Source organism: Rhinichthys klamathensis, unplaced genomic scaffold (assembly GCF_029890125.1).
Source record: "Rhinichthys klamathensis goyatoka isolate OS25496 unplaced genomic scaffold, OSU_Roscu_1.1 h1tg000718l_1, whole genome shotgun sequence".
Taxonomy (NCBI): Eukaryota; Metazoa; Chordata; class Actinopteri; order Cypriniformes; family Leuciscidae; genus Rhinichthys; species Rhinichthys klamathensis.
The window spans coordinates 27,081-171,259 of record NW_026607133.1 but is presented as its reverse complement, the minus strand read 5'-3'; the positions used below and the strand labels follow the sequence as shown (position 1 = coordinate 171,259).

The 144,179-nt window shown below is 39.5% G+C and overlaps 1 protein-coding gene across 1 annotated transcript; it reads right to left on the bottom strand.

The window, feature by feature from the left end:
• Positions 1–62,728: 62,728 nt before the first annotated feature.
• Positions 62,729–131,051, bottom strand: stxbp6 (syntaxin binding protein 6 (amisyn)). The gene is made up of 6 exons (XM_056242258.1): positions 130,894–131,051; positions 116,083–116,281; positions 85,286–85,416; positions 85,019–85,184; positions 63,698–63,855; positions 62,729–62,881 (listed from the first exon to the last, which is right to left on the bottom strand). Exons 2-6 carry the CDS (start codon positions 116,234–116,236, stop codon positions 62,858–62,860), a joined length of 633 nt encoding a protein of 210 aa, XP_056098233.1. The 5' UTR covers positions 116,237–116,281; positions 130,894–131,051; the 3' UTR covers positions 62,729–62,857.
• Positions 131,052–144,179: the final 13,128 nt, after the last annotated feature.

The window sequence follows — 144,179 nt, the reverse complement described above, 5'->3', positions numbered from 1 at the left end:
TGCGGAAAACGCAGAAAATCGAACCCGATCTGATTTTTTTTATGACGGACGAAAGTCTCGGAGGCAGTGTGCAAGCGTGATTGCCATAACGTGAGGACGTATTTATTTTTTAACGTGCGAAAATTTCGGCCGTGAATTTTGGACTCAGTGTGCAAGGGCCTTAACCCTTTGTGGAAAAAGTACAATAGCATACTTTTATAAAAGAGTACTTATTATGGAAATAATATACTTTGAAATAATATCTTTAAGTGAGAACTGAATGTAATATTTTCAGACACTTCATTGCATGTTATTTACAATTAAATGAAAGTATTATAGTATTATACAATTGTTATATTATATTTTAAACTTACATTAAATGCTTTTAAACGACCCATAATAAGCAAAGGAAACAATGAACACAGGAAAGTAAACAATGAAAACTAAACCTAAACAGAGCATACACATTACAATAAGTAATTTCATAATTTCTTTGAAATATGGTTAAAGTGTACTGCTAAATATTGACATTTATGGTAAACTAAAATATACTTCAGTGTCATGTGTAAGTTCATAAGTCGACAGCATTGCTGAGTATTTTCTGCTTAAAACTGCAGTGAACCAAAGACAGTCTCAAAAACACGGTTTGAAATCGCTGGTGTTTCTGAGGTCACAAACGACCTTGTAACCAATCAGATCAACGTGTGATCGTCAACCAGTGGATCTCTGAGCTGAGTGAGTGAGTGGAGGTGGGGCTCATTTGCATATTCATAGAACCACGCATACAAAATGAGGCAAGGGTGTCGAGTTACATTCAAGATATTTGAAGGCATGAAGAAGTTTTTTCCAAGGAAAAACGTTCAAATATGAAATTTTGGTGATCAAAGATTAATTTTAAAGGATAAAATTATTGAATACAGGCAGCCTTGAAATATCTTTGTTATTACACATTTGTAATGATAAAGTTGCAATTTACTACATTTAAAATATATTAACTTTAAATTTAATATCAAATAAGACACTATACAGTTGACTAAGTATTTTAGTATGTTAGTCAACACATCAAAATTAGTGTACTTCTTTAAAAAGAGTATTAATACAAAACAATTTAAAATGTAAAGAGGTAAAACTTTTCATTTGACATTTACAAAGTATGTTAAGAAACATAGTACTGAAAGTGTACTCTCTTTAAGTATTTCCTTTATTTAATTAATATTATATTATCTGCACAGTTTTTCTTAAATATACTTTTAAGAGTTTGAAGTCAAGTCAAGTCAAGTCATCTTCATTTATATAGCGCTTTTAACAATGGAGATTGTTTCAAAGCAGCTTTACAGAGATAAACATACAATATACGGTAACAGAGATTGTTTTGGCTTTATAGCGATTTTGAATAATGTTATTTCCGGCTAAAGTTGGTTTTGATTGATTCACTTCCAGCAAAATTATCATTTGTTATTACATTAGGGGCCACTAAGACGACGACGTTCTCTCTAAACAGACTTTAAACGCGAACCTGTGACCTGATGGCGTTCACATGCGCATTAAAAATTGATTCTATAGTTATATTCGTTTGAATATGTGTGCGCAGGTTTGTAATTTCCCTACAAACCATGCCTAAACAAACTACTTGTCTTGCCTATAAATTTGATACCGGAGTTTGAAGTACAAGTGCAGATAGTATAGTAAAGTCAACTTTATTGTCATTCTTCCGTATACATGTATAACGAAATTTTATTTCATACGGACCGAGGTGCATATGCAAAAGTAACAACAAAAGATCACAGCATCCTAAAATACACAGATTCAAAACAATGAAGCGCATCAGGGCAGTGAAACATCATCAAACCAGCCAAACCAAAGCATGCATTATCGTTTGTCATCTGACTGAATAATTGACTAGCTTTCCATGACGTGGAGTAATCTACACTACATCTACACTCTCTCTATACTGGCACAGTAGACACACATAATCCAAAACTGGAAAGTAATACATTTCCTAAATTGTGATTTCCAATGTGGCAGCGTAAGTCCATACTCTGCGTCACATGTTCCCTGAGGAATTGTGAAAAATACATACATCTTCTTTACCCACAGTATCCTCTCGAGGGGAGTCAGGAACACATACATGTATTTACATATATATTCACAGAAAATTGTATATATTCTGACTCAGGAGTCTAATTTACACATGCAACTCTGAAATCAATGCCAAACAAGATTAAAAAACAAACAAAAGACAGACAAACCATGATATTGTCGAAACTTATCAGCTTAAATGCTGTCATTGAACTGAATTGAATCAACATTGAACTAAATCGAGCTGAATAATGACACTATGTCTTCTGAGGAGCTGCTTTACAGCTGAATTGAATTAGTTTCATAATAGATAAACTTTGACTCTTTAATTGAATTGAATCGAATCACCAATGACCTGAATTGTGCTGAATAATGACACTATCGTCTTCTGTAGAGATGGCTTTTGCAACCCTTATTTTTCTGATAATTAATAGAAGCTGCTTTGAAACAATCTGTATAGTATAAAGCGATATAGAAATACATGTGACTTGACATACAACATGTGAAGTAAACTTATCACATTGACATCAGTAACTTTGTCATTATCATGCACCGTCTTTCTATATATAAAGTATTTGGAGTAATGATGCTGAAAATTCAGCTTTGCATCACAGGAATAAATTACACTTTAAAATATATTCAAAGAAAAAAAAGTCTTTTTTTATTGCAATAATATTTCACAATAGTACTGTTTTCCCTGTATTTCTGATCTAATAAATGCAACCTTGGTGAGCAGAAGAGACTTCTGTCGAAAAATCATACTGACCCCAAACGTTAATATGGTAGTGAATTATTTACACGTATGAAAGTGACACAGATGTGAACTGAAAATGTCAGATTCAAAGCGATGAATCACCAAGAGATCTGTGTCACGCGTGACGGGACACATCAGTTATGAGTGTTGATGAAGATCATTGCTCTTTGTAATCATTGATCGTTGGGCTAGCTTACCTGGTGACATCAAAGCTTCATAATTACGTGGATACTGTTCTTATATAGGCACAAAAGAGGGAAGGAATATGAATTATGAACACTTCCATTGAGCTCACTTAAATGCACAGTCATGTCACCTCATGTCACCAAAATCACCTGTCATGATTACATATAATCCACGATGACATGAAGGTGTTAGGACTTCATAAATACAGGCAGATGAGAAGGTCAGAAATGTAGAGCACTCAAAAACATATTTAGGCCTAAATTTAAGATATAAGGTTTTTGAAATGCATATAAAATGTCCATCTATTTCAACATTAAGAAAGTTAGTTAATGTGATGCATATTTGTCAGCCATACATAAATGAAATGGGTCATATTTCTGTAATCGCTCTCCCAGTTCAAAACTAGATTAAAGACGCATCTCTTCAGCCAAGCATTCACATAATGCTTACCTTTTATACCACTGTTGAATCAGATCGAATGCATTAATATTATGAACAGCAGCTACGCTAATTATTTCCCATCTGCTTTTCTGCTGTTATCTCCGGATGCTAGTCCCGAGGTAAATAGCGTTCGTCAGCTCCAGTTTGTATCCAGCCTCTCACGGAGACTTCAGATGCCCCAACACCTGCGATGAGACGACTCGACGCCTGTGAAGAGACGACTCGACGCCGGCGATATGTTATACCCTAAATTAATACATGATGATTAACTAACTATATTCTTCTATGTACATTTCTGAAATGCACTTTCTGTAAAGCTGCTTTGAAACAATATGTATTGTGAAAAGCGCTATACAAATAAATTTGAATTGAATTGAATTGAATTGAATTAATAGCACTAACTAACTGAATGTGTCCGTTTAAAATACACAATAAACAGGTTTGTATATTTATCATCAATCATCCAGTCAGTTTGTTTCAGTTTCATACGTGTTATCTACAATTAAATATTCCTTGTCGCATGTTCATACTTTTTAACTAAATATATTTTCACAATGAACAGATTCTAAGCAAATGCGTTTTAGAAAATCTGATTATTTAAATCAAATCAAAGAGGTGCAAATAATGAACTATGCCATGTTTTTTGTTTTTTTAGTGATCTTACCTGTTTATGCTGACAACTATGCATCACAATATTAGTTTATCTGAAAACTCTGTAATACAAATGGATGGATCCTAAATATACATTCCATATAAATATAGGCCTAAATATACATTTTTGGTGGTGGTATACATTTATACAACAGTTTGTTCTGGTTCTCGATTCTGATTGGCTGAGAGCCTTTTCAAGCCATGTGATCTATGGGTTTTGAAATTTAGATTTTCTCTAGAAATGCGCCGATACAACTTCCTAAAGTTTTGTATGGTTAACATTTCACCGACCACTGTTTCCTCATGGAACCGTTTCACCACTTGTATCACTCCACTTGTACTTGTATCATTCCACTTGTACTTGTGTCACTCCACTTGTATCACTCCACTTGTATCACTCCCCACAGCTTTCTCTCACAGCGACTGTCATGATGGATGAGCAAACCACCAAAATTTTACAAATACTACTGATGGTGTGTCATGGAATTTAGTTTTAAAGGTCCCCTGACATGAAATTTTCACTTTCTGAGGTTTTTAACATTACTATGAGTTCCCCTAGCCTGTATATGGTCCCCCAGTGGCTAGAAATTTCAATCGGTGTAAACCGAGCTTTGGCTATCTTTCTCTGCCTTTGAGAAAATGAAAGCTCAGACGCGCTGATCTTGAATCTCATCCGTATGACGTCATACGGAGGAAAGGTAACCTCCTCCCTGCTTTGCCCGCCCAGAGAATTTGGCTCGCCCATGAGAAAATGAGCTAGGAAGTACGAACGCGATTTGAGTTTTTCCTCGAGAGATATCGTGGCTTGCAAATGAGCGAAGCATGGCAGTTGATCAGTGTTCGGATGTACAAATGAACACAAAAGTATTTTTAAGTTCCTTCATTCAAGCCTCTGAAGAAACAATGGGTTAATTTTATTTTCTCTGGAAATGTGCCGACACAACTTCCCAAAGTTTTGTATGGTCCAAACATTTCACCGACGACTGTCTCCTCAACTTGGGCCAAAACAGAGCTGGCCTCGATGAACGTCTGAAAATAAATCCATCGAGCTACCAAGCAACAATTTCTGATGTGTAGCCTAATTGTTCAAGTTCAGACAGGTAATCTTTCTCTCTAAATCGTTCAATACTGTTTATGCATCAGTAAGTCAAGCCAGTGAGTAAAATATCAACTTCACATCGTTTCTTTTAGTAGGATGAAAATAATCGTATTTAAATTGTGAACAAATAATACAGAAAGCGATCAAAGAACAATCTTTCCACACAGCGCGAGTTTATCTGGACAACTCGTTATGAAATCAATGACGCACGTTACACTGCACAACGAAGCTCTTACTGTATTTACAGCATCGTGTTTGCATTGGTGAAAGCATTAGAGAGAGTGCAGAAACTGCGTTAAAAAGATAAGATCTTCATTCTCGCGATCAACAGACTGTCATCTGCTCAATGCTCATCACGGCAACATTTCATGTGATGGGAATAGATCTAAATACTTTAAAAACTTCTCGTTAATCTCGATAGCTGTAATAGTAAAAACGTATAATAGCTGTAGTAAAAGTATTCACGAGAGTTTCACATGTAATACATATCTATTTCATATGCAAGCATGTCAGCCAATCACAGCAGTGGGCGGATACACTGAATCCCACAGAGACACGCCCCTTCAAACAGAGCGTTAATCAGAGGCTAAAAGCAGGCTAGGAAAAATGCCTTTTATTTCTAAATTATGACTATTTTTGATCTAAAAAACATACTAACATTTATAAGGGCAACCCAGGAAACATTATAAAATAATAAAATAACCCCATGTCAGGGGACCTTTAAGAATTTTTTTTTTTTTTTTTTTGAGAGAGAATGTATTTATTTAGACCTCAAATATGTGACTTACATATAATCATGCCTATTTTAAAATTAGTTTAGACGCTTTCGCAGACGCGAGCTCATTCAGCACTCATGTATATATATATATATATAGCCGCTCTGGAGAAAACAGTGATGTCATCGTGCAGCTCAGCTCAGTTCTCATATAATGCTGTCAATGCAGGCAGATCAATAATATTGTTGAATATTAAATTAAATGTTCAATTTAATGTCCCCAGCTAAGCAAACCAAAAGCCAATGGCAACAAAGGTGAAAAAGGCGACAGTGGCAAGGAACCAAATAGAGCCATATCTATAGCATAGCTGTTCATGTGATATTACTTATATATAGGCCTACCATCAGCCATCTAATATACACAGGGAAGTATTTATTTAGCACACACGTTTGCTGTAGTGATATACAGCACAGGCACCTTACAGCAACCTGAGCTTTGCTATGATCGTCATCCCATATGGGGTTTGAACCAGCAACCTCGACTTGGTACTTGAACGTGTCCTGGGGCTCTTTAACACCTCCACACAATCAGCCAGCGAGCAAGGTCACCTACTGACTTACCTGAAGTGACAATAACCCTGCATTCAATGCAAGATCAAATTTAAAAACGGAATTAAACAAGCATCAATTGCCTTTGGCAAGCGGAAATGCCCAGTCATCTAAAATATCCCTCGACTGTGTCGCTTCAACACCGACACTGCCATCTATCAAGCCGTCTGCGTCACCGTGACCTGCAGATAACCAGGACTCTGGAAAGCTTCCAGATAGGACGTCTTCACTGTATCCTTGGGTGTCCTGACAACTTTGTACTGATTGTACAGAATAAATACTCTAGCAAGCCAAAATTAGGACCAAGGGAGCTTTATGTGCGAGAACACAGAGGTCTGACAGAGGAATGCGGGGACTCGTGTTGTTAATTGTGAGAAGTTTTTGAGATTTCAGGATTCCTCCAATCAAGCAGATCGGACTTGCAAAAGAGCTGCAAACATGGCCGCTGAGTGAATAGACTTTCCTTGAAAGTGACATTTCTGATTGTTATCGCTGCTGAAAACAGTTACACAAAGATATGAAGAAATATAAATAAAAAGCCAATCACCTGTCACACCTGGCCTTTACACGACACTCGTTCTTCCTTGTTGTGATGCGCATCCAAATGTGACGTATTATTGAAAAAGAAAATTGTAACACTTTATTTTTACAGTGTCCTTGTTATATTTAATTATGATATAATACCTATAAATATGCATAATTATATGCAACAAACCCTAACCCTATAGTCTTTGCTTTACGCTGCACATGCACATTACCTGGACAAACTGAGATGGGCCGTTTTTGAAGCTCCCATTCTCACGTCAGATTTCATTGCTTATGTGAAATACGTTATTGAAATGTGAATCTGTCTAGCGGCTCTTGTGATTTCACTCGGTCTCCGTTCAGTTAAACAGCAGCTCTACTTGCAGGACTGAAAGTGACTGCCCAAGTGCATTTATAAGATGGACACAGAGTGAGCTGACAGTCTTGAAAGGGACTTCGGTGTGTGTGGTGCAATGAATGGCCATGACCAGTGGTGGAGGAAGTACTGAATCTCAATAGACATATTTACTTTAGTGAAAGTAGAAGTATCACAATGACAACCCTACTTAAGTAAAAAGTACCTGATTTTAAATGTACTTTAAGTATTAAAAGTAAAAGTACTTGCAAAACAATTTATTCTTTTAATGTCTATATTGTAATAATTAATAAAACCGTTAATCCTAACTCATTCAACCTAATACTCCTATTATGATGTTCAATAATGATGGAAAAGCCGTTATTTTTTAAGTTTCTGTCACCATTTCTGAACAAGCTTGCAATTAGGCAATATACATCACATCAAGCTTAATGTGACGGGGTTTGGCTGTAAACGCAATTCATTTATGGCGTAATTCTGAACCTCTTGGCTTGCCATACTAATCCTAACCAAACGTAGAATACACACGCACCCCACACCACTACTAAATCTACCCTAACCTACCCATGCGTATCCTATGCACATAAAAACAAATTTCCGCGTATAAATTGCACGATAAACACTGCGTGCTATAGAGACGCATTTAGTGTGACCGGGTTGATATGCCAACCAAACTTCACTGGTGAGACAGAAACGTGCGATGAACGGACGGTCAGGATGACGTTTTGGCAGAGGGGAAAAACTGATCAGAAAATGTAACGAAAATGTAACAGAACGTTGTAGAAATGTAGTGAGTAGAACGTATAATAATTGCTGCAAAATGTAACGAAGTAAAAGTAATAAGTATGCACTATTGATTCTACTCAAGTAAAGTAAAGATACGTGAAAAATGTACTTAAGTAAAGTAACAAAGTATTTGTACTTCGTTACATTCCACCACTGGCCATGACATTTCATCTAAGAGACATTTCTCCACAGGTATCCAGAACATTTGATTTATAATTAAACATTGTTCCTTTAACAGCTTGCATTTTGTTTTAGATATAACACAGCAACATATGAATGCAACACACACAAACACTCTTGCTTTTCTGCTTTTCTTCTTTCTTCTCTGTGCTGCTCCTCAGAGGCACACACTCGGATCTGCACTGCAGTGCTCCCTCGCACAGCCAAAAACAGACTTGACAAAGGCCTTGTCCCAAATGGTACCCGATCTCCCTGTGAATCTGGCCTCTCGTGAGGTAATGCCGCTTTAACTAGAGGTGTGCTGTGGAGCTCGTGGGCTCAGCAAAAGTGTACATTTAGGTTTCAGAAGGGTTCTCGCATGCGGCCGATATGCGGTGCCGTTAGCAGAATGATTCCAGTTCACGTGGATCCGCGGAAACGACTATAAATCCTGTATTATGCTGCCGGACAAGTAATTTGGCAATGGCACTTTGTAAAGAAAGACTACACCCCTGCGCACATAGGCCTACATATAGACTAAACACATAATATGCATGTGCGCGCCGTCACCGTTTTCACGGATTCTAATTTTTTAAGTTTACACGGAGATAATAACGTTTTCAAAAATGTTTGTTCTCGAGCACCAAACACTGTTGTCGTGCAAATGAACGGCCAGAACACATTCAAAGTTTTCTGTTTTCTGTTAGAACGGTGTCGTGTAAAGTTAATAACTATTGATCTTTACAATGAAAGTGACTCAATCAAAAACTAACTTTATCTGGATAATAACTTTATTCTAGAGCTGCTGTAAAGCCGCTTGGAAACAATCTATATTGTTAAAAGCGCTGTATACATGAAGGTGACTTGACTTGACTTTGCCGAGCCGCACAGCAGACCAGTGTTGCCAAGTCTGCTATTTTAGCGCGGTATTGGCCTGCTTTTACACTGTTGCCATTCAGTCCGCGAGTTGAAGCGACACCAATAATGCAATATTTACCCCCAAAATTGATTTTTACCACGGGAACCCTGCCAAAACACGCTGATTTTACCCCCTGGAATGTGATTGGGTTACTTTGAGTAGCAGTTAGGCGGGTTTCGTTGTGAACACCTGGCAACCCTGCAGCAATTTCCTCCTGACAGTAAAAGCAGCGTTACGTCATGAAAGCGCAGACTCAGAAGAAGACCGCGGGTGTTTAGGGCGCCATTTGGGACAGGGCCAAAGTTTAATTCAGGATTTGTGCATATGATTACTAACCTACTTTAGATGGCTACAGAGGGAACAGACAGATCTTCTCATTTTTATTCTTTCATTCATTTCTTTTGTATTTAGCAGTAATGAAGAATGTGCTGTGTTAATAAAGCAGGTGCCCTTGTCTTTTCTTTCCTATTGTGATGTACATCCGAGTGAAATGGCTTCTTGGCTGTGTTCGAAATCACCCCCTAAACCCTTCATCACTATTCCCTACATTACTCAAGTAGTTCACTTGAAGGAGTGAATGAAAACGAGTGAGTGAATTCATACACTGAGTGCGCAAACTGCCAGCTCCATTAGTAATGAAAAGATTTATGTTGAATTTTGTCATGGAAACTAACGAAATAATCAATTAAAAAGTACTGTATACCTACATTATGCTGTAGCCACATTGAACCAGCGGTTTAGAAATGGATGGATGGATGATTCAGATGCGAATCTATCTGGCGATCTATCCATCTTCAGGCGAGACGCGAGATTTTATTTGGCACGACCCTCACAGTGCATTATGGGTATTCTCTAGCCATTGAGTGTACATCAATTGTACACTCGTTATTGCAGTGCATTATGGGATTGAAAGAGTACACTCGATAACGTCCACTGTTTTCAGACACCACTACTAATGGCTGTACCCTCAAATAGTGACCTCTTTTAGGGAAAGTGGGGCGATTTCGGACACAGCCCTTGACTGTGTCCGTGGGGAATTGATTGGATGGCTGTGGCTTGCTATTGGCTGATCTCATGTGAGTGACAGGTTATAGCCCCGCCCTCATCATCAGAGTAGAGAAGAGATGCTGCAAGAGGAAGATATTCTGATTCAAGATTATGAGACTATGATTATGATTATGATTTAAAAAAAAAGATGTGCACAGATGAAATATTTATAATAAATACTGCAATATTTCATAAAAAAAAAAAGAATGTCCATTTGTCAGTAAACTGAAGGCGATTGGCTAATTCAAGATTTCAATACTCTTGGCTAATTGCTTTTTGATATGTTCTACCTTAACTTCCTATTTCAATACAGGACATATGCAAAAAAAAAAAAAAAGCTAAAAAGCAACATTCTTCATGATATCTTTCTTTAAGGGGAAAAAGGCTTTGCATGTGACCAATGAACAATTTTTTCAGAATGTATGAAAAAATATCATGATAACGGTCATGTATCATTAGTTAACACAGACTAGAGGGTTAAGGCTCACGTGGGTTTTATTTAAACTCTTATATTGTCAAAAGCTAAGGGTAAAAAGAACAGTTCGAGACATAAATATGTGCAGGAAAGCTGAGTTGAAAGCGATACTGCAGAAGCAGAATGAAAAGCTCAGCTGGTTTCTGCACCCTGTGAACTGCCGTGAGAGAGCCTTGGAGAGCATGTGGACCGGTTTCTGGAGCACAGCTGCCCCTCGCTGGGGGAAAACTGAAGAACAGGACAGAAAATGCTGAGTAACAAAAGCACAACGCTTCGAGTGCTGTGCTGTATGCTGTATGGAATCAAAATGGACCCTTTTTATTACTTTCTAAATACATTCCTGGTCTGATTAATCTGTGCACATTATTTCAAATAAAATGGTTTGACTTCCTAATCCATCATCATAATGTAATAACTTGCTCCACCTTTGAAATGAGCTATTAAGTGTGAGCTATAAATTATTGTAATAGCCAGAACTCATCATCAGTCAGTCATTGTTTTCGGCTTCGGTTGCTCTCAGAAATGTCACATCACAGAAGTCAAATGTCACACTGACGGCAAAGTCGCGAAGGAGTGACGGATCTCTTTTTTCCTTATTGTGACGTGCACCCAATTGATGTGACATATAATTGAAAAAGAAAATGGTAACACTTTATTTTACAGTGGCCTTGTTATATTTAGTTACTATATTAATAACTATAACTATTAATAACTATGCATAATTAAATGCAACTAACCCTATAGTAAGTACATGTTGTTAAAGGAATAGTTCACACAAAAATAAATCACTGAACCCTGAAGTTGTTCCAAACCTGTATGAGTTTCTTTCTTCTGCTGAACACAAATGAAATATTTTGAAGAATGTTTGTAACCAAATGGTTTCTGATCCCCATCGATTTCCATAGTATTTTCTTTTTTCATACTGAAGTCAATATTGGCCCACAACTGTTTGGTTCCCGACATTCCCAAACATCATCTTTTGTGTTCAGCAGAAGAAAGAAATTCATACAGTTTTGGAACAACTTCAGGGTTCAGTAAATGATGACAGAATTATTTATTTTTGGGTGAACTATCCCTTTAACAGCTTATAGGTTTTGTTTAGGGCTAGTTGCATTTAATTATGCATAATTTATAGTTATTACTAATAACTAATAACCAAGTAACTAAATATAACAAGGACACTGTAAAATAAAGGTTACCATTTTCTTTTTCGATAATACATCACATTTGGATGCATTTTGGATTAATTTATATGAATTTATAATTTTTATAATGTATAGTAAGATATAGTGATCTTGGTAAGCGCTCAGTCACAGTTGAAAACGCAACGGCGTTCTTCTTCTAAGGGGGTTTGGCGTCACGTCACGGCAATGACATTAATTTTGTTTCCAGGCGGACCATTAAAAAACACCACACACACACGTCTCCCGGACACCCTGTATAATTTCAAACAAGCAGATGATGATCCCTAAAGTGTTATAATTTACATCAACCCGCATAAATACGCCGTCGAGCGCCATCATAACTATGCCAAACTGGGCGCTCACATGACGTTAAGCATTTTCTGGCTCATAATGTGACGTTTGAGAACCTAAAACCCCGTTTCTCCCAGTCGACACGGCGACACATAACCGGCGTTATCAGAAATCTCCACTTTGGCCGGATTTTTTAGAAATAATCGTTTTCTGTGATAAAAACGGGGTTTTCGTGTAAATGAGAGGCCAAACCGCAGGGAAATATCTGCGTCTTCCCTTCGTGTAAACGGGGCATGAGGCTGAGACTGCTTAAAGGCTGACATTTGCCTACATCAGATGTGAGCGTTGCGTGGAAAGCAAATAGAATCCATTATAATCACTGATGCTGTCTATACTGATACAGTATACAGATGCACGTTCACTTTACTTGAGTCTGCCGACAAGAGGACAAAAGGAAAATAGAAATACAAGCGTAAAGGAACGTTCAGTTTAACAGCTCGTTTGAGTCTCTGTAGAGACTTCAGAAGGATATCAGTCAGGAACAAGTGAATGTTTTTTTTTTTATATATTTTTGTTCAGCGAATTTGACTTGCAGATTGTTTTGAAATCGAGGCATCGTGTAATAGAGAGTTTGCAAAGAAACCTTTTGTTGACAGATGAAGCAGCTGTATTAAATCTGACAGCACCTGCATCACAAACTGTAAAGGTTATGATACACTGGGCAACTTTTTGAGCATTGTTGCTGGGCAATCTTGCCGAGCGATTGTTGCTTGGGCACTTTCCCATTGAAAATGGCCAATACATTTCTATCTGGATAATTTAGATGGGTCGTAAGCCTTGTGTCTCGACTGGTTGCCCATTGATGGCAACATTGTTCAAAAAATTGCCCTGTGTATCATCACCTTAAGTGAATGATTATATAAACCCTTGTCTGTAAATGACGGTTTTTATATAGATAATGTTTTTAAAACACTAGCGATTTCATATGCAGTGATGTTAACAGTGGCCGTTTACTAACAAGTCTTAAAGGAGCCGTACCTTAAAAACGGGTCATTTAGTGAGGGTTGAAAATAATCATTTTCCACATATATTTGTTTTTGGTTGTGCAAAAAAACTTAATTAACATTATACGTGAACCTCAAGGAACATTAAAATAATTGATCCCTTTAAACATTACGGAGTATTTTTTGTGAAATGTGCAAGGATGAATTGTTCACAATAAGTTCTATAGTATGCATTTAGTAAATACACTGTAAAAAAATATTGTTGGTTTAACTTAAAAAATGAAGTAACCTGGTTGCCTTCAAATTTTAAGTTCATTGAAATGGAAAAATTTAGTTAATACAATGAAGGAGATTGATTTAATCATCAGAAACTCAAAACATTATGTTACCTGAACCACATAAATTATTTAAGTTGATCTGACAAAAGAAAAAATGTTGTGATTACAAATCATGAACATATTTTTTTTTACAGTGTAGATAAGGTGACTTTTAATTTTGTGCCGACTTTCATAACAAAACTATGACATGCATAGTGTATTTCCTTTTTGCCAAAGAGTACAGCAGCCAGAGTAAAAATACGTATAGCCCCCCAGTAAGGTTTAGTCCAAGGTCAAGTGCATCTCCTGCGCACGTGGACAGAGGAACCGTGTAACAGCTTGATCACTGCTATCAATCATGTTTAAGAGCCAGTAGGGCTGATATACAGTCTGTCCACATGGCGGTGCCTACAGGGAGAAATCTGTTACTCACCAGCTAAAACACACATACAGCACTGGTCCTCCAGACCAGTCACTGCGCTCTCCAGCAGAGTCACTGGAGAGAAACCAGACACACAACGGCCATAGTTATGCATGAAAACTCACAAGCAAATTGTAACCCAGGTTACGAAAAAAGCATTAACACATGAATGAACAAGTATTTATTTTCCTCTAATTTTATTAGTTATTTTTGTGTGTTTTAAAACAGCCGATTAAAATAATTTTTATTTGGAAGGATCGACCAATGAGAGTTGATAATGTTGTGGAGCGCACTTTTGTGTTCCGGATTTCGCACGCGGTTGGAGCTCGCGCTCTGGAGACGTGATTCAGATCTCTCCAAAGAAATTTGAGTATTTGATTTATCCATTTGAGAAAAATTGATTAGAATTGAAGTTATATTGATCCAGAGACGATGTAGCGAAAGAGGAGAAGTGACGTTTGATGTGAAGGAGACTGTTAAATTGATTTTATAGCCTAACGTTGCGGAGAAGCAGTCTTGTTAACGCATAGCGCGTTCACATATCAAAGATGTTTATTGAAGAAACACAAATCGGTAATTAGAATAAATTTTTGCGAGAGGGATGAGAAAAGGATGGAATTGTAACAGAGTTTTTTCAGACCTAAAACAGATTATATGTTCAAGTTCGTCTTGGTGAGTTACACTTTTATTTCATCTGGGTGAAATGTTCATGAAATGCTCATACAAGTCAAATATAAATGAGAAATTTGTTTCAAGTTTTATTAGTAATGTATTTTTCTGTAGCCTACGCCACATTTGGTGAACAAATGCTTGCACGTTGTATGTAAAACGCGATCGCCATTTTGATGCTGTGTTAAACAATGGTAAATGATGTGATCTGTATGTTATGAAGACAACTAACAAGTTTTTTTTTTTTTGTGACCTTGTATTCAAGGTCAGGTTTTTTTCCACCTTGTTTTTCTTTTCTTTTTTTGTCTTTCCTGATTTTATTTCATCATCATTGTGACGAGTGCTTGCTGTGAATCGTTGAGTCGATGCTGTATTGAGTCGATGCTTTCCGGATTGGAGTTCCTGGATTTCGTTCTAACTCTCATGTTCACGGAGGGAGTCGGGACTGGCGAGCCGCACGGACCTAACAGCGAGATTGTATGAAACTGATGTTTTCATTGCCGATTTGGATGGTAGGAAATTGAACTAACAACATTTACACTTTTCACTGTTCAACTGGAAGGATTCAGTCACGAGGAGAGACTGAGTAACGAACAATAGCCGACCATTGTCGTTTAACGATTTCAGCAGTATTCACAAGATTGTGAATATAACTTCAGAGACTGCACTGAACTCATTTTGAAGCCTGAGGTGTTAAATCCCTGTGAAGGGAATTAAATGTGAATTTATTGGGTTTATTTTTTTTGTGTGTGTGTGTGTTACTTGATCAAATGTAATTCTCTTTTTTTTTTATTGTTTCCTTTCTTTCTTTTTTTATTTTTGAAATTAGGAGCCAGAAGAAGAAACCTAGTTAACAAAAACAAATAACAAATATTTAAATAACAAACAAATAAACTTATTAAAATAACAAATAAGTAATTAACTTTAATTGAAAATTAAGTCATAAGGTGAATTCAGTGTTAGGCTACTGGTGGTGACTAATTTTTTTTTTTCCCCAAAGAAACTGAATTAAATCTAGTGAAACCTAGAAGGGAACAAACAAGAGGTTAATGTATAAATTACATAAACAAGTGTTTAAAAGACAAAGATCTCGAAAGGTAAGTATAATCACCTTTCGAGATCTTTCGAGTATTTGAAGTCCTTGAAACCTATAAGAAAAAGGTGTTTACAGAATTTGTTTTATTATATTGTATTTTATTTTTCTTAACTGTAATTTCTCATTTTATTTTTTCCTTTTATACATTCCATTTACTGAATTCAAGTTTTATATTCAACGACCAAAACAATACATTCAGTTAAACCTTATACTTTGTGTGAGTGGCTCATTATTGTTGTGAAATCCTTATTCTCTGCAGGTGAATTTTAGTCTTCTGATTGAACTGGTCCATACTCAGACTTTCTGTCTGTATCAAATTGAGTGAAGGGTTACAAAGTGCTAAAGGGACATCCTGCATTTGCCTTTAAGACAAGAAACATTTAACTGTCGTCATCTGCCAGTTTTGAACTGAATATTTTTTAATTTTGTGTTTTCCAGCCGGTGCTATGCGCTGATATATCGACCACCTAAATACAATAAGGATTTCATCAATGACGACTACTCTGATTTTTTTTGTCTGGAATCATGCCAAACTAAGACTGGATTTTAATTATTGCTGGCTTTAATCTTCATGTATGCTGTCCTACGAAGCAACTGGTCAAAGACTTTAAATCGAATTGATTCTTTTAATTTGGTTCAGTCTCTGACGGGTTCTACACACGAACATGGACACACGCTAGATCTTGTTTTAGGCTATCATGTGGCGTACCAGTTTCTAAACTTGAAATATCTGAAACGTGTTGTTCTCTCTCTACCTGATCACATGCCGGTTCTGTTTGAGATCTCTCTTCCTTGTTACTAAACTGAGTATTCCAGCGCGGCGATGTCAATATTTAACTCTCAGTTTTCTGCTGTTTTCCAAAATTCATATGAAATTATTTTTCCGTATTGCTTTAATACCGAGGAGCTAACCTCACTGTTTAACTCCACGTCAAATTGTTTTGGATACTGTTGCACCTTTTAAAATTATGCGTTCCAAGACAAAAACAGAGCCATGGTTGAATGATATTATTCGAGCTGTCAGACGAGAGTGTAGGAGCGCCAGTGGATAAAAAACAAGCTGCAGGAAACTTTTGACATTTTAAAGGACACTTGGTACAGATACCAAAAAACCTGTCAAAGCAGAAAAAACAAAATACTTGTCTACTGTTATTTTTAATAATTCTCATAAACCTAAAGAACTTTTTAGAACAATGCTGTGTTAAATACCTCTCAAACTAATTGTTGATGTGTCTCCTGATACCTGTAAGAAGTTTTATAACTCTTTGTGGATAAGGTAGCAAACATTAGAACACTCATCTTACCTCCTTCTCCTCCTTTTTGGCCACATGCCCTGCTGTTTTTAACCAGTTTGAGCCTGTCTCTTTCTTTTTTGAAAGATGTTATTGATCAGATGAAATCCTCCACCTGTCCCACAGATGGAGTTCCTTCACATTTTTTTAAAGGGATTTTTGAAACCATTGGGCCTATAATCCAAGGAATTATTAACACACGCATTAAAATCACACATTCCGTTATCCTTATGCTACAACAAATTGGTGTTGTCCAACATTTACCACAACTACATCTGTTCACTTTCCAGAGCGGCCATGGCTCCTGCAAGCTCTTCCTCTTCTGACCTCTCACTTTCAGCTGTTTGCACCACTTTTTCAATTCCAACAACAACATCACCTTGGACATGAATTTTACATGCATCACCACTCAACAGATGCTCTTCCACATTTTGCCCTTCGATAAGCAAATGTGTGATGCCTTCTTTCTCCAGGTAACGCCTAATGACAGAATTTGTCACATTCAGGTCCATCTCATTCCTTTCTTGGAAGAGTGCGACTCGACCACTGGCTGTGTGCTGATAATATTCTGCTTTCTGTGATCAACATTTTTATTGTTTTCCGGGGGGGGGGGGGGGGGGGGGTTACAGACATCTCCAAAATCATATGTGACTATATAATGAAAAAGAAAATAAAGAAAAGAAAGAAAGAAAAAAAAACATCACAATGGTAGTGAATGGATGAGTGAGACAATACATATGATAAGACAGTACATAAAACAACAGAAATATGTTTGGCAGGTAGAGTTCACATCAAAGATTGCCTAGCTGTTGTCCCTGGACCAAGAAATAATCCTAGATGAGAAAGAGTTCCAAGCTTGTACAGTCGCTGGTTGCGCCTTATTGAGTCGTGCAGTTGTATGTTCAAGGTTGACAATGTTGACAAGGCTATGGATCCAGAATGATTCCATACACATATCCGGAAAGAACCAGTTTTTCAAAATTGTTTTCTTTGCAGAGGTAAACCCTGCGAACAACATTTTGAACTGAATTTGCTTTAGATTTATATCAGAATTATCATTAAGAAGACAGAAACCAGGATTAGGAACATAAAAAATGTCAAGTATATCCGCTAAGGATGAGTTTACATGCAACCAGAAGTTAGAGATAACTGGACACTCCCAAAACATGTGTAAAAACGTTCCAGGTGAAGCAGTGTTACATATATGACAGTTGTGAGTAGGTTGTAATTTCATCTGGAATCTCCTATAAGGTGTGATGTAGGCTCTATGTATTGTTTTGAAGTGAATTAATTGGTGCGCTAGGTTCTTAGAAGTTCTGCTTAGATTATACCATATTCTTTCCCAATCTAGGTTTACATTTAAACTCCCCAACTCCCTGTTCCATATAGATTCAATTGGTAACGTTTTGGCCCTATGCTGAATCAATGCACTATATATTAAAGAGACAGAAGGTCTGCCCAGTATTGGTGCAATCCATTGTAACATGGGATGTGAGGGGAGAGGATAATTCCAGGGAACTCCATACGTTTTTAATGCTGATCTTAGCTGAAAATAAACAAAATAAGAGGACGCAGGAAGATAAAAGCGTGTTTTTAAATCTTGAATGGAGCAGAGACCTTGAGTATCATATATATCACCTAAAGTATTCACCCCAAGGGATGACCAGGATGGCTGATTAAATGGTTTGTTGCCACATAATAATCTCTGGTTATGCCATAGTGGCGTGTTCCGACAGAATTTAGGTGGGCCGCCCATCCACCGTTCTGCTTTCTTCCACACTTGTATAGAGTTAGCAATGATGGGCCCGAAACTCTCTTTTATTGTTTTGTTTGTTACACTAGAGAATAGGATATCTCGCAGTTTGTGTGGTAATATTTTAGCAGATTCAATCAATCTCCATGCAGTGGTAGACTGTGGGTCTACCCATTTGCTGAGCGCCCTGATCTGAAATGACCAATAATAAAGTTCAACGTTTGGTACAGCTAGACCACCCAGCAGTTTGGGCCGTTGCAGTGTATTCAAACGAACCCTGGGCCGTCTACCATCCCAAATAAAACTGGAAATCATAGAGTGAATGTCTTTAAAGTAATTTGGAGGGGGGCCAAGTGGTAACATAAAGAAAAGAAAATTAAAACGGGGCAATATGTTCATTTTAACTGTATTAATTCTACCTTGAAGAGACGTTTTTAGATTCCTCCATCTATGAATGTCTGACTTTATTTTGCTTAACATAGTGTTGAAGTTGTCTCTGGTAATTTTATGTATGTTTTTATATATTGTAATGCCCAGATATGTAAAAGAGCTTTGATGTGAATATAGCTGGGAATAGGAACACTTGTGTGTATATTATTCAGAGGCATAAGTGCAGATTTTGTCCAGTTAATTTTGTAGCCTGACAGACTGCTAAAATTATCAAATTCTTTAACAACTGGGTGAATAGAGGTATCAAAGTTATCTAAGAACAGAATTATATCATCCGCGTACAGAGATATAATATGATTATGATGACCAATTTCCATAGGGGAAGCTGTAGATTGCCTGATGGCTTGTGCTAGAGGTTCCAGAGAAAGACAAAATAAAAGTGGCGAGAGTGGACACCCCTGTCTTGTACCACGCTGCAGGGTAAAAGGAGAAGAAATTATGTCACCTGTTAGAACACTTGCTAAAGGTGAGTGGTATAGCGCCTTAATCATTGATATGAAATTATGCCTGAAACCGAAACGTTGTAGAACTGCCCACATATATTTCCACTCTATCCTATCGAAGGCTTTCTCTGCGTCCAGTGAAAACACAGCACAAGGATTGGGGTGTGTCTCTGCCACCTCTATAATGTGTAGAAGCCTTCTCATGTTATCAGATGCATAGCGTCCCTTGATAAAGCCTGTTTGGTCTTCTTTTACTAGAGATTGAATAACTTTTTCCAGACGCAGAGCGAGTACTTTGGCATATATCTTTAGATCACTTGTAAGTAAAGATATTGGTCTAAAGCTAGAACACTCAAAAGGATCTTTTCCCTTTTTTAAAAGTAGGGTGATAAGTGCTGTTTTTTGGTCTCTATGGAAGGTCCCATTTTGGATTGCAAAATTAAACGAATCCAGCATGAGTGTGCCCACCATGTCCCATATCTCTAAATAAAGCTCTGGAGGTAGGCCATCCAAACCAGGCGATTTGCCTTTGTTGAGACATTTCGCAGCTTTATGAAGTTCGTCCAGCTCTAATACAGCCTCCAGATCATCTTGATCAGTTTGCTTGAGGCAGGGAAGCTTTAGTTTGTCAAGAAAAAGTTTGCTGGTAGCATCGTCATAAGAAACCTCTGATTTGTATAGGTTTTCATAAAATGTTAAGAATGTATTATTGATGGCCTGCGGATTGGTAGTAATTTTGCCCTTAGGTGTATTTATTGCTGGGATGTAAGCTTTTGTTTCGCATTCTTTAAGCATAAGAGCGAGTAGATGACTAGGCCTCTCTGCTTCAAAATAGTACTTTTGTCTGGTTCTATGCAAGATAAATTCCGCCTTTGATACGGCCAGTGTCTTGTATTCATCCTTCAAAGATGCCAGCAATTTAGACTGATCATCTGAGAAGCTATGTTTTTGCAAATTCTCTAATGATTCTATTTTGTTTTCAAGGTTTGTGATCTGGGAAACTTTTGTTTTAGCTAAAGTTGAGGAGAATGAAATACAGAAACCACGTAAAAAACATTTTGTAGCCTCCCATAGAATTTGCGGATTAGGACAATCCTTTGTATTAATATCTAAAAAATCTTTTAATTTTGCTTTGAGTGAACTAAGAAATCCAGCGTTAGTTAGTAAAGATGTATTTAAACGCCACCTGGGGGCCTTTGACTTGATGTTGGGCAGATCGATGTTGCATATAAGTGCGGAATGATCAGATAATAGAATTGGTAAAATAGTAATGGAAGTATGTCCTGCAATTAGGGTTGGGCTAAGAAAAATATAATCTATCCGGGAAAATGATTTATGTCTATTGGAGAAAAATGTGTAATCTCTAGCAGTAACGTTCTGTATACGCCAGATATCCACAAGATTTAAATCTTTGAGAAGCATATTCAATAAGGTAGATGAAGGATTGGCTGTTACATCTGAATTAGATTTATCAAGGGACGGGTTAAGGACTGCATTGAAGTCACCTCCCACCACTAAAGAACAGTCATTTTGTTCTAACAATGTGTTTTCAATGTAAGAAAAGAAAACTCTGTCAGGCTCATTTGGGCAGTATATGGACGTGAAAGCTAATTTATGATTGAGAATACAAACCCGGGCAAAAGCAAGTCTTCCATTCTCATCATGTCCAGTAACATTTACATTGCATGATATCTTCCGGTTAAGAAGGATGCATACTCCCTTGGTTTTATTTAGGGCGCATGATGATGCAATTAATCTATAATATTTATTCTGAAATCGTGCCACGTCGCATTGTTTTAGGTGTGTTTCTTGAATAAGGGCGATGTCTACCTTTTTGCGATATATATACTCAAGAACACGAGTGCGTTTGATAGCGGAGTTTAGGCCATTTACATTGAGTGATAATATATTCAGAGACTGCATTGACATATTATATCGCTAAGATCTGTCTTAAAATATGAGCATGTTAATATATAACAGAAGTGTGTAAGCATCCTGCCAACTATCGTACAGATGTCCCACTGCTGATGTTCTATCAAAAAAGTAGGAATATGTCTGTAAGGAGGGGGGAGGAGGAGGGGGGGAACTATATACAAAAACAAAACAAAACACAGACCGCACGGGCAAAAAGCCGTAGGTCTGTAAGAACAAACATCGTCTGATACGTGACCAATCCAGCCCAACGTCTGGCTATAGTATCAGATAAGCCCACACAATCGTAGCACATTAAATGAATATATTCGTCACCTCTCGAACTTGTAAAACAAGGTTACATTAGCATACTAGTTTTAGGTCATTTCAAAGAAACAATATTGTCAGAGGATGTAGCCTAACTACACTTACATTCCAAAATGCCTTGTGGTGATGATCCTAAGGTTGTCCATGCAAGAAAACTTGTTAAGTGATCAGAGTTCATTCCTCCATGTCCACTGAATCGCCTTCTCTAGCGTGAGGAGAGTCCCCGTCGTTCTTTTCTTTGGTCGGAGTTGAGGCTGCGTCAGTAGCACCACCATCGCGCCGTACCGGTGTAGATGTTGACCTCCGAGGAAGAGAGTTGATAAAATCGTCGGCGGCCTGGGGGGAGTCGAACATCTTCCTCTCACCTTTATACTGCAGCTTAATCCGCGCGGGATAAAGAAGGAATGGCTCCAGGCCCATGTCTTTAGCCTTCTTCATGGTAGAACTGAAGCTCTTTCTCTTTGCTGTTGTCGCTGGACTATAATCGGGAAAGAACAAGATAGTGCCGGTTGTTGGCGCCGAAGTGTGAGCGGGAGGCGTGAGCAGGTGAGCGGATGCGCGTGAGCGGGTGGCACCGTTGGCTGCGTATTTCACTGGATAAACTTGACGTGCACCGTTCAGGATAGCCGTTCTGTCTTGCCAACGCAGTAATCTGAAGATAAGGGTGCGCGGCTTGTTGGATTTAGCCTCTCCTCCATCATACACACGATGAGCCCGTTCAATTTCAATGTCTCGGTCCACCAATGAGGGGATCCATCTGGGAAGATTCTCTTTCAGGTAGCCGATTGCATCCGAACCCTCCACTGCTTCCGGTAAGCCAACCAGCCTTACGTTATTCCTTCGTCCCCTGTCCTCCATGTCTGTCAACTTTGTGGTGAGCTGGTCTAGCTGGGTCTTCAATTCAATAACCGATCGCCTGTCCTCTCGTGCAGCCGTCTGAACAGAGTCCAATCGGCCTTGAATCCGTTTAGAGGATTTGGCAACATTCTCAAGTTCAGTGCTAATCTCCTTTACGGTTTCATTGGTCTTTTGGATTTCGGTTCGTAAATCACGTAGTGCTGGGACCAGGATAGAGTCTACAGCTTCCCTGACAGCGGAGGCTACGGCCACATCTAGACCGCGTTGTTGTTCTTGGAGGGCTAGCTTTATGCCATTAGCAATAGCTGTATCGAGTTCTTCCTTGGAAATGGCTGAATCCTTAAATTTTTTCTTCATAGGCGATTGTTCATTTTCCCTTTTCCGTGCTTCTTTGGTTGGGGAAAGGTTCATGATGAGAAAGGTGTCGAAATATTTAAAATATGTGATAGGATAATTGAAAAAAAACGATTATGCGAGCAGAGCCGAAAACTATGCTGGCATCGCTGTCGATGGGTCACGTGATCTCTCATATTCTGCTTTCTGAAGAAATTTACATCGTTGGCACCGATGGAACTTCAAAGCGGTATCAAAATCAATCTGCCACGCCTGGCATTTTGTGCACTTTTTTTGCAATTTCAGCACGAATGATGCTTCCAGTGTAACTGGTCACCTGCTCTTCCTCAACTTCAAAGTGTGCAAAGGAACTTGCTCCAGCCACTTCTTTGATTTCCACAATCTCAGTATTTTGAGTTGTGGTCAGGTACACAGATCCCAGATATTCTCGGGTGCTCAGATTGCGCATCTGATACGAGTGACCACACAGCACCAGCCCTATCTGTCCCGCCCACAACTGTAGTTTCATATGTCCAGAAGAATCTTGCACGTAGCATGTCTGAGTCTCCACATGCGCACCCATCATCTACACCATCTGCGTAGCTACTTCAACATGGCACCTCTATTGTACCAACCTAACAGAAAAACACATAAACAGTTATATAACAAAACAACATATAACATGAAAACACATCATTACAAAAAAACACATTATTTCTAACCATATAACTGGGCTGAACATCAATACCCTTGAACTGGGATCTATACTTTGGTTTTATTTTGATACACATGATACTGGACTCTCTAGATCAATAATTATCGAAAAAAAATTGGAACTTTTGCATTTGGTTGGACATAAAAGGGTCATTTAGAAAATGGCCATGGCAAAATACACTCAAAAGCCTATAAATCCTAAACAAAAACTCATATGTGGCATATGTGGCATAACATAGTAAACAAGCATGCAGAATCTCATGGGGATCAGACAATAGATGGCGCTATAACAGTTAAAAAGCTTTGAAAACCTTGCCTGTATTACATTGTGAGTAACATGTCTATATATTGTGTGCACAAAGTAGAAACATCACAAAACTGTGTAGATATGGAGAACAACTGATTTTGACTGGAACGATAGATTTATATAATTTGCGTATTCTCCGTGGATATTTTATGGTTTAGTGCGTACATTTTGGTTCGGCCAAGAGCCCAACAGCATAGTTGGCATGAAGGTCTTAAATGCTTGAACCCCGTTAATTGCTGCTTGCAGCTTTATTTATCTTTAATACTGCTACACGTAAAAAGTTGTCACAGTTGTGTTCAGATAGTTTGTTTTCATGGACTTTCAGTTTGTTTTTATCAGTCACATGTGTTCCTTTGTTTGCTTTTCCTCCCATTCATCAGTTGTCATGGACACATCTAATCATCACACCTGTTCTTTATCATTTCATTATCTCTGTGTATTTAGTTCCTCGGTTTTCAGTCTTTGGTTGTTGGTCGATGTTTGCGTGTTGTGTGCAATGTTTCAGGTCATGTTACTACGTAAATTATGTAAGGTTCAATGTTACTGGAAGGTTAAACCTTCTGTCTGTTCCTGTGTTTGTTGTAATATTAAAATTACTCTTCGTATCGGATCATGTCTACCTTTGTCTTCATCTTCTGACAACAGTAGTGTTGTCTGTCGAAACTTTGAAGAATTAGCTGTTATGTAAAAGAGCTGTTCAAATCAGAAACTTTAATGATTTTTAATATCGTTGTTGTCTTGAGGAACACACCAAACTAGTAATTATATTGGGCAGTTTACATGTTCAGGTAATTTTTTGTTAAGTTTTGCATTCAGCACAATATTACAGTTGTATACCTTAATTTCTTTTTTTATATTTGAATTCCATTTTGAATAATTTTAAAACATTTAAATGGCCCCTATTGTGGATTTTTGAAAATGACCTTTCATGTAGTGTGTAACATAGCTCTAAGTGAATGAAAACATCCTGCAAAGTTTTAAATATGAAAGTGCACCGTACATTAAGTTATTGTCTTTCAAAAGTAAGAGTCGACTCTTTGAGTCAATTAAATGAATCGTTTTTTCAAACGAGTCATAAGCCATTTCGTTGTGACGTCAAGACGAAACATTAGCATATTGCCCGCCCACCTATTGCATGCGCAGACACCAGGGAAACCTTGAACCTAAAACCAGCAGCTGATTCCTGTGGATGCTGGACAGCATCATCATGTCGAGAAGACGGCAATGTGCTCTATAATCTGAAGATATAGCCAGTTTTTTTTCACTGCCCAAGGACGAGCATGTGAAGAATCAGTGGTTAAAATTAATCTTTACCACGATACCACAGCAGTATAATCCTAAACTTTTGCTGTGTTCCCTTTATTTTACTGACGACTGCTTCTCAAATCTCGGAGTTCAATGCAGGATTCTCAAACCGATTGTTCTTGAAAGATGGTGTTCAAAAAACTTAGGGTGTATTCACACCTGCCTTGTTTGGTTCGATTGAATCGAACTCTAGTTCGTTTCCCCCCTTGGTGCGGACCTTTTGGGCAGGTGTGAATACAGCAATCGAACTCGGGTGCGGACCAAACAACCGAACCCAGACCCAGCTGAAGAGGTGGTCTCGGTACGCTTCCAAGCGAACTCTGGTACGGTTCGTTTACGGTGTGAACATGAACCGACCCAATTGCAAGAAAGCACTGCGCCTTTGAGTTAACAGGCTTCCGTAGTCGGAGTTGCGTTATGGGAAAGTGATCTGTTGTAGCCTACTAAATTACATCTGTTGCGCGTCTTTCTGCGCGTCGTGTGTGTGCATCATTGGAATGGACTGAATGAATGAGTGTGTGCATCAGGACATTCACATACAGAGCGTTCTCTTTAGTCTAATCGCGCATAGATGCAAAAAAAACATTTGCAGTTCATATAATGTAACGATAGTTACAATACAAGGATGATGTTGCGTTAATTTACGTTAAGCCTTTTTTGCACTTCCTGATTTCCCTACTTGAGAATCCTTGTCCAATGAATGGACGACCTTAGCACACGTGTGGTTTTGTTTACAAATTTTGGTTCACTTGCAAAAAGAGCAGTGTGAAAGCGAACCGTACCAAAAAAAACAATTTATTTGGTCCGGACCAAAGCAAGTGAACTATCGGACTTTCCTGGTGTGAATACACCCTTAGTTTTGAGTTTTATATTGTGTAGGTTTCCTGCTAACTGGCTAACTGACATTATTATTATTATTATTATTATGTCTTACTGAAATACTTCTGCTGATCAGCTGTGGGCCACTATTACCTATAACTGTGTCTATTAATGCGGATTGTCTGTCGTTCTCACTACTTTGAGGAAATATTTGTTTTACCACTTTTATGTTACATCAGATCATTCACTCTAGAGCTCGGCTAATGTATTGCATACATGCACTGTTATTAATACAGTTTCCACGTATTCACCGCAATATATTAGAAGAAAACTCTGTAAATAAATTAGTACAAGTAAAATAATTGGTTTGTTGATGGACATGCACTTGTTAATGCTAATGAGGAATTACAGTTGCAACATCTTATAATGTACCTCAAACTGAGTAGCGTATCATTGAGAAATGTCCTGCTGGAGTCGTCCTTGCGATGGAGGTTCGGGTTGAATAACTAGCTCTTCCAGTGTTTCCTCATCGGACTCGCGCTCGCATTGATATGGTCAAATCGACGTCATTGTTCGTTACTGTGTTTAGTTTACAGTGTAGAAAGCCTCAGGACAGCTGACGTTGTTATGGCAATGGGCGTTTTTGTTCTCGACGCTCTGTACACGGTAGGCCAATCACAACAGACTGAGCTGTCTGGCCAATCAGAACACAGTAGCTCGCGGAAAGGAGGGATTTAGAGGGATTGATTCATTTGACGAGTCGTTTGAGAATAATTGAAAATGTGATGATGTGCAAATGTATATTATGAGGAAATTAAACCTTTTTTTTTACCTTCGATGCATATAAACATGTTGTAGGAGACTCCACAACAACATTAGGAAACTTTAAAATAGCATAATAGGGGCCCTTTAAGAATTAATTATAGAATACAGTATATATATATACACACACACACACACACAGTGTGGATATTGTTCTTACAAAAACCCTTAGCTCTGCTTCAGCATGCATTTATTAACCCACTGGAGTCAAATTGATACTTTTATGGTGGATGGATGTAACCTGGCCCTAGCCAGATGAATTTCGCTCCGCCTAGCTTCACTCACATCCATCTGGAACCTCTTCCATTGAGAGTGATTTCTCCAACCAACTTTATGGTTTAGCCAATCAGGACGCAGGGCGGGAGTTTCATAGATGTGACGTAGTGGAGAAGCGACCGTGAGAATGTTTTGATTCAGACAACAATGGCGGCTCGCATCGAGGAAACAAGCGTTAACATTGATGCTGTTAACATTGATTTCATCCGTGTTGTCCAATCTACCTAATATTGTTTCATTAAAAGAACATCAGAGAACGGCTCTTAAGGCTTTTGTTGGTGGAAACGATGTTATATAGATCAGTGCCTTCTCCCGACCGGATTCTTCAGCGTCACGGGTTGGCTTCGGTGTGAGTGGTTGAAATAGCACGTCGATAAAGATGACAGACAAGTGGCTTATCCAATCATATGCAAGGATTTTTGATAAGGCCCAGCCTTCTGAAACGCCATTTCAATGGATCGGTTCCAGATGGATGTGAGTGAAGCTAGGCGGAGCGAAATTCATCTGGCAAGGGCCAGGTTAGGATGGATGTGCTTTTTGAAGCTTCAAAAACTCAGCCATAATTCAATACCACCACAAAGCAGGGAAGAGCTAATTAACATGACTCTTATTGTGTTCAGCCAAAAGAAGAAAGTCATATACACCTCGGATGCCTTGAGTCAATTATGAGAATTTTAATTTTGGGGTGAACTATTCCTTTAATATATTGAACAACACTTGGGAAACCAGGAGAGCATGATCAAGAGCAATATTAAAATGAGAAATACTGATCGGAACGATTAATGAAGTAGTGCAGAAGCCAAGCAGTGATAATGCAAGACCGAGGTATGACTTAAGGAGGGGTCTAAGAAGCGCAGACCGATTTGACCATTAGAGAAAACCTTCTGTCTGTGTTGTTGGGCATATTGAAAGAGGTTGTGAGGGAGCACAGGGGTCTGTAAACTTGTAGAACCCACTTTACAGGCCCAAACAGTGGATACATTTGGTAAAGGCCAATCAGAAAAGAAAGATAATTTAATAGGATAATGTCCAGTTGTGGAAGTGGTGATACAGGGGGTTCAAATACCTTGTTTGATTGATACTGGTTCTCAAGTGACAACATTGACATCCAAAAGTTTAATTTGGTAGCTGCTACTGGGTTAGTCATTCCGTATACTGAGGTGAATTTAAATATAGTTGGGAAAGTCGTACCAAAAAGGGGAGTGTTGATTGTTAAAGACTCAAATGGTTCATCGTACCCTGGACTGATGGGCATGAATGTGATTAAGGAGTGCAGAGGTTTCCTGATACAGAGTGGGGACAGTTGCGTAGGATCAGAATGTGAAATGGAAGGTGTGGCATCAGATGTTTTTGGTGTGTGAAGATCTGTTAAAGTTTGCAGATGAGTCAGGATAAATAAATTTAATTTACAGTGGCCGCAGGGAAGATGAAAGACAATTCAAGCAGAGGTGGTGATAGAGGCATTTGCACATGTAAGACCTGATAGGAAGGACTATGTGGGTTAGGTAGAACTGTCATGCACGTTATAGAGGTGACAGTACCGGCAGTGACTGTGTCATGATACAGAAGGAGAACAACACAGGTAATATACAAACTCAGTTTATTCAGAAACAAGATGGCAGGTGAGTAACTGGTTGGAAGATATGGTGTTTCTGGCAGAATAATAACAGTTCTTACCTGGATGTGGTTGCAGAGGATGTCTGGCAGGTGAACCGGGAGACTGGAGATGAGAACCAAACAAAAGCCTGAAGACGACGGATGATGGGGTAGTTTGTAGGGATGGCTGCCGCGAAACAGTCGTTCCGAAGCTTTGCGAGATCCCGAAGCGCAGATGTTTCGAAACACTGATCCGAAGCGTGATTCAAAACACCCATGTCACGTGACTATGGCCAAACGAAGCCTCGAAATGTTTCACTAAGTGTTTCATCAGGTGTGATCCGCCGAATCAGCGTTTGATTGACACGGTCGGGAACAACAGACCACACAATCGCACATCTGTATAAAAGCGAAATCAACGCATATTGACCCCGTGGGTTTTTGTGAGTGGAGTTTGATTTTGAGATAGCGGATTTTGATGATATAGTGACATAGTGCGATTTGATTAGTTATAGGCTATTTAGGCTTAGCCTACATTTAAATGTACACAACACATTGACTGATAGGCTAGAGACAGACAGAGTATAGCCTACATATAGTGACACATTAATAGATGCATAGATATAAATATAGACAGATAGATTAATAGATAGATTTGCCCAGAACTCATGATCCACTAACTTACTGGAAAGAGAGGGCAGTAATCCTAGCTAAAAAATATCTTTGCATGCCAGCAGCAACAAATGTCCCTTGTGAGGGGATTTTTTCAAAGGCTGGAGAAATTATCTGTAAAAAAAGAAGTAGGCTAAGTCTTTCCACAGCAGAGAAATTCATATTTTTGAATAAAAATCTCTAAAAAAGTGAGACATTGTGGCTTGATTTCTTTTATTAATATTTATTTTGCAGGACCAAAATAACATTATGCACAGGTTACAAGCTTCACATATTAGAAAAATACAATAATAAAAAAACAACACATTTTTTTAATGGCTCGTCAAGGTTGTTTCAGATCAACACCTGCAAGTGACCACTAGGTGTCACAGTGGAGACGGGTGTCGGATTGATTCGAAGCCTCGAAACAATATGGCCCATTTGGTTCAACTGTTTCATTGCTTCACGAAGCCTCGATCTGCCCATCACTAGTAGTTTGAGACTGGAACGTTCAGGTAAGCATCCACAGGTAGGTGTTTAGGTTAAAACAACGAGACCAAGCGAGGGTGAACTGAAGTGAGTGTGCTGATATAGTGTAGTGATGATTGGATGCAGGTGGTGCTTATCAGTAATCAGGTGATTGAGAGCATGTGTGGGAATATGGTGCTGAGGGTGTAGCTTCGCCCCCTTATTTACACTGCACACGTCTGCGGCGCGTTACTGCTGCGACACGGCTACCGGAGCTGATCGCGCCCACTCTAGTCAATGCTTGTGTTTACACCAGCCGTGATGCGGCACGCTTCAGAAGCGGCTCTCCGCGCTGCTTCCCTAAAGATAGGCGCCGAGTCTATTTTCGACGTTTGCCGCACGGTAAATACAAAATAAAAGTAAAAAAACACTGTCAATGTCAAAATAAACACCCTGTGCAGACTCGAAATAGTATACGCTGATTTCACGCAGCCGCCATTTTGAAATGGCTCTGGTGGGAAGAAAACCGGAAGTGTCGCCTTTAATCACAGGAGAGTCGTGAATGCGATGGCGTATTGTTGTGTTTAATGTAGAAATTAGTTATTCTACAAATGTACATACATTTCTTTCATACTTTAGACTATATACAGTGAAATTCATTTATAAATAAAATAATTTTTTTATATATATAATTCAGAACGTAAAAAAGAAGCAGGAACGAACTATATACATATCCTATATGGGATATTAACATCCAATAGTGTAAATCGCGGCAGCATGTTCAGGTTGGTAGTCCAAGGCATTGTTGTCTATCTGTACTTCCGGGGTTCTTCCCACCGGAGCCTCGCTTTAGATTTCAAAATGGCGTCTGCATGAAATCAGCGTATAGCACACCAATATATACTTGGTAGAAACCCAAAAATCTAGAAAAAAACACGTCAGACAGGCAAATCACATGGTCTCGTGCAGTCGCTTCGCTTCTGAAATGCTCCTGTGCTGCGTTCCAGTCCAAAATTGCCATGCCTTTCTCACTCGCTAACTTCCCTCCGTCTCGTTCACTCGGATGTACGTCATTGCTTACGTTGCATGAGTGCCACTACTGCCGGAAAATGTCCTAAGCCCTTGATCTCTTGGAATCAGCGATGGAGTTGATTTTTTTTTTATTTTTTTATTCCCTTTAAGAATTTGTTTAATGCAGCATCCAAATGTATATAGATGTGTTTGGGTTGTTTTAAATGAAAAAAATCATAATTAATATGTCATAGAGTTGTTTGTGGTGGTGGTGATTAGACGAGATCTGCGGTGACGTCACAATCGTGTTGCATTGTGGTATATGGCGCTGCCTGAAGTGTACATATGAAGTAGACTCGCTCCCTCGGTCAAAATCAAATCTACTCGAGTCTGTCCATATAAACTTCCCTCGTCCACTTCACGAAGTGGAACACACTTCAAAATGGCGGCAGGGATTCCCCAGAGGGGAAGTGCTTAGGGAAGTTCGCAAGTGCGTGTCTAAAAGTGGACTGGTGTGAGTTGGCACCGCATGGAGGACGGAATAAAACCTTGTCGGAGCCGTAATGTGCCACAGACGTGTGCAGTGTAAATAAGGGGGGACGAGTTTTTCACACGTACTTCGTATGTGGTGCGTATTTTTTTCCGTAACCATGTTAACAGGTTAGAGCTTTCACACTGCACGCGGATGCGGTCCGGTGTTACGGATCAACTGGGGATCATGTTAACTGGGGGAACGCGTGTGCACGCAGATAGTTTTACCTGGATTTCCAGCAGATGTTAGACGGCTACAGATTCGTCATAGCGAATTTTCCACTAAGCAGATTTGAAAGCTTTCCATATTATTGGTAAATTAATGTTTGAATCCTCTGTCGCTGCTCCGCGGTATGTTTCAGACGCCGTTTAAGGGAAGTTATGTTTTTTTTCTTCTCAATGTCGCGAAACACAGACCACGCCCACATCATTTTGTTACATTCGTTTCAATGGAAATTGTATCTAAATGACAATTGTAAGTGGCTACATTAAATAAAGTATTTGCATTGTGTATTCGCAGATTATTTTTATGATGCCTGGTTTGTGGCTTAATTTAAATTGAGTAGCAGTGCACTGTGGTTAAAGGAACAAGTCAATCTATTTCTTTATTTAAGCTGAGGAATGAGTTAAAGCGTATAGGACACCCCATAAACGTTCCTTAAGAGTAGAGAAAAGTGATAAGCTATAGCTAAGCAAATATAATTTTATAATTAAAGACATACAGGTAGGATCTAGGGAATTACCCACAGCATTTATTTAGGGGAATGTTCAACAAACATATACATAACATAACAGCAACAAAAACAGAAAAAAAAGCAGGACAAAAGCACTACAAGCATGCAGGGCAGCTGTATTTGCCAACAGTGGAAGGTCTACCCACACAGTCCCAATGGTACCACCTTACACATTCTGTACATTCAATTTAAGGAAGGAAGAACAAACATTAGAATAAGTTAATTGTTATGTGAGTGGTTTGCAATGTATATTTATACTGTAAATTGTTCTTACCCATTGCACAGTTTGGCCTTTTTTGCCTATATGCTCTCCACACGAACGACAGAGCTGTGAAATGTCATCTATAATATGTAGAGGGAGTCATGTCATGCCCAGAAAACTTTATAAATAAAGGTAGTCAAGGCTATAAAAATGTAAATATTATTTCTCACCAGTTTCTCTTAAAAGCCTTTTTGCAATTTCCAGGCGCAGTAAAACAACGCCTTCCTCATTTGAAAACGTCATTTCTTCCTCCATAAGAAGCAGCTCTGCAAGCTGATGTGAGCAGTTATGCCTTACATGAATTAGGTTTCATCAATAAAGACTGTAAAATCACACAAGTACATATAGCTTACTTTGCAAACAAATGCACCACATGATGTGGAATCCTGTTGGGTAGGATGCACAACTGAGTGGCATCCCCACCTGGAAATGTTCAGACCTTTCATCCTAAAGAAAGATCTATTAAATAGAAGTGTGTGCAAGTGTACTCATCATTCAACCGCAATACATAATATTCAACAGATACCTCCATGTTTTAAGAAACTTTGCATACAATACTTGCCTTGTAGCATCCTTGCATTTCTAACCATTTGCCTGGTGCCAGACCCATCAGGTTTTTGGTGAACAATTTGTAGCGGCCCATTTTGCTCCACAGCACATTCTGTTTCTTGCTCTCCCATATATCATGCATCACTAAAATAAGCACAATGAATACAAAGTAAAATTCAGAGCAATGGCACTGTGAAATAACCAACCACTTCATTTTTACCTTGTTCTTCTGGATATTTTGACACAGGGAAGGTGTCTGGGGAGCAAGAGTGAGTAGTTGGTGGGCCTGGGTTGATTTGTGTTTGTACCATTGTTGCAGGGTGAGGAGGATTGACAGGTGATGGGGTGTTGCAGGGTGAGGAGGATTGGCAGGTGGTGGAGGTGTTGCAGGGTGAGGAGGATTGGCTGGTGATGGAGGTGTTTCAGGGTGAGGAGGATTGGCAGGTGGTGGAGGTGTTGCAGGGTGAGGAGGATTGGCTGGTGATGGAGGTGTTGCAGGGTGAGGAGGATTGGCTGGTGGTGGAGGTGTTGCAGGTGTTGCAGGGTGAGGAGGATTGGCAGGTGGTGGAGGTGTTGCAGGGTGAGGAGGATTGGCTGGTGGTGGAGGTGTTGCAGGGTGAGGAGGATTGGCAGGTGATGGAGGTGTTGCAGGGTGAGGAGGATTGGCTGGTGATGGAGGTGTTGCAGGGTGAGGAGGATTGGCAGGTGGTGGAGGTGTTGCAGGGTGAGGAGGATTGGCTGGTGGTCGAGGTGTTGCAGGGTGAGGAGGATTGCAGGGTGAGGAGGATTGGCTGGTGGTGGAGGTGTTGCAGGGTGAGGAGGATTGGCTGGTGATGGAGGTGTTGCAGGGTGAGGAGGATAGGCTGGTGGTGGAGGTGTTGCAGGCTGAGGAGGATTGCAGGGTGAGGAGGATTGGCTGGTGGTGGAGGTGTTGCAGGCTGAGGAGGATTGCAGGGTGAGGAGGATTGGCTGGGGAGGGAGGTGTTGCAGGGTGAGGAGGATAGGCTGGTGGTGGAGGTGTTGCAGGGTGAGGAGGATTGGCAGGTGATGGAGGTGTTGCAGGGTGAGGAGGATTGGCTGGTGATGGAGGTGTTGCAGGGTGAGGAGGATTGGCAGGTGGTGGAGGTGTTGCAGGGTGAGGAGGATTGGCAGGTGGTGGAGGTGTTGCAGGGTGAGGAGGATTGGCAGGTGGTGGAGGTGTTGCAGGGTGAGGAGGATAGGCTGGTGGTGGAGGTGTTGCAGGGTGAGGAGGATTGGCAGGTGATGGAGGTGTTGCAGGGTGAGGAGGATTGGCTGGTGATGGAGGTGTTGCAGGGTGAGGAGGATTGGCTGGTGATGGAGGTGTTGCAGGGTGAGGAGGATTGGCTGGTGGTGGAGGTGTTGCAGGGTGAGGAGGATTGGCTGGTGGTGGAGGTGTTGCAGGGTGAGGAGGATTGGCTGGTGATGGAGGTGTTGCAGGGTGAGGAGGATTGGCTGGTGGTGGAGGTGTTGCAGGGTGAGGAGGATTGGCTGGTGATGGGGGTGTTGCAGGGTGAGGAGGATTGGCTGGTGGTGGAGGTGTTGCAGGGTGAGGAGGATTGGCTGGTGATGGGAGTGTTGCAGGGTGAGGAGGATTGGCAGGTGGTGGAGGTGTTGCAGGGTGAGGAGGTGTTGCAGGGTGAGGAGAATTGGCTGGAGGAGCAGGAAGACTGGGAGGGGTTGATGGGATCCATTTTTTTGGGAATGTGAGGCTCGGGCTCCACATACTTTATTAAATGATCTACGTTGAATTTCAACTTTTTCTTCCCTTTGGTTGAAACCACATCAACACTTTTGCCTTCTATTTTAACGATAGTAAATGGACCAAGCATGTCTGGGTCCATTTTTCCACCCTTTCTGTTCTCCTGTCTCACATTCCTAACCAACACTTTATCCCCAGCCATGAAGTTGTCCTCCTGCCCTTTTTCCATCTTTCGCTTCTGTACTTTCTCCTAACTCTTTGCGATGTTCTGTTTTACAACTTCCATTGTCTCCCTCCTATCGCTCAACCCCTCAGACAGCTGCTCACTCGCGACCATGGCTTTCACCTTTCCATGACAGATCTAAGTAAGACATTCAAAATAATTATTCACATCTTTCAAGATCAAGTGTCAGTAGAAAAAAAAATGACACAAACCACTAACCTCATAATCCTTTGGTACCTGATATGGATGTCGTGTCTCTCTCCCAAACATTAAATAGTATGGGGAAAACTTTGTTGTTAATTGTTTTTTTGTTCTTAGTGCGAACATTGTTGCATTTAGATGCAGGTGCCATGTTGATGGATTTTCCCAAACCAATTTTGTCAGGCTTCTGGACATTAACAATCAAAAAGAAAATCATGAAATGTTCAAAAACTACATAACAGGTGCCTGTACACATGTAAATTACCTTTGAATTGTGCCATTCATTCTCTCAACAGGGCCATTTGTCTGGGGATGATAGGGAGAACACAGACTCCTGGTGATGCCCAGTCTCTCACACAGGCTAAAATTGACCATATCCATTTATTTTGACTTGATTTTTGTTAAACCAATCTTGTTGACAAACTCTCTTCCCCGATCTGTTAAAAGACGCTGCTGTTAAAAGACGCTGCGGTTTTTCTCCTGCAGATGTAATGCAGCTCTCCATCTAATGTAATAATGTTATATTAGTAAATAAAGGTCACAGTTGTATTACCTTTTATGGCGAGACCAACTTAATACACCATTACCTTTCATTGTGAAATTTTCACATCTTCTCTTTATATAATAGCGCTCCTTTCCTGAGCAGCTATCAGGATATTGGTTATCCTGCAAAAAGTTTAGGATTTCTCTGACTTTAATTGGATCCATTTGTTGTGGTAGTATATGGCCTAACAACAACACCAGTTACAATAACGACACCTATAATTTATAGACCTTTTCATCTGTTCCTAATTGTTAGCAGACGACAACAATAAAAGTAAATGATGAGATGAATTAGGAAAGATAATATGTTAATGAGTTTCATGGTACCAGTCAAATGAAGAGAACTGGCATAATTTAAATTTGTATTACATAAAAAGAGGCCCACATCTATTACATTTTATTTATAAAAACGGATAGTCATTTTTTTTTTAACGAGGTCAGCAAAAAACAAAAGTAAACACTAAAGCCTTTCTTATTCTAACCGATGATTTATAGAGGTGCATGGTATTCATGCGAGGTGACAAATTATTAAGAGGTTAGTGATGTATGTGAATATTAGCCATAGAGAATATCAGCCATATTTTTTAATAATTCATCATTACTATATAATTTGTTCTGCTTATTTCAGTAATAAAATGTGTGGTTGCCACTCAGTGTTTTTTTACAGGACTTTAATACAAAAGACAGTGGAAACTGGAAAAAGAACCCAGAAGTTTGTAAGAGGGATCCAACAGCATTGTTTATTTTTATTTATTAAACACGTTTTAAACACTTTATACTTATGTCACCTTGAAAATGAAAACGTCATAAATGTTATATATATAACTCACATGAGTTGTGGGAAAATGCTGTTCTGTTTTGCAATACATTAGATTCATGACATTCAAGTTCATGCTCCTAACAGAGCATATTGTACAATACAAAGACAATATTACTATATAAGCATGTACACTCACCTAAAGGATTATTAGGAACACCTGTTCAATTTCTCATTAATGCAATTATCTAATCAACCAATCACATGGCAGTTGCTTCAATGCATTTAGGGGTGTGGTCCTGGTCAAGACAATCTCCTGAACTCCAAACTGAATGTCAGAATGGGAAAGAAAGGGGATTTAAGCAATTTTGAGCGTGGCGTGGTTGTTGGTGCCAGACGGGCCGGTCTGAGTATTTCACAATCTGCTCAGTTACTGGGATTTTCACGCACAACCATTTCTAGGGTTTACAAAGAATGGTGTGAAAAGGGAAAAACTTCCAGTATGCGGCAGTCCTGTGGGCGAAAATGCCTTGTTGATGCTAGAGGTCAGAGGAGAATGGGCCGACTGATTCAAGCTGATAGAAGAGCAACTTTGACTGAAATAACCACTCGTTACAACCGAGGTATGCAGCAAAGCATTTGTGAAGCCACAACACGCACAAACTTGAGGCGGATGGGCTACAACAGGAGAAGACCCCACCGGGTACCACTCATCTCCACTACAAATAGGAAAAACAGGCTACAATTTGCAAGAGAAAAACAATTTGAAACAATGTGATCTTATAATTCAGCCAATTCAAAATGTTGATTTCAGATCAGTCTAAACCAGAATAAACATTCTTGGAGTCCATTGGCATAATCACACACCTTGTATAATTCCAAACAAGTCCTGCAATCACAATATTAAAAGAACAAGAATTATTCCCTCTTCAAGATAGAATTTTATCAAGACTTCTTGGCTTTTTTCAGCTGGAGTCTGGAACAAAAACAAGAGGATAGAATAATAATTCATTGACCAGTCATACAGAGCAAAGTCAAAATTAGCTTTTATTTTATAAATCTGTTGAAAATGTTTCAAGTCCCATAGCTGCTTTATGTCCAGGGAAATGGATACAAAGGTGTCAGAGCTGGTTGTACAAGCAAGAGATCTAAGATAATAAAATCAGCAGAGTAAAATAAACTGACAAGTGTTTTTATATAAATATAATAGATCCATTATAAAATTCAAGGCTATGCACAGATCAATAAATACAACTTGTTGAAAAAACGTAAATGACTTGCAATTCATGTTTTCTTTAGGTAGCCTAGGCCTATTGTAAATTTAACTTTACAAATTCCACATCTGTTGTTATTTGTGATTAGAACACATGACAACACACTAAGGACGCAATAGTACACAGTAATATATGAGACGTTTATATTCTTACATGTCTTCTGAAGTGCGCTGACAAGTCTGCTCATCCATTGAAACTGAATGCCCCATGTTAACATAGGCGTGGTTTCTGAGCTTGACACTAAAACATGTTAAACTTCTTTGAAATTGCATCAAATACGCAAGAATATACACTACAAAAAACAAATCGCTTTATTATGCATACCAGTGGTTATACAATACAACTGGTGAAACATTAGTTTTTAACTTAATCAGTGATCTGTGAAAATTGGCATGTGACGTATCTGTAGCCGTCTAACATCTGCTGGAAATCCAGGTAAAACTTTTTGCGTGCACACGCGTTCCCCCAGTTAACATGATCCCCAGTTGATCCGTAACGCCCGTTTCACACATACTCCATTTGCAGTGCTTATTTTCTTCCGTACCCATGTTAACAGGTTACGCCCGTTTCACACATACTCCATTTGCAGTGCGTATGCGGTGTGTATTTTTGTCCGTACCCATGTTAACAGGTTAGAGCTTTCACAATGCACGCGGGTGCGGTCCGGCGATCCGTTCAGGAGCGATGCGTATACAGCAGTGCAGCGATCGTTTACGTACCGAGTCTATTTCTGCTGTGCTGCAAGCACAGAATTAAAGTAAATCTGATTTCTCTACTGTTGACGAACTGGTTACATATTACAATGATGGACTGAACATGATTTTAGATGAATTTGCACCTGTGAAAACTCGATAACACGTCAGCAGCGTCTTACGTCATCTGAATGCGGCTTGACAACAGAACCGGAAGAGAATACAATGCTGAATAAAGTCGTAGTTTTTGTTATTTTTGGACCAAAATGTATTTTCGATGCTTCAAAACATTCTAACTAACCCACTGATGTCACATGGACTACTTTGATGATGTCTTTATTTCCTTTCTGGACAAGGACAGTATACCGTACATACATTTACAATGGAGGGACAGAAAGCTCTCGGACTAAATCTAAAATATCTTAAACTGTGTTCCGAAGATGAACGGAGGTCTTACGGGCTTGGGACGACATGAGGGTGAGACAATGTCAAAATTTTCATTAATTAACCCTTTAAACCATTGTCGGCATCTTTCCGCTTGGGTCTTGGGCTTTGGAAAGGGGGAAAAAACGACCCCTCCCTCTAAACTTTTGGTGTACCTGGTGTCAGACTTGCAGGTGTCATAGCCGCATCCTTTCATCATCTTGCTGAAATCGCAATGTTTGACGGGGTCCTTCTCCTTAGTTACAGTTGCTGAGCTATGATTGGGCGAGGACCGTTCGAGGGCGGGGTTTTGCGAACGGTCAAGTGCACTGGCTTCCCGTAAAGTATAGAGTTGAATTCAAAATCTTGCTACTTACTTATAAGGCACTTCATAATCTTGCACCACAATACCTTCCTCAACTTCTCCATGTTTACACTCCTTCACGTACTCTCAGTAGGTCCCGCGAAAGGACCATGGAAGCCGTGCCGTCATGGTCTCCTGAACTGTCGGCTCCACCGTGGCTGCCCAAGGGGTCTTCTCCACCCTGGTCGCCCGAGGGGTCTATGTCACGGTGTGGGTTTTGTGTCTTGTTCCTTGTTGTCTGTCAGGTGAATCCGTTTGTCATGTGATCCTGCCATGTGTCTTGTCATTTGTTAATTGTTTTCTCAGTGTCCACAGGTGTTCCTTGTCTTGTTTAGTCTCCCCAGTTGCCTCGGATTAACCACACCCTCTTGTTATCTTGTTTAGTTTGTCTGCTTGTGTATTTATACCTCTGTGTTTCAGTTGTGGTTTGTTGGTCGTTGTTGCTTGTAGCTGTTTTCTTGTTCCGAGTTCATGTTCTGTTGTTTTGCCCTGGATTGCCTGTTTGTTTATTAAATTATTACTTGCATTTGGATTCTCTCCACTTCATTCCTGCCTAATCGTTACAATTATAAACTTAACATAATAACTACAAATCTTTTGAATTAATTCTAAATTTTGAACCAAGCGCATTCAAACACTAACACATTTACTGATGCCAATATTCTGCAAGTTCCATGTGCTATTCTATATTCTGAATTCAAACCATTTTGGACACTGCAAGTCTAAACTGTACCTTATCTTTGTGTTTTAAAGCGAATTTTGTGAATCTGTAGTTGTTCCCTGTAGTCATTCATAAATGTGTCACATTTGCTACACAGAATCTCTGGATCAGTCAATCTTCAAAAGTCATCTTCACAAAAGGCTGACATGTAAATGAATATATAATATATATTTCATTAAATAATAAAACTCTTAGGGTGTATTGGCCTATTCATATTTTACCCCCAAACTTGGTACCAGAGACGGTCCGAGCCTTTTGGGGGCCCCCTCCCACTACGCGAAGTCACCTGTGCTTGACGATTATTGACACAAATGTCACGCAATAATGATACATTATAAATGAATACAGTGAGGTTATGTATTAATACAAAGAATCATAAACACGGGACGTGATGGTAAACTGTCCATTGTGCCAATAGATGATATGCACATGAGATTTGCCTTGATGTTGAGAGTGGCGTGGGAGCTGTACCTCTGTCATGGGAAAGATGTAAATTTCGGGACACATCATCAGTAATGTACCTTTGAATCAGGGGGTTTTTCGGCCTTTCAACACTAGACACCCTCATCAAAGGTGGCCAGCTACAGGGTGATCAAACCTGAGCTTGTGTCCCATGCCCAATCATGAAAATTGCCTGGTTTGTTACATGGCGCTGCCCATGGGACTATGCAAGGCAGGAGGCGTCCTCTTCCCTGAGTCAAGCCTAAGGCTGACCGCATACCTTGTTCAGCCTCCTCATGGAGGGTTGTGACATGGGTTCTCAAGTGGGTTATAGGGTGGGGGATTAGTGAGTGGGTCATGTTGATGCTCTTTGAGCCCAACAAGGGTCCTTCCTCTTAATCCATATCCACTGGCTGCTTCTTTCGGCCGCTTCAGAGATTGATCTAATTGTTTGTCGCAGAGCCTGTCCACGGATGCCAAGGTCTTTCAGCAGTCTGATGGTAGAAGAAGCCACAAAACCTCTGCATCCCACTTTAACCGGATAGACGTTCGCTTTCCATCCTCGTTGATGAGCGTCTGCTGCCAGTTCTGTATAGCGCAGTTTCTTGCGTTCATAGGCCTCATCCGTTGAATTCTCCCATGGGACTGTGAGCTAAGTGATGTAAACAGACTTCAATGAAGGGGACCAGAGAATCAAATCTGGCCTAAGAGTGGTGACTGCAATCTCAGGTGGAAAGATTAGTTGCTGGCCTATATCGACAAAATAAATACTTAATAAAAAATAGATGCCAACTTAAATAAAAAAGTTTTAACTTTTACTTTACTCTTTTACTAACTCTTTGAAACTTCTTAAAACAAACTGTCTCAAAACATATACAATAAATTATTTGCTAAAATAATGACAAAACTGAGAAATCAGAAACATAATAAGAATGACAATTATTGTTGAAAACTGTAAAAAATATTATTTCTCGACTGTATCAATACAGTGTAACTGTCCTCAAAATCTTTTTTATTATTATTATTGTAACAGACTTTGTTGGATTGTATATGACAGAATCCAACAAAGTCTGTTTCTATGATACCGGTAATGATGTACTGGCGCTCGTATATGCAATGTATTTTTCCCCTCGGGGCTTGCCGTAGATAGGAATGGGTTGTGCGCACTTGGTACTGGAGTGTCGCGGGTTTTTGGAGTTAGTGATCTGATGTGTGGTATAATAAAGTGGAGTCGAGAAGAGTTCAAACTGCTATGTTTATTATTTGTTCAAACTGCTAACTTACACCTAGAAGGTTAAGTTCCCCTGTGGCTATTTTCTCCAACTTAAACCGATACCGTGACTGCGCAGTTGCGCACGGATTGTCTATGCACGCGCGAGGTGTCTAGATTAACGTTATGCGCATAACTTAAACGCTGGCAGACACAGCAGCAGGGCCGGTTCTAGACATTTGGAGGCCCTATAGGCAATATTCATGTTGAAGGCCCCCCACCCCCAATAAAAAACTCTTGAAACAAATATGATTCCTAACCTTTGTATATTTTTACTTACACAGTACATAAGTTTGGACACATTACTATTTTTAATGTTTTTGAAAGAAGTCTCTTATGCTCATCAAGCTTGGATTTATTTGATCAAAAATACAGAAAAATTATATATAGTGAAATATTATTAAAATTTAAAATAATGGTTTTCCTATTTTACTATACTTTAAAATATATTTCTGTGATGCAAAGCTGAATTAGTGTCACGTGATACTTCAGAAAACTTTATAATATTCTGATTTATTATTAAGAAATGGTGCTTAATATTTAGCCTATTTTATAACCTGTGATACTTTTTTTCAGGATTTTTGGATTATTAAAAAGTTGTTTTAAAAAAGTATTTAAAAAAAGATTATCTAAGGTCATCGATTTTTTGTTTAAAGAAGATGTTATTGTTGTTATTTTGCTGTTTTATTCAATTTATTCACAGTTCCAGAATACCACTTCAGGAGATGAACATAAGTGCTTTTATAATTTTTTTCATAACTGCGGTATGGGCAGGATTTTTCCCTCCCATTTAATCAATATTGACTGCAGATATTGTCATAATTATTAATATGAGTAATATGATATTATGCATTGCATTGTTAGCTTAAATATGCTATACACAAATCAAGTGGAAGAGAAAGACACGATCGCTACTGATTAGAAAATTAAATCTAAACTGATTATTGGCGTAAGTAGGCGATGATGTCAGGGTATAATCTAATCATCAGCAGAATTTAGAAGATAGACCCATGAGATCCTTTATTTGAAACATTTAAAAATGTGTAGGCTTTTTAACTTTGAATACAAACGTCTTGTCTTATACTTGTTTTGTAGCTTTTTTACTATCAGCTCCCGACGCGATGTTATTCATTGTACGCGCAAATTCAAAGCGTCGCGTCTGGGCACGTGAATGACGCTCGCGCTCTTTTAAACTCGTAATAAAGCGGTGAATGATTTTTCCAGAAATTACGCTGACTACAGTACAAGTTTATATTTAGAATACATTGCAATCACTCCAAAATAGATGACGACAACTCACACACCTGCATTACGAGCTGTACTTTGCGTGCCTATTAGGCTTTTGCTTCGCAGCACCTGATGGATGCGTCCGTACAAACTTTAGAAGCCGGCCCGCTTTGAAACGGAAACATTAATTGGTTTAACTGCAGATGAGTGACAATTCAACAATATCCAATGAACAATAAGGCTAGTATTTCTGCCCGTCTGGTGGACTATATAGGGGATGTTACGGTTTTGGAGGCCCCTCCTCAAAGCCCGAGGCCCTAGGCAATAGGCTTTATGCCGATCGTCACGTGACCAAACCGGAAAACAGGTCTCATTGCATCCGCTTGTCAGAGAAAGTGTTAACGGCCGTAAGAACTAACTACGATATCTATGGATTTTTAAGGTAATCAGCTAACCTACTAGGTTCACTTTGTTATTGGTGTTTTATGCTATTTAAATATCTAAACGTTAGTGTGAAGAAGAAAAATTAAAAAACTTTTAAATATCAATCTGCACATGCGAGGGACATTGGTTATGCTCATTTTTGCTTGCTCCTTTTAAGTTATCTTGAGTAAAACCGCAAAAAATGTCATGAAGCACATACAAAAGACCTGAATCGGAAGCGATGTGATCTGTTTTCCGGCTTGGTCACGTGACGCTCGGCATAAAGCCTATCGCCTGCTCTGCCTATAGCTAGCGCCGGCCCTGAGTTGTAGGCAGGTATATTGATCATGAAATCAGAATTTTCTTGTCTTGAATTATTCATTCAGTCATATTCATTCATTCATTTATGTCACTTGTTTAAGTCATCTTAAATTTTTTTTTTTTTTACTCGATTGGGGGGCCCCCTGGTGACCCAAGCAGCCGCTTAGTTCGCTTATGCCTCGGGCTGGCCCTGCTTGGTACATGCGCACACTAAAAGGTCTGTACGAATCACGTAAATGACATATTCTAGCTTTAAAACAAAATGCGTAATCCTTATTTTAAATCAAATCACGCAGGGAATACAAACACTATACTTTATATGCAAACCTGGAAATATTAATAATTTTAACTGTCTCTATAGGCCTATGTAGAAACAACGGAGCATGTTTTACAACTCAGAAGCATGTTTTATTAATCATTCACTTTACTTGAAACAAGAGGACGTTCCTGCATTTTAATTCCATTTTAGTTAAATTGTGTGTAACTTTTAGCCTACTTATTTGTTTCTTTGTTTTTCAAATCATATAATAGGCTACAAAGGAAAAATTTATTAAAAAGGGATCAGCAATTTCTTAATTTATGGACACTATATTTTTCTGCATGTTATGCGCAGGGCGCTATGTTGTACAACAATAGATGTGTCAAAAAGGACAAATAACCTTGGTCAGCGCCTGTAGTGCTTGTCAGAAAGAAGGACGGCTTGCTTCGTTTCTGCATAGACTACAGGTAGTTGAATGGTGTAACCCACAAAGATTAACCCAAAAAGAACCCCCTTCCCAGAATTGAGGAATCACTGGATTCATTGAAGAAATCTATTTTTTTTTTTAACATTAGATCTAGCACATGGGCAATGGAAGGTGGGGGTGCATCCAGCTGACAAGAGAAGACCACCTTCGTGACCCCCATGAGATTATATGAATTTAATCAGATAACAATGGGGTTATGCTATGCTCCAAGAACATTTCAAAGACTGGTTGAAAGTTGCCTGGGTGACCAACATTTTTAAACATTGTTGCTCTATATGGATTATATAATTGTCTTCTCCCCTTTATTTGAGGCCCACATTGCCCATACTTGGTTTTCAGCTGCCAGAAGGATTGATTTAAAAGTTAAACCCACAAAAGTGCACTCTCTTCCGGAATGAAGTGCATTATCTAGGTCATGTGATTGTAGAAGTAGGGGTGTCACCAGACTCAGAGAAATTGCGAGCAGTGGAGGCCTGGGCAACTCCTCAGAATATCACCCAGCTGTGTGCTTTCTTGGGCTTAGCAGGTTATTATAGACGCTTTATTAAAAACTTTGTCAAGATTGCATAACCCCTGCAGCCTCCATCCAACTGAAAGAAATTATATAAACTTCAGCTCATTCAAACTAGAACTGTTGGCTTTAAAATGGGCGATGGTAGAAAAGTTTAGGGAATATCTAGCTGTCCCCCCCTTTACTGTCTTCACAGAAAACAATCCATTGACTCATTTCAATACTGCACATCTGATGCCCTCTCCAGGTGGCCTGTCAGGACTACAGAGGATGGGATAGCCCCATGTGGTGAGGACGGATATTTGGCATTTAAAGTGGTCCGTGCCTGTGTCCATGCATTTGTCCCAGTGATTGAGGACCTGGAAAAGTGTCAGAAGATTGAGGCAGGGGCACAAACAAATCAAGGAGATAGAGTTGGCCCCAGTCTGCTGGCCAACTGGGTGAAGGCACAGCGGAATGATCCAGTGGTGTCACAATTGTGGGTCTATATGGACAGAGGGAGAGGATCCAAAGACATTTGACAAATGGAAACAAGTAGTTGTGCCTCAGTGTCTGCAGAATCAAGTCCTGGAATAGATGAATGACCACGCAAGACATCTAGGAGTGGAGACGAACCTGGGCTTGTCCCGCCAACGGTTCTTCTGGCCAAGAGTAGTTGAGAAGTGGTGCATCCAATGTGTTCAATGCAAACTGTTTAAGACTCCAGCCAAGAAAGTGCTCCTTCTTCTATCTATACCATCAGAATCCCCTTTACAGATTGTTTCTGTCAATTTTTTTTGGCACTGGAGACAGCACATAGTGGAATGTCTGATATTTTCATAATGATGACAATTTTCCCTCTATTTTTTTTCTTGCTGAGCAAAACCTCTCTATTGGGCGGACATTTTTTCCACCTGAGCAAAAACATTCTTTATACTAGACCTGTATAGTGTACTTAAAGACAAGAAATGGTTTCATCATGCAGTTGTAACTTTTAAATTTAATGTGCCATTTCTATTTTATTTGACCGTGGATGTAACTTAGTGATATTAAATCATATTTTTGAAAACAAGCAGGTAATTCAGAAGTCACTAAATTAAGCACATTTTAGATTACTTGAGATTTTTTTTACAGCTTTGTGTTAACTTTACCATTCTTTAACAATACATTCTATTGAAAAATTATTTAAAAATCTCCCGCAGAACAGTTCAATAATAGTTCTTTACAATAATATATTATAATATGGATAAAAATAAAAAGTTACTTAGAAGTTAAAAAGTTAACGACTGTACAGTCAACAACAGGCAGCATTAAACCATCAAAATTAAATGTTTGTTTATTATTATCATTCACCTGTTCAAACTCTATAGTGACACTAACTCTATAGCGGTTGAACTGGAGCACTGCAATTATTTCTCATTTAGGCTAAACTATAATCAAATGGATTTCCCCACACATTTCGCATCTGTCTTTCTGTGCGGCCGTGGCATCAGAAATGTGTAGCCGTGCACACGCGCAGCTTAGAGGGAAAATTGATGATGGACTACTTCACTTGTTATGCAGTTGCAGTGCCGACTTTGGACCAAACAGCAGTCACTACTGCAAGGGTGTTGTGGGAGCACTTTATACAGTCGTATACAAAATCCCAATTTTTAATCAAAAGTCATCAAAGAGCTACTGTACAACTTTAGAAAGTCTCATACGACTCCCTATCACCCAGCAGGAAATGGGCAATGTGAATTCTTTAATCTGACGTTGTTGAGTTTGCTGGGTACATTAAGGGATAATCAGAAAGATAACTTAGACCAGTATGTGGCATAGTTGGTACAGGCCTAAAATAATACACCCCATCCCTCTACAGGGTATACCCTTTGTTTTCTAATGTTTAGCCATCGTGCGAAATTGCCCATTGATGTAATGCTGGGCTGGAGACATGTATTTTCAGGGAGAGTTGGGTTTGGTCCTGCGGAGTTCCTTACCGAGGCTGCCATGCCGGGACGTGGGCTGGATATTGTTCACCAAACCTGAACTTTGGAACATGCGGAAATGCAAAACTTTTTCACTCGAGCTTGCGTTTTTGGTCTCCAGCATTCGTATGCATATAAACAGAAGTTAATGGAATGAAAAGTGTAGTATGACTGCCCCTTTCAGCTGTTACGGTGCGACACGACAACTGTCGCATCTGGTGTAGACACGGTGTCAGTGGTAAGTTTTTGAGTAGTTTGATTTAATCTACAGAGCTGTGAAACACCAGTCAAGGAACAACTAGAGGTAATTAATTTAAAGTGGTTTTAAATTTATTTAATATTATAATTTTTTAATTGATCATAATTATAAGGTCAAACTTCAAGACAAACTTCATAGTTTTTTCACCCATTTTGACATTAGATTGGAACAGTGATGTGATATGTCTGCCCTCTTATTCCTTGTGTATCTCTTTCCAGAAGAAGAAGAAGAAGAAGATTGTCAAGATCAGTATACACAAAGCTTTAGACCACATTGTAAGGTTCCACAAGGTGTACTTGGTCTTTAATTTTATGTAGAGCAGCATATGTCAAATGTTGTGGTATGCAGGTAACATTAGACATTAATTTATTTAGTTGAGTCAATTGTTTTTTTCTTTTAAAAAATGACAGTAATGGTAATATAACACCTGTTTGTTGCATTGTATCAATTTAATAAATGTATAAGACCATATTTATGCGCAAATTAATTATGGTTGCATATGCATCATGCCCTCTTTTACAAGATCACGCTGAAACGTCTTTTAATTTTACTTGTATTTCAGGCCCGGGCCCATGAGCGTTGGGATAATTACTTCACGACCATGAAGTGCGTTCTATAGAGTATGAATGTGTTTAGAATGAATGTAATCCGGACATACTACATTCACTATGTTGTCATTATCATGTGACCTACAGCGTCAGTTGAGGTCTCATCATTGCCATTCATGAATCCTCTACTATGGCCTCATAGGATAGTAAAGTGTCCATCAAATGCACACTTCCGAATCTCTCCAGAAAAATAGGTTATCCGGGCGCTGTGAATTCCAACCATACTTCTTTTGTCACACTGTTTTTCACCTACTAAATAATAAGAAATTTACTGTTTGTACATGTAACACTGTTTTCCATGTTCATGGTTTTTGATATTTGCCTGTGTACTGGTTTTCCTGTTCCTGTCTCACCCTCTGGATTTGTTTGTTTGATTGGACTGATTTACTGTGCTCTGACCTTTTGCCTGTCTTTTACTATGATTGTGGATCACCCTTTCATTAAAACACTGCATTTGGATCCTCAACCCTCGTGTCTTGGATCAGTTTGTTACAGTAGACTTCGCCTCGATGGATCCAGCAGTACGTCTCATCCGCCTTCGTCAAGGAACTCGTTCGCTCGATGACCACATGCAGGACATTTTAGGTATTGCCAATTTCACTAACCTCCCAGACTATGCTCTCATTGACTTATTTTGTAATGGATTCAACAACACTTTACAAGCCACACTAATCCGTGATGGTGCTCAAGGATCACTGAGCGAGTTCCTAAGTTATGCCCTTCATTTGACTGGTTCCTCCTTCACTGTTTGGGAGGTTGAGGAGGACATGTCCCCTAAATGTTTTTTTGGGGAGGGGCACCACACTCCAAGATCCAGTGGCCATGGAGTTTGGCCCACCACAGTCACCAGCATGCCCAAGTCGAATGATTGCTAGTCCTGTGTTTAATGTACCTCCCTGTCCTTTGGTTCCCACACCAGAGCCTCTCCACGTCATGCCTGCCGAGTCTGAGCTTTTTCCGGTCAAGGTCGCCCTTCCAGAGTCCTCAAACAAGATGGCCACCCTTCCAGAGTCCTCGAACAAGATGGCCACCCTTCCAGAGACCTCGAACAAGATGGCCGCCGTGCCTGAGTCAGCTCCGGATGATACAGCGCTGATCATCATGGCCACAGCTATGTTGTGTGTGTGGGCAACACACACATCAACTTAATTCCGTGACCCCTCAGCCAAGATGCGCGCTGCCGTTCCAGAGCCCTCGGACAAGATGGCCGCCTCTACGTCTGTGTCTTCGGACAGGATGGCAGCCTCTACGCCTGTGTCTTCGGACAAGATGGCAGCCTCTACGCCCTGTGTCTTCGGGCAAGATGGCAGCCTCTACGCCCTGTGTCTTCGGACAAGATGGCAGCCTCTACGCCTGTGTCTTCGGACAGGATGGCAGCCTCTACGCCCTGTGTCTTCGGACAGGATGGCAGCCTCTACGCCCTGTGTCTTCGGACAGGATGGCAGCCTCTACGCCCTGTGTCTTCGGACAGGATGGCAGCCTCTACGCCCTGTGTCTTCGGACAGGATGGCAGCCTCTACGCCCTGTGTCTTCGGACAGGATGGCAGCCTCTACGCCCTGTGTCTTCGGACAAGATGGCAGCCTCTACGTCTGTGTCTTCGGACAGGATGGCAGCCTCTACGCCTGTGTCTTCGGACAAGATGGCAGCTTCTACGCCCTCTGTCTTCGGGCAAGATGGCAGCCTCTACGCCTGTGTCTTCGGACAAGATGGCAGCCTCTACGCCTGTGTCTTCGGACAGGATGGCAGCCTCTACGCCTGTGTCTTCGGACAAGATGGCAGCCTCTACGCCTGTGTCTTCAGACAAGATGGCAGCCTCTACGCCTGTGTCTTCGGACAAGATGGCAGCCTCTACGTCTGTGTCTTCGGACAAGATGGCTGCCTCTACACCTGTGTCTACGCCGGTGTCTTCGGACAAGATGCCCGCCTCTGCCCCTGAAGCGTCGTATCATCCCTGGCCCCCTGAACCGTCTGCTCCGCCCTGGCCCCCTGCACTACTACTACTAATAATAATAATAATAATAATAATAATAACTTTATTCTTATATAGCGCCTTTAAAGCAGCTTCTCAAGGCGCTTTACATAATAAAACAAAATTAAAATACAACACTCAGAGAAAAAAAATAAAAATAAACAAAGATAAAATAGAATAAAAAAAAAGTCAAGTAAAAGCTAACCTAAAAAAATGCGTTTTCAATAAAGATTTGAAATTACTTAAAGACTGTGCATCTCTGATATTTGGAGGGAGTGCATTCCAAAGCCTAGGAGCATAGGATGAGAAAGCCCTATCCCCTACAGTACGCAACCTACCTCTGTCTCCAGTCTTTCCCCCTCTCCACGGAGCTGGCCCTCCATCCCGCCCCCTGTTCCGCCTCTGCTCTGCCTCCTGGACTTTTCTAACCATATTAGGAACATCTGGAAGCCGCTCCTTAGAAGGGGGGCTATGTAACAATCACCAGTGAGAGTGCCCGGGAGTACCATCAGAGGGCACTCCAACCCGGACAATCACCACAGATCCACTGACTCCATTCCACATAATCATTTACCTAGACTAATCAGCCATGATAACATTCACCTGTGTCTCATGATCTTGTTTACTCACCCTATATAAGCCTGGTTCTTTGTCATTCCCTGCAAAGTCTTGTTTAGTGTTTGTACATGTAACACTGTATTTCTGATCGTTTCCACTGTTTTCCATGTTCCTGGTTTTTGATATTTGCCTGTGTCCTGGTTTTCCCGTTCCAGTCTCACCCTCTAGATTTGTTTGTTTGATTGGACTGATTTACTGTGCTCTGACCTTTTGTCTGTCTTTTACTATGATTGTGGATTACCCTTCATTAAAACACTGCATTTGAATCCTCAACCTTTGTGTCTCGGAGCAGTTCGATACATAATCAAGGTTGTCAGGACAGGCTGTTGTGTTGAAGGTAGTGGTAGTGGTGGGCAGATCGAGGCTTCGTGAAACACTGAAACAGTTTAAGCAAATGTGCCGTATTGTGTCAAGGCTTCGAAAAAATCCGACACCTGTCTCCATGGTGACCCCTAGTGGTCAGAACAGTGTAAATGCAACAAAAACCCGGGCCAAACATGCATAAAACCCCCTTTTACAAATCTATTGCAAATGTTTTATTGAAAGTAAAATCTTTCAAGTGTATATATGTTCTTTTATCAATTGTCAGGGTTTGTTTTGTTAGTTCTATGAATGGCTCAGCTAAACAGGCCAATAAGACTATTAACTACCATTATTCATTTTAATTATACTAATGTCTAATTAAATAGTCTACAAATGTATAAAACTGATCAGAGATCAGGTAAAACCCACAGACAATTATTCAATGGTTCTCAGTGAATCCTCATGATTCATGGGTTGACAGATAATCGCCCCCAGCGGTGAACCATTGAAATTCCTAAGTTTTCCGAAACGTTTCGAAACAGTTATGACGTAATGAAGCCTCGTTTACTGAAATCACGTGACTCTGGCGGTTTGATACACGCTCCGAACCATTGATTCGGAACAAACGATTTGTAAAGGCTTCGAAGCTTCATGAAGCAGTGTTTTGAAATTGCCATCACTAGGTAGTGTGTCTCCAGGAGCAGGGTTGAAGACCTCTGATATAAAGGACAAAGCAGAGTGTAGACGCTAAGGATTGGTATGTAGGTTTACAGCCATCAAAATGCCTGATAGTGCCTGAAGCATCACTAAAAACCACAGCTGCCATTTATTTGTTTTTTTGTTTAGAGAGACACTGTGGGACTGATTGATGCCATTGCTCAGATGTTTAAAGCAGGACGTATACAGCAGCAAAATAAGTTTTCAATTTTCTCACTGGGGTTTTTTTTCTCAAAAAGGGTTTGTTCTACTAACTTCATGTAACAGGATACACCTAAAAGTTATTTTTCTTCCAGCAGGGACGACTTGCTTGTATTCTACAGATCACTGCATCATCTACACACACACTTTGTTTGCATTGGACAGACAGCAGTGGTGTGTGTTGTGTACATTGGATTAATGATTGCTCCAGCATGGCTGTCATTGCTCTCGACAGGAACCCAAAGGCATGAGCGGATCTGATCCAGATATAGAGATGGCAGATGCTCTCGGCTGCGTCACATTTCACATCTGCCAAATCAGTCAGGGTAGAGCTCAAAGGTGACCAGCACTGGCCCGTCCTCAATGCTTACATGTGAACAACTGTCCTATAAAGCCTATTGAATCATACTTGATATGCAAGCCTTTCAATTATTAACATATGTTGCAAGCTGATAGAGATAAAGCCCCAGGAACTACTTAAGTATCATGATTAAATCTTTTGAAGTATAAATGGCATAACCTTATACTGTTATTGATAAGTGAAAAACTGATGAAACGATAAAATGCCTATACATTGTTCTCATTAACTATATATATACACTCACCTAAAGGATTATTAGCAACACCATACTAATACTGTGTTTGACCCCCTTTCGCCTTCAGAACTACCTTAATTCTACGTGGCATTGATTCAACAAGGTGCTGAAAGCATTCTTTAGAAATGTTGGCCCATATTGATAGGATAGCATCTTGCAGTTGATGGAGATTTGTGGGATGCACATCCAGGGCACGAAGCTCCCGTTCCACCACATCCCAAAGATGCTCTATTGGGTTGAGATCTGGTGACTGTGGGGGCCATTTTAGTACAGTGAACTCATTGCCATGTTCAAGAAACCAATTTGAAATTATTCGAGCTTTGTGACATGGTGCATTATCCTGCTGGAAGTAGCCATCAGAGGATGGGTACATGGTGGCCATAAAGGGATGGACATGGTCAGAAACAATGCTCAGGTAGGCCGTGGCATTTAAACGATGCCCAATTGGCACTTTGGGGCCTAAAGTGTGCCAAGAAAACATCCTCCACACCATTACACCACCACCACCAGCCTGCACAGTGGTAACAAGGCATGATGGATCCATGTTCTCATTCTGTTTACTCCAAATTCCGACTCTACCATCTGAATGTCTCGAGACTCATCAGACCAAGCAACATTTTTCCAGTCTTTAACTGTCCAATTTTGGTGAGCTCTTGCAAATTGTAGCCTCTTTTCCCTATTTGTAGTGGAGATGAGTGGTACCCGGTGGGGTCTTCTGCTGTTGTAGCCCATCCGCCTCAAGGTTGTGCATGTTGTGGCTTCACAAATGCTTTGCTGCATACCTCGGTTGTAACGAGTGGTTATTTCAGTCAAAGTTGCTCTTCTATCAGCTTGAATCAGTCAGCCCATTCTCCTCTGACCTCTAGCATCAACAAGGCATTTTCGCCCACAGGACTGCCGCATACTGGATGTTTTTCCCTTTTCACACCATTCTTTGTAAACCCTAGAAATGGTTGTGCGTGAAAATCCCAGTAACTGAGCAGATTGTGAAATACTCAGACCGGCCCGTCTGGCACCAACAACCATGCCACGCTCAAAATAGCTTAAATCACCTTTCTTTCCCATTCTGACATTCAGTTTGGAGTTCAGGAGATTGTCTTGACCAGGACCACACCCCTAAATGCATTGAAGCAACTGCCATGTGATTGGTTGATTAGATAATTGCATTAATGAGAAATTGAACGGGTGTTCCTAATAATCCTTTAGGTGACTGTATATTTCAAGCTGATAAAGATAAAGCCCCAGGTACAAGCGAGTATCATGATTAAATCATTTGAAGTATAATTGACAACCTTATACTCTTATTGATAAGTGAAAAGCTGTTGAGATGATAAATAAAGACAGAGTGTGCTCTGACACGGTGTGCAGCTGAAATCAACTTATTTCACTTTAACCTTTTCTCATATCCGTAGCTTAGATGGCGTATCCTCACAGCAATTACACAATAGGCCGCTTGCTACGGCATAAACATAATTGCGTAAACACTGCAGATTAAACGCTTAGTAAATCACTCCACAACTGTTATTGAGTAAACTGTTTAGATTAAACTGATGATTTGCTCGAAATTAATTAGCAAACCATGCAATATGCAGAGAGATATTGAGTAAAAGAGTGTTCACTTATCTTATGTTGATTTCATTTTAGATGCTTTCTGCTAACAGCAACACTACCGGTATTTGAATGTTTAGCCGCAGCTCATTGGCCACTGATGCAGCAGCAGCAACCAATCAGCTGTTCTATGAAGATAATGATGCGATCACTACCAAATTGAGTTGAGGACCTATCAGCCTGGGGGGGGGTGGCGCAAGATGGCGACCTGAACGGTAGTGTTGGTTCGAGCTCTGAGGCGTTTTTGAGGAGTCGTATCTTCTGGCCGAAATTGTAAAGCTTCATTACAAGCCATGAAGTGGTAACTCTTTTAAGAGAAGAATGCAATAAATAGACTTTATAAAAATTTCACCTGACTGTGACGCAGCCTATATTGACTGAGCACACTGCAAGACCACGTGCACGCGAATTATCCATCATGCCAAAGAACAAGGACAGAAAGTTACTTTCTTTGCTTTTCGAAGCATCAGCTGGAGCTGATTCATCCCCAAATACTCCAACAGGTAGCCCTCTTTCAAAAAAAGCATGTCAGGAAGAAGACCTCAATGTATCTAATGCTGACATACTTCGTGCTGTCAATGCTCTTAATGAGCGCTTTTCGTCGGTGGAACAACAGATTGCCCAGAACTCGGTCGCTATAGTTAATCTTTCAAAGACGACTGATTTTGTGGCCGAGGAGATGAAATCTCTATCTGCAAGAGTCAAGGCTAATGAGAACAAGGTATCGCAAATTGAGCAGGTTGTCCGGATGGTTCAAGGCAAGTGCGATCAGGCCGAGATCTACAGTAGGAGATGGAATTTGAGGCTAAATAATTTGAGAGAAACAGATGGAGAAAATATAAGAAGCAAAGTGCTTGAAATCCTAAAAATGCTGACTCCGGACGAAGTAGATGACATCCCTTTTTCTGTCGACACAATCCACAGGATTGGACGTCTTGGATCTGGAAGTAATCGTCCTAGGCCGGTCATCATCCAGTTCGCGCTCAGATCCTACAGAGAGAAAGTCTGGAAAGCTGCACGGGACCATCCTGCTCTCAAGGAAAGAGGGGTTCGCCTGGCAGAGGACCTGACATTTGCTGAAAGACAACAGAGGAAGCTGCTATGGCCAAGGGTAAATGCGGCGAGAGAAGAGGGGAAAAGAGCCTACTTTCGTGGAGCAGATGCATTTATCGATGGAAAAAAACTGTCTGTTGACGACTTTCAAGATGAGTATTGACTGAGTTTTTAACTTCGCTGAGTAAACAGTCGAACTGAAATCTTGTGCTCTGTCTTCAGGCCATTTGTGTTCGTCCAGGTGATACGATTCCTTGAATTTTTGGAGTGGATCAATACCGACTGGTTTGTGAATTCTCGTTGTTTCAGGGTTCTTTATATAACATTGTTCTGACATCCAAATAAGATTATTCCATGTCTGATTTTGTTTTTAGTTGTTTAAAGGTTGTTTCTCTGAATGTTAGGGGTTTACGGGACTGCACTAAAAGGAAGTCTATGTTCATTTTTGTTAGGCGTACAAATGCAAATATAATTTTTTTACAAGAGACTCATTCGTGTGATTCTGACGTTAGATGGTGGCGTTCTCAGTGGGGCGATCAAATTTTCTTTTGTCATGGTTCTCATCATTCGGCTGGTGTCGCTATTCTTCTAAATAAATTTAAAGGCGACGTATTGGAATCGGTTAGCTCCAAAGAAGGTAGATGGTTACTGGTAGTTGTTAAATTGGATAACTCTTTATTTGTTTTAGGGAATTTTTATGGTCATAATTCTTCAGCTCAAGCCAAAAATATGTCTACAGAGGCCATTCATTCTATATCAGTACTGATGGGGAAATATCAAGGTGCCTTTTTGATATTGGGTGGTGATTTTAACGATGCCCCAGATGATTTTGTTGATCGTTTCCCACCCCACACGTCTTCTAACGCGAAATTTAAATTTACTACGGCTTTAAGTGTTGATCTTTCCTTAGTGGATATTTGGAGATTCTTGAATTTTAATGAAAAATGTTATTCTTGGAGTAACTCCTCTAGGTCTTTACAATCAAGGATTGATTTATGGTTGATTAACCCAGGGTCTGTCCAATATGTCATGGATGTTACATACAGTCATGCACCTCTTTCGGATCATAAAATTGCTGTTTTGACACTTTCTGGAACTGAAGTTAAAAATAATAGTATACGAGGTTATTGGAAATTAAATAACAATTTGCTTAGTAATGAAGGGTTTGTAACCCAGGTTCGAGAAGTAGCTCAATTCATTTTTGGAAATAAGCAAATGTCACATGTTAAGAAATGGGAATTGTTTAAGTTTAAAGTTAGGCAATCAGCTGTTTATTTTAGTAAGCAAGTTAAAAATAATAATTTGAATAAGGAAAAGGCACTTATGACAGAGTTAGACTTTCTTTTGAAAAAAGTCAATCTTACAGAAGATGAAAAAGTCAGATTGGAGACAATAAAAACACAAATTGATCAGATTTATATTAATATAGCAAAAGGTGCATTTATCCGTTCTAGAGCCAAGTGGTTAGAAAAAGGGGAAAAGAATACAAGTTATTTTTTTTCACTAGAAAAACGAAATTATAAAAGACAAACGATCTCCTCTCTTAAAATCAATGATGTTATCACCTCAAATCCAAAATTGATTGCAAATTATGTGGAATCATTCTACTCTAAGTTATATGAATCTATATTTGAAAGTGATAAATGTTCCGACTTTTTTGAGTCAGTTAAACAATCTGTCACATCTATTTCTAATCAATTTCGAGATCTTTGTGATGAAGAACTAAGGAAACAAGAGATGGTTACAGCTATTCGTTCAATGAAAAAAAAAAAATCGCCAGGAACAGATGGTCTTTCAGTGGAATTTTATCTCTGCTTCTGGGATATTATTGAAAACCCATTATTCGAAATGTATAAGGAGTGTATTGAATCGAACGAATTATCGACTACGATGAAACAGGGTTTAATAACCCTCCTTCCAAAACCCGATAAAGATAATTTGATCTTGGATAACTGGCGTCCTATAACATTATTAAATGTAGATTATAAATTGCTATCTCTTGTTTATGCAGTTCGATTGAAAAAAGGTCTAGACGAAATTATTAATGAGTGTCAAACTGGATTTATGGCTGGCCGACACATAAGTTGGAACATTAGACTCATTTTGGACTTGTTAGACTATTCAAATTTAGTAGAATCAGAGGCCTTAATTGTTTTTTTAGACTTCCACAAAGCGTTTGATACGATTGAGCATCAGTTTGTGTATAGGGCTTTTAAATCCTTTGGTTTTGGGGAAAGATTTATTTCTATAATTGAAATGTTTCATAAAGGTATTAATAGCTCTATTAATTTATATCCAAACACTTCTAAACGTTTTCCCATCTGTAGAGGAGTGCGCCAAGGTTGTCCTATAGCCCCCTTTGTATTCCTCATTGTAGTTGAGTTTCTTTCCATTAAAGTCTTGAATTCTCCATATATTCAAGGACTTACCATCTTCAACAAACAGCTTAGATTAACTCAGCTTGCGGATGATACTGTTCTTTTTTTGGAAAATAAGGAACAGTTGCCCACAGCACTGCAGTTAGTAAGTACGTTTTCTGATGCCTCGGGGTTAATGCTGAATGTTAATAAATGTGAGATAATGTGCCTTTATGATTCGAAGGAAAAACTTTTATGTAATATCCCTGTAAAGAATAAGATTAAGTATCTAGGATTAACTGTAACAAAAGATATAGCGGAGAGACAAGAGTTAAATTTTTCCCCCAAACTTAAAAAAACTCAAAACATCTTTAATAACTGGCTACAAAGAGACTTGACTATGATAGGCAGAGTCCTATTAACCAAAGCAGAAGGGGTATCTAGATTTGTTTATCCGGCTTTATCTCTTTCTGTTCAAGACTCGATTTGTAAGAAAATAAATGACTTATTTACTAAATTTGTTTGGAAGAATAAACATCATCATTTGAGAAAGGAGATTCTTCATGGTCCAAGAAATGAAGGTGGTTTTGAACTTCTGGATTTTTTCGATTTAAATTATACCTTTAAAGTCACATGGCTCAGAAACTGTCTTCTTAAATCAGACTCGATATGGTTCTTTATTCCATATAATATTTTTAAAAAGATTGGAGGTTTAAACTTTTTGTTATTATGTGATTACTCCATCAGTAAATTGCCTGTGACATTATCCAATTTCTACCAACAAGCTCTCAAGGCCTGGAAGTTATGTTATGTACATAACTTTTCCCCACATAAAGCAATCTTGTGGAATAATGCTTATATTACAGTAAATCGGAAATCTCTTTATTTACAGAGTTGGAAAGACAAAGGAATTTACCTTTTGTCTGACCTTTTAGATCAGTCAGCTCAGTTTCTTTCATATGAAAGTTTTATGAATAAGTGGGCATTTCCTATTAAATATAGAGAATATTATTCTGTGATAAAAGCCATTCCCACAGGTCTAATGATGTTAATGAGAAGCCATGTTATCCCTTAACATATGTAGAAGTGATCCTGTACTTTATTTAAATGGTGTAGACCTTAATAGTAAAAAGTGCTCCAATAAATTTATTAGAAATATATTTTATAAAAATAGGTCTTTTCAGCCTAGAGGGAAATTTTTCTGGAATATTTGCTTCCCAGAGATTATCTGGAAAAAAGCTTGGTTGCTTCCATTTCGGTTTTGCATACCTAACAAATATAGAGAAATACACTTAAAAATACTTCATAACATTTATGTTAGTAATTACACTTTATCAAAATTTATGGAGATTGATGAGAATTGTTAATTTTGTCTGAATCAGCCAGAAAAAACTCTACATCTTTTTTTTGAATGTCATCATTCAAAAAATTTTGGGGAAAATTTAACTATATATTTTCAACGGAAATCAGGTCATAATTGTGTATTAACACCCAAAGATGTTATCATATATTTTGAGTCAAAAACTACATCTGTAAATTTTATGATTAATCTTATGATTTTATTAGGTAAATTTCACATTCATAAGTGTAAATTTAATAATTCTAAGCCTTGTTTGAAGGTTTTTTTGGCTGATTTTATGTTGTATATTGAGTCTCTTAAATGTATAGATAATAAGAAATGCACTGATACAATTGTATTTGCCAAAGAATTGAAGATAATTGAACAGTGAAGAATTATATGATGTTTCTCATTTTCTTCAATACTGATTACTGGTTTGTAATTTTCTCGTAGCTATTATATTATACACATAGTTAAACTTAGCCCCTTTATTTAAATTTTATTTTTCTTTCTTTTTTCTTTATACTTTAGTTTAGTCTCTTACTTATTTATGTTAAACTAATTTTGGAAAATCTTGGATTGTTGTCTTTTTGGATGTCATGTTATTGTTTGTATGTTATGTCTAATGTCTAATAAAAAAAAAATAATAATAATAATAATAATAAAAAAAATAAAAAATAATAAAAAAAACCTATCAGCCTGGCGCCATCTAGAGTCTCATGCCAGAACTTGGTTTAATATTTCAAGATGAACACTTGCTGGACAGAAGCAGCTTCGGTTAGGTTTACTTGATTGTCATTCATCATTTTATAGAAAAATCATGAGTATCAAATATGATCATCAGGATTTTGAGGAAGGTTTATTTGTTCATCTCTCAATCATCATTGTATTGCATTACATTATATGTTTTAAAGCTGCAAGCTTTGATCATAAACTAAGCATTGAAATATCATCTTACTAAGACTATATTATTGGCAGATATTGAGTGACGACTGATTTTTATATGCAAGTTTCTGCTATACTGTTATAAAGATCTCATTGATTTACATTAAAGGCATCAGAATTTCTTTTTGTCCATATAAATGTCATATAGATATAATATAAATATGCATAATTTTGCTCAGTTTGGGCCCTCTGTATAAAATGGAGGTGTTTTTCTTCCATGTTTTCACTATGCTTTCACTAAATAAGCCATAAAAGCCTAGTGTATCATTAGAGTGATCTGTATATATGATACTTTGCAAAAAAAAAAAATAACGTTATTTTTTTATCTCCATATTGGTAACACTTTACAATAAGGTTCCATTAGTTAACATGAACTAACCATGAACAATGCCTGTAAATAGCTTTACTGTTGGGTTACTTACTGTACATATTTACATTAGTTTACGTAGCAGTTGACACACACTAAGTATGAACATTTCTAACTCACCATGTTACCCTAAATGTAAAAATACTGTTGTGTACCTTATCAACACTCTTTCATATATATAAGGCATTGATTTGTTGGTAAACATAATTCTACAGTGGAAAACAAATGTTAGTAACACATCAGTTAATGTTGAAATAGTGTACACTTTTCACTCAATCCATTAATAAATACAAGTAATGATAGTAAAGTGCGTATAAACATGAACAACATATTTTTCCGCTGTAGAATTATGTTTACCAACAAATCAATGACATATATATATATATATATATGAAAGAGTGTTGATAAGGTAGCACTACACAACAGTATTTTTACATTTAGGGTAACATGGTGAGTTAGAAATGTTCATACTTAGTGTGTTAACTGCTACGTAAACTAATGTAAATATGTACAGTAAGTTAACCTTACAAAACAGTAAAGCTATTTACAGGCATTGTTCATGGTTAGTTCATGTTAGTTAACTAATGCATTAACTAATGTTAACTAATTGTGCTGTTAATGTGAATTGATGCATTAGTACATGTGCGAGTTAACGTTAACAAATATTAACTAATGCTGAACAGAGATGTTGTTCATGGTTAGTTCATGTTAACTAATGCATTAACTAATGGAACCTTATTGTAAAATGTTACCTTTATATTTTATGGCCATCTGCCAATCCTTTGGTTTACACGTGCCTCAGACACCAGTCACGCTGATGCCATTCCCCATATGAAGAAGCGAAGAAACTTTGCTTTCACTCAAAAAGCACTGGAATATAGTTTTTCCTCCCATATCTTTTCATTATTTCCATTACAAAAGTTTGACGAGTGAATGCATAGTTTATCTGGGAAACTCAGCAGTTTTGCACGCGAATGCTAAAGCATTGGAATATAATACCACCCCCATTTAATTTTTTTCTCATCACCACGTACACTCCGTACAACTACCCACAAGACAAGTATATGCTTATTTTACATACTACAAATGTAAATTTGCTAGTTGTTGATTTTATCTGTCCTTTGAGGGATAATAAATGAAAGAAATAAAATACCACGTATTATAGCACTGAAAGCTAATATGTGCATGAATGCTTGACATTTGGCAGCCAAACTGAAACCAGTTATTGATTTTGATATCACATAATTCTGATTATGCCTTCTTGCACCAGAACGAGGGTTTCAAAAGTACTTTTGAGAGCAAAGAGATGTATCATCGTCATTTATTACCAGTCATTATTCCATTGACCACACAGTAGCACAGGCACATTTAAAAATGGTTCAAAAATATCTTAATGTTCCCTTTAAACAAAAACGATTTGACTTACAAGCATATCGCTACTCTACGCACTCAAAAATGTGGTTAGATCACTGCAAACATCATGAAAGCAAGTTACATGGAAAACATGAACGTTTAGGCCTGGGATGCACACGACAGTTTCATAATTCACATGTTTGTCTCTAACGATGACGACATTCTCTGGCGGTGTCTCCCGGCCTTGAAGACAGACAGCGAGAAACAGACATCAGCACATCAGAGATGTTCTCAGCATCCAGAAAACAAACCATATGACTGATGACGGCACTCAACATGAAAGAAGCTATACATGACAGAAGTAAAACACTGTTCTGAAAACTGTATGCAATATTAAGGCAGGGTTTGTAGCACAGAAATAATTGTATTTTTAATCACAAATATTAAATGCAACACATAAAACTTAGCACTACAGACTTTGGTCACTTTTTGTAATCCATTAGCAAACATTCAAATGGGAAAATAACAGTCATGTGCTTTTTGTCAGAGGTTCCTCAAGAGAAAACCTGTTTAAAATGCTTCACGCAGGTAATTCAGGGTGTGTTACATTTTAATACTTCAATACATTATGTTAGTTATGTGTAAACATTAATGTTACACCAATTATTCTTGTAAAAAGCCAAAAGGCAACATAAAATGCAAAACAATTCAAGGCAGAAAGTAAAAGCTAAAGCCATGTTCCTCGGAGAGCTCAGTATTCCCTAGTAGATAAAACACTGAGTTTATGTTATACATATTTGTAGCCTGAGGGCATGTGTTTATGTAGTCGCTCTCGCTGATCCCAGATCTGTATTGTGAGTTATGAGGGGAAACTGAACAGAGTTAAGAACCTCAGAAGTCACAGACATTTGTGGAATAGTATAAAATTAAACTAAGTTTGCAGACGAGTATAAGCATTTCTTTCACTGTCCCACTGCTAAACTGATCATCTCTCATTCGGTCAGTTTGTGAAGTTAACATCCACGGCTCATGGTCTTTTCTCAGGGCTGTCCTGTAGATATTTCAACACTTCAGATGCACCACATTATTAAAACGTGGGTTCAACTACACCATTAATATTAAAATAAAGCGTTTTTTTTGGCATGTGACATTTGAAGAAAAAAAACTATGAATTATTTTACAGAATCCTTAGAAGGAATTTTACAAAAATATATATTTCTAATACTTTCACACACTAAAATTCTTTCATGATGGCACTTATCAGACAATATCAGAGGGATATTATATATCAGCAGGAATTTGAACCTTTCTGTAGGAATCTTTTAAAATGATAAAAATGATCTGTCATACAGCGGGAACACAGGAATAAGGCTTTGATTAAGCTTGCAGTGACTGAAAACCCCATCTATGGTTAGAGGATGCATGATGTTTAAGGCTACAGCCATGATGTTGATAGACACACATCATCCTCGTTTCTTCATATGATACTTCATGCGCATCCCACAACAGTCTCTGATAGCAGGGGTGAGGAATTTGTACCAGATTCTCCAAAAATACGGCAAAGGATTAACACTTGTGCTTCATGGCAAGCTATAGAGAGAGAGAGAGAGAGAGAGAGAGAGAAAGAGAGAGAGGGAGAGAGAGACACAGGCAGAGAGAGAGTAAATTTACTGTAGAATTACAGTACAAAATGTCTAAAGATGTCAGTGAGCTCATTCATAATGGTCCACAATCTCCTGCCCCTTGCATGTTTTAATAAATATGTTGGTTAATTTGATAATACACTAAGAGTAAAATGCATTTCCATACACCACTGTTCAAAAGTTGTTGTTTTTTTAAATGAGAATTATTATTTTGATCCAGCAAATATGCATTAAATTGATCAAAAGTGACAGGAAAGACATTTATAATGTTACTAAAGGTTTCAATTTCAAATAAATGCTGTTCTATTCTATTCATCAAAGAGTCCAGAAAAGCTGTTTTCAACATTAATAATCAGAGGGGTTTTTTTGAGCATCAAATCCTCATATTAGAGTGATTTCTGAAGGATCATGTGACACTGAAGACTGGAGTAATGATGTTGAAAATTCAGCTTTGATCACAGGAATAAATTACACTTCACTATATATTCCAATAGAAAGCAATTATTGTAAATTGTAATAATATTTCACAATATTACTGTTTTTGCTGTATTTTCTGCTCGGTTCAAACTTAATTCAAAAACATGAACACGTCTTCCCGACCCCAACGGTTTGAACAGTAGTGTGTGTGTCTGTGTATGACAGCAGTCGCCACATGAAGGCAGCAAAGCAACACACATTGTTTTCCACCTGATTAAGTTTAGGAAAACCTTCTTGAACTGGGCAAAAGGTCTACGAGTAAACACAAACACGTGGCACGTTTTACCTTGTGTGCAGTGTCAGCGAAATGCTGTGCGCTGTTCCTCATGTCGCTGGTCTTCTCCTCGACGCGTCCCAGTCTCTCGCCGCGCTCGTTCAGGGCCTGACTGGCCTTCTGCACTGCACTGGTGACACTGTCTGCGGCCTCGTGAAGGATACTGGTCCCTGCTCAGATGAAGACAAACCAGCGAAGAGAGAACACTTAGACAGAACTTATGGTGGTAGTAACACCACTATCCTTGAGAAAAAGTAGTACACTTCAGCATACTTCTAAAACAAACAAATAAATCACTCTAAAATAATAATTTACTTTAAAAGAATATACTTGTTAACAAACATGAATTCATTACTTCAATGAGCTCATTGTTTCTGCCTTAAATTATTACATTGTTTAAATTAATACATTTTTAGCAAACTGTTTTGTAAATGTACATTTCTGAAATACATAACTTACACAGTTTCCTCTAATAACAGATCACTGTAAATTGTAATATGGATTCGTGCATTTTCTGTGAAGCTGCTTTGAAACGATGTGTATTGTAAAAAGCACTATACAAATAAATGAATTGATCTTAAGTGCGATGATTAAATTTTCAGACTTTTAATTTCATGCCTATAAATGAACAACATGATCAAAATTGTCTACATTTTTTTCTAAATTTCATAACCATTTGTTAACAAACAAGTATTCATTACTTGAATGAGCTCGTTGTTTCTGCCTTAAATTATTACATTGTTAGCTAACTGTGATTTGTATATTATGTACATTTCTGAAAAACATAACTTTCTAAAGTAGGACTAAACCACAATCTTTATATGCAATTTAATAATTACTTATATTTTCTTTAAAAATTTGAAATACATTCAGCTTAAAATGTTCTGCCGAATGCATTTAACGCAAATTAAAATACACTCTTGTTCGTTAAAATGTGACTCGTTCGTCACAGCAATCATCTTTACGACATTAAGATGCCAAAAAATAAAAATAAAACCTAAAATATAAACAGATAAAAACATTACTCTGAATTTGAGTGGAAACAACACGAATTTACTGAAATGGGTATGTGCACGTACACTGTTTGTTTGCGCATCAATTATAAATACTGTAGGACTCCTGTGCATCACTGCAATCGTGTTTACAATTCGCATCCATCAAAACTTTGCTAGCGAGACGCTAGTTTGCTTTATCCAGCCGATTGCCCTAGTTCGCGTATCAACTGGCTATACAGTTGGATGTGTTGATGTTCTGTTCAGTCTGTATTTCACACCGTGTGATGCGTGAAGACTCACGCTCTTCAGAAACAAATCACAGAATATGACAGACCTCGTGTTTTAAAGCTAAACACACACTGGAACAAAAAATTCACTGAAAAAACTGGCAGCGAGTCCCTGTTCTCTCTGCCATATCTGATGTAATAAGCCTGGTTTTCTTTACATCGGTTTTCTTCTTTTGGACTTTGTTTGAAAGCATTCGCTTGGAAAATTGGACTGAAAACTTTCCCAGAGTTTAGTGGTTTAAAATTATATTATCGCAAACAGAAAAGTGAAATCGGGTTAAAGGGTTAGAATAGAAATTTCCACCTACCAGGGTTACAGGCGTTTGCACCATTGTAGATACTCAATGATAAACTCACGACCATCAACAGATAATCTAACTGCGTGATGTAACACTAATATTGTAATTTTGCACGTCTTAAATTTATTTTTTATATTATTATTTTAATATATTAATTGCAGGCGGTAGATCCTTTTCCTATTTAGAACCTAAACCTTGGAATAGTCGCCCTAGCATTGTTTGGAAAGCAGACACACTCTGTCAGTTTAAATCTAAACTGACAGAGTGGCATACACATAACTGTAATAAAGATCCATTAAAGGATTTTTAGGCTGCATAAATTAGGTCAGCCGGAAACGAGAACACTTTCTATAACACATGATGTACTCGCTACATCATAAGAAGAATGGCATCTACGCTAATATTAGTCTCTGTGTTTATCCCGAGGTTTACTGTAGTCAGCCGGATCCGGGCCGTAACCAGATCAGATGTGGACCTGTGCTTAGACACGACAACAACGCATGATGTAGTCAGCCGGATCCAGGCCGTATCCAGATCAGATGTGGACCTGTGCTTAGACACGACCACAACGCATGATGTAGTCAGCTGGATCCGGCCCGATTGTCAAATATGTTTAAACTTAAATAAACTACCTATACAAGTAGTTGTGTCTCTTTGTATTAATTTGTCCTGTTATTGACGTAATGCGCGTCATTGACAAAATGCGCAACCAGATATTCGAATAGTTCGAATATATGTGTTTTTTTTTAGAGGGAATATTCGAACGTCATTTTTGAGCAATTTTGACAGCCCTAATGTAGATAGCCGGATCCGGCCCGTATCCAGATCAGATGGAGGACCTGCGCCTAGACACGACCACAACGCATGATGTAGTCAGCCGGATCCGGCCCGTATCCAGATCAGATGGAGGACCTGCACCTAGACACGACCACAACGCATGATGTAGTCAGCCGGATCCGGGCCGTATCCAGATCAGATGGAGGACCTGCGCCTAGACACGACCACAACGCATGATGTAGTCAGCCGGATCCGGGCCGTATCCAGATCAGATGGTGGACCTGCGCCTAGACACGACCACAACGCATGATGTAGTCAGCCGGATCCGGCCCGTATCCAGATCAGATGGAGGACCTGCGCCTAGACATGACCACAACGCATGATGTAGATAGCCGGATCCGGCCGGTATCCAGATCAGATGGAGGACCTGCACCTAGACACGACCACAACGCATGATGTAGTCAGCCGGATCCGGGCCGTATCCAGATCAGATGGAGGACCTGCGCCTAGACACGACCACAACGCATGATGTAGTCAGCCGGATCCGGCCCGTATCCAGATCAGATGGAGGACCTGCGCCTAGACACGACCACAACGCATGATGTAGTCAGCCGGATCCGGGCCGTATCCAGATCAGATGGAGGACCTGCGCCTAGACACGACCACAACGCATGATGTAGTCAGCCGGATCCGGCCCGTATCCAGATCAGATGGAGGACCTGCGCCTAGACACGACCACAACGCATGATGTAGTCAGCCGGATCCGGGCTGTATCCAGATCAGATGGAGGACCTGCGCCTAGACACGACCACAACGCATGATGTAGTCAGCCGGATCCGGCCCGTATCCAGATCAGATGGAGGACCTGCGCCTAGACACGACCACAACGCATGATGTAGATTAGGGCTGTCAACGAATATTCTAAATTCGAATATATATTCGAATAGTTTTAAAAAACAGAAATTCGAAGGTGAAAATTAATATTCGAATCATGTGGAAAAAACGCCCGGGGTAGCAGAGGCGCGGCTGTCTGCTTTGCGAGAGGCAAAATTCTGAAGCTTAAAATGTAAAACGCATTTTCCAGCTGCACAGCTAGCACAGTGAGTGTCTGGCTCACTCATTGGCTGTGCTGCGGCAACTGCACATCCAATGGCACGGGCGCCTCCAACGTGTGCGCCAATGAGCTAGCATTACATCAGACATGTCAGAGCCCGCCAAGGGGGCATGGCCAGACGCCCTCGAAATAGCCATGTAGCAGTTTACCACAGCATAGTCTCAGCCTCAGACGTCACGCCCACGGAACGTTGGCTAAACAGTCTCAAGGTCTGGCTACGCGAGACTAACCACAGCACAGCTCGCTCGGAGCGTTCAATATCGGTTATATATACTGTAAAACTGAATTAAGCCTGCTATATTTAGGACAAGAGTCGCGACCTTAAATTGCTTGCACAAAACTCTTGATCAGCACTCAACATTTGTTTATTGTTGTTCATTTAAACCGTTATGCGCAGAGAGCGTGAGGTGAGGGGGCGAGAGAGAGAGAGAGAGAGAGAGAGAGAGAGAGAGAGAGAGAGAGAGAGAGAGAGAGAGAGAGAGAGAGAGAGAGAGAGAGAGTGCCTGCAAGTGCGAGCGAGAGTAAGGTCTGCGGTCTTGGCCATTAGTTGATTTAATTGTTTTTGTGTAAGTTAATACGTTGTCAAATATGTTTAAACTTAAATAAACTACCTATACAAGTAGTTGTGTCTCTTTGTATTAATTTGCCCTGTTATTGACGTAATGCGCGTCATTGACAAAATGCGCAACCAGATATTCGAATAGTTCGAATATATGTGTTTTTTTTAGAGGGAATATTCGAACGTCATTTTTGAGCAATTTTGACCGCCCTAATGTAGATAGCCGGATCCGGCCCGTATCCAGATCAGATGGAGGACCTGCGCCTAGACACGACCACAACGCATGATGTAGATAGCCGGATCCGGCCGGTATCCAGATCAGATGGAGGACCTGCACCTAGACACGACCACAACGCATGATGTAGTCAGCCGGATCCGGCCCGTATCCAGATCAGATGGAGGACCTGCGCCTAGACATGACCACAACGCATGATGTAGTCAGACGGATCCGGGCCGTATCCAGATCAGATGGTGGACCTGCGCCTAGACATGACCACAACTCATGATTTAGTCAGCCGGATCCAGGCCGTATCCAGATCAGGTGGTGGACCTGTGCCTAGACACGACCACAACACATGATGTAGTCAGCCGTATCCGGGCCATATCCAGATCAGATGGTGGACCTGCGCCTAGACATGACCACAACACATGATGTAGTCAGCCGTATCCGGGCCATATCCAGATCAGATGGTGGACCTGCGCCTAGACACGACCACAACTCATGATGTAGACAGCCGGATCCGGCCCGTATCCAGATCAGATGGAGGACCTGCGCCTAGACATGACCACAACTCATGATTTAGTCAGCCGGATCCGGGCCATATCCAGATCAGATGGTGGACCTGCGCCTAGACATGACCACAACACATGATGTAGTCAGCCGTATCCGGGCCATATCCAGATCAGATGGTGGACCTGCGCCTAGACACGACCACAACACATGATGTAGTCAGCCGTATCCGGGCCATATCCAGATCAGATGGTGGACCTGCGCCTAGACATGACCACAACACATGATGTAGTCAGCCGTATCCGGGCCATATCCAGATCAGATGGTGGACCTGCGCCTAGACACGACCACAACGCATGATGTAGACAGCCGGATCCGGCCCGTATCCAGATCAGATGGAGGACCTGCGCCTAGACATGACCACAACGCATGATGTAGACAGCCGGATCCGGCCCGTATCCAGATCAGATGGAGGACCTGCGCCTAGACATGACCACAACTCATGATTTAGTCAGCCGGATCCAGGCCGTATCCAGATCAGATGGTGGACCTGCGCCTAGACACGACCACAACACATGATGTAGTCAGCCGTATCCGGGCCATATCCAGATCAGATGGTGGACCTGCGCCTAGACATGACCACAACTCATGATTTAGTCAGCCGGATCCAGGCCTTATCCAGATCAGATGGAGGACCTGCACCTAGACATGACCACAGCGCATGATGTAGACAGCCGGATCCAGGCCGTATCCAGATCAGATGGAGGACCTGCGCCTAGACATGACCACAGCGCATGATGTAGATAGCCGGATCCGGGCCGTATCCAGATCAGATGGAGGACCTGCGCCTAGACATGACCACAACTCATGATTTAGTCAGCCGGATCCAAGCCGGATCCAGGCCGTATCCAGATCAGATGGAGGACCTGCGCCTAGACACAACCACAACACATGATGTAGTCAGCCGTATCCGGGCCATATCCAGATCAGATGGTGGACCTGCGCCTAGACATGACCACAACTCATGATTTAGTCAGCCGGATCCAGGCCGTATCCAGATCAGATGGAGGACCTGCGCCTAGACATGACCACAGCGCATGATGTAGATAGCCGGATCCGGGCCGTATCCAGATCAGATGGAGGACCTGCGCCTAGACATGACCACAGCGCATGATGTAGATAGCCGGATCCGGGCCGTATCCAGATCAGATGGAGGACCTGCGCCTAGACACGACCACAACGCAGCCCTGGAGTGTCAACAGAGACCTTGTCAACTAGACTCTCCCTGTGAAGACCTCGTCGACACGACAGCCATCGGTACTGATCCTCAACAAAGACCAAAAGAACCAGAGTGGTCCTCCACACAGACCCTATGACCAGCTTCGGCTCCATACCGGTGTGATGAACCATAACAGAGACTATTTTAGGCTGCTGTCGGTAGCCTAAAAGAGGCCTAGAAATAGGGTTTCGTTCCACCACGTGGGGCACTACCTACTTTTTTTATATTTAACATCAGAAATATATAGAGATTCCTTAGGAAAAAGTTATCCGCACACAACCTTGCAGTTTTTGAGAAAAATGATGCTAAAGGTGCCCATTTTGAAATAAAGGGAAAACATAGGGAATTTTGCACTTTCAAACCGGTTTATCATATAAACCCAAAAATGCCGAATTACCACTTGAGGTAAAAAATAAACCAGTTTAAAATATGTGATATACCTGAAGTTGCAATCTAGGCACAGTAAACATGATAAGATTATCAAGAAAACTTCTACTGTAGCATTAACATCCCAATTACTTCTCATTATGTTGTTCCAATTCAAAGGTAATATTTGAGGTAAAATCTGAATTACAAATAGAATTCAGCCAAAATATAATATATATATATATATATATATATATATATAGGCTATATATATATTAAAAAAACACTTTTCAAAATAACGCATTTAATGGTGAATTGTCAATTCGCATACACGAGCAGTAACTGCACTGCATGTACACATTTTTTACATGCTATACTTTAAACAATTATGGTAACAATATTACACGTATTATATTTGAGTAGATTTTGAGGTTTTTTTTTGTGTGAAATCTACCCAAATAAATTAAGTAAAATTTCCTAAATTATTTAGTCTATGGCACATGATGCATTTAATATTATTAGTGTGGAATGTGCTTTTTTAATATAAGTTGTCTCAATAATAAATTAAGCAGAATTTACTCGTTTGTATTAATGAAATTGACTTAATTATAACATTTACTGCATTTTTCAGGTTAAGATAATAATGACTTCATAATGCACTTTTTGTAATCAAACATGCTTTTATTCTGTATTTTTTTGCACAAATAAAACAAATCTATATAAAATGTAAGACAGCAGTTTTAAGATATGAAAAATAAAAGCAAAAAAATGCTAACATTTTCCATGTCATTGAGAAAAATAATTTTGTTACACAAAAACATGTGCATACAAATTTCTGTTGGAAAAGTCACATTCTTGACTAAAACTTGTGAATAACTTGTAGCAAAACAAATCATTTGTACTTGCTGAAAGCTTGTAGAACAATATTAAACGTTCATCAATCAATGCAGTTTTTTTTCCACCAGAACTTGGTCATAATGCATTGTCTCAATCTAAGTCATGAGTTTGTTTTTAAGTGTTAGTAATTTCGGGGAAAACTTGCAAACATCCAGTTCCAAGAAGAGCTTCTGAAAGGCCTCAAAAGTGTGCCTCAGATCTTTCGGGTAGGTGAGGTTTAGTGCATACGTGAGTCCAAGAAGAACAGCACAGGCTCTTGCCAGATTTTCCAAGCCAGCCATGACTTGCATCCCCTCCAAGATGATGCTGAAATCCTCCTGAGAATCCCTCTTGCAGATGGCAATTTTCATTATGTGCTACAGGATATCTCCATTGTCACACTGTAAAACAAACATTAAAGAAGTATTTTTATCTCGTCTGTCTCATTATAAGTCTGTCCATAATTATAAACTTGATTTGTGTACGGTTGTAAAAATTTCTTATAACAGCTTAAAATGCTAAGACACCATTATAGTTTATTTTCTTTGTAATCACCGAAACCACAAAGACCACCACTTTGCGGACCACAAAGACTGTCACAATAACATAAGTACAGTTTCACCAATGACAGAGGGTGTATTCAGGAAGAAAAAAATAAATAAATTTAAAATTACATTTGGTGACACTTTTGTAGAGGGGGAAATTAAATTTCGCTGGTCCTCTATAGACATTCTACTAACTGTATAGTAACATGTCAACTAACACAGAGTATTAGTAGACTGCTAGGTTAGGGTTAATAGAGTAAGTTAACATGTAGTTGCAGTTACTTATAGTCAGTAGAATGTCTAAAGTGGACCATCAAAATAAAGTGTTACCTTTTTTCATATAAGTGGCTGACAAAAATCTATTTTGTGTTAAATATTTTCACATTAGCTTTATATAATTTAATTAGAAAAAAGATTATTGTTTAAGTTAAGTTTCTATTTTTATAAATAAAAACGATGTACAAATACATTTCTCAAAACACCATAAATATATAGAATAATTCTTGTCACTTACATTGTACTCATGGATGAGGTTATCCTATTTTTCACCCAGATAACAGATCAAGCAACGGAGGACAACGTCTCTCATCGTGTCGATGTTTTTATCGGGATTCTGATCGGGAAGTTTGTAAATTAGCATCACCCAAAGATAATGAACAAATATTGATATGTTATGTAACTTACCTGCAGCATGGGATAGCTAGCTCCGTAGTGTCCGACGTTTTGAGCCATTCCTTCGCACATTGCTTGATTTGTTCCCATCGGAGTTCAGTAAAGGGCTGCGGACCTTCCCGCCATCTTTTCCGACATGAAGAATACACTTTACGGGTGTTAATCGAGCTTGATCGCCGCTATCAGATGAAGATGCGCTGCTTACGTCCTCCTCAATGTTTACATGTGCGTAGTGATATTAGCTTGATTTTGGCTGTGACCTACTTACATTTTCGATGCTGATTGGTTGAAAATCTAGCTAAACAGTTTTATATGTCTCAATACGCAGTCAATATAGTGCGCCAATAAATTACAATTTTCTCATTAACTGCAGGATAATGCGTGGAGAACTTTTTGCTTGGATACCTTTTATTAACGTTGAACATATTGAGCAAAAGAAAATGTAGTGCCCCGTTTGTCGGAACGAAACTGAACGATACAGCTCACGTACAGCGGCCTATTTATATAGAGACATGCCACTTCCTCAATCCTTAATACAACTATATAGGGAAAACCCGTAACGCCAAAGATGGCGGTTGTATGCACATGTCCCGCCCCTCCCGCTGGAAAGCCAATCGTCTGCTTTTAACAGTCAAGCCGGGAAACATTTAAGCCTATCGTCTGGTTCCACTGACGCATGCGCACAGTTGAGGTTTGCGACAGCGGAAAATACGTTACTGTTTGAAAAGGCGGCAGATTTGATATGCAGTGTATGTGTGAGTTGTGTAAATATCAGACATCCCAAGTCTCCTGGAAGTTCCGGGAGTCTCCCGCAGATTGATAGCGGCTCCCTGATGCCCGCAAATTAGTTCAAATCTCCCAGAATCTAGAGCGAGCGAGCAAGAGCTCGCACATACTGTGCTTCAAACTGTGTAACGCGCGCACGACAGAGCGAGAGAACCCTTGCGCATGCGTAGTAAAGTATAACCTGTGGGGAAAAAGGCGTTTTAAACCTTATTTTGGGGCAAAGTCATCAAACTTTTTCAGCGATTTTTATCATATTTTACTGCTGTTTCTATACATGCAGTTTTTATGTCTCGGTGACCAGTGAAAGTGCAGTTCTGACTCTCTGCCCATTCATTTAAATAGGAGCCTGGTCTTGTTAGTCCGAAATAGCTGCCCGGAGGTGTTGCCAAGATGGCGGCCGAGTGGCATGACTTGCCTAAAAGGACTTTGACCATAATGACAGTGTTCGTTCGTTGTTTTTTCTCCACACTGTCACCTGATGGAGTTTGGGTTCATTTCCACAGTCGCCTCTGGCTTGCTTAGTTGGGGACACTTAATATTCAGCAATATTATTAATCTGAAGGTTGATCAGTACTGATGCTGTTGTATGAGGACTGAACTGAGCATCACTGTTTTCTGCAGAACTGCTTTATAGATGAAATGAACTAATTTAATAATTGATGATCTTTACAAAGAACTGAAAGAACACTGAACTGACTTCAGCCGAACAATGGCACTGTTTTCCTTTAGAGCAGCTGGACAGCCGAATCGAACTGTTTCCATCGTTGAATCATTTTCCTGTTATCACTGTAAAGCTGCTTTGAAACAATCTGTATTGTATAAAGCTACATAAATAAAGGTGGCTTTCAATAAAACTTGACTGCCTATATAGTAAGAAAACAGAGAAAAAAGTTTTGCCAAATAGGTAGGAAAACTCCCAGGGGTCACTCCCACCAGTGGACTGGGTGGTTTTGAATATTATTGTGTGGGTAAAAATATTTTCAAATGATCAGATGATCAAATTCAAAATTGCCCAGTTTGGGCAGGTGTACAAAACACACGCCCAGTGCGGAGTCGGCTGGAGTTGGTGTCACCGACGAGCAGCACTGTTATGGAGCTTGAAATGTGTCTTTATTACATGAGAGAAAATAAATGATCTGAGAGAAAAAAAAAGTTTGAGAGAAAACGTTATCACACTGATAGCAAAAAAGCATTTCATGAGAGAAAAAAGAATATTTGAGAGAAAAAGTTTTCATATCAATAGCAAAAAATAATATTTGAGACAAAAAAAAAGTTGAGAGAAAGTATTTTCTCATTGAACATAAAAAAATATAAATGTACAAAATTTTTTATTATTTCTGAGAAAAAAATCTCTCAAAATACTTAGCAAAAAATATATATTTAAAAAAAAAAAAAAGTGTTTCTCTCAAACCGCTTTTCTTTGCTCTCAATGCAATTGTTTGCTCTCGTGTCAGGATTTTGCTTTCACTGTGAAAATTGTGTCATGGGCGGAGCCACGTTCTTTTTTTCCTATTGGAACGTTTCTATTGGCCAGTCGGGTGAGCATCGTCTTGTCTTGGGAGTCGAACTGAATCATTACTCCATTGTTCGCGTTCGTTCACCGCCCTAGATAGATACTCTGCCTTAGTTGAGCACGGACACTCCAATGTTTGGGTAAAATGATGACACACACACAACTCGATGGGTAGCTGGCTGAGCAAGTTCAGCATCACTGAAGATTAAACATTAAAAAATAGCACTCATGCAAGTTTACCTAGCATGATGGCTAATTAATAATAAGCTTTACTAGCGATTAGCAAGCCAATCATATAATACACATTCATTCATGAATATGAGTGCTATTTTTAATGTTTAATCTTCAGCGATGCTGAACTTGCTCAGCCAGCTAACATCCAGTTGTGTGTGTCATCATCTTACCCAAACATTGGAGTGTCCGTGCTCAACTTAGAGCTTAGATCGGGCCCAAAAAAATCAGGCCCGACCCTACCTGAGCCCGTGCACGTTGTGTCCGAGCCCTGCCCGACACATTAACTATAATTATGAGCCCGAGCCCGATTTAAACCCGGCCATTTTAATACGTGGGTCGTTATAACTGACGTTCTCAACTACTTTCTATGTTACTTTCTCCTCCTCCTCCTCTGTTCTGCACCTCCAAATACTTTCAAGTTAGCCTACGTGTCGCCATCATACACAACAGCATAAATGCTCCTGATAAATTATTTGTTATTAAAGCATCAACACACAAACCACTGTTATAACATAAAATCAAGCAGCTACTGCGTGCATGGTTTGGCATGACTGAATGCGCGCAAAGTGCGCTTAAAAATTCCTAAAGCTGACATCAGTTCATCGCGATCTCACACATCTCTGTTATTATCAGTGAAGCTGACTGCACAATGAATATTTCATAATATATACACTTTGTTTGTTATAATTAGAGGATTTGCCAGCATACAGAATTCAGCTCTGAACAAAAAGTCCGTTTTGAGCGGCGAGGGGAGTAGCCTATATCTTAAATGCTTGTGATTGGCCACTGCGTTCAAGAAATCAACACATATGTGATTGGCTACATCGCTCAACGCTGCAAACATGTTATAAAACGAAACTCTGGCCTGTAAATCATTTGTATTTTGTTGTAGTTGTTCTTGTTGCTTTTCAGATGAATAAAATGTATTCGTTTTTATATGTTTTATTCATAGATATTTCTAGTTTCTAATTTCCCACGAATCGTTTTATTCTCCCTGAACCCTCACACACAGAGTGAGTGCATTACAGCCCGCGCCCGCGCTCACACTCGGCCTTCGAATCTAGTCCCGCGCCGCACTCTTTTGCGTTGGGAGTGCACGTCTCTAGATCAAAGATTTTTTTTCAAAGTATTTTGAGAGAGATTTTTTTCTCTTTATTTTTTCTATGTTCTATGGAGAAAATACTTTCTCTCAAAACTTTTTTTAGTCTCAAATATAATTTTTTGCTATTGATATGAAAACTTTTTCTCTTAAACTTTTTTTTCTTCTCTCAGATCATTTATTTTCTCGCATATAATAAAGACACATTTCTAGCTCCATACACTGTTAGCCAATCAACAGTGATAGCAGGCAGACATGATTTATGAGTGATGGGTTTTTAGCACGATACGATTTTGAAATTGTAGCTTTATATTCAACTTTTAAATCTGCACTTTACTCGTCCCCGACAGCGGCTGAAAGAGGTCTGAACCGGTTTTGACTGTGCGAAGTTCTGCGTTATGTTCTACATTGTGTACTTCAAGAAAGACGTACTGTAGGTCTGTTTGAAGTTTAATCACAAAATTAAGCGCATTATTATTGTCGTTCATTTTTTAAACATTAATGACACATTTTCGGCTTTTATGGCGTGTGTTAAAGTCTGTTAATTTTTTACTGTTATTTGCAAATATTTGATATACTTTAATAGTTTATAGCTTTTTGGGTAGAAACATTTTTGTCATATTTGCTCATTTTATTTGGCTGTTTGCGCCACGTTTTGATCTGTTTTCCTGATGTATTGTTCTCCTGGCAGATTCATTTTTATAATTTTATTGCCAGAGTCAAATGTTACCTTGCTTTAGTAGGAAATACTTCATAGCAAACTTTTAGTCATAATGGTGTCGACTTGTATTGTTGCAAGAATGCATCGAGTTTGGCGGGAGTGAGTTACTTTGGTCTTCCAGTGAAGGATCCAAGAGATGAACGCCGCAATGGAAAATCTGAAAAACCTCAGTGATTGTGGTCAACAATTCAAAGTGGATGACAATGAACACAGTGTTTTAGGGCAAATGGAGGGAAAAACTGAAAGAAACTGCCGTTCCGTCAGTTCTGTCCGAAGCAAAACCCTGTCGCATACAGGTAAGAAAGCTGCCATAGTATTTTTTATCATAATGCTGTTTAAAGAGTAGACAAAGTGTGATACAATTTTCAGAGATTAACCTACTCTTACAACAGCTGTTCTGTTAATAACCCTCTGTCAATCCGACTGCCTGTTCGCAAGGATTAATAAAAAAGCAAAAGTATAATCTGTAGTTTTCACGAAAGACTTGGATCTGTCAAAAGCTAACAAATAAACACGAATTAGGATGATTCCAGGTAACACGGAGAACGATTAAACATTGTTCATTTACATATACTACCAACACTGTAAGAATACAAAGTGGGTTGAAAATCAGTGAAGTTAAACTTTAAAATACTTATAACACTACAGTTCAAATTATATATAAATATACATTTGCTTTAGCATGTTAACACGTCAAGATAAGTGTACGGCAAAAGATCATTAAAACATAATGATTTAAACATACTTTGTAATAATGACAAATTAAACGTTTTATTTCAAAGTGCACTTTAAAAAAAGTAAGTGTCTATATAATAGGATGTGCAAAAGTAACATGTTCATGAAATGTTTCCAGCATTATAAATGCCTGTTTGAGCACAACATGTCATTTATTCCAGTATCCATCCAAGGAGTTGAGGATGAAACTGGTCCTGTAGTGACATCTGACATCCCCACGGTTTTCGTCCCACACCTGAGCAGCTTCACCGTATTCGTTTTGCATTGGTGTGAGACTTAGACCGGAGGGGCCAGGCAGGCTCGGTCTTCTTCAGCCACACATGACTGATCTCTCAGCTCTCAAGATCGTATCATTATCCTTATCATTAGCCAGTACAGACTGACAAATGTTGCTTTCAACACTAGATGTAAACTGCTGCCATATGCCATGTATTAATGTATGGTAGCTTGTTTCCGTCACAGAATAAAGCGGTTTACATCTCGCAATTCTGACTTTATTTTTTTGATATAAAGTCAGAATTGCGTGATATAAACTCAAAATTGCGAGAAATAAACTCACAATTCTGACTTAAAAACAGGCAATTGTGAGTTTATATCACTCAATTGTGACTATAACAAGCAATTGCGACTTTATATCATGCAATTCTGAAATAAAAAGTCAGAATTGTGAGAAAATGTCACAATTACCTTTTTTATTTTCAATTCTGCGGTGGAAATATAATGTGTTGTAGCATCATGTGACAAATTATTTGAACTTTAAAATGACATTTCAGCTAGAGTTATCATAAATAAACATTAACAGGAATTATATATGTGACTTTCAGCTCACAATCAGGTGTGTGTGTGTGTGTTTGCTCAGCTTTAAATGGATCAGTGAACTGAACCCTGCCAGGCAACAGAATACAGGTCTCACAGCAACCGCGACTCTATTTCCCACAATAAAACAGTCCATCCTCTCCGTGAGTCAGACCGCGACTAAAAGAATAAAGACAAGAAGCAACACTAAAAGCTGTTATTTATTAGGTGGGAGGAATAACTGGCAGGGAAGAGAAGGAAGGGTGCTTCCCCAAGACACGGTTAGAATAGCATCAGCACTCTCCTCGACAGAAGAACACTTTAATTGTAGCATACAAATGTAAACTGTCTCAGCTTTAGTTTTGGTACTGTGTGATATAACGGTTTGTGAAAGTAAAAGGTAGAGCTGGGCGATTTTTTAATAAAAAAACTCGATTTACGATTTGATTCGTAAGGATTGCGCGTGGTTTTAGAAAAAAAACCCGAGCTTCTAACTCCACCTGGAGCGTGTTATTTGTTTTGCAAAAATCCACAGCTCCCGGATCATCGGGTCCAATCAGCGCAGGGGGGTGTGAGATCTGACTGTCAATCACAGATCGGGCACACGTAATAGGGGGTTAACCTAACCCCGTTTATTTGATCACACGTAACAGGGTTTTTTATAACCCTAACCCTCACGCACGTTACAATCACATGGCATGCACACGCCTGAAGTTCGCGGAAGTTCGTGCAGTAACGAAGAGTGATGGCGAAAAATCAAGAAAGCTCATTTAGAGTATAAATGGCGTTAGCAATTGCAATCTATCGGTAGCCAGGACAGCATACCTCCAAATACTCCATGGTGTTGATGGATGCTGATGAGACGGGCGCTTTCTCTGAAAATCTGGAGCACACGCACTGACGAGCATGAACTCGGTGGGAGGGTATCCGTTGATAGTGGGGGAGGGGCATGAGAGTTGTAAACATTCAAAATTTTGCCTAAGTCCACTCAATCTGCCAGACTTGCCGACTGCAGCTTTAATTAAAGTGCATCAACATAAACAAAATTGCAAAGGCAAACTCTTTCTCTAACTGAAAAGTCACTGTGCAGTGTGCAACAAAGATTGTTGAACATCCAAATTATTTATACTGTATTTGGATTGAGCTAATAAAACAACAAAAAATCCTGAGGTAACTCTTAGTTGAATTGAACATATAAACAAGTAAGGGAGCCGCAGGGAGCGTGCTACGGAAACCCTGAAGGAAGATTTGGCGAATGCAAAATGTATGTACGCTATACTGAAGAGGGGGAGAATAAAAAAAATTAAAAAATGATTTTTTGAAAATATGAATCGATTTGACCTTCCAACTCGATTTTTAAAGGGGTCATATAATGCCATTTTTGTACAAGCTAATATGATTCTTTAGGGTCTAAATTAAAAGTTTGTAATATACTTTAATTAAAAATTCTCATTAGTATTGTAAGAAAACACTTATTTTACCTGGTCAAAAACAGCTCTGTTTTCAGCACGCCGTTTCAGTGCATATGACTTTAAATGATCATGAGCTTCGCTCACCCCGCCCCTCTGTTCTGTGCGTACACCGTTTGTAACTCAATAACTCAATAACCATAACGCATTGTTCAGTATAAACGTGGGATTATGAATTATATTGAGAACATCATACATAGAAAACATGCCGTAATGTACCCTGAGTGTAAACCTTAGACGCATTCATTGTGAAGCGTGCAGCTAGCGATTTGCAAAGATTAATATATTAATATAAACTTTAATATGACGTTACACTCACTTCCGTTCTTCTGGAGGTTCAGCAGGAACACGAATATCTGGTACCGATGCTTTTTCATGAGCAGCTTCTTAGCAAAACCAGCTTTATACTGATCCTCGTTTATAAAGCAGTCTGGTGTGTGAAATGATTCGCGCAAACATGAGAGCATTGACGTTGCTCGTGGGGAATATTCCCTTCGAAAACAAACTCAGCCACTGCGTCTTCAGCGGTTCGGATTTAGGAAAATTAAAATGACTGCTGTGTTCGTTATTACACCCAAGAACAGAACACCACAATCGCTTAGACGCCATTCTGCTCATAGACAGTGCTCCAGCATATCAACAATGACCGCGCCGATCCGCGCAGACTATGATTGACAGCTGGTTCACAAGCGAGGGCGGGTCTGTGTTGACTCGCTCCTGTCAATCAACAATCGTGGGAGGGGCTTCCGACCGTGTGACGTCACACGGTCGAACGGCTCAATTTGAGGCAGGGGAAAACATATAAGGAGATTAAAACAAAAACACTGGATGGATTTTTATCATTTTATGATGGTTGTGTACAGGCACTGCCAACACACATTTCAGTACAATCAACTTGTAAAAGTGCAGGTACCATTATATGACCCCTTTAAATCAAATCGATTTTTTCCCCAGCCCTAGTAAAAGGTCTGCAAAGTTTCAAACATCAAAGTGTAGATGAATGGCATTATTGTCTCCCAAATGAAAGAATTGATTCTGAACTGCGTGAAACGAGTCGTCAGTAATTCCAATCTTATTTTCTGCTCGAACCTGCGTAGGTTTGTAACTAATTTGCATAATGCCAGGCTATGGTTTTCATTGGCTGTCCGCAAACAATATTTACTTTGCCCCGCCCTAAAACTCTGTAGTTGTAGCTGAGACTGGAAGAGTTTGGTTGGTATTGTCCATGTCGAGAAGACGCTGTTTTCTGCGCTGCAAATGCAAATCCACTTTACATGCACTTCCAGAGGATGAGATTGATACGGTAAAACCGATTAATGAATTGTTACACCTCTGATTATACATCCAGTAATATGCCAACAAGCAGGAAACTATTTGAAATAAAGTGAGTGTCAGGGTTTTCATAGCAAAAGAAAACCCATCATTAATCATGACCTTAAGTTATAGGCTATAAAAAATAAACTTCTCCTGATTAGCAGAACAAAACAGATTCGCTGTACTGCAGAAAATACAGTGGAGCAATAAAGTACTTGACACATAAATCTTGCATGAAACTATTTTTCAACACAAGGTCAGTGAAAGAATATCTCAGAAATAATATTATATGAGCAGATGTATTTTGAAAATGTCACCAAAATTTTGGACCCTTATAAATATAGTTTGAAAACCTGATTTATGTGATAATATGATATACTAGCAATAATCAAACATCAGAACAAGATGCAGAGAGTAAAATTAAAAAGAAGAACAGATGCATTCCTACTTTCACATCTTCATTTTATTTCATGCTGTGTAAATAGTCAAGTTAATGCTTAATCTCGAGAAACTTTTTTTATTACCCTCTGTTAATATACAATCTACTTTATTAGGTATTTAAAACAATACAGACTATATTTGTATTATTTTGGCAATAATTATAATTAAGTATTAGTAAGTATTAATACTAATACTATAAAATATATATTACTCCTTGGGATGAAGCAGAGGCGATTGCGGCGGGCCGACAGTGATGGAGGGAACTTGTTGCCCAATATATATATATATTACACTCACCGACCACTTTACTAGGTAAACCTGTTCAACTGCACTTTAACACAAATAGCTCTAATCAGCCAATCACATGGCAGCAACTAAATGCATTTAGGCATGTAGACTAGTGTTGTAAATTTACCGACTTCAGGATTCTTAAACGCCTCTGGTTGGCCATTGTGTTCACGCACTCAACATATATGTCTGTGATTGACCATTGTGTTCACACGCTCAACATATATGTCTGTGATTGGCCATTGCGTTCACGCACTCAACATATATGTCTGTGATTGGCCATTGTGTTCACGCACTCAACATATATGTCTGTGATTGGCCATTGTGTTCACGCGCTCAACATATATGTCTGTGATTGACCATTGTGTTCACGCGCTCAACAAATATGTCTGTGATTGGCCATTGTGTTCACACGCTCAACATATATGTCTGTGATTGGCCATTGCCTTCACGCACTCAACATATATGTCTGTGATTGGCCATTGTGTTCACACGCTCAACATATATGTCTGTGATTGGCCATTGTGTTCACGCGCTCAACATATATGTCTGTGATTGGCCATTGCGTTCACGCACTCAACATATATGTCTGTGATTGGCCATTGCGTTCACGCACTCAACATATATGTCTGTGATTGGCCATTGTGTTCACACGCTCAACATATATGTCTGTGATTGGCCATTGTGTTCACACGCTCAACATATATGTCTGTGATTGGCCATTGTGTTCACGCACTCAACATATGTGTCTGTGATTGGCCATTGTGTTCACGCACTCAACATATATGTCTGTAAATGGCCATTGTGTTCACACACTCAACATATATGTCTGTGATTGGCCATTGTGTTCACACGCTCAACATATATGTCTGTGATTGGCCATTGTGTTCACGCACTCAACATATATGTCTGTGATTGGCCATTGTGTTCACGCACTCAACATATATGTCTGTGATTGGCCATTGTGTTCACACGCTCAACATATATGTCTGTGATTGGCCATTGTGTTCACACGCTCAACATATATGTCTGTGATTGGCCATTGTGTTCACGCACTCAACATATATGTCTGTGATTGGCCATTGTGTTCACGCACTCAACATATATGTCTGTAAATGGCCATTGTGTTCACACACTCAACATATATGTCTGTGATTGGCCATTGTGTTCACACGCTCAACATATATGTCTGTGATTGGCCATTGTGTTCACGCACTCAACATATATGTCTGTGATTGGCCATTGTGTTCACGCACTCAACATATATGTCTGTGATTGGCCATTGTGTTCACACGCTCAACATATATGTCTGTGATTGGCCATTGTGTTCACACGCTCAACATATATGTCTGTGATTGGCCATTGTGTTCACACGCTCAACATATATGTCTGTGATTGGCCATTGTGTTCACGCACTCAACATATATGTCTGTGATTGGCCATTGTGTTCACACACTCAACATATATGTCTCTGATTGGCCATTGTGTTCACGCACTCAACATATATGTCTGTGATTGGCCATTGTGTTCACACGCTCAACATATATGTCTGTGATTGGCCATTGTGTTCACACACTCAACATATATGTCTCTGATTGGCCATTGTGTTCACGCACTCAACATATATGTCTGTGATTGGCCATTGTGTTCACACGCTCAACATATATGTCTGTGATTGGCCATTGTGTTCACACGCTCAACATATATGTCTGTGATTGGCCATTGTGTTCACGCACTCAACATATATGTCTGTGATTGGCCATTGTGTTCACACACTCAACATATATGTCTCTGATTGGCCATTGTGTTCACGCGCTCAACATATATGTCTGTGATTGGCCATTGTGTTCACACGCTCAACATATATGTCTCTGATTGGCCATTGTGTTCACGCACTCAACATATGTCTCTGATTGGCCATTGTGTTCACGCACTCAACATATATGTCTGTGATTGGCCATTGTGTTCACGCACTCAACATATATGTCTGTGATTGGCCATTGTGTTCACGCACTCAACATATATGTCTGTGATTGGCCATTGTGTTCACGCACTCAACATATATGTCTGTGATTGGCCATTGTGTTCACGCGCTCAACATATATGTCTGTGATTGGCCATTGTGTTCACGCACTCAACATATATGTCTGTGATTGGCCATTGTGTTCACGCACTCAACATATATGTCTGTGATTGGCCATTGTGTTCACGCACTCAACATATATGTCTCTGATTGACCATTGTGTTCAAGCGCTCAACATATATGTCTCTGATTGACCATTGTGTTCACGCGCTCAACATATATGTCTGTGATTGGCCATTGTGTTCACGCACTCAACATATGTGTCTGTGATTGGCCATTGTGTTCACGCACTCAACATATATGTCTGTGATTGGCCATTGTGTTCACGCACTCAACATATATGTCTGTGATTGGCCATTGTGTTCACGCACTCAACATATATGTCTGTGATTGGCCATTGTGTTCACACGCTCAACATATATGTCTGTGATTGGCCATTGTGTTCACGCACTCAACATATGTCTCTGATTGGCCATTGTGATCACACGCTCAACATATATGTCTGTGATTGGCCATTGTGTTCACGCACTCAACATATGTCTCTGATTGGCCATTGTGTTCACGCACTCAACATATATGTCTGTGATTGGCCATTGTGTTCACACGCTCAACATATATGTCTGTGATTGGCCATTGTGTTCACACGCTCAACATATATGTCTGTGATTGGCCATTGTGTTCACACGCTCAACATATATGTCTGTGATTGGCCATTGTGTTCACACGCTCAACATATATGTCTGTGATTGGCCATTATGTTTACGCGCTCAGCATATATGGCCATGAACCCAATGGACAACCAGAAGGGTTTAAGAATCTGTTCAACAGTGTTCAAAACGTTATACCAGGGAAATGCTGGTATAGTCACATTTTTAAAATTTCAGTACCGACTTGGTACAGAAGTCGGTACTTTTAACAACACTAATCTACACATGGTCAAAACGATCTTCTGAAGCTTAATCTGAGCATCGGAATGAAGAAGAAATGTAATTAATGTGACTTTGAACGTGGCATGGTTGAGTATTTCAGAAACTGCAGATCTACTGGGATTTTCACGCACAACCATCTCTAGGGTTTACAGCGAATGGCCCGAAAAAGAGAAAATATCCAGTAAGTGGCAGTTCTGTGGGCGAAAATGCCTTGTTGATGCCAGAGGTCAGAGGAGAATTGTTCCAACTGATACAAAAGCAACAATAACTCAAATTGTTTCAACCGAGGTCTGCAGAAGAGCATCTCTGAACACACAAAATGTTGAAACAGGAAGAAGATGGACTACAGCAGCAGAAGACAAAGCAAAAAACACACAAAAACAGCTGAAGGAGAGAGTGTAGAGTATGTCTGAATGGGGCGTCTCACCTCCTAGCAGTTTGGAGTGGCAGTTGATAAACTCAGGTTTTCTTTCGGGGATGAACCGCTGACATGTGTGATGGAGGATCTGGACAAACATGCACTTCTCTCCAGCTGAACCTGCTATCCACTGGTCAGATCCATTGTCAAATATCAGGTCAAACTCAGCGCAATCCTAAACATTTTTGGATGAAGGGAAGTAGTCAAAGATCAATACTATCAAAACACCCAACAGCCATCTCAGAAAGATGGAAATGGAGAGGCCGATCTACTCACTCGCATGGGGTCGATGCCGTTCACCTGCCGCAGCTGACTGATGGTCCATTGTGTTCTCCTAACAAAAGATGATGAGCCCTCAAACTGCTTCACTTTTGTGAGGAAAACTTGTGCTGGTTTCTTATTGGTAACTGAAACGAAAATGAAAACACACTACTGGTCAATAGTTTGGAATAATTACGATTTTTTATGTTAATAAAAGAAGTCTCTTCAGCTCACCAAGGCTGTATTTATTTGATCAAGAACAGAGTAAAAAACTATTATTAACATAGACTGTATTAATAAATATTTAATTATTTACTTTTTTTCTATTTGAATATTTAAAATGTATTGTGTGTAATGTAAATATAAAATGTAATTTACTCCTGTGATTAAAATCTGACTTTTCAGCATCATTACTCCAGTCTTCAGTGTCACATGATCTTTCATAAATCATTATAATATGATGATTTGATGCTCAAGAAACATTTCTTATTATTATCAATGTTGAAAACCAGTGATACCCCAAAGTTTTGAATGGTATAGATAATAATAATAAATATTGTAATTTAGAAACGATGCATTAAATTGATGGAAAGTGACAGTAAAGATATTTATGTTACAAAAAAATTCTATGTCAGATAAATGCTGTTCTTTTGAAATTTCTATTCATTAAAGTATCCTGAAAATATGTAGCGCAGAAAAATAAACACTGATAATAAGAACCATTATCAAAAATTGAGCACCAATAATAATTCATAATAACTGAGCAGCAAATGAGCATAATAGAATAATCCTGAGGGATCATGACTCTGAAGACTGGAGTAATGATGCTGAACATTCAGCTTTGAACACACAAGCAGAAGAGACTTTCAAAAACATAACAAAAATCTTGCCAACACAAACTTTTAATAGGAAGCATACACACAGTACATTCAGATTTTTCGACATAATCCAGAAACAAACAATACTTAAGAGATCTGAAATATACACAATTTGTGGAAAATCAGCTGGCTCTCTAGCGCTCTTGTCCATATCAAAGAGCAGTGTTTACAGATCCCACCACACCCGGTTCTGCTGAAGCGAGAACATCCGGCCCAAGGCGTACTGTTTGAGGAATTTCTGATCCTCAACTGTTTGTTCAGGCCTCTGTGTACAACACTCCCTTTTCCTCCCTCTCATTCCCTCCATCTGTGTGAGGCTCATGTCAGGGTCATCTCTGATCCATCGGCCCAGCTTTCAACTCCAACATTTGTGCAGTCCCAGGAGACTCTTCTTGATGAAACTGAACACTGCACAGTAGCTCAGGGGTGTGTGTCTGTAGGAATATTCCTCAGCCATCTCAACACTCAATATCTTGACAAATCTATTGTGAAATAATGTTTAGTAACCCAACTTTACAAAATAGCCATGCACATCATCTCTATCACAACTTAATTTATTTCCTGAGTAAATCTACACAAACTCTATACCTTGCAAAAGCAAGAATTGCATACGGACAAATAGCACTGACATTTCTGAACAAAATTTGAACAGAATGAATGCGATTTACTTTGACCGAACCAGTCAAATGACAAGGAATTTTTGTTTTCGACCCAAAAACAAAAATTCTGTCATTATTTCCTCTCGTTCCAAACGTATATGACTTTCTAGTTAAACTTTATTTTGATGGTCCCTTTACAGAGTCTGTTGACTATAAGTAACGTTACACCTACATGTCTACTAACTCTCATTAGAGTGTTAGTAGAGTATTAGTAGAGTATTTGTTGAGTATTAGTAGACAGGTAGGGTTAGAATAAGTTGATATGTAATTGCAAAGAAACTTATAGTCAGTAGAATGTCTGTTGGAGGACAATCAAAATAAACAGTTAGCAGATATTAAGCAGAGAGTCTATTAATACTGTAATGACCGCTAGTTGACACATTAGTTATAGTCAACATAATGTTCAAAGGGGACTATCAAAATAAAACTTGTTACCTATACACACAAACAAATGTTTCAAGTGATTTCCTCAAATTCAACTGAATATGGAACTTAATAACTGCAAAAATCTGCAGTCTCAAAATTATTCAACCCCCTGAATAGAATCCCTCACAAGAGCACGAATCTGCAAATCAGGTGTTGTCTCAAGCACACCAGATGCAACTAATCAAGGGCTTCATTAGTTGCACCAGGTGTGCTTGAGCTAGAACACATGAAATAACTGAACTGGCTAGATTTGTTAAGTGTCACGTTTGACTGCATGTTAGAAATATGGCTAAGTCAAAAGCATGGTCCAAAAAGTTGAGAAGATATCATCGCCCTTCACAAACAAGAATCAGGATACAAAAAGATAGCGAAGGCACTAAATGTTCCCAGAGACACAGTTGGAAGCACAGTTAGCATGTTCAAAGTTAAAGGAACAGTGGTTACACTTCCTGGACGGGGCAGAAAAGGCAAGATATCAACGGCTGCAACCAGATTTCTGAGAAGGCAGGTTCAGAAAAACCCTCGAGTGACCGCAAAAGACCTTCAGCAAGACTTGAGGCACTGAGGTTTCAGCTGCACAGTAAGACGCGCACTAAACGCATGCCAGAACTCCAAGACTACACCACTACTGAACCAAAAGCACAAGAAAAGTGCTTAAAAATCATATAAATAGGTAAAAAAAAAAAAGGGGATTCTGTTCTGTGGAGCGATGAAACAAAACTGGAACGTTTCGGCCCTATGGATCAGCAGTGTGTCTGGAGGAAGAAGAATGAAGCAAATGCTGAAAAGAACACGGTCTACAGTTCAGCATGGTGGATCGGTGATGCTCTGCGGCTGCTTTACATCCTCTGGCATTGGAAACCTGCCAGAAAAAATCACTCACTGATCTTGACTGAAAATCTTTTGTGACTTTAATAAAAATGTTTCTATATTTTATTTATAAAAAGAAAACTATGCAGTGTTATTTTACATTTGATTTCAATTTCTGAACTTTGTTCAGTCTGTTTACTTGTCTTTAATAATGTTTTAAATGTATATTAGTTAGTTTATTAGTTGGTTGTTTAATATTTATTCTGACGTCCTTTTTTTTACCACCATATTCTAATCAATAAAAATCTGAGAATCAGAATTGGAATCAGAATCACTAAAATTCAAGCAATACCTAACCCTAAGGACGTGGCATGGAAATAATAGCGGGACTACAAATGAGTCGTTTCAGGCAAGGGTTTTCTGTTGGAATAATTCACTCCCTTTGGTTTTTTCACTCCCTAATTCACTCCCTTTGGCGTTTTTACAGATTGTTTACATGCACAAACAGCTTTATTGCACATTAAAGGTAAAAAGTAAAATCAAAAAACATGACAGGAGCCATTTAAAGTAAGTGAAATGTGTATTTTCCAATTGTTTTAGTATCTCTTGGCAAATAGAGGTTTCATTTGTGATTCATTCCATTCTTAGTGTCAACAGAGCTTTAAAAAGCAAAACATTCTACTGGAGATCAGCAGTAGATGATTTCCAGAAGGCTACTATAAAATACTTTCAGTGCGGTTTCCCCTCAACAACCCCAAAATGTTTTTCAAAATCTTCAGGACTCTTTGATACCTAGAGCCATGTGACCGTCCATGCTGAGCACTGTGTAATGAAACGGACTGACTCCTGGAACACAGTGTTGCTGTGGGTCTGTGGGCTGGAATGCAGAACCGTGATGTTCTGGGTGTGTTTTAGACTTTCTCTGAATGGAAGCACAAAGGCCAAGCTGGAGATCCTGGTGATGGGTCTTATTTTCTGCTCTGGGCGCTATGACTGGCTAACCACATTTATGCTTAACAAACCACATAAACTAAACTCACTTTAACAGAATATTTGCACAGTATCTGGAGATTAAATGGTCATTATCCTCAAAGAAAAATTCACAATCATGCACATTATAAATCATATTAGGGGCGGAGATAAAGTGAATGTGGCTTTGGGGTGACGATGTAATAAATTAAAATAAACAGATCTAATCCACGCACACACACACACAAAACACACGTTGTGTGTTTGCTTGGTTTAAATTCCATTTCACCATTTTTTTTTTGTTGTTGTTGTGCTGAACACACACACTGAATACACACTGTGGGAGTTTTTCCAGTTTTGGGTCACTTAGTGTGATTAGGGTGGCCATTACTATAGCAACAAAAAGGAGGAGCCGTTGCAGGATTCAGCCAAGATAAAAACTGTAAAACAATCCCAAACAAACAGTGACAGAAATTAACTCAAAATCAAGCCCCGCCCATATATTTTCTCTTCTTCCAGAAGCCGTTTCACTCAGATATATACGCCTCAACAGGGAAGAAAAGCCTATTGCAATTTCCGTTTAAATGAGACACACCTATTGAAGCTAGCTGAATTGAAGCAGAGGGCTAAAATCAGGGTAGAAAATGGCTCATTTCGAAATTAAGACAGTTGTGATATAAAATATCCTACTAACATTATAAGAGCACCTCGAGAAACATTATACAATTTAAAAAATGACCTGACCCATTTAAGTGAGCATGCTTATCTCACTGCACCATTGAGGATGTTCAGAGATGTGTTCATGGCTCTTCAGAAAATGCCAAGAAGATTGATTTATGTACAGAGCAGAGCTCAGCAAGAGTTCAGGACTCAGTCTGATGAATGGGAACTCCTAATAGTCGCTCTGCAGACTCCAGATGATCACAGACCAGCCAAATAGATCAGCACAAATGAGTCTGTGGAACCGCTCCAACCAAACCATTAACCCAGCAAGACCTCAGGCTGAGACTAATAAACAACTTCCTGGAGTACAAACATATTATTTGTGGGCATTTACACCATGGTCTGGGTGAATACTCGATCCTGATTGGCTGCAGGGTGTCCATTAAAAAGTGATAGAGGACACCTAGTAAAGGAGTTCTGGTGAAACTGACTGTTTACCGTTCGAATTTAATTAATAAATGCGCTGGCTACATCAGCTGTGAGTAACCATAGCAACAGGCAGTCAAAGTATCCGTTTACAAATTATTGCATCAAAACAAACATCTAGTTGGCCGTTATACTAATACAACAGGCCGTTATACTAATACAACAATGAGCAGAAAAAAAAACAAAAAAACTATGCCTACCTGTGTGTTTTAATTATAGGTTAAAAAAAATCAAAAGTGTAACGCCCATGGCTAGACAAGCCTAACTTACATTAAAAAAAAAAAAATGTTAACTTTCTGGCTCGTAAGTTAGCTAAACTGAAGGGTTCTCCGAGCTGAGCGGACTATAAATATCTCCGGTTGCTAAATAAACCGTCAGGCGTAACCAGGGAAACCAAGTTATTGTTTGTAAAAACTTTAGATTTTAACTTTAGAAACTATAAAGAACATTTTAAAGTAGATCCAAAATTACTACTCTCTTTGTCTCAAAAGTTCAGGCTTAAAGGTACAATATGTAGGAATTTTGTAATAAAACATCCAAAAATCACTTGCACAGTGTGATATATTTCCTGCAGTTGTGTACTTACAATATCCCAAAAGTCTCCAAAGATTTTTTATTTCAGAGAAATTCCAATTTTAAATAAGTGGCCGTCCCAGAAATAAATGTCGCCTGTCAATGACGCAATATCCGCGCTATCCTCGGTTTCCGTACCGGACGTAACCATAGCGACAGACGCGTACAACTGCATAGTGCGTAACGTTTAGCTTGTTGTTTCGTTCAATCATTATGGACCATGGCAGGCAGACTTTGGGACAAAAAAAAAAGGAGAACTAAAATGAGGATCAATATCGGCGTGGCGTTTTCGAGATGCCGAGAGCTCCACGTCCGCGACTAACTTGGAGGAGCAACACCGCTCTTGCATATACTTTATTAGACAGGTGAGCAAATGTACATAAAACAAAAGGATGTATCTATGTTTCCTTGCAACACATGCAACTGTCAATAAAATCACTTATAAACAATGCGAGATACATAGGCCTTTATGACGTGACAGATCAATCATTATGTATATGTTGATTCACCTCAAAAACTATCAAGTGATCGTTATGCTGATGAAAATTCACAGTTATATTGCGATTTGTACTTTGGTAATGCTTTTTATCACTTGTGTTTTGACCGAGATTATGGCAGTGCAAATAAATACAATCGGATATGTGTTGTTAAACAATATTTAGCCATTACTTGCAAATGTTCGTTCAAATTTACTTTGAGTACGATTGGTTTGAACACGTAAAACAACACGGCATTAACGATAAACACGTAAAACTGCGCAGCATTAACCAACAAATCATTTGACAAATAGCTGTAACAGGATAATATAGTATAACATTTTGCATTCCTTGCAGTTAAATATTGCGATCAGACGATAAGTGCCTCATCCGTGATCATGATTCTTTAATTCCATAACATCTCTGGATGGTGAAAACGACATCTCCCATCGTTCAACTCTCCCTCATAGCGTCACCAAGCTTCGCCTTTGTTATAGTTGGTAACTGCGCCCTCTTGTGGCGGAAAATTCCTACATATTGTACCTTTAAAGAAAAACTAGAAAAATAAGTTAAATACAACTCAAGTGTGTTTGTATCAAGTGTTAAGACCTGGTTCTAAGGGGTAATGACCCTCAAACACAAGCAAGAGCACCCTCAGTTCATACTGTAGTAATATATTGGCGAAACAGACACTTTGCAAACGCTCCAGTGCATATCTGTGTTTGGGCTCTGGAGAACGTCAAAATGTATCCATTTACAACGTGTTTTTGCAGCGGTGAGCAATGTAGCCAATCACAGACATAGTTGTTGATCTCTTGAACGCAATGGCCAATCTGTCTGTCTGTCTGTCTGTCTATAGCCCCCTTTCACACAGAGATTCCGGAAAATACACGGATAAAGTGACCTGGGTTCATTTTATTTTTTTTGTTCATTCACACTGCCAGTGATTTTCCGGAATCACTCACAACCAGTAAAAATCCCGTAAAGACACGTGACATCGATGTGACATGTAATATCTCAGCAGCGTCTTAAATTTGCTTATGAGCTGCGAAACCACGCTTGTGCATTTTTTTCTCTGATTCGATCATAAACTAGCGCATTACGTACCGTTTGACTAGCTGGCGAACCATCCCGGCTTCAGCGTCATCATTACGACACGGCATTGATTACGGCTTTTGTTCACACCGCACGCGCTCCGGGACTGAACACGGCAATGTTACTAGATCTCCAACCCGGCATCAATCCCGGGTCGTGTTTGCGTTCACACAGAAGGCGTTCTGGCAATTTCCCGGGATCAACGCGCTGTGTGAAAGGGGCTTATCACTATTCACTAACGCACCAGTGGGCGGAGCCAAAGACATGGTGATGTAGACGTAGGCGTTGGTCTTCTGCAAAGGCGGTCTTTCGTCGCAATATTACGTCATAATTCCACACTATTTAGGTCCCTTTTCTGGCCTTGGTTTCAATAAAAGCTGTTCATGTAAAAACAAGGAAGTTTTGAAACTTACAGGATATTTTTATAGTATAACTACCTCTTCACTGTCAAAAGATCAAGTAAAATTTGAATTCTCAGTTCATGGCCCCTTTAAGTCAGTCAGAGTTTATATTCATTGCCGAGTCATGCAGGCTCGCGAAACCTCATTAAAGTGTAGACATGATGTAAGATGTATTGTGCATTGTTGGCAGCTTCATTGATAATAACGGAACTTTGTGAGATTGCGATGAACTGACAAAGCGACAGTGTTTTAGTGATTAAAGTCCCTGTAAAGGCAATTCTAAAAAAAAATTCTAAACACATTAGAAATGTTAGAAATGTATTGCTAAAACATGTTACAAAGACTTTGAACTGAAGTACTGAATTGTGAAACAGTTTTTCACCGTTGCGGTGTTCAGGATTTTTTTGGCAGGGCTAAAACGGGGCTTGATGATGCACTGGAGCCCCTGAGCTCCTGGACACGCCCCTACTTGATGACGCACTGGAGCCCCTGAGCTCCTGGACACGCCCCTACTTGACACACTGGAGCCCCTGGACACGCCCCTACTTGACACACTGGAGCCCTGAGCCCCTGGACACGCCCCTACTTGACGCACTGGAGCCCCTGAGCTCCTGGACACACCCCTACTTGATGACACACTGGAGCCCCTGAGCCCCTGGACACACCCCTACTTGATGACACACTGGAGCCCCTGAGCTCGTGGACACGCCCCTACTTGATGATGCACTGGAGCCCCTGAGCTCCTGGACACACCCCTACTTGATGATGCACTGGAGCCCTGAGCCCCTGGACACGCCCCTACTTGATGACGCACTGGAGCCCCTGAGCTCCTGGACACACCCCTACTTGATGACGCACTGGAGCCCCTGAGCTCGTGGACACGCCCCTACTTGATGACGCACTGGAGCCCCTGAGCTCCTTGACACACCCCTACTTGATGACGCACTGGAGCCCCTGAGCTCCTGGACACACCCCTACTTGATGACGCACTGAGGCCACTGAGCCCCTGGACACGCCGCTACTTGATGACACACTGGTGCCCCTGAGCCCCTGGACACGCCGCTACTTGATGACACACTGGAGCCCTGAGCCCCTGGACACGCCGCTACTTGATGACACACTGGAGCCCTGAGCCCCTGGACACACCCCTACTTGATGACGCACTGGAGCCCCTGAGCTCCTGGACAAACCCCTACTTGATGACACACTGGAGCCCTGAGCCCCTGGACACGCCCCTACTTGATGACGCACTGGAGCCCCTGAGCCCCTGGACACGCCGCTACTTGATGACACACTGGAGCCCTGAGCCCCTGGACACGCCCCTACTTGATGACGCACTGGAGCCCTGAGCCCCTGGACACACCCCTACTTGATGACGCACTGGAGCCCCTGAGCCCCTGGACACACCCCTACTTGATGACACACTGGAGCCCCTGAGCTCGTGGACACGCCCCTACTTGATGACGCACTGGAGCCCTGAGCCCCTGGACACACCCCTACTTGATGACGCACTGGAGCCCCTGAGCTCCTGGAAACGCCCCTACTTGATGACGCACTGGAGCCCCTGAGCTCCTGGACACGCCCCTACTTGATGACGCACTGGAGCCCCTGAGCTCCTGGACACGCCCCTACTTGATGACGCACTGGAGCCCCTGAGCTCCTGGACACGCCCCTACTTGATGACACACTGGAGCCCCTGAGCCCCTGGACACGCCCCTACTTGACACACTGGAGCCCCTGAGCCCCTGGACACGCCCCTACTTGATGACACACTGGAGCCCCTGAGCCCCTGGACACGCCCCTACTTGATGACGCACTGGAGCCCCTGAGCTCGTGGACACGCCCCTACTTGATGACACACTGGAGCCCCTGAGCCCCTGGACACACCCCTACTTGATGACGCACTGGAGCCCCTGAGCCCCTGAACACACTCCTACTTGATGACGCACTGGAGCCCCTGAGCTCGTGGACACGCCCCTACTTGATGACGCACTGAGGCCACTGAGGCGGGCCCCTCCCCTAACAATAGAGCACATTCGCATCAGTTTGCCGCTCAACCGCGAGTTACTGTCAGTACTATTAGCTACTACAGCCTACAGTTTGCTAGCTATGCCTTCGTCACGGAAATGCGTACTACCTGGATGCGATCATGTACAAAACAGATCGGTGTCTTTATTTAAATTTCCAAAAAACGATCACATCAAGAAGAGGTGGATTAATATTGTGAAGAGCCACCTTGACTGAGAGCTGAGGATCACCACCAAAACCCGCCTCTGTAGTGATCATTTTACACGGATAGTTTTATCAACTTTTTGTCTGAGACAACTGGGATTCACTGATAATCCGCTGTTACTGGTGAATGGGCTATCCGACTATCTCCCGCCTCGGCCTTCATCTCCCCGTCCCGAAAGCAGTATCCCCTAATATCAGCATCGGCTGCTTTCCCGCGAGTGGGCGTGGTTTCAGCGCAGCCAGCGGACACGCCCCCAGCGTTTGAGAGCAGAGAATACTGCTCATTTTTTCAAGATTTTGATAGCTTATTTTATGTACTTGCCGGCTTTTTTATCATTCAAATTTGGCTGGGTGGCTAATAACACATTTTTCTGTGGTGAGACAAACTCAGAACACATACAAAATTTTGACATTACAGGGACTTTCATAGGGCCCTAAACATGTAATTTTTGTTGAACTTTTAATAAATTGTTGTTAAATTGTATAAGTTTCATGATTTCAATTAATTAGAGCAAATAAACAGCAAATACATTTAAACTGGTATCAGGAATGGCCCATTTGCTCCTCAGCTTGCTGACCGTTTCTCTCAAAGCATCACTACTCTTTATAAAGTGTCATTAGGCCACAGCCACACTGAAAATTATTTGGTATCTATGATTTACTGAATGGCCTTTAAACATGTTTTCTATTTATGTTTAAAGTTTTAACAATCACGTAACACAGACTTTATCCATCAATCACAACATGAAGGGTCATCGCCACACAGAAGGTGTACTCGAGTTTAGTTCCTTTGCTCGTCTCTGAGGACGGGCTTAATTAAAGCCAGAAACACAAGAGTCTGTTCAGGTAGCAGCACAAAACAGCTTGACGTGAAGCTTTTGCAACAATGAAATCTTGGACTAAGGACAAATTCAGGAGGATGAGAAAGAAAAGAGATGAAAAGACAACAGTGGATTATTCTGACATCCCCGTTCCCGTGTCCTCGTTCCTGTCCAGGGAAACAAAAGCCTTTCATCGCCTCACACGACACTGTTGAGCTGATGCTCATACATCACACGCCGTACAAGAGCCCATCGACAAGTATTACAAATATAAAGATACTGCCAATTTCATCAAATAAATCTTGCAAAATTATCAAAGGGAAAATAGCATAATCCTAGCGCCAATGTACAAAGTCATGTTTCTGTTGCATGTTTTTATAGTTTCAGATTCTCATAATCGCATGTTTGATGGACTTTATATCTTATGATGGTATGTTGAGTTTGTTCAGAAGATGGCACACTTCTGAGAAAATATTGCTGGAAGGTTCATGGCATCACATTAATAAAAGGAACTTACATTACTGTTGAAAAGTTCTTTTCCCCCCAAAATAAATGTATTGACATTTTGTGCAGATACAACAACTTCTGAAACACAGTTCTGGTTTGAACTGTAGTGTAATTGCAAGAACTGCAAATGACCAGGGTTTGGTGTTTAAAGTTAACCCATAAATTCCTCAATAACTCTATATATACAGCTCTTTGTTTTTTAAAGTTATTCTGTGAAATAGTTGGTACTTATTACATCTGGATAAAGAAGAGTTCAATAAATAGTTCTGCTAATTTCTTCAGTGTTATCTCTGCACAAAAATTTAAACTTTTTAGAGAATGAGTCTGACTTAATTAATGGCAACAGTCAAAAGTCTAGATAACGAGAATGAAATATAGATCGAGCAGGTCTGGGTCTCTGAATTATTTTATTAAATGGTAAATAAATCTAGTCTTGCCTTGATCAGTTTGGCCTTGCTTTGGCACAAGTATCTAAAGAAATGCTGGAGTTCTGAATCTCTACATACCTGACATTCACAAAAACTTCAGGAGAAAATAGTATTAGTTCTGTTATTTCTAATAATTTGACTGGTGATCTTGTAGCAAATCAACTTTGCCTGAGAGTAATGTTATTAAAAAACTGTAACATTGCATATACTGTAACATGTATTCGAAGTTAAAATTAAATGCACATGTAAAACATGTAGTTACACTTTATTTTAAGGTGATGTTTACATGTTACATGTACTTACTTTCTAAATACATAATATTACATAAATCAGACTAATCAGTACTTATTTGTGCATTTACAATAATGTGTAACCAAATAGGTTATCATATACCATGTTTATATCATCATTTCTGTTTTTTGTCTTTCATGTCTGTGCGTGTACAGAAATGTGTCATAATAATAATAATAATAATAAAATCATGCCCTGCATTCTAATCATTCCTCTAAAGCGAGCGGGAGCAACAGCTCCACTCAGACCTCTGCATTAACACTCAGTTTATAGCCAATGATCACTACTTTTCTTTTTATATAGTTATCTAACCCTTCCTGAAAATCCTCAAAGAATGTTCCCAGTTTTTAAAGTGTGTTTTTGCACCATTTTATTCAAAGTATGCAGGCATCAGAGTTATTGTAGTATCAAGATACTATTAGCCTATAGTTTTATTCATATTTTGAATTAGGTTTTATTTTTATATTTTCATTTTAGTAAAAGTTATAATTTTATTGTGCATTGTTGTCATTTTTATTAGTTTGTGTTTTTTTGTTTAAATTATTTATTTTTATTTTAGTTTTATTTTAGTACATCAATGAAAATGGCAAATGTTGCCTTGGCAACTAACTAAAATAAAAGGAGTTTAAGTTTTTGGTACCACTTAACTTCAAGGCTTTATAAGGTATTATAAAAGTAATTCATTTTAATACATTAATTATTCCTTGTAATGCACATTATAATGCAAACATGATCTCATGAATAATTGTAACAGTTAAAATGCAAATTTGACACTTATCAGTACGTATCTACATTCTTACACCTTCAGAATGTATAATGCATTAAAACACAAAAGACCAATTTCAGATACAACAATCTGCAACTATTACAATGGTTACAATTATTTTTTACAAATATACTGTATAATGCTTTACAACATACATCATGAATACCTTTATAATGCATTATACACATAAAGGCTAAGTAAAGTGTTTTCATATTTTATTTCAATTAATGTTTATTTCAAGTAATGAAAATGTTTTTTAATGGGTTTTAGTTAACTATAATAATGCTGCCAATGAGGCAATGCAGAAAAACAGTATACGAACACTGTTAATGTGACCCGAGTCTTTGCTGCGGTGTTAAGTCTAGTTTCACAATGACGAAGTAACGATTTGAATTTTTTTTTAATTCTAGTGAAATATTTGCATCTAAAGCCTGTTATTCAAGCCACACATCTTTGGATGCAAAATTAATTTAAATGAACTCAGACAAGCATTTCCTTGCAAAGAAAAATATCATATCATATCAGCAAAACAAAGCAAAAACATTGTCTTCTATTATCACTCACTTAACTGTGCGTGCATGAATGCAACACAGAAACGGATATAGTTGTGCTCTAACGATGCCAGTTTTGACTCAACTATTCATAAAGGACAGATGCATGCTGGAGTCCTATTATTTCACCAAAAGAGATCAATTCAAATCTTTTTTTGATAAATCGACATGACACTGACTTCACCCAAACAGCTCAAGTCACGGCTTAAGCGCAGAGGCTCTCAGAGAGAAACGTCTGTCTAAATCTCATCTAACCTTTAGACGTGTTCGGAGTGAACAGCTGGCCGCCAACACCACACACACCGTCCCGCTGCTCCGGACATTACAGCAACTGATAAGACTTAAAAGCCTTGTGTTTAATCTGCGTTGGGTCAGTCTGACCATATAAAGACAGTGTCTTTCCATCTACATCGGTGCATTCCTACTTGACAACACTGTTTAGTGTGGATTAATGCAAAACCTGAGGTCATAATGTGGATTTAAGTTCATTTTCAATAGTTCACTTCATGGCCGGGAATCAATTCTGTTTATATAATATTTTCCCCCCAATAAAACACAATCCTAAAGCAGTCACACAAGCATCTGTCTGAGTGAATGTAGTAAATGTATATAAGTAGGCTTGAGTCATTGATATGCAGACTAATGCAGTTATTGAAGAGAGATTGATGGATTGCTTAAGTGTGGTGAGAGACTCACACACAATTGTAATTCACACAGTGTTTGACAGCAGCGTCTATAGCAAAGCTGTAAGTTTAACTGCCTCAAAAACAGCGACATTACCTCGATACTGAGAAATGTCATGTAGTTTTGCAGATTTGAAACTATTTGATTGATAAAGTCGCAGGGCAGCGTTGACCAGTTTCTGTGTGTGTGTGTGTGTGTGTGTGTGTGTGTGTGTGTGTGTGTGTGTGTGTGTGTGCGTTTGTATGGGAGAGAGAACGGGAGAAAGAGTGTGTGCTGTCCATAGATAATGAAATGTAATGTTGTGGGAAAACATGGAAATAGTTTGTCATTTTTATCCTATTGTTTGTTATAATTATTTGGTTAATTTGCTGTTGTAGGCTGTAAGGACTATTGAAATAAATCATTTAGCAAAGTGATTATATAACTAATGCTGTGGAACATTATGTACATTGCACTTATAGTCATGCAATATGTCTCTATTTTACCATGGCTGCGATATAGAAACATATCGCACGGCTACAAGTGTGATATTGGCTTTTATACAGTTAGTCGGCACAAGTGTGTAAATAAGAAATACAGGACTATTTCCTTCTACAACTTCAAACGTCACTTTAGAACTAGTAATGAAGTCACTTCATTGAAGCTTATTGTATTATGTAGAGTATTATGAGAGAGATCGACTAAGTGATTGTATGATCTTCATCTGATAAAGCATTCAATCTTCAGGTCAATCTTATATTCATAATAAAACTATGTTTGAATGATCACTGAGGAAAGCGATATCTTTAATGTGAATTCCCATGACAGCGCTAGTCAATCCATTTGTCTGTTGCGTCTTATAAGGTGATGTTTATAGTAAAAATAATGTCCTTGTTTACAACCTTGTTTCCCTTTCAATATAAAAGTCTCTGCTACTGTCTAAAGTACAAAAGCAGCGTTCTAGTTAGTACAGGGTTTAAGTTAAATTAAAACATATCTGTATATATATACACTCACCGGCCACTTTATTAGGTACACCTGTCCAACTGCTCGTTAACACTTAATTTCTAAGCAGCCAATCACATGGCGGCAACTCAGTGCATTTAGGCATGTAGACATGGTCAAGACAATCTCCTGCAGTTCAAACCGAGCATCAGTATGGGGAAGAAAGTTGATTTGAGTGACTTTGAACGTGGCATGATTGTTGGTGCCAGAAGGGCTGGTCTGAGTATTTCAGAAACGGCTAATCTACTGGGATTTTCACGCACAACCATCTCTAGGGTTTACAGAGAATGGTCCGAAAAAGAAAAAACATCCAGTGAGCGGCAGTTCTGTGGGCGGAAATGCCTTGTTGATGCCAGAGGTCAGAGGAGAATGGCCAGACTGGTTCGAGCTGATAGAAGGGCAACAGTGACTGAAATAACCACTCGTTACAACCGAGGTATGCAGCAAAGCATTTGTGAAGCCACAACACGCACAACCTTGAGGCGGATGGGTTACAACAGCAGAAGACTCCACCGGGTACCACTCATCTCCACTACAAATAGGAAAAAGAGGCTACAATTTGCAAGAGCTCACCAAAATTGAACAGTTGAAGACTGGAAAAATGTTGCCTGGTCTGATGAGTCTCGATTTCTGTTGAGACATTCAGATGTTAGAGTCAGAATTTGGCGTAAACAGAATGAGAACATGGAACCATCATGCCTTGTTACCACTGTGCAGGCTGGTGGTGGTGGTGTAATGGTGTGGGGGATGTTTTCCTGGCACACTTTAGGCCCCTTAGTGCCAATTGGGCATCGTTTAAATGCCACGGCCTACCTGAGCATTGTTTCTGACCATGTCCATCCCTTTATGGCCACCATGTACCCATCCTCTGATGGCTACTTCCACCATGTCACAAAGCTCTAATCATTTCAAATTGGTTTCTTGAACATGACAATGAGTTCACTGTACTAAAATGGCCTCCACAGTCACCAGATCTCAACCCAATAGAGCATCTTTGGGATGTGGTGGAACGGGAGATTCGCATCATGGATGTGCAGCCGACAAATCTGCGGCAACTGTGTGATGCCATCATGTCAATATGGACCAAACTCCCTGAGGAATGCTTCCAGCACCTTGTTGAATCTATGCCACGAAGAATTGAGGCAGTTCTGAAGGCAAAAGGGGGTCCAACCCGTTACTAGCATGGGGTACCTAATAAAGTGGCCGGTGAGTGTATATATGACCTGATGGTCAAACATATTAGCTACAGAAAAATATGAATTGATATTAAAAATTTTAATTGATTGACTCAATTTATTGAAACTAACTGTAAAACAGGAGTAAAAGAGCTGGTCTTTGCCCATTAGCAGTGAGGTGTGAAGTGAGATTAGAGCATATGTCAGTGTCATGGTCCTGGTGGGCAGAGGTCTAAACTACAGGCCTCTGTGACGTCGGTGTGTGTGTGTGTGTGTGTGTGTGTGTGTGTGTGTGTGTGTGTGTGTATATTAGTCCAGCAGCTTCTTCTTGTGCACACTTTCATTAAAACAATTAACACAGACGTCAGTCACAAAGCAGACTCTGCTATGTGAAATATGCAGCTCATTCTTGTTGCCTCACAGTTGTGTAGTACAATAGCATTAAATAAAAAAAAATAATTAACAATTTAATTTCTGCTGATTAAGAGATAGGCTAGATTTGCCTGAAGAAGACCCAGTGGGGTCGAAACGTTGCTTTTTTATTAAATATGGGAGCATAATGCAGTGTTGCGGACATTATATCTTCTTTTATTTCAGAGATAGGCTAGATGCCAGCCATATCTACTGAGATAAACAGTCTAATTTGAACAATTTGAAATTTGTATTTAAGCATGCAAGCGATTGATTGATTGATTGATTGATTGATTGATTGATTGATTGATTGAAAAAGTCAAAATGTAGTTTATCAAGTTAAGACAAGATATTTGTATTTCTATAGGGCTTTAAAAAAAATAATTCAAATTAAAAAAAAAATCAAAGCAGCTTCACATTAACCCTCTGGGGACGCGTTTTGCTCGTTTTTTTTCACATAGCAGAAAAATAGACTTAAAGTACTACCATCATTTCTGTTCATATAGAGTTAAGAAATATGAGAAAATAATCTGTTAAATGTCTACTTTTTTATGTGCCCACATACAATCGAAATAAAATATTGTGCTTTTGTAAAATAAAGAAAATAAACAGGGTGTGCGTTCTGCCTCTCGGTCACCGTGAACTTTTTTTCTGCAGCACGTCTCTAATCTTCAACACAACTCAGCTAATACTATTCACCCAGCCATAAGCAATATATCTTTTAAATCATTTGAGTTTGTACTTTTAAATGATCCGATTCAAAACTAAAATTATTATTCTCCGTTTATGTCATCTATATAAAAAGAGAGACGTGTCAGCCCGTCTCATTATCGTTCTCTCAGCTGATTATCTCTGGTAATGTGACACGCCCACGGAGAGCACGCGCTATTCAAACGCAAATATGTGAAGCAACACATTGAGACGCGTTAACGCCCATAAACTCTGAAAACACACATTATTTTTTTAGTCAGATTAATCTACTGTCGTCTTGCGCGGCTATATGAGGAACAATCCTGGGACAATTTACCACAGAACAAGTGCTGGTTTATTTTCACTTCGAGGAGGAGCAACAGATTCAGCTGAGAAGTAAGTGTTTTGAAGGGTGTGTGATAGAAGTGTCCAGACTTATGCACCCTGTATTTTCCTTATATAAATCCAAACAATCTAAAAGCCATTCTTTTTTAAATCTCCTCATTCTTTGTGCAAGGCTCCGGTAATGATATGGCCTGATAGCACCTAATAGGGCCATTATGGGAGGGTCTTTGTCTTTCTCAGGTGTGGAATGCCACACATATTAATGAGAGATCACGCCTCCTCGCATAAAGCTTTCTCAAACAAAACACGTCATTAAAAATGTAAAAGACTTTATTGACTTATCTGAATGAGTAGTCAGGATGATTCTCACATAGTTTTGGAGCAAATATTCTAGGCTATGTGATACAATTTTCAAAAGCCTTGTGAAGAAATAATCAATATGTGTTTTGTGGTCTTATTTCAGCAACTTTCATTTTTTATTTTTTTCAATAACCACGCATAAACATTATTCTATTAAAAATACAAACATGTACATACATGTTGCTCAGATCTCATGGTAGCCAAGTTTGTGCTATATAGAGTGAATTTACACCTTTGCCATTAACATGTTTATAAATAACTGAAAAAAGCACAAATGTCAGTGCATGTCAAAACATCCCAAGGGCCCCAAAAACACTCTGGTCCCAGAGGGTTAATAAACAGGAAAATAAGTGCACAATGTATCATTACTTCAATTTCAGCAATATAGCAGCTCTACAGAAGACACTGGCATCTTTATTCAGCTTAATTTAGTTGATTCAATGTTGATTCAACTAATTTATATAACAGTGTCAATGCTGCAAAGTTCATCAGTTTATGAAACTATTCCTCCGTCTCTCTAGCCGTTGGATCTAAACAGGCCATTTTTAGCTAATGTGCATTTAAGACATCCATGTAAACATATTTTGCGTTGCTTGCACATACTGCAGGTTTTCTGTTGGGTCTAATACAGTTTTAATCTGCACCATTGTGACAAACATATGTATGTACAATAAACAGAATAATTGCAATATAAAGGGAAAAGAATGGATTTTAAGTTAGAAAGCATGAAGCTTGCGGTGACAGAATGACAGTCTGTCGGTTAAATGAAGCAAGACACACACAACCCACAGCAACGCGACTCAGATAGTCTGATGGCAGATAAAAACAAATAATAAATAAATGACTTTCGAGTGAATCCATACAAAAGTGTGCATCAAATATGTTAAATACGGGTGCTTAAACGTGTGTGTGACGTGCTAGAACAGTCCTCATTGGTTCTCACGCGTCACACACATAGACAGTATAAGAAGTGGACAGAGCCATCTCATTGGAACTCAGTTGAGACAGTTGAAGCCCATTTTTAGCGATTTTTGAGTACTTCCGTTCCTGACGCGCAGACTCAAACCGACTCAAACTAAGCTTGATGACGTGAGCAACCTGTCTGACAGACGTTTATCTTCTAGTAGCTGTGCGTGAAAATTGCCAATGTTAATCTTGCCGAGACGGGGAACTTGAGCAAAGAGTTCTTTGGCGTGAGTGAGCAGGAGTAAGTATTCCGTTGCTTTTATGGACTCATTATCTATGGGCTTCTCCCTTGACGGGACGTCCCCCCGATTGCCTGCGAGCTTCTCCTCCTGTCTGTACGGTAACTTCTGTACAGCGTGACAGAGAGTCGAGTGGTTATGACGCAATCGTTAGCCTATTTTTACTAAAACTGTTTCTACGGGGCCATAATGTAACATAGAAGGTAATGGAGCCCTTTATACATTGTCGTTAGGCCTGTAGCGGCGCGTCGATGACGTCGACGAAATTTTGATTTCGATATTTTTTTGTCGACGCTTCTTTATTTATTTATGTTTTTTTTTTTTTTGCACCGTTCCCGGTGGTACAGCTCGCCACACACACGTGGGAGACCGAAACATTGCAGAATCGAGAACGAAACAGCAACCTCTTCACATAATTCACAACAAAGCCATGCAAAAGTCCCAACAAAAGAAAAAGTCCTAAAAAAAACCAGCTCGCACTAAATCATCGAAGGTATGGGAATACTTCAAATTTAGTCTCAAACGTAAAGGTGTCGTTATTTGCGCTCTTTGTCAAATGGAGTTGACATCCCAAGTCTCCCGCATATTATATAGCGGCTCCCTGATGCCCGCAAATTAGTTAAAATCTCCCGGAATCTAGAGCTCGCGAGCTCCAAACCGTGTAGCGCCAGCCTCTTGTATCCAGCCTCTCACGGAGACTTCAGATGCTCCAACACCTGCGATGAGACGACTCGACGCCTGTGAAGAGACGACTCGACGCCGGCGATATGTTATGCCCTAAATTAATACATGATGATTAACTAACTATATTCTTCTATGTACATTTCTGAAATGCACTTTCTGTAAAGCTGCTTTGAAACAATATGTATTGTGAAAAGCGCTATACAAATAAATTTGAATTGAATTGAATTGAATAGCGCGCGGCAGAGAGGGAGAGAGCGAGAGACCTTGCGTGTGTGTGCAAATGTGCGTGTGTGCCTTATGAAGCGCATGTAAACCCCCACCCCCGCCAATAAAACCGAAAAATCAGTCCGGATGTTTTTTATGAGCACTGAAAACATTAAAATGAGCACCACATCCAAGTGTGATAGGGCTCATTTGAGTAGCCTACCAAACATTTTACAGTGTAGATACTCTGTAAGAACCAGATCAAAATTGTTTTGCATTGAATGTGCACTCCTGCAATTTCCATGTTACAAAAAAGAATCGTTCAATTAGTCGTTAGATTAGTCGACTAATCGATAAAATAATCGACAGACTAATCGTTTAATTAATAATCGTTTACCCCAGCCCTAATTGTCGATTTTCTTTAGAAATAAATAATGGACAAATGGAGTCTTTAAACGCCTCAGATGTAAAGTTATTCGCTGTCAAAGTGACGCCAAAATGAATGTGAGTCAATGGAAATGCTAACGCAAGTGAAGTTCTGCTACAACATGGCAGCACCCGGCCGGCTTCAACTTCCGGTCGATGGATTACCCCCTTGGTCACACACATATCTGAGCTTCTTCTTTTCCTTTTAATGGCTGTTGGCAAACCCACTTTAAGATGCGTACCGCCACCTACTGCACAACACCCGCGCGACAGCTGGCGGAAAATAATGGATATGGTTAAAGGACAACTCCGGTGCAAAATGAACCTTTGGTCTAATAACACATTGGTACAGAGTTGACCGTTCTCTGGGATTTGTTTTCATGATAATCAAATGTACAGAGTTTTATCTCTAAAATCTGTTTAGCTTATAACGCTAGTATATAGGGCATAGAATAAGTAAAAAGAAAGTCGCTAGTTAATACCACAAACAAGGCTCAAAATAGCACGGCGTTCGTGGTTCGACTAGTCAAGACTTTTTTCCAAGATGGCTCCTGCCTGTATAAGTGTATTGTCTTTATAAAGTATCTTCTTATTAAACTGTCTGTACTCTGTACACTTACAAAGTCCTCAATGCTTCGGTTTGCAGGTAGGGACCCTCATTATGCTACCATGTTAGTGTGGGGCTATTTTGAGCCTTGTTAGTGGTATTAACTAGCCATTTCTTTTTACTTATTCTATGCCCTATACACTCACCTAAAAGATTATTAGGAACACCATACTAACACTGTGTTTGACCCCCTTTCGCCTTCAGAACTGCCTTAATTCTACGTGGCATTGATTCAACAAGGTGCTGAAAGCATTCTTTAGAAATCTTGGCCCATATTGATAGGATAGCATCTTGCAGTTGATGGAGATTTGTGGGATGCACATCCAGGGCACGAAGCTCCCGTTCCACCACATCCCAAAAAAGCTCTATTGGGTTGAGATCTGGTGACTGTGGGGGCCATTTTAGTACAGTGAACTCATTGTCATGTTCAAGAAACCAATTTGAAATGATTCGAGCTTTGTGACATGGTGCATTATCCTGCTGGAAGTAGCCATCAGAGGATGGGTACATGGTGGCCATAAAGGGATGGACATGGTCAGAAACAATGCTCAGGTAGGCCGTGGCATTTAAACGATGCCCAATTGGCACTAAGGGGCCTAAAGTGTGCCAAGAAAACATCCCCCACACCATTACACCACCACCACCAGCCTGCACAGTGGTAACAAGGCATGATGGATCCATGTTCTCATTCTGTTTATGCCCAATTCTGACTCTACCATCTGAATGTCTCAACAGAAATCAAGACTCATCAAACCAGGCAACATTTTTCCAGTCTTCAACTGTCCAATTTTGGTGAGCTCTTGCAAATTGTAGCCTCTCCTCTTTTTCCTATTTGTAGTGGAGATGAGTGGTACCCGGTGGGGTCTTCTGCTGTTGTAGCCCATCCGCCTCAAGGTTGTGCGTGTTGTGGCTTCACAAATGCTTTGCTGCATACCTCGGTTGTAACGAGTGGTTATTTCAGTCAAAGTTGCTCTTCCATCAGCTTGAATCAGTCGGTCCATTCTCCTCTGACCTCTAGCATCAACAAGGCATTTTCGCCCACAGGACTGCCGCATACTGGATGTTTTTCCCTTTTCACACCATTCTTTGTAAACCCTAGAAATGGTTGTGCGTGAAAATCCCAGTAACTGAGCAGATTGTGAAATACTCAGACCGGCCCGTCTGGCACCAACAACCATGCCACGCTCAAAATTGCTTAAATCACCTTTCTTTCCCATTCTGACATTTAGTTTGGAGTTCAGGAGATTGTCTTGTCCAGGACCACACCTCTAAATGCATTGAAGCAACTGCCATGTGATTGGTTGATTAGATAATTGCATTAATGAGAAATTGAACAGGTGTTCCTAATAATCTTTTAGGTGAGTGTATACTAGCGTTATAAGTAGGGATGCTCCGATCAGGATTTTTGCAGCCGATACCGATTGCCGATTTCTTGTCATGGTGATCGGCCGATACCGATCCCGATCCCGATGCTTAATATAAGACAAAGATAAATACAAACACAATGGAGCAGTCTGATGCAGCCCAGAAGGTTTAATTAAACATTGTCCAATAGTAAACTTTGGAGGACAAAATAAACATTTAAATACCTAAAATAGAGAGTCTGATGTAACTTAAACCTGGTCTAATACAAGTCTAAGCAGGACAAAATTAATTTAATTAGATTAATTATTAATTTAATTAGAACAAATTGGAGTAGTTTGATGCTACTCAGAAGGAATGGGCATTTCAAGCAAAAATAATATTAGAAGATCTGGGTATTATTCACTTATTATTCGAAAATCGCACCCCTCCCCCATATGCACGCACACATGCATAGGCCACACACATGAGAAAAGCGGAGTGGTGTGACGTTTAAATATAACTTAAAAACATAAATATACGTTTCATATTTATGTTTTATAGTAGGCTAATATAGTGTTCTTTTTTTTTTTTAAATGTCATATATGTTGATTATATGAAAAGGGAACCGCATGAGATGAGTAAGATAGGATCATAAGATGCCCAATATATCGGAAAACATTTGGAATGGGTCAGACATGATTTTGACCACTTAATTAAGTTTTGTTTTGTAGAAAGCCAATTTCGTTTTGTAAAAATTGTATCTTAATTTCAAACTATGTTTCATCAACCATTTGCCTGGATTTAATAAATAATAAGCGAAATATAGCAGACAATATAATCAGGACACGGACACGCCGGCGCGTGAACTGGAGCGCGTCTCATAAGTGAACCAAACCTCAACTTGCCTCACATACCTGATAACGTATAGTTCAGGCTTGAAATGTCTACTTTAAAAAAAAAAAAACTATTTCAATCGATAATAAATGGGCTACTCTCTGCTTATGTAGGCTAATCCGTATGAAGTGTGCATTTCTCTCACATAAGCGCGTTCACTATGCGAAGATGGCGTCAACATCGCCAACTGTATCGTCGTTTATTAATAAACAATTAAAATGTATCATGCTGCATAAACATTACTTTTGCCGGTTCTTTGTGGCAAGCTTTATGCATGCGCTTGATATGCAGAATATAGGCAATATAGCCTATTATGATGACGCTCATTATGGTTTAGTATTTTCTCCCATATATATTTAATTAAATTAATATAGATATGCGATTAGACTAATAGCTTAAATGAACTACTACTAGTCGACTAGAAAAAAACTTTAGTTGTGCACGGGCAGCCCAACTTATTTAACATATTTTCTAACCAGCATGTCACTGCGGGCGTCCTGAGCGAGTGGCGCTGTGGACTGAGCGAGCGAAGCATACTCTTCAAAAAGGCGCTCTCTCTGGAGGACAATGATCCTCCATGTGAGATTCCTTTGAAACATACACGGCAAATAGCACATTTTTTTCATTGTTTCTCGACACATCATAGCAGCCTAATTCCACACCGGCGATGACATGACTGCCAAATCATTTAAGTCCCCACGCATCATATAGGCTACGTTTTGACGTCATCAAATTGTGATCGGTTTGTGAGATCGGCCAAGTTGAGTGAGTACCGATCGAGTCATAAAATGTGATGATCGATCGGAGCATCCCTAGTTATAAGCTAAACAGATTTTAGAGATACAACTCTTTACATTCGATTATCATGAAAACAAATCCCAGAGAACGGTCGACTCGGTACCAATGTGTTATTAGACCAAAGGTTCATTTTGCGCCGGAGTTCTCCTTTAAGGATTGAGATCGGCTCGGGACATCCCTAGAGTGATCCGTTTCACTAGTGTTGTTCCCTGTGAGCTTTGAGTGCTGAAAGTCACCGCGTGTTTTCAAAGTACAGTAAAGTCTTACAAGCTTTGAATTGCAGAGCTTAGGAATTATTAGACAGACACAGTCAGATAACAAACACTACTGCGGCAGATCTCGAGTTTCAGGTGTTAAATAATGAACCGTGAAGGTTTAGGAGAGTGCACTTCATCTAAGAGCTTTCTTTTAAACCGTTATTTCGACTTTATACCTCCACATGCAGGAGTTAATCTCACTATGGTGTCATGAATAGTGCAGTGCCTATATATAAATTGCCAGTAAACTCTCACATCAGCAAATAAATACCAAAAGTAATTTCATCTGTTATAGGTTGGACTCTAAGAAAGGTTTCTGTTTAGCATCAAGCTCTTGTAAATCCAGCCACACTGACAAAGCGCACATAGAGAAACGTTTCAGATGCAAAAAGAAACCAAGGACAAAGCAGGGAAGAACAATACTAGGAAACATCCGAACAAAGACTGAAAAACAGAGCATGTGCAAAAGCAAGAGGGCTATAAGGCTGAAGTAAAAAGCGTGCAAAGCTTTATTTCCAAGATTTAAGTGTCATTTTGGCAGACTTGGCTGATATATGTGATTAGTAAGGGTTTTATAAAATGCCAACGGGACAATTTTTGAAGGACTATCACAATTCTCATAACGTAGAATGAACTCAACAATAGGAATTGAATCTTCAGTTTCATGACACTGAAGCACACAACATTTTCTATGAATATCCTTCTAAAGAAGACAGTTAGCTTAGGAATATATGTTATAAAACTCTTTTCATTGGGCTTGTAGTCCAAAAAGCTGGTTTGTGAAGTATGTGAAACATAGCTCAGAGACACTTTCATAGCAAAACAAAAAGTACATTCATACCAGACATGCCAACATTCCAGAACGGCTGCTGGACAAAGACACGTTTGTATTTGTTATCTAACCTCCAGAATAAAGTAAATATTTGGTGAGGACAATTCTTAAAATGAATACTAGAAATGATAAGAAATGGAGCCATAATTCTGAGTTTTTTTAAGTAATTGTAAGACAATAATACTGAATTATGTTGTAACTTCTCAAGGTTGCAAATGATAAAATAATGTTATACCATGGTCTGGGTGAATACTCGATTCTGATTGGCTGCAGGGTGTCTACCTTTACTAGGACACCTAGTAAAGGAGTTCTGGTGAAACTGACTGTTTACCGTTCGAAATTAATAAATAAATGCGCTGGCTACATCAGCTGTGAGTAACCATAGCAACAGGCAGTCAACGTATCCGGTTACAATTTATTGTATCAAAACAAACATCTAGTTAGCCGTCATACTATGCCTACCTGTGTGTTTTAATTATAGGTTAAAAAAACGAAAGTGTAACGCCCATGGCTAGACAAGCCGAACTTACATGAAAAAAAATACGTTAACTTTCTGGCTCGTAAGTTAGCTAAACTGAAGGGTTCTCCGAGCTGAGCGGACTATAAATATCTCCGGTTGCTAAATAAACCGCCAGCCGTAACCAGGGAAACCAAGTTATTGTTTGTAAAAACTTTAGATTTCGATTGTAAAACTAATTAAAATATAAATCAATGTTTTAAAAATGTGTTATTTGGCAAGTGACCATGGTATAAGCGGGTTAATGCCCTTCGAGGTGTCCATTGTCTAGGTATTAATGGACTTCACGCCTCGCCATCGTCCATTAATACCTGACAATGGACACCTCGTCTTAAACTACAAGAAATTATTCTAAATTCAAGAATTACGAGGCATAACACTAAATACTAATTATATAGTAAATAAAGTATTGATATTTTTTCAGGATGTCATTAACGATGTAATGCCATAAAACCATAATACATAAAACAAAAACCAGTCAGTGGTAGATGACAGCAACTTTCAATAAAAAGCTTGGTTTCTAAAAAAAAAAAAAAAATCTAAGAAATGTGACTTAAAAAGGCAATAGAAACTGTGACTGTAAATGTGGCGGAGAACCACAGACACTCATGAACGCTGAAAAGCAGCACTTCCTCTTTGGAGGCAGGACGATTGGATGATAAAAGCCAAAACTCATGTGATATGGAGGCTGATTTTGTACATTTAGTTTTTGTTTATCGTTTTAGTGAGGTCCAGGCAAAACTGGATAATTCTCAAACCATCTTTAATAATGATCACTCAGACGCAGCTGACCCCAACTACACATGGGCCTGATTTCTAACTTTATTTCTGGAAATTTAAATTTACCTTTCCTTAAAATTTAAATATTTGGAGTTGCCCTAAAGGGACAAGATGACTATGTAGACAATGTGACTGGTTTAACAACTCGGCTATCTCTAAAAAAACTCTCCACTATATTACTCAAACTGCTTAAACAAGTCAGTCAAGGAAGCACTTCATGTGTAATCAGTGGATCTGTCTTATGCACCATCTGACAGAGAGAAAACCACATGCCCCACAGCATGTGATAATGTTAATTTCATTGTGTGTGACTTGAACTGGTTGTGGACTGGTTTACATGTTCATATTCATCTGCAATATTACAAAAGCATTATTTTAATAGGATCAGCAAGGAATGAGGGTTTGCATTATTTAGGATCAGTCAATTTGCAACAGTAACAACCAAACTGTTGTTATTATTTATATTTATAATTATTATTATTACAGTGCTCAGTTATTTATTACAAATTTATTAGTTACTTAAAGTGCCCCATTATGCTTTTTCAGATATGACCTTTCATGTAGTGTGTAATACAGCTATTTGTGAATGTAAAAGCTCTGCAAAGAGTTCTTGTCCCCCAAAAGAAAAGCGATTCTGAACTGCATGAAACGAGTCGTCAGGTTTGTAACTAATTTGCATAATGCCTGTCTATGCTCTTGATTGGCTGAACAACATCTACTTTGCCCCGCCCTCAAACACTGCAGTTGTAGCAGTCCAATCAAATCAAATCAAATAAAGAGACAGCTCGCACAATGCGTCAGAGTAAAGTCGTTTACAAATGTGTGCGCTGCAGCTCGGTATACGCAACAATTGAAGATATTAGAAATGTTTGTCGTAAGAGTTTTATAGTAAAAATATAGCATATCAACAGTGATCAGAAATAATGATCAACCTAATACTCACAATAAAAATAATAGTCTCTGAGGTAAGAAGTGGATTATCCTTCACATGAAATGTTTGTCTTTTCATCCTGAAATGCGAGGCAAATGTTGGATCACAATAATTAGGAACCAGTTTCCACAAATCCCTTCACTCGATTGGGATGTTTTCTTTTATTCTGGACGGCAAGTGCAGTAACTGTAACATCGAGCGTATTTTGCAGTATTAAACACGGGTTTATACTGATTTCATCAGGCTCCGAAAATTCTTCAAAAACACAGAGAATGTCCTCCTCAGGATCATTCTCTTGCGTCATCAGAACAGGGTGTTAAACGCACCACCGTTTCCGTTTAAAACACGTTTTGCAACTTTTTGACTGAGCCATCTGACCAATCAGAGCAGAGCAGACTCTAGGAAAGGAGGGGTTTAGAGAGAGACTGAATTTACTGAACCGTTTCAGACACTGCGAGAAAAGAGATGATGCTGCAGTGTATATTATGAGAAAATTCAAGCATTTTTACCTTGCATGCATGTAAACCAACTGCACGAGACACCAAACCAACATTAGCAACCTTTAAAATTCATTAATTTATCAGAATAAACAATAATATAGTTAAAGTGTAGGGCTGTGACGGTGGCAGTGTATTACCACCGCGGTGGAAATAATAATAAACGAGGCTCAAACATCCAGTTCGTAACAAACATGCGTGTTTATTTGAGCACTTCCGTCAATGAAACATCACACTAAAGCATTGAAATAAATATCAGTGAATAATATTAACTTACATAATATAACAAAGCTAAATAGTTAAAAAACATTTGTTTAATATTTCCACACACAGACGCGTGATATAGCCTAGCCTACCGCTCTGCGCTACGAGAGGGACACGAGCAGAAAGAGACTATTTTTTTTTTTTTTTGTAAATCTTCATGTTTTCTACTTGTTGTAAAAGGTCTAAAGAGCGAATTTTATCTTCCACAAGAACAAGGCATTTAGGCTATGTTTGATTTTGCGCTGCAAGAGAAAGCGAAACTAAAATTCACCCGTGTGTGTGAAGCGCGGACTACCAATAATCTTGACGCGCCTTACCAAGTCTAATAAGAAGCACAAACTGTGCTAAAAAGAATTTGACGTGCAAACAAAAAGTTAGGCTAACTTTCCTACCACGTTTTTCTACTTTACCACAGTTGCACACTGAGTCCGAAATTTTCATACGCGTTTTTTCGTATTCGTGATTCGGTGGCTCTGAATTGTCAAAACACCATTCAAACTGCTTGCTACGGATGCGAAAAACGCAGAAAATCGAACCCGATTCGATTTTTTTTATGACGGACGAAAGTCTCGGAGGCAGTGTAGCGTGAATGACATAACGTGAGGACGCATTTAATTTTTAACGTGCGAAAATTTCGGAGGCGAATTTGTGCAAGGGCCTTAAAGAATGCGAATGTAATAGGCCTACTTAAAAGCGAACCAAAGAAAGAAAGGTTTATAATCCCCTGCGAAAATGGGTGAGACGTGAGAGAAGATTTGGGAAAGAAAAAAAGAGATTCCATGTCCAGTGGAATAACTAATGGAATATTCAAAAATTCGCTTATAATCGGGATCGCAAAACATACTACAAAGCTTACAACTTAATTGTAATTGTAACATTTAATTGCTAACCTATTAGGCTAAAGCTTTTATTATAGCATTCACATACGAAAAACTGTGTTTTGGCGAACCTTTGCTACTCAGATTGTCAAGTTTACCGGCACAGCCCTACATACTGATAACCGCCATTTTATAAAATCAATACACCACTCCATTAAACCACAGTAAAATCATTCTATTATGAATACTGAAATATTCCATATTTCCAAGAATGTCTCGTCTCCTTGCCTTTGACTAATAACAATGCTACATTTCAATAGTAGTAAAGTCAGGACTGTCTGTTGTTCATTTTCTCCAGTGTTTTTAACTTACTCAACTTCCTTTGAATCAGAGTTCACAGAAACACACACACACACACACACACACACACACACACACACACACACACACACATTCTGCAGTGGAGTTTGGGATTCATTAGTCCGCAGTGACGAGCAGTCGAGCCCTGAGGCGTCCAGAGGCACCACAACATATATTTCTTCCACCGTGATTCAGCTGGACCGATACTCTGTGTTGGCACCGGGACGGAGGAAACGCCTCTACTCACACTCATTGTAGTAATATTTTTTGGAAAGCAGTTGTTTTCTTATGTTGATCATAGACAGTTCATGAACACAGGTGTTATCAATCAAAGGCGAACGACTGCACATGGTATGAATCCTTCGGTGGTCTTGAAAAACAAACTCCTGTCCTGACTATAGAAGTGAAGTCTGGTTCAGCTTATTCTAGACAAGAACCGCTCACACAGAAAGATGTCTGACATTTATAGAGGACATATCACGCTTTCTTAAGTGTGTTGCTGTTTGTGCATGAAAAAGCTCTGCAAAGGGAGTTCTTCTCTATATCAGTGTCAGTGTTTCTGAACTCCTGAAACGCCTCCATTGTAGTCTTGAGTTTCTTCCGGGAAGGAACGCGTCACAATATTCCTCATTATAATAATTCATACGCAGAATAAAGGGGCGGGGCCTGGTTGAGTTAGTTAGTAGTGTGTTAAACTGGTGGTTATGGTAAGGGGCGGACATTTCCCAAACACACTCAAAGCGCTCGACCAATCACAACACACCGATCCAGCCGACCAATCAGAGCACAATGTGCTTTTCAGAAGGAGGGGCTTCATAGAGACAGGAACTAAACAGAGCGTTACTGACAGACTGGGAAGAGAGGAGCCGCAACAATGGAGAATATGAGGAATATAATGTGTTTTTGGAACATTCAAACATGAAAACCTATTCTAGTAAACCCCAAAAACTAAATCAAGACTTAGTAAGAGCATGATATGGTCTCTTTAAGTAAGGGATCTGACAGGGTGATTAGGTCCCTAACGAGAAGAGGTAACAACCACCTGAATGTACATTACACAATCAAACCAAAATCTGATATGGCTTTGTGCAATTATCAAATCACTAAGGCTGCGATTTAATTACATAAATATATGCGCTGCGCGTTTCAGAGTGAAGCGCAGCACCGTGTTCATTTACACATGAGCAGCTCAATGAGTAAATGCTCGATTCAGAGTAAATCCTGTAATTTTTTTCCGTCCCAATTGTGCACAGGGTTATTATAGTTATTGACAACCGAAACCATAAAAAAAAAAAAAACTTTCATAACTTGAAATAAAATAAATTGATTGAGGGGTTTTGTATATATATTGTATTTCAGCTAAGTGACAAGGCTTTTGCTTTTGAAAAGTGAAATAAAAAATAATAACTATATAGACAATAATGGCAAAAACAACAAATTCATTTAAACTTTAACAAATTAAAATGAAAATAAAATATAAAAAAATCTAAATATTAATAAAAACTATAAAAGTATCTCAACACTTCTTAGATACCACTGACTCGTGCAGTTCTAAATGAAAGTAAATACCAATAATAAACCAGATTGGAGGAATCATTCATGTCTGTAGCTCAAAGGTGTGGGTGAAGTCATGAGCCACCGTTTAATAATTAGGGATGAAATCACTGTCACTGATCAGCAGTGATCGAGGGAAGTAATGAGGGAAGACTTTACCTGATAGGCAAATGAATGTGGTGTAGTCACCCTGGCCTCCTGTAGCCAAGAATGGGATCTTCTTCTTCGTCCTCCTCTTCACCTGCACGGCTGCCAACATCCGCTCATCATTCGGAAGAAAGACCGCCTTGTTGAGGGCCGATTTGCCACTCATTGTAGCCGATGGCACAGGCTGGGTGACAGCAGGGCTCTCTTAACTCTGACGACAGAAAAAATGAGACAGTTACAGTTTCTCAATATGAGTTTTTAAGCGTAATCTTGCGTCCTTGTGTTCTTGTACTACATCATCAACCGTTAAAATCTGGTTCCAGTACTCAAGAATGCAAGTACAGAGAAAGTACCTGGATGTGTTCTTGATATCAAGGATGCATCGAGTGCAGACTTGAGAGAATCAAACCTTTAAAAAACCCAGTCATCATCGCAGGCGGACGGACGTACAGAAGCCTGTAAGCTAGTTCTCACTCAAGAGATTACCGCGGAAAGCTTACAAATACGTGACGGCTTGTGAAAGTAAACCTATGTCGTAAAAACATAATTTTGATAGAATTATAAACACCTGGGGCCTCATGTATCAACACTGCGTACGCACAAAAACACGGCGTACGTCAGCTTTCACGTTCACGGCCAGATGTACTAACAGTGAAATTAACGTAAGAATGTGCGTTCCTCCAAGTAAACTTCATGTCTGGCGTACGTATATTCGTCGTGATTTTTGTCCGTTGGCGACTCAGAGGCAATAAAGTGAAGTGGCAAACATTACACTACGAATTGTTCTATCGCACCACCAGCTGTCAGATATTGCTTATAATTTGTAATTGATAAATTATTTGACATTGTCACACGAGTTTTATTAAAATATTATATTATGCAATTAAGTAAGAACATAGGCTATATAAAGCATGTCCAAATTGATACAACCCGTCTAGCAATGGCAGCGTTGGCTTAACTATAGGAATAAAAAATAAACTTCATTAATTCGGTCAGTAAAGATAAAAAAAGAAAGTAATATTTTTATTCAGCAAGGACACATTGAATGTGTTTAAAAGTGAGAGTAAATGCATTTATAATGTTACAAAAGATTATAAGATTTCTATATCTGTTTGAATTAAATTTTTATTCATTAAAGAATCCTGAAAATACTATATCACGGTTTCCACGAAAATATGAAGCAGAAGCACAGCTGTTTTCAACACTGATAATACTCAAAAATATTTCTTGATCATCAAATCATCATATTAGAGTGATTTCTGAAGGATCATGTGACACTGAAGACTGGAGTAATGATGCTGAAAATTCAGCTTTGATCACAGGAATAAATTACACTTTACTATATATTCACATAGAAGACATTTTCAGTGAAATTTCGTTTCTTGCTTGCTTTAGCCATGTTCTTGCTGGTTTCTTTTGCCAAATTGGACTAATTACCATATTTAAATTAATTTAATTGGGGGAGGAGACTGGGTGGGGCGTTGTGGTCGTGCATGTGCGCTCAATTTTACGTTAATTGACCCTTCGCTAAGCCACGCCCGAAAACCGCCACTGGCCAATCGTGGCTTAGCAACCGTAACTAGGCGCGGGATGTCTGTCAAGCTTTCGAGCGAGGCAAACATGCCGACGCGTTGTGCGTATGGATTGTGCAAATCTGATACCCGGTATTCTAAAAGTTTGGAAGGTGGGGTGGCATTTTTTCTCTTCCCGAAACCTAAAAGCCAAAGGGGAGAAATCCCGGGCGTGGATCAAGCAGTGTGGAGACCCATTCACAACTAAATGTCGACAGGATTAACAAAAAAAAAAAACGCCTATTGCTTGGAAATAATGGCGGTTCTTTGTTCATAATGCATATATTTGAACGTAAAATAAGACGATTAAAGGCAAGACGGAGGCTCACTGACATACTTTAAAATATGTTTCAGCATTGTGTTAATCGACGGCGGACGGCCTACTAACGTTAACTTTACCCCTGTAACTTTACCCCAATCCGATCGCGGCTCTCCCGGTGTTAGATTGATGGATAAACTGTTTGATTTAAATTGATTTGATATTAGATTATTTTCACATTTCACTTACTCTGCTGTGCATGAACATAGCTGTTCAATTTGTGTGTTTCCCATTTGAATGGTCTGCTAAGGAGGCGGCTGCTCCTTGCGCTGGGACCTAAAGTTATGGCTTTAGCTTCAATTTTGATGAAATTATTCTCTAATCGGTTGCATATTATGTCGTGGATATATCCCTCGAATGCATACTGCTGTCCCTTTTGTCTTGCTCTCTCAGATATTTCACTTGTTCGCCAAAAATGACTAAATATCTCCTTGGGAATGTCTGACACCGGTGCATTCACACTGTAATAGACGTGGCAGCCGCGAAAGCTTGACAGGCGTAGCAACAGTAACTAAGGAGGGCGGGCTTAGCGAAGGGTCAATTGGGATGTACAAAGAGAATATGCGTGGGATCCTTCGTACGCAGAGATTCATACATCTGCTTTTTTTTTTGTGCGTACGCACATTTACAGCTTTGTCCGTACGCAATGTTTTAGTATGAATTCAACGCAAGTCTTTGTACATGAGGCCCCTGGAGAAAACCTACAGTAGTTTATAATTGGCATATTTAAAATAATCTTAATGTTGACAAAGCGCCTTAAATACATACTCATTTACACAAATACAAAAAATAAAAAGATAACAATAATGCAAGTAAATATTTTAATATGTTACGACACCTGTGATGTTATGCTATATATATTGCGCTTTGGATGGTGTTGTCCCACTGCGGGGCGGTCAGTTAAGCAACAAGATCACAGCACATCTCATTTCTGAGAACATGAACTGTTATGAACAGTCTTAAAGGGGGAAAAAAATGTGATGACTACCCTTTAAGACAAGTCTTAGCAGTTTGTGCAACCGGCTCCAGGGGGGCGTTTCCCAAAAGCATCATTAGCCAACTATGGGCGCAAGTTCCACTGAATTGTGTTGGTAATGACAGAACTTGCAACCATATTTGACATTGGAAAACGAACCCCAGGAGCGTTACAAACACACTGGGAAGAGAGAAGCTGCAACAATGGAGAATATGGGAAAAATAAGGTGTCTTTTTGAACATTCAAGCATGAAAACATATTCTAGAAGAGCCCAAAAGCACACGATCAAGACTTTAAAAAGGGGGATAATATGGTCTCTTTAAGTAAGGGATAATTTACATTCCAGCGGGTTTTATTGCAAAATAAAGCCCGACAGGGTGATCAGGACCCCGACGAGAAGAGATAACAACCGACTGAATGTATTATTGCAGAATTAAGCAGTCAAACAAAAGCTGCATATTGCAACTGTTGTTGTTGTATTCTTACATGACACCTGTTAATATCAACTTCATTTGAAACATAACTTGATAGCAGAAACATCATGATATTATAAAAACTTGGACCAAACTTAAATTCTGAATACTGACCTAATATTACAAAAAGTTAAGACATGAATAAAACCTTCAAGAACTAACACACTCGCACACTCCTGCAAAAGCAACAAACACAAACACGTTCAGTCTGTCAGCAGTCATTGTGGACTGGCATATGGGAGGCTGCACCAAACTCATGATCCTTGTATAACACAGAACAAAGACTCGTAGTTACAGTCACGATGCCTGAACAAAGGGCACAAAGCTCCTGTTAGCAAACAGCGGGCCTGGAGGCAATGGTTTTGTCATGAAAAGGTCAGTGCTGATGTTGTCTCGTTTGCACACTGTTGTCTCACCTAAATGAGAAACAAATGGCTTTTAGATATCCAATTTGTCGTTTTTCCACTTGATGTCAACCTGGCTTGGCTCTTTGCACACCCTCAAAACACATGCCCATCAAACTCTCCATCAGACCATCGTGTCGAAGCATCACTCCTGGTTTTAAAGAAAACGTTTAAATGTTCTTCTGCACTCTTTTTAGGGGGATGCAGCCACATTTTTCAAACCTGATTAACTAGCTTTCAGCAACCTTAAAAACCTGTAACCTCCCTTTACATTTGCTGAAACAGTAGATGCAGTAAGATATCTGAAATGATTTAAATCTCCCCTTACTAGTCACTGAAAGCCTTCTTTAGATAGTGGCAAACCCAGTCACAGGGAACATGAAGCAGCAATATATGGCAGAGAGTCCTCTCTATTTCAGTCTCTTAAAAAATAATTAAATAAATAAACTGTAAAATTAACCAGTTGCAGACAAATGATGCCATTTTTATTTTGTGTCTTTGAATCATAGTATTTCAGCATCTTTATGCCATCACACACTGGTTCTGAAGTAACAGTCAGACGTTCAGATATATAAGGTCAGACATACACTGATGAGCCAAAACATTATGACCCATCACAGGTGAAGCGAATATCGTCGATCATCTCCAAACAAGGCCATGTATTAAGGTCTGGTTAGATTAGATGGTCAGCAGACTTTCGGTTCTCGTAATCAACGTGTTGGATAGAGGATAAATGGGCAGGAATAAAGATCTGAGCGACTTTGACAAGGCCCAGATTGTTATGGCGAGAGGACGGTGTCAGAGTATCTCTGAAACGGCGAGGCGTGTGTGTTGATCCCGGTCAGCAGTGGCGAGACTTTACCAACTGTGTCCGAGGAGGGACAAACACAAATCATGATCATCATGTTGAGTGTCAACACGAAGGGCAATGAAGGCCATCCCGTCTGGTCTGAGCAAACTGAAGGTCTACTGCGGCACAAGTCACACAAGATTTTAAGGATGGTTATGGGAGGAATGTCACAACACATGCGTAGCCGCAGACCAATCAGAAAGCCAATGATGAGCCCGTCCACCATCGAAGCGTCTACAATGGGCACGAGAGCGGCGGAGCTGGACCAGCTGAAGAAGGTCGTCTGGTCCGATGAGTCCCGTTTTCTTTTACATCATGTGGACATGTGTGCCATTTCCCTGGGGAAATAACGGCACCAGGATCACTGTGGGATAATGACGAGCCGCTGGAGGGAGTGTGATGCTCTTCTGGGAAACTCTGGGTCCGGACATTCATGTGGACTAAAGATTGTTGCAGAGCAGATCCAGCCCTTCACGACACTGGTGTTCCTGGTGGAAGTGGCTCTTTCTGCAGGATAATGCACCGTCACACTGCACACATTGATCAGGAATGGATTGAGGAACATGATGAAGAGTTCAAGGTGTTTCCCTGGCCTCCAAACTCCCCAGATCTCAATCCAAGAGAATACTGAGGGAATTCTCCGAGAAATATGAGTCAACTACAAAACACTGAGCATAATAAAAATACAAGCATTTACAGAAAACTCAGTTGCATAAAAATACAGAAAGAACAGGACTAGGCAGAAGTACTGAATAGTGAAGTCAAAGCAACGTGTGTTTCCCATCAGCCAGCGAAGGGCTGCAAGAGTTTCACACCACAGAGCGGAAAACATGACGATCAGCTCAGAATCCAGAGCAAGGAAGGAAAACACATGAAGCTTGAGGCCTGCGACTGACTAAATGAAATCCTTAATCAAAAGAAAACAACTGGTCCAAAACAGAGTGCATGAGTAATCATTATCTCACTCATGAGTGGGCTATTAAAAAAATAAAGCGTTGTCTTCTATTATGGCAGCCCATAGAACCGTATGGTAAAAAGTTGAGCAATTTGGCACATTAACCACAGCAATTTAGGGGTCTCTAACTCAATCTCTCTAGCGCCACCAACTGTCCGAATTTGCATGTTTATGCTAATACCTGTTGAACCATAAGGGCAAAATTCCTTGGCTCAAGGTGGTTGAATTGCACCCTATGATGTAATTTTCTGCAATGAACATTTTCTGAAAAGGCTACTTTCTCGAACCCATCCAAGACGGTTCATCAGATTTAAACCTAAATGCTTCAGACCATGCAAATACTTTTTGAATAACGCGCAAACTTTTTGAATGACGAATAAACTAATTTGACGAAAAACACACAAAATTGATGTGAGGCTGTATCTCTGCAACGCTTTAGCATATTGAGATGAATCTTGGTGCATGTCATCACAACCATGACCTGAGGCTACATGCAGCGTTTCGGCACAGCGCCACCTACTGGTCAGGAGATATGAAAAATGGCTTTGCTTATAACTTCTGAATGGTTTACAAAAAAAAAAAAAAAGTGCAGCATACCAAGTCGAATGATACCCAATTTTCCCATGTTGACCATTTTGGGCGTCACTCATTTTGAATGTTGTCATACAATGCTGTATTTTACTAACATATTAGCGTATCATTACGAAACTCGATATGCGTCATTGGCCCCATGCCCCTGGAGGAACTTACAATGAAATTTAAAAAAAGCTATTGATTAATTGATGCTATAGCTTTTGATTAATCTGAATGAAACTTGAGTCATACTAAGAACATTGAAACTAATTACACCATGGTTAGTCGAAACTGTACTGTACGAAACGTACAGAAACTGTACAAAACTGTACCTGTACTGAAACGTACCTGTGCAAATGGCAATAAAACTTTGAACTGTTGTCTGCCACATTCAATTTCTTTGAAACCCTATGTTTTAACTAGCTACTCCTAGACCACTGGTCCGATTTTCACCAAAAGCGGCTCAGATAAAATTCAGATCATGCCGCAAAAAAAGTTATTCAAATATGTTTCATTGTCCAAACGGTTCTTGAGTAACGCACCCACTAAATGAATGGCATGATTCTGATTCTGAGGCTGTAACAATGCAACGCTTTGCCATATTAACACCAAACTTGCATCATCAGACCTGCCAACCTTGGATTTTTTTTTTTGAGTACGGGATGGGACACAGGGTTTGAGGAGGGGGGGGGGGGATTTTTCAACATATAGACGAATCCGACGAGCGTTCTGTGTAGGCTGCCATCTTGTGGCGACGCCATTACTGAGCTGTTACCGGTATGTAAACAAACCTCCGTGATAACCATAGACTGTGGTGATAACGCACCCTCGATGACAGCTCTATGTGACAGCTACAGCCAGGCAGAATGACTTGTTGGGTTGATGATGTTAGACAGTGGCCTCCAGTCACAGATGAAGGTACAAACGATCTTACAGATTATTTATGAAAATAGCTTGGCAAGCTAGCTAGGCTAACGTTAGCTAACGAGGAAATTATAAAAAGATCTGTCCATTTGGCAACAATAAATAAATGAATGACATCAAATAAACGAATTCATGTTTTTCATTTGTGTCCATTATTTATCTCATTTTCACATTGCAAAAGGCAAGGGTAAGGTACAGCTAGAAAGTATACATAATATCGACCAATTAGTGTTTTTAAACCATGGAAAGAGGTCAATATAACAGCAGGAGAACAATTATGTCACATAACGTTACATTTAGCTCAGGAAAGCCATTTAATGACCATAGCATGTTAATTGAATAGAAAAAATAGCTAGAGAGGAGATTTTGCTGAGCACTATATTACATAATCATTATATCTTTTTTACTTATGTCATTAAATAATTGTTATTATAACAAAAAATGCATATTTAATTTAATTTATTTAAAAATCTGTCACAGTCAAGCAAATCAAACATTAACAACAGACATAACAGTAGCTGCTACTGTTACTAACGTTACTACCCCAATGCGCCCCTTCTGTTGTTTTAAAGGTATTCAAGAGTATTTTCTCCTTCGCCTGGCATCCGATGATTTTTCAAAATGCCAACATGTTTTCCCACTCGACATTATAAAAGTTGTAACGTTAGTGACAGTCGTAAATCGCGGGCTGTTTATTCCAGTGGACGCAAGTTGCAAATAAAACAATAGGAGGCAATGGCGCAACGCTACCCAGCAACAGCTCAGTAATGGCGCCCGCTTACTTCCGGTAGTTTCGCCGGATTCGTCTATACATTGGTTGTGAAGAAAACAATGCAGTTAGGAAACATCAGCATGGTCTGCAGCAGCTCTTGGGAAGTTGTGTTCTACAATGAAATGATGGAAAGGGTTTCTGCACAAATTGGTCTCAAATCTTGTGATTTTAGGCGCTGAATCTGTAACAGCCACAATTTTAAAATGTTTTTTTCCCTCTACGTGACATCGACAGTCTGCAGGAAACACACACACACACACACACACACACAATCCACCCTCATAAAAAGTCACTTACACTGCACTGGGCTATATTATAATATACAGTGATTATAACTGAGACAACGGTACTTTTTAATCCATAAGTAAATAATGCACTCGTTTTCATTCAAAATAAATATGTAACATAATTAGGTACTTTACTTATTAATAACAGTCACACACACACACACCTTTGTGCTTTTCCTGTTAAGGCAGTATTTTAGAGCAGGGGGTTTCAAACTGTGTCGCGACCCATTTGTGGGTCGCAGATTGGCAAGAGGTTGGCTGAATTTACGTTTCATGAGTGACAAACAGGTTGCACGATGAACCAACGTTAAATAGAAATCGCTATATTGCTTAGAGCGATTTAAAGTTAGATAAATATGTCAGTATTGTGTTTCATGAAGCGCGTGCGTGCGACTTGTTGTGATAACAATTTTCACCGTCTCAGAGCGGCATCGGTTCATTAAGCAGTTTGGTGCGCATAATTAACAAGAAGAAACTCGTTTACTCCAATCACTGCACTGCATTCTGCATGAGATCGCTTAACACCGGAGAATTCAAATGTCACGAAAGGCTGATTCAGGTCTGGGCTGTGTTTCCCAGAAGCATCGTGAGCCAAGTTGATTGTAGAGACCATTGGTGGCAATGGTTCCACGTTCTTAGGCATACGATGCTTTTGGGAAACGCATTAATCTCTGTCGTCTGTTCACAAAGCGCTGTTGTCTTTCAGAGAGTGTGTTGTTTTGTGTTCCCTCGCATGCATTTTGATACCTACCAACGCATAAGGAAAATATATATATATGTAAAAGTATTTAAAACACGAGCACAAAAGCGTTTTCTGCGCTGAACAACGCAATGCGTTTAAAAACACTCGCAGCATAAATATTAGTATTGAAATTCTAGGTCCTGGGCATACTGTCAAATAAAATTATTAGTCTATTATTTTTTATATATTCTGATTTTTTGTCATATCAAACCTTTGGTTCAGATTAAGCTTACTTAATCTTTTTCATTTCTTTAAAATTTGTTTTGCCATGTTTGGGTAAATCAGTTGAGGCAGCAGACAAAAACTACTCAGTATTCTTCACATTATTTCAACAGCCATTAGGCTACTATTTTAATTCTCAAACTTTTTGATAATGTACCATAAGTTTTGTATTGCAATTAAACCTATATGTCATACTATGACAAGGAAAAAACTGCTCTAAAGAGAACTAACGCCTCCCACCGCACATCAATGCTTTAAAATGATTTTGGTGGGTCTTGAGATAGATTATTCTTGTCTACTTGGGTCCTGGAATGGAAAAGTTTGGGAACCCCTGTTTTAGAGTAAACACTACACTGTAAAAAAAATCTGTAGAAATTACAGTATTACTGGCAGCTGCTTGCCAGTAACTTACTGTAGTTTTAAATTGATGTTATTTACTGGCAACAGTTTATTCAAAGTTAAATAAACATTAAACATTAACAAGTCTTTATCTTTACAGAATAAAACTAAAATAACAGCCTCATGCAAAGCATTCTGGGAACCAAAATCTGAAGGAAAAAAAAAACAGAAAAGGGTTGATGAAGATTTCTGGTTCCCAGAATGCTTTGCATTAGATTGTTATTTTATAATTTTATTCTGTAAAGACAAAGACTTGTTAATGTTTAATGTTCATTTAACTTTGAACAAACTGTTGCCAGTAAATATACATCAATTTAAATCTACAGTAAGTTACTGGCAAACAGCTGCATAACTACAGCAATTTTTTTACAGTGTAGTCATATTTTAACCAAAACTACGACAATACTCATTTGTCTGTCTTTAATTTAACTTCATTCTGCCAAAAACAAAAACACACTTACTACAGTAGCCTACAGTACATGGTAAAAGACTCACCCCAGCTTGTTTAACTTATGTAGTCAATAATTGTATCCCTTAAAAATCATCTTTGATCACCAAAATTACATTTTTAAACGGACTTCGAATGGCTTTTGTTGCCGTCTATATTTGGGGAATGAACCCAGCGCTATGATTGGTCGATCTCTTCTTTTGAATTGATTGAGTAAATAAAGCAAGTTTCCATCAAGTGAGCCAAAGAGAACAAAATCGTCACTTCCTGATAAACTGGCGCTAAATATCACCAATAAAAATGGAAGTTGCTGCAGTACAAGAAGCCACTGTGTATAATAATTTCGTATATTAAATGAATTAAAAAATAAATGACTTGCACCTCAGAGCGCGCAAACAAAACGAGGTTTGCCCGGCGTTTGGGAACAGTCGTGTAAGACAGTTCTAGGAGGTCGTTATACCGAACCATTTAGACAACACACTTCGCTGAGGCATTTCAGAACAACAAAAGCTAGTTTCAGATGCTGTGCAACGAGATCGGTCCGCTGGACGGTCCAGTTATGCCGTCCTATCGCAAAGTCACGTGATTTTTTTAACCCCTTCGCTGTCATCCCCCTTTTTGAGAATGTGGGTTAAAATGCACTATTCAAACTTACATGGTTGTAATTCAAGAATGCTTTGGAATATAGACCCAAGTTTGGTCTTGTTTTAAAGGAAACACTAGTATGAAAAAGTTATGGAAGTTTAAATTTACAGTAAATCAAATATACTGTACATTTTTATTTTATAAAAAATATATATTTTACAAAATATTTTTTACTATAAACTTACTATAAAATCAAAGCCATATTTTTAACCAAGTTGTGTTCCAAATTTGAAGTTGATATCACAAAAATTTAAGTTCCCATGAGATTTTGTTTACGCGTAGTACCAAAAATAGCCACCGGGTGACATACATTCCATTGAATTTAGTTGTATACATTCTGCCTTATCAAATTAATACATTTCTGTCCAAATATCAATTCTGTCACAAAATTTTGAACCTTGAGACTTAGACCTTTCTGACTACCGGTATGTGTTTTGTCAGGATTAGAAAAGGTTTTGATCATAAATTATGAAATATAATGATGCCCAAAAGGGGAGGAGCCTAATAAAATAATTTAGAGTACCGTTTCTATGGTAACGCAATGTTCAATTTCAAAACGGTTTTCACAGGTTGAATTCTGAGTTTGTAAGCTTTCAAATGATACCTAATTTGTGATAACTACTAAAATATGTGATGTAATAAAAAAGGCGATAAAAAAGATATTATTCTATTTTAGAGGATAATATATATATATATATTATACTTTTTAGAGGATAATATTATATTATAATTTTTTATTGAAAAATACTAGATTATATGTTTTATTATGAACTTTTAGCATGAAAACCAAAGTTTCAATTATTAAAGGTGTGTGCGTCAACTTTTTGTGACAAAGGTCAGAACTCCTGTTATGATGCAGATTTTTTTGAGGCGCACTCTTGTCAAAAATTCATCGGTTACTCTTCTTACATAATTTGTAGCAAAAAACAGCAGTAAGATATCTATTTAGGAGTCTTAGACCTTTCCAACCATATATAGTTTGTCATAATTAGATTAGGATTTAATAGTAATATAGCGAAGTAAACTTAGGCGTCCCGTATATGGGACGGTGACAGTTAAGGGGCTAAATGCACATCAAAGAATGTATTCGGTAAATTTGTTTTCGTCGTAGTTTATGCGCAAGTTTTCTTATCGGATAAAACGTTTATCCGACTCAATTGAGCGCATACGTTTTTTTGCACATTTGTGCATTTTGCCGTTTCCATCCAGCGTTTCTTATGCGAACCATGAAAATGCTCATAAAAACAGGTGGACGGAAACATTAGCTATAGTCACCTCACACTGAGTGACCACACAACATAGATTTGGTAGAAGTGCCTCCAATTGGTCAGAAGTCATAAGCAATTTAATCATATTTTCTAGTATTTGTATTTGTGCCTTTTTAAGCCATATTTGGTAACACTTTACAATAAGGTTAATTAGTTAACATCAACTAAGAATGAACACTTCTTCAGCATTTATTAATCTTAGTTAATATTAATTTCAACATTTACTAATACGTCATTAAAATCAAAGGTTGTATTTGTTAACATTACTTAGTGAACTAACATGAACAAACAATGAACAGCTGTATTTTATTAACTATTAACAAAGATTAATAAACACTAACAAATGTATTGCTCATTGTTAGTTCATGTTAGTTTATGCATTAACTAATGAACCTTATTGTAAAGTGTAAGCCATTTTTACTGAATCATCTAAAATTGAAATGAATTGTTAGGAGGATAAAATGTCTTTAATTACTCATTACTGCGGTCTAATATCTCTCCATTTTGCCTCTTTTCTAAGTTTCTATTTTTATGATTCAATTAGTTATTAGCTTTCCATCAATCCCCAGCCGTTTGCAAATCCCTGAATCAGCCGGAAATCTAATAGACTTCCATTGCTGTACGGTCGTTCAGAAATCACTTTCTCTGATCAATTCTCAACATTTTCCATATCAATTTTGACAAGACAACATGCAAAATTTATGCTCATATGATTTCTGCTATATTAAAATACACTAATGTTTTGCGGTGACACATTATACTTGTAAACTGAGAGGAATAAAACCCCGTCCACACTGGCGAGAGGTTGCCGTTCACTTTCGAATGGTACATAAATACAAGGGCTGTCCATCTGGTGTGGTGATTCAGCAGTAAGTGAGAATTATTACCAAGAACCCAATAAACCTGATGTGGGCTTCATTATATTTAGACCAGCGCTCCTGAAACAATCCCCTCATAAACCCTAAATCAGACCAGAAGCATCGAGTCGAGAGAAAGAAACAGAAAAAAGCCAACTCAAGCAGTTTAATCACACAGTAATAGAGTAGGATTGATGGTTTGATCTGTGGCGAACACTGAGGAGCATTTATGTGTTAACCTCACTAACCCTTATGTGGTGTTGGAAACCCTGTCACACCTTCTGTGTTCCCGGCCTTTTAAAAATCGCTTGTTATGCTTTATTATTATCCCCAATTCTTGGTTTCAATCTTTTTGTCAACTTGTTTTCTGTCAATTAGCACAGGTTTTGTATTTCTTTTTTTTAAACTGATTGATCGTCCTCGTTGATCTGAGCTTATGCACGTCAGTTTTTAAATGAAAAAAGCATTAATTGTGGATGAATTTGTCAATATTCAACTAATATGGGTACAAAATTGCACTGTTTATCACACTAGAGTGCTTTAATGTTTAACCAGAAAGTTTGTTTTGAAATGCGTTTATTTTGTACAAACAAGAAAGTCACACTTGTGGTGTTCCTGCACAACAAATTACCAGCCAAAAAAAAAAAAAAAAAGCTTATAAATCTCGTTATGATATATTATATATCGTTTTTACTATATTACACAGGTCCGACGCCTTTATCTTTGCAAGCACATGCTGTACACATCAATACATAAATCTTTGTTCAATCATTTTATTTTATATAATTTGACCAAACTTTATTTAGAGGTTAATTTAATTGACATATGAATGTGATTTTCACTAACAAAATTTGATCATTATTGTCACACCAAGTGATTTTTGCATCACAACTAAGGATTATAACTATAAATAAAATATATTTTTTGCAACTTGAGGGATTATAATCTAGACAACTCTCTCTCTAGTCACTTTTTGTAATGTATGTTGTCTGTAAAAATTTTTTTTTTTGTAGTAAACCTTACCAGGTGGGTATTTTCAAAACATGTCCTCAGATTTTCATTTTGGATGCAAATCTACAGTCTGTAATTTGTGGTGTGTGTTACGCTGGTTATGTGACACCTGACAGTCTTAAATCTTATAGCAGTGTGAACTTAGACGTGCAAGTTTTCCATTGCTGATGCCACTGTAGAGCGAACACACAGTTTCTCGTGGGAACGCAAAACATTTAGGCCTACATTTTTTTCCGCCATCATGACCCTTCAGGAGCGCTGTGCTATTCAAAGTCAGCGATGATGAATTCCTTCCACAAGCAAATGTGTCCAATATCAGGGTTTAGTGGGAAACGTTCGGCTGGTCATGTGAGGCCACTGTGAAGCTGCTTTGAAACAATCTGTATTGCAAAAAGCGCTATATAAATAAAGGTGACTTGACAACTGAAATGGCCAGAGGCTTCAGTGACTTGAAACATATTTTTCCATATCATTATACAATATTATTAATAATTTTTCAAAAGCACTAAACATGGGTAGCTACATAATAATAGATCAAAGATGTAATTACAATACAAGTTGTTTGGTCTAATGTTTTAATTCAAACGATGTTTGTTTTTATCCTGTGATGAAACAAAACTGCTGACGTGAAAACGAGAAGCTTACTGGGATTTCGTCATTTCATCATAAAACACATGCTGTCTAGAAAGGCAGCTGACAAGGTTTTGAAACACAGCCGGTCACTAGTCACAGTGTTTAAATGATTTCTCAGCAAATAATCATTCCTTCTGTGCAGTTTATCTACAAAACAAACAGTAGCGAAGTTTCCGATCAATACAACTTTCTGTAATAGTAAAATGAGTGTGGATTCTTCTCGTAAAAGCTGAAGAATCACTCCAGTCTAAAGGTCCTTCAAAAGAAACTGAAAGAGGGTCGTCTGATGGGTTTGTCGCCAGACACACAGGAGACATGTTGTGTTAGTTTCATAAAGATGTTATTGAGCGTTTTTTCTGTCACACAAGATCCGTGACTCGCGTTCGGTCACAGTAAACAGGCAAAACGTTTTAAAAAAATAAGACTACAAGAGCTTTACAGCATCTTCACACGTATAAGTGTTGCTCTTCTCTCACTATCTGGTGTTTTCTTACCTTTCACTGCGAGTTCAGCTTTACTCTCTCGCGCTCCGTCTATGATGCTGCTCCCATCTGGAAACGTGCAAAGTTTGAGCGCGCGCTTCTCCTGTCACACGCTGTATCTGCAGCGATTAGTGCTCGTCTACTGTTTACTCTGTAGTGTGTGTGTGTGTGTGTGTGTGTCGACAGCACAAACCGCAGCTGCTTCAGTGTTTGACCGCGTGAACATGTGCGTGACGTGGATCAGACGCGGTGAGCGCGCGCGCGCGCGACACTGTACCTGCTATTTCACTTCCTTAATTCCTTAATTTCCTCATTCTGGCTTTATATTATACAACTATCCTGGAGCTTTTCACGAATACGGTATGCTACACACAGTTTTAAACAGTAAAGGAAGTCCTGGCGTTTAGAGAGAGTACTTTTAGTCAGCGATCAGTGTTTATTTCTAGAAAATACTGCAAATCGGAGTTCATCATTTTGTCCATAATTTTGATCAATTCTGGGTTTGTTTTTTTTACTCCGTATGTGACTGACACTTATTTGAAGAAAAACAAACAATTAATTACCTTTGATAAAGGTTCAGTTGTAATGTTTTTATTTAAATAAAATTCATAAGATGTGTTATTTGGATGATATAGTGTAGCCTATCAATAAACATATTGACATCATTGCACACCATTAGGTATAATATAAATAAATAAATGTGAAAAGACCCTTGTTTATTTTAAATTCGTTTAACAAACACAAAATAAATGCAGAGTTTAATTTATAGCCTATATTTGCCTGCTGTGATACAACTGATAAAACATGTGTTGACATTAAATTTGCATAAGTGTAACAGGATATTATGCTATTTAAAAAGATCCTGTTTTGTTTTGGATTCTCATACACTGGATAAAGGTTTCAGTCTCTCTGATTGGTCAGATGGCCCAGTCTGTTGTGATTGGTCTACTATGCTCTGATTGGTCAGATGGCTCAGTCTGTTGTGATTGGTCTACTCTGCTCTGATTGGTCAGATGACCCAGTCTGTTGTGATTGGTCTACTCTGCTTTGATTGGTCAGATGGCCCAGTCTGCTGTGATTGGTCTACTCTGCTCTGATTGGTCAGATGGCCCAGTCTGTTGTGATGGGTCTACTCTGCTCTGATTGGTCAGATGGCACAGTCTGTTGTGATTGGTCTACTCTGCTCTGATTGGTCAGATGGCCCAGTCTGTTGTGATGGGTCTACTCTGCTCTGATTGGTCAGATGGCCCAGTCTGTTGTGATTGGTCTACTCTGCTCTGATTGGTCAGATGACCCAGTCTGTTGTGATTGGTCTACTCTGCTCTGATTGGTCAGATGGCTCAGTCTGTTGTGATTGGTCTACTCTGCTCTGATTGGTCAGATGGCCCAGTCTGTTGTGATTGGTCTACTCTGCTCTGATTGGTCAGATGGCTCAGTCTGTTGTGATTGGTCTACTCTGCTCTGACTGGTCAGATGACCCAGTCTGTTGTGATTGGTCTACTCTGCTCTGATTGGTCAGATAGTTCAGTTTGTTGTGATTGGTCTACTCTGCTCTGATTGGTCAGACGGCCCAGTCTGTTGTGATTGGTCTACTCTGCTCTGATTGGTCAGATGGCCCAGTCTGTTGTGATTGGTCTACTCTGCTCTGATTGGTCAGATGGCCCAGTCTGTTGTGATTGGTCTACTCTGCTCTGATTGGTCAGACAGCCCAGTCTGTTGTGATTGGTCTACTCTGCTCTGATTGGTCAGACAGCCCAGTCTGTTGTAGGGTTGTGCGATGTCTACCAATTTGGCATCAGACGATGTGTACAGTGAAACATCGCGATGGACGATGATATCGGAAGGAGGGGCGGGGCTAACATTCTAATTTTTCACTTAAGCAATAAGCCCCGCAAAGCCGTGTTTTACAGTGGATTTAGAACAGCTAAGGGGCGTAGGCACAACGCGGAGATATTTTCCTCTACATCTCATCAGCAATTTTGATGTCGGCACGCTCTGCAGCAGCTGACCACTGAGGAGCGAATGTCCAGTGACGTGACAGAACTGCCAGATTCAAACTGTGCTTTTGCGCTGTGGCTGGCGCTGAGCCAGAGACGGACGCGCTCAGCGCTTTTTATTATATTACAACTATTCAGTGTTTTTAACCACATAATGTTTATTTTAGGTTTCAGACATTTAAATGCATATAATTTATAGCAAAACAATACATTTATAGTTTGTAAAATACACAATGGTGTCTATGGAAGCAGCAGCAATTACAACCCATTCAAATATATTTGCCGAGAGATTTCATTCATATCAGACACACAGTGTAAGTAACTATAAAGTTAACTATATTCTTCTCTCAGTTCACCGGCCATGTATTTCGGGAGAAACTGATGAATTCACGTGCTGTAATAAACCCAAGAGATGACTCTCTGAACTGTGTCTGAACAAACATTACGGCGCCCATCTCGCGTTACAGATCAAAATAATTTATAAAGGTTTTTTAAACAACAAAACAAACTCACTTACACGTATTTGAAAATCGGAATAGAAGATAGTTGATGACATGGTAATTAGGTTTGTTAATATTTAGAAATAAAAGCGCTAACGTTACATCTGTCATAGCGCTATTTTGGCTACGGTGAATCACGTGCCAAGCATGACGCGTCACCATGGAAACATATGGGGGGGGGGGGGGGGGGTCGCGATGCTGGCTTAACATCGTGATGTCTGTCAGCCATCACGATGGACGATGATATCGTCTTTCGGCACAACCCTAGTCTGTTGTGATTGGTCTACTCTGCTCTGATTGGTCAGATGGCCCAGTCTGTTGTGATTGGTCTACTCTGCTCTGATTGGTCAATGACCTAGTCTGTTGTGATTGGTCTACTCTGCTCTGATTGGTCAGATGACTCAGTCTGTTGTGATTGATCTACTCTGCTCTGATTGGTCAGATGACTCAGTCTGTTGTGATTGGTCTACTCTTCTCTGATTGGTCAGATGGCCCAGTCTGTTGTGATTGGTCTACTCTGCTCTGATTGGTCAGATGGCTCAGTCTGTTGTGATTGGTCTACTCTGCTCTGATTGGTCAGATGGCCCAGTCTGTTGTGATTGGTCTACTCTGCTCTGATTGGTCAGACGGCCCAGTCTGTTGTGATTGGTCTACTCTGCTCTGATTGGTCAGATGGCCCAGTCTGTTGTGATTGGTCTACTCTGCTCTGATTGGTCAGATGGCCCAGTCTGTTGTGATTGGTCTACTCTGCTCTGATTGGTCAGACAGCCCAGTCTGTTGTGATTGTTCTACTCTGCTCTGATTGGTCAGATGGCCCAGTCTGTTGTGATTGGTCTACTCTGCTCTGATTGGTCAGATGGCCCAGTCTGTTGTGATTGGTCTACTCTGTTCTGATTGGTCAGATGGCCCAGTCTGTTGTGATTGGTCTACTGTGTTCTGATTGGTCAGATGGCCCAGTCTGTTGTGATTGGTCTACTCTGCTCTGATTGGTCAGATGGCCCAGTCTGTTGTGATTGGTCTACTCTGCTCTGATTGGTCAGATGGCCTAGTCTGTTGTGATTGGTCTACTCTGCTCTGATTGGTCAGATGGCCCAGTCTGCTGTGATTGGTCTACTCTGCTCTGATTGGTCAGATGGCCCAGTCTGCTGTGATTGGTCTACTCTGCTCTGATTGGTCAGATGGCCCAGTCTGCTGTGATTGGTCTACTCTTCTCTGATTGGTCAGACAGCCCAGTCTGTTGTGATTGGTCTACTCTGCTCTGATTGGTCAGCTCGTCCAGTCTGTTGTGATTGGTCTACTCTGCTCTGATTGGTCAGACAGCCCAGTCTGTTGTGATTGGTCTACTCTGCTCTGATTGGTCAGACGGCCCAGTCTGTTGTGATTGGTCTACTCTGCTCTGATTGGTCAGATGGCCCAGTCTGTTGTGATTGGTCTACTCTGTTCTGATTGGTCAGATGGCCCAGTCTGTTGTGATTGGTCTACTCTGTTCTGATTGGTCAGATGGCCCAGTCTGTTGTGATTGGTCTACTCTGCTCTGATTGGTCAGATGGCCCAGTCTGTTGTGATTGGTCTACTCTGCTCTGATTGGTCAGATGGCCTAGTCTGTTGTGATTGGTCTACTCTTCTCTGATTGGTCAGATGGCCCAGTCTGCTGTGATTGGTCTACTCTGCTCTGATTGGTCAGATGGCCCAGTCTGCTGTGATTGGTCTACTCTGCTCTGATTGGTCAGATGGCCCAGTCTGCTGTGATTGGTCTACTCTTCTCTGATTGGTCAGACAGCCCAGTCTGTTGTGATTGGTCTACTCTGCTCTGATTGGTCAGCTCGTCCAGTCTGTTGTGATTGGTCTACTCTGCTCTGATTGGTCAGACAGCCCAGTCTGTTGTGATTGGTCTACTCTGCTCTGATTGGTCAGACGGCCCAGTCTGTTGTGATTGGTCTACTCTGCTCTGATTGGTCAGATGGCCCAGTCTGTTGTGATTGGTCTACTCTGCTCTGATTGGTCAGATGGCCCAGTCTGTTGTGATTGGTCTACTCTGCTCTGATTGGTCAGATGGCCCAGTCTGTTGTGATTGGTCTACTCTGCTCTGATTGGTCAGATGGCTCAGTCTGTTGTGATTGGTCTACTCTGCTCTGATTGGTCAGATGGCCCAGTCTGTTGTGATTGGTCTACTCTGCTCTGATTGGTCAGATGACTCAGTCTGTTGTGATTGGTCTACTCTGCTCTGATTGGTCAGATGACTCAGTCTGTTGTGATTGGTCTACTGTGCTCTGATTGGTCAGATGGCCCAGTCTGTTGTGATTGGTCCACTCTGCTCTGATTGGTCAGATGGCTCAAGCTGTTGTGATTGGTCGACTGCTTGCAGCATGTGTCAGAATAGTAAATACCATTATCTGAATTTCAGCTCTTCCTCAGTCAGCACTTAGTGATACAAACAGTAATGATGGCACTTTAAATATACCCATATTTTAAAGCTTTGTATTCAGTCTATATTTTCTCAAAACACTGTTTGCGGTCCAAAAAGTCATCATCTCTGAACTCATTGCGGTTTACATAAAAACAAAAAGTCATTCTCCATCCATTGTCCATCCGTCCATAAGTAAGGACAGACGACCAGTCCATCTCAGTCACCTATACATGTCAATAATAAAATAATCAGTGAATATCAATTAATTTCATATACAGGTAGTTGCGTTGAAGGGTTAATAAGCATAGTCAGCCAAGCAGTGTCTGATTCCTGCAGCAGTCCTGTCACAATAATGTGTGTTTACATTTAATGAACAACCTTATAATGCAGAAATGAAAATCTTCAGGTCAAAGGTCAAACTACCTTTCATGATTTCACACCCAGTGTCATATTGCATCAGTCAAACTTACTCCATCATTTAAAGAAACAGTGTTCCTTTAATTCAAGATTAATCATGTGACCATGCATTGCATATATATATATATTTTTTTTTTTTTACTACCATGTACAACCTGTTTGCACATTCTTCTCTTGTACATTTCTGCTCACCTAAATATTTATTAGTACAACATATTTATCCGTATTTCTTCTTGTGTGTGTATTCTGATAATAACTGCACTGTCCATGGAGCGGACCTGTTTTTACAGTTCACTCCTGGTTATATATTCTCATAACTGTGTATGTGACAAATTAAAAATCTTGAATCTTGAGCTCAAGAGTTTCAAGCCTGTTTTGTACAACATTCATGGATTTGCCAACATCACCTTTGTCTGTTTTAACATCTTAAAGAGCTCATGTGCGATTTCAAGCAATTGTGAATTGGTTATTTATTAGTTTTGCATTATTCAAGGAAAGCTCTTGCGGTTTCATTGCACCACTATGGCTGGGTTGTTGTGAGCATCTAATTCTTACAAGTTGTGTGTGTTTCTAAGGTACATTTATTCGTTCTATATGCAAGTTAAGAATTTTTTTTTTTTCTTCAAATGACTCATATAAGCTTATTATTGCTAACACCCATTAACCTTAAAAACATAATTATTAAACATAGGCAAAATTATAAATGGCACATATTTACTCTACATTATGCCATAAACCAGTTACATGCGGTGATCATTTAGATTCTGTAGTCAAATATTAATTGTACCTACATGAATTTCTTTATAAAACTACACTTTTAAAGTGAGCAGCTGCAGATGTTCATGTGTTTAAAAGCCTCCCAGATGCACCTCATGACATTTCTTACAATAAGCAATAATCTTCTTACTAAAAATGTATTTAAAAATGTATTTGTGAAGAACTGTTTTGCAGTCAGTTTGGCATAACCATAATAACCATATATCATGTCAAAGTGAACTTTTTTTTTTTATTATCAAAAGGCAGGATTAAACAAAAATGGAAAATGAAGTTGTTTTTCTTGTATATTTATTTGACTGCTCTTACAGTACACACACATCTCAGATCACAGGAGGTCTTTGGTTAAAGCTCCGTCACAGAAGACCAAGAACATCCACCAGTTTGTTGTGCCATATTTATGGTCATTCAAAAACAGAATAAAATAGTCATACATCAAAATTAAAAAGACAATGTGATACTTCAATAATCATGAGTTAAAATAAAGATTACGCAAGAACATTAGTTTCAAACTTGGTCTCTCTGCACCCGTCCTGCAGCTTATGTTGAGGTTTTGAATAACCTTTGAAGCATCAGCACCCGAAACATGAGAGATGTGTTGGAGAAACAGGAAAGCGGAGTTTCCTCAAAACTCTGTACAAAATAAAGGTTGAAAAACTCAATACTGTGAGGTTATTTTTAATTAGCACATTTTTCTACAGAATGTCGTTTAGCGCGTTGCTTGTTCACCTCAATAAATCAAACTACATTTATGAGAGGCTACATTTTCAATTCATTATTATGCAGATACCAAAATGTCTAAATAATATTGTTTAAAGGGATACTCATCATTCACTCGTCCTCATAACGACCCTGATGTATATGACTTTCAGGATTGAATTCGTGTCGTTTTTTGGATGTTAACCCTATAAAGCCGACTGTTTCATATTTAATAAGCACATTTCTAAGGCCTCGAAATGAACAAGATTTAGCTGATAGACCAGTTGCACACGATCTACTACATGCCTTCTGTTGTCTGATTGATAGTGAATGAATTATGAATTTATGGTAAAAAACAATAAAAGGACATTCTCATCTCATATGATGGTAACACTATACAATAAGGTTCATTAGTAATTAATGTATGAACTAACTATGAGCAATACATTAGTTACAGCTGTTCATTGTTTGTTTACAATGTTTTTACACAATAATCCATCTCTGAAAGTGCATATTAGGCAAGTGAATTACAGTAGCCCGATGATTTATGGTTAAAATGTCAGTGTTTGTCTCACACACACCTGTCGTTTGGCTTCAGAAGACATCGGTTCATCCACTGGGATCGTGTGGATTATCGTCACGATCGTCGTCTGCGGCTTCTCCCAAGAAAAGCACCCAATCACTTACATTATACGAACTCAGAGAGATGGGATATATTCCTAAAAACCTTCATTTGTGTTTATCTGAAGAAAGAAAGTCAAATAATAGAGATGTCATGAGAGAACTTTCACTGTTGGGTGGTTAAAGCCCTACTTTGTGCTATACGCTTCACTTGGAATTAACCGACTCATTGTAGAGCTGTAAAATGGTCGCATGTTTCAGTGCAAGTGAACGTAAACCTGCTGTAAACCCTATAAGCGAACTAAGCGGCTGCTTAGGGCCCCGCCGCCACTAGGGGGCCCCCTAACTACAGATGGTAGTCGCGTCGCCGCTCAAAGTGTGGGGCGCGCCCCACTGGTGGGGAATAGAGACGTGACAGGTGGGGCGCGCCAACGGGAGGAAATTTTCCTTTTTATGCCTTTATATCTTTATTCGTTCATGGCGAGTCCGCATCGTCAACTTCATCTTTGCAACGACGCTGAAAACACCAGTTTATTAATAAACAATTAAATGTCTTCTTGCTATTTGTAACGTTTAGACTTGTAATGAAAAGAAAATAAACAAGGAGACAGGACGAGTTGTTTACAACATTTCCAAACTTTACTTCACTCTCCTTCTTTCTCACTTTTAACCCCACATACAATTCTGTCTCTCCGCCCCTAGCGGACTGGTTCAGTATTGCAGTCCATGAACATAAATCACAGAACATAACATAGGCATAGACAGTATAAGAAATGGACAGAGCGATCTCATTGGAACTCAGTTGAGACAGTTGAAGCCCATTTTTAGCGATTTTTGAGCACTTCCGTTCCTGACGCGCAGACTCAAACCGACTCAAACTAAGCTTGATGACGTGAGCAACCTGTCTGACAGACGTGAATCTTCTAGTAGCTGTGCGTGAAAATTGCCAACGTTAATCTTGCAGAGACGGGGAACTTGAGCTAAGAGTTCTTTGGCGTGAGTGAGCAGGAGTAAGTATTCCGTTGCTTTTATGGACTCATTATCTATGGGCTTCTCCCTTGACGGGACGTGCCCCCGATTGCCTGCGAGCTTCTCCTGCTGTCTATACGGTAATTTCTGTACAGCGCGACAGAGAGTCGAGTGGTTATGACGCAATCGTTAGCTTATTTTTACTAAATCTGTTTCTACGGGGCCATAATGTAACATAGAAGGTAATGGAGCCCTTTATACATTGTCGTGTTTCTTTAGAAATAAATAATGGACAAATGGAGTCTTTAAACGCCTCAGATGTAAAGTTATTCGCTGTCAAAGTGACGCCAAAATGAATGGGATTCAATGGGAATGCTAACGCAAGTGAAGTTCTGCTACAACATGGCGGCACCCGGCGGGCTTCAACATCCGGTCGATGGATTACCCCCTTGAACATAGGCCTATTTCACAAGATGGCCCCCGAGACCGGAAGTAGGGTAAACTCTTTTCCGCTGAAAGCGTTAGCAGTTACAGTCGGAGGACAAATGCGGAAACTATAAGCGGTTTAGTCCTGTTGCTTACCTTTTTTTATGGTGTTTATGTCAACCCAAAGAAGAAACAACCCTATTTATCACTTCACAGCTTTCCGTGTCTTACGGGTTTTCATGGAACAACTGGGGAGAGGTTAAATCACGCCAGACACAGACGGCAAAAAGACTTCTGGTCGCGCCGCCCGCCCGAATCGCTATTCATTTTCAAAATGGACTTTGAACAGTTTGTTTTCTCTCCCAGTCATTCATATAACGTTATCTGACAAAAGTAAGAATATCAGATGTTGTCCGTTTTGTTGATAGTTTTCAGGGAGTTGTGAAAAGATCGAAATTGGACAAATTCTTGACGTTTGCTTAGTGCTTACATAAAAAAAGTTCCATTCATTTTTGGCATGACACTTGATGACTAAGCTCACATTTAACGTTAATATATCGAAAAACAATAAATAAATAAATTGAAATGATGTCTGATTGTAGGCTATGAGTGAAATCTAGTGGCTTTTGTTAAAAAAAATCATGTTATTAAGTGTTAGTCCAGGAGATTGCAGCAATCTTCCACTACTAGATTATGGCTCCTTTTTCATGTTACCATGAATGAAGCTAAGAATTGTACATCTTTACAGTGAATTTGATCTAACGTTGCTAGTATGCCTAATAATGAAATTAAGGCAAATAAAAAAATATTTATTCCCTATTCCCCTCTTTCTTTTAGGAAAGACTCTTAACAAGTGGGATTATTCAGTCCAATTTCCATCCACTTATGAATTATGCCCTTAACCCATACATTTTACTTCTGTATCTTAGAACCTATCGATTAACTAACATATGCATAAACACATGAACACATTCATCATCTATTTTCAGTTACTTCCGTACTACAACACTAGTGTTCTTTCATTCACTCTTTTCTTTTCGTTTACCTTTACTCTGTAGCATAGTCTTTTAACCATAGAGGGGGCTGTCTAACCCGTGTACTCTTAACTGGCTCATGCACAATATTTTCTGTTCCAGGGTTAACCTGAGCATTCTCTAATGCAATTTGAGTGTTTTCTGGAACCAGAGACAAGTGAGCCGCGTTCCATTTCTTCCCATCACTCAAGACATAGGTGCTTGGTCAGTGGCGGATTTAGCAAATTGGGGGCCCAAGGCGAAGGTAGTATGGGGCCCCCCATCTGATCTTTAAAAGAGAACGAAAAAAAATGTTTTTTCAGAATAAAAAAAACAAAAAAAAAAACATTAAATGGCACTTTCTGGAGAGTTTTGTGCAAAGAAATATAGAAAAAAAAAGTAGGTCTAGCAAGTCTTATATTTCTATAATTTACACAGATCAAACACAAATATGCTGACTGAATAGATTGCTAGTTGAGAAACACTGCTTTAATTAATGTTTTTATGATGACTTTGTGAAAGGTTAACTAAACAGCATGAGCCGTCTTCCAGTAAGTTATTTGGCAAATTTCATTCATACAGATCTGTATTATGCTATAGATTCTGATAGTGTTATAAATACATTTCTTACAGATAATCACGATGAACATTGCGTTTGTCTTACCGAATGGGGTAGCTTTATGCAATTACAGTTTGTCTATAAGCTTTTTTTTATTAATGCCGACAGTAAAATGTTGCCAGATATTGCTACGAAAAACAAGAAAAAAATAATAATAATCCGAAATAATTCGGATTATTGTCTTTTGGAAATAAGATTAATATATCATTAACCCTAACATGCAACTTTCCACTTTAATAACTTCCTAAAGTGTCACATTAAATCAGAAAAACAGGTCCAGAAGACTACTGCCACCTGTCCATTAGGTGGATCTGGCAACACTGGGGTCTGGCACCCGCGCGCGCCCTCACTCACAACGCGCTCTCCAGCCCCGTTCACTGCGCTAGCTTCTCGCAGCAACATGAATTGCAAACACTCATATGAGCTGGTTTAAATAGCTAATTAATCATTCAGAGAGCTTGACATTTTATTTTTGAATGTAAAAAATGACAGAGTTCCGGACCTCGGCCACCTCATAGCTGGTTACGGCCATGGACTTGTAACATATCGTTAGCACATACCGGGCATCACAAAAAAGTTTGTTACCTTCTGCAATTTTGCTAAAAACGTTTGCTTTCCTCCCGCTTCCTGCTTTTTCAGCACCGCTTGGGTAGCTTCTCTGTCTGTCACTCTGTGGCCTACACTGTCTGTCAATCACTTCTTTTTCTCCGTCAGTTTTTTGGCGCATTACAGCCTTGTCACTTTCGACCGTTTCGCACGCAGAAAGTGAGATAATGGAATAGTCCAATGTAGTGAGGTGGGGGGCCCTCTCCTGTCTGCCACACTAATGATTTGATGCCTTTTTTCGCAAATGTTTTTTAGAAATATATAATTTGCGAAAAGTAAAAAAAACAAACAAACTTAAGTATAATTTAATGGGGCATTTTGGGGGCCCCTAGGTAGCTCGGGGCCCAAGGCAATTGCCGACCTTTGCCTAATGGTTAAGTCCGCCCCTGTGCTTGGTCCCAGTTTCTTATTCACTACCATTGGAACAGTGAATTTCCTTCCAGCCTTTGGTACATGCATAGGTTTTCTTACACGTACCCGATCTCCACACTTGAAGGGTGGTGGTTTTGCTCCACGTTTCTAATCGGTGTACAGTTTCATCTTTTGCTGAACCCGCTGAACACGGTCACGTATGCCCATCGTCACTTTCTCACCCTGAACTGTTGTGGTTGACAGAGTGTTTAGCTTTGTGCGCATCTTCCTCCCTCTTAACAGTTCAAAAGGTGATACGCCTGTGGTTGCGTGCGGTGTAGCTCTGTAGTTCAAGAGGAAATCTGTGACTGCTTGTTTCCATGGAAGTTGTTGCATTTCAGCTACTTGGATGCAGTTCTTTAAAACTCGATTCCATCTCTCCACAGCACCGTTCGCTTGGGGCCAGTAAACACTGCAGCGAATGTGTTTTATTCCTCTTTCAGCCAGGAAATCAGCGAATGCAGAAGAAGTTAGCTGAGGACCATTATCGCTGACTAAGGTGAGTGGGTTACCTTCTCTCGCAAACACAGATGCTAGAAACTTTGTAACGGTGTTGGTTGTAACATTTGAGGTAAATGCAACCTCCGGCCACTTACTATAATAATCCACCATCGTAATAGCAAACCGACAGTCCTGTGTGGCTCTCTCAAAAGGTCCTACAATGTCTATTGCAACTTTCTGAAAGGGACCATCTGGCAGGTCCACTGGCTGCAATGGAGCTGGACACGTCCGGGCGGTTTTGTCACAGGACTGACAGGCAGAACAAAAAGCAATGGTTGAATGCACATCAAAGTCCATACGAGGCCACCAGTACAAGTCTCTTAGCCGTTGCTTAGTTCGTACCACTCCCTGGTGCCCCTCGTGTGCTAAGTGAATGAATTTAGAGCGCAAAGCAACTGGCACAACTAGTCTCTGCCCTCTCAAAATATACTTATCATCCACAGCAAGTTCATGCCTGATCTGAAAGTATGCCCCGATCGTTGGATCCACTTGTTTCTGTGTTCTAGGCCAGCCTTGTGTGATTTGGGCATGCAGCTTGGACAACTCTGGACAAGATTCGCATGCTTCCAGGAGTTCCTTCATAGGAATGGCTCTTGAAAGGTCCTTTGAAAGCTCTGCCACCAGGCCTAATTCCTCTCCCTGACCAGCATCTGAATCGGGTAATGGTAACCGTGACAAACAATCAGCAACACAATTTGTTTTACCTGGTCTGTACTCCAGATTGTAGTTGAAACACAGGAGTCTGGCTGACCAGCGCGCTATCCTCATTCCTGCTCTGTTCATTCCTCTGGTGGCCAGTAATGTGGTCAGTGCTTGGTGGTCCGTCTTCAGTGTAAATTTCCTGCCCCAAAGGTAAGTCCTCCAACGTTACACTGTCCAGACACACGCTAATGCTTCCTTTTCAACTGTACTGTATTTTCTTTCAGCTGGCGTCAATGTACGAGAAGCGAATGCTATTGTACGCTCTGTCTGATCTGGGTACATGTGAGTGATGACACCTCCAATGCCGTAATCGGAAGCATCTGTGGACACAATTGTTGGTAAGGAGGGGTCAAATAAAGCTAAGGCTGGGCTGTGGACTAACAGCTGCTTTAGTCCTCGAAAACTCACCTCAGCTGCTTCTGTCCATATAAACCCATTCTGCGATGATCTGAGTATCTCCCGCAGAGGGTCTACTACCATAGCATAGTTCGGGATGAACTTGCTAAACCAAGACGTAAGACCTAAGAAGGACCGTAATGAAGGTAGGTCGGTTGGTGCAGGTGCCTTTGCAATGGCTTCAACTGAGTCAGGGTTAGGATGTAGTCCCTCTTTTGAGATGTCATGGCCTAGATACCG

Excerpts from the sequence above, each read along its gene's own strand:
- stxbp6 (XM_056242258.1), bottom strand. The coding sequence starts at position 116,236 with ATGAGTGGCAAATCGGCCCTCAACAAGGCGGTCTTTCTTCCGAATGAT. Across the intron at positions 85,185-85,285 it reads ACGGCATCGACCCCATGCGA|GATTGCGCTGAGTTTGACCT; the intron begins GTGAGTAGATCG and ends AAAAATGTTTAG. Across the intron at positions 63,856-85,018 it reads CCACTCCAAACTGCTAGGAG|GGACCAGTATCCTTCACGAG; the intron begins GTGAGACGCCCC and ends TCATCTGAGCAG.